General features: G+C 47.9%; 2 long non-coding RNA genes and 2 pseudogenes across 2 annotated transcripts; 3 read left to right on the forward strand and 1 right to left on the reverse strand.

Moving 5' to 3' along the window:
- Positions 1-22,285: 22,285 nt before the first annotated feature.
- On the reverse strand, positions 22,286-41,567 carry LOC102004377 (annotated as a pseudogene).
- An 8,260-nt stretch (positions 41,568-49,827) lies between these two features.
- LOC102006121 lies at positions 49,828-55,460 on the forward strand. The gene is made up of 3 exons (XR_263505.1): positions 49,828-50,131; positions 53,139-53,215; positions 55,276-55,460. It is a non-coding gene; the product is annotated as an uncharacterized LOC102006121 (long non-coding RNA).
- Positions 55,461-61,625: 6,165 nt separating this feature from the next.
- On the forward strand, positions 61,626-70,550 carry LOC102004694 (annotated as a pseudogene).
- Positions 70,551-106,687: 36,137 nt separating this feature from the next.
- LOC106150287 lies at positions 106,688-110,410 on the forward strand. The gene is made up of 3 exons (XR_001237008.1): positions 106,688-106,746; positions 109,630-109,749; positions 109,883-110,410. It is a non-coding gene; the product is annotated as an uncharacterized LOC106150287 (long non-coding RNA).
- Positions 110,411-144,179: the final 33,769 nt, after the last annotated feature.

Consider the following 144,179-nt stretch of genomic DNA (forward strand, 5'->3'; position numbering starts at 1 on the left):
GTAAAAGTGAGCCCACTTCAGGAAAGGCTGGGACAGGGCAGATGAGAGTGTCAGGGAACAGACAACGGGAAGCAAATCTGAGAGCGGAGCTCGGAGGCAACGGAGGAGGGTGATTCGAAGAGAAGGTGGCAGACAGCCTGGTGCCACCTCTGGCAGGCACCCAGCAGAGGCGACAAGCGCTGCTGAGGAAAAGAAGACGATCCAAGCTCAAAAGCTCCGGCAAGCATCCATCATCCAGCCCCAGCCTCAGGAGCGATACCACACTGCCCTGAGGCAGCACCGGGCTGCGGTGGTGAGCACCACGGTGACTTCCTGCCTGTGTCCCTGGAAACACCCCGTCCAGACACTTGGGAATGCTGTATCCCAGGAAACCACCCCGAGGAAGGCAGGTAGGCATGGTTGGTCACCCTGGTTAGCACTAATTCAAAAGACCCTGAAGCTTGGGGACAGCCTGTAAGCGTCCTCTCCAAACAGTGCTTGAAGTTTTGTCCGTTTCATTCCTACCTTGCAGACAACTTCAGAGCTCTTGTAACCGATGTGGCAGCAAGAGCTGCTCTTCCTGAGCAGTAGTCAGTAGAAGAGGCGCAGTACATGAAGACTTAGTCCCGAGTGGACGCAGAGAGCAACACTTTCTCATTTACAAAAAGCTGGACTTTCTCCCGGTGCATTAGCGGACATGGTAACCCATTTGAGGGGAAATCAATGAAAAAGCTTCAAAGTTTCCATGTTTACCCTGTCTTATTTTCAGCTATGGAAAAATTAATTTGTATAGACAGATGCATTTTATGATGCTGCTGCATAAGGAGTGTTTCTGATGAACATATAATGTTCAAATGGATTGATGTGTTTTTCCAACCAACTTTCTAATTGTGTTTTAAGGCTGAGCATTAAGATTGATTTGAATTCAGTCAATAATTCAGATTTGGGGATGACTGCTCCCACACACGCTAAGTGATACAGAGAGGCTCTGCTGGGTTGATAACATGCTGCAGAGAGCCCACCACACACTCCTTGTGTCTTAGACCAAGGGAAGATTTAGGTATGAAATCCAGCTGTGTTCTGCATGCTATAGCAGCATGGCGGAAAGGACTCAAGTCTGGAAAGGACATGATTTGCTGCTTCAGTCACTGGTCACAGGCAGGAAGTGCTGTGTCTCCTTCCCAGGGGCGGTGACACTGAGATACTGCCCGTCTCCTACACCCAAGAAAAGAGAGACATGCCAGCCTGGGCAATAAGCGGAGGTCGCATTCCGACTTCCCCACCCAGTCCTGTGAGGGAGCTGCAGAGGGGTGGATGGCTGTGAGATATACACAGGGCTCAGCTTTGGAGACCCCGCCTCCCTCTCTCCTGACCCCCCAAGCAAGGAATACTCTGTGCCCTTGAGGTTTCCTGTGTCCAACACTCCCTGCCTGGTGCCAGGCACCTGTAGTCCTCTCTTTCTTTCCATTACTGCAGGGCTTTTTCCAGAGACAGATTGGAGAGAAAAGCGCAAGACTCCGGGGGAAATGGCGAGCAATTTGGAAACTCCTTATCACTCAGAGACCAGCACTTCTGAGAAACTCAGAACAGCATACTCAGGTTAACACACTTCTAACTTTCCATACAAAAGTGGGAGTTAATGTCTTTAATTTAAAATTATGCTGGAAAGTATATTTTAATCAATTATAGATAGCTCATTTTATATACAATAAAATTATTCAATCAAACATTAGAAAGATAAAAATATGAATCACACACAGCTCCACCACTCATCAACGGCGAAGTTATCCATGGTAAATGTTTACCTACTGCAGTGAAGCTTTCCTCTATACTTGTTGTGTCTTTACAGATTATATAATTGCTAGAGTTTTGTAGACTATTTAGAGAAGATGGTGACACAATAAGCAGGAAATATAATCACCTAACCTATCACCCAAAGATAATTATTTTCAACAATTTGTTTATGTTATTTTAGTCAGCACTCATGAATACACAAACTATGGTATTTAGCTTTATAAATTGGAATTATTATCTCTTCTCTCGTAATAAGCCTTATTGTTTATTGACTATTACACTGGTTAGTCTTCCTTGGGAAGTTTGGTTGTATACAGTGCTGTAATTGGCTTTATATTGTATTACCCTCATATAGTGGTCTCAATTTATTGTGAAAACATTTCCAGAATTAGCTGTGGCACAGTGACTTTCAGCCTTGCTGACACTCCTAGCATCCCCACCCTGAAGCATCTCCTTAACCACAGCTGGCACTGGTGTCACACCTCCCCTGTGGTCTGTGGGCTCCAAAGAGGACAAGCCCCTCTGCTCTCTGGAAAGTCCAGGCCCCTGGGCCAGAACCCAGGACAGACTCTCCCCTCCTCTGGGGGCAGCGGGCAACCCTCCTGCCTCAGTAGGCTGCTCCATGGTGGCCAGGGATGAAGTGTGTAGTCCTGAAATGTACCTGCCACCCTGCCTGGGCACAGTGGCCTTCTGGGGACTCCCACAGAGACAGGAAAATGATTAAACCACGGTGATTTGCTATCAATAAAACACAGTGACATAGCACGGACCTAGGCTTGCTGTCCAAATTTAATCATGAGCAGAAGCTTGAATAAACAAAGAGAAACAGTCAGCTTTTGCTAAAGCCAGGAACCTCCGGGCTTTCCCAGACCTCACCCTTTTATAGAGACAAATGTAAACAACAGTCTGCAGAAGACCACGTCACCTTCTAAAATGCCACTTCCAAGCATCAGTTCCTGAGCTTTTAAATTAAGATCCCAAGGACACCGTGCTTCTAAGACAGCAAGCTGTGTCCCAGACAAAAGTGTACTACGGTACAGAAAGACACCCACCCACTGCTCACGCCCCTGCTCCCGCATCCGCACCGCTGGGCCCCTGCACTGGCTACAGACGCAGGACCCTGCAGGCAGATGACCCCTGTCTTGGTTACTTTTCTCTCGTTGCTGGGACAAAATACCTGACGCCCAAAATGAAGGAAGGAAAGGTTTATTTCACTTACAGTTTGTGGAGTTTCCAGTCCATACTTGGCAGGTTACAAGGCAGAGTGGCACATGGCACAGGGCTGCAGCTCATGGCGGTGGAACACAGCAGAATCAAAAAACACTAAAAAGGGAGGAATGGCGGCAAGCAGCCTCTTCCTCTCCCTTACATGTGCAAACTATCCACCCCAGGGCGGTGTAGCTCTCACACCCATAATCAATCAAACTCTAAAAGCCTGCCCCATGACCGCATGAGGCTTTGTGGGGACACCCAGATACAAACCATAACAACCCCAAACATCCCAGGCACTGGGCCCTAATCTGATGGGCCGCGCCCCTCCCCCGAGGGCCCTATGGGTTCCAGCGCACTCCTGCAGGCAACGAAGTGAAGGTGAGGACACCACCCTTTAAGCCACCCCACACCCGCTAAGGAGGCACTGGGCTCCCAGCCCTCCTCTGGCTCCAGCTGTCCTCACCACTGCGTCTCAAACAGCTCCCTGCCCTCCTGCCTTGGTCTGTCTGTAAGAGCAGCAAGCTCTGGCGCCCCCTCCCCAGCTGCAGAAGAGCCCTCCTCCTGGACAACCAGGGTGGCCTGGAGTCAAAGTGGCGCTTCTTTCTTCATGTATGAGCCTTGACTTTAAAACCACAGAGAATATCCACCAACTATGCAGCAGCACAGCTGGGGCCATGAGTGGTTTGAAGCGTTCTTTGGGTTTCTTTCTTCCTCCCGCACAACTGGTAATGGTCCTGCTCCAAGGCCAAGGACGGGGCGGAGCCTTGAGGACCATCGGCCGGACTGGGGCAAGTGCTTCTCAGTGTCCTTGTGAGCCAATGGGAATAATAGCGCATCCCGGGGTTGCTAGACCCCGACCGTAACACCACTCAGCAAACGCCAGCAGACACGTCCTGCGGTCACCGCAGCTGAGGTCCGTGCTGGTCCCTGGGCTCCTCCCCAGAGCCCACTGCCTGTGTCCGTCCGCAATCACTGTGGAGTGAGTATTTCTGCCCAAGGCAGGGAGCTGCTCCAGGGGGGTGACTCACTCATCACCATGACAACAGCGTGCTCCTCACTCTGATAAGTGGGCAGCAGCACACTGGGCTGATGGCATGGCTCATTTTCTCCAGAACTCTTCAGAGTAAAACTTAAAAACCACCCATCTGAGCAAGCATGGTGGCACGTGCCTGTAATCCCAGCACTCTGGGAGGCTGAGGCAGGAAGATTGCAAGTTCAAGTCTAACTTGGGTGACTTAGTGACTTAGGGAGACCCTGTCTCACAATTGTAAAGAAAAGAGAGGGGGAGGCTGGGTGTAGCTCAGTGCCGAGTCCCTGGGTTCAACCTCCATTACCACAAAACAAATACAAAAACAAAAACAAAACCACCACCTGTCTCGCCAGTAAGCACAACATAACCTTTTATCTTGATCCCTGATCGTTTTAATTTTTAATGATACAGGATTCTGCTAAGCTGTGGTTTTATTAGCTTGTGGCATTTCCTTTGGTATCATTTCCTCGCTGAAACCACTAAGAATGAACTGCTTGCACCTGCACAGTAGAAGTGGGAACAATGGGAACTAACTTCCCTTGGCGACCTCCCCCTGCCTGGCAGGAACCTGTCACCGTGCAAAAGCCAATAATGGCTCCAGCCAAGCAGAGATAGGGGTGGCAGGAGATAGGGCAACATCTGCCTCAGACCTGTCCCTCACTCTCAGATGACGCAGCCCCGTCCTGGTGACAGACCCGAAGCCTTCAGTCTCTGCACGGCCATCAGACACCAGCTGGCTGTAAATTTCAGGATAGAGAAGTGGAGGGAGAGGGAGAGAGAGGGAGCCAGGGGAGGGGCTGCCCCAGGGGCCGGATGACAAAAATCCCCGGGCTGCAGGTCCCCATCCCCTGTGCAGTGTGTCCCTGTGACTCTGCCCTCTTCACTGGGCAGCTGGATGCCCATGTCTGTGCCACGTGCCCCCCTGGGCTGCTCAGCGTTTCCAGTGAGGCTCAGCACTGGGGAGGCAGAAGCAGCACTTGGTGCCTGGATCCCATCTCATCTATTTTCTCCGTCCTGGGTCGCTCGGCGGAGTCCCTCCTTCCCGAGATCTGCCTGAGCAATGGGATTTTGCCCCTCATATCTCAGCTACGGTGCTGTTCTGGGTTCCCTGGATGTCACATCGTTGATCTCCTGCTGCTTTTTGAGCAGGTGACACTTCGCCCACCCACAGCGGAGGGGAGGTGGAGCCGACGCCCCATGTCCCTGCAGCCAGCATTTGGAGAAGGGCTTGCCAGAGCCTGTTTCCTGCTTGGGAAGAGCTTCTCCAGCCTGACCTGTGAAGCACATGGTACACACTGCTGCTCTCCAGTCCAAGCTTCTCTCAGCTGAGGCAACAGCACTCAGGGGTCACCAGACCCATTCTAGCCCTGGGAACCCCTTCCCATCCAAACCTCGAGGCCTTAAATGGGGCTGCCTGACTGGCAAGCAGAAGTTACAGTAAGGTGCCGGTTTCATTTGGTCAAGCAGACAGCAAAGGAAAACGGTGTCCACACTGTGCGCGTGCAGTGACCGGGTACACTGACGCCGAGCAATCGTCTACTCCTGGAAATGTACCTGAGTGCCCTGGGTGTTAACGGGCAACCTGTATTTTATTCACTTCATACTACTGGATGCTCAAGTCCCTTCGCATAAACCTGATCCTTACCCCAACGGGAACAGTTTACATTCACACCTCCTCCACCTTCCCAGTTACCCAGACTTAAAACTGCTCCCTTGCTGGTCCTGCCGTTATCCCTCATGTGACACTGACGCCCGAGGTGTCTCTCTCTCGTCTATCAGCCTCTCAGAGAAGATCTCTTCTGCTCCATGTCTACCCAAGTCCTGCATCACGTCCCATCTGGTTCTGCCTGGACTGCTCCACGGCTGGGTGTGGTAAGGAGCAGGAGTGGGCAGCAGCAGACATGAGAGGAGGGGCGTGCAACGTTACCTGCAGGATGCAAGCAGAGGGCCCTCCCCTCCATCCGCAGGACTCCCCTGGCCAAGCTCTGGTGTGTCACGCGGCATGCCCAGGACTATACAGGGCAGAGCAGACAGCCGATTTAAGCCTTGGAGCATACAAAATTAACCAGCACCGTAAACCAGGCAGGCAGTGGTGAGCTTCTCCTCCTTGATTTGTAGTAAGTAGCAGCCTGGAATTGGCTTCTCATTCAGCAGCGTTGAGGTCATTTGCTGTGATCTAGTCCCATAGCATGCAAAGTTTGTTAACATTTAATTGAAAAACTATCTTGTTCTCAAGAAGACAATCTTAAGGTACTTTGAGATACTGGGAATGTGAAACAGAAATGGTTCTCGTAGCCCTGTTTTATTGCAGTGGGGAAGACGGCACCTTAGGAACACTGGAGTGTGGCTCCTCATGCTGCCTGCTCTTTCCAGGCATGGGTGGGAGCAAAACCGACCAGCGTCCTCCTTAGCAAGAGGCCACAGAGATGCAGGAAAGCAAGTTTACCAGCAAGGAACAGGCTGCCAAGGCTGCAGCCAGGCAGGACCCGGTTGGGGTATTTTTCCTCAAAAACTTGAAAAGCATGGCCTTTGAGGCTCACACGTTAGCATGTATTTTGATCCCCTCGTGAAGCAGAGAGAGGCACTGTGTAGGGGAGCGGAGCAGAGCCTACATGCAAAGCCGCATTTCAGAGGACGGAATCTGTGGGCGGATAAGGACCTAAACCGGCCAGGGCAGGGCCGGGCTGGATAGGAGGACTCAGAAGAAAAGCTACTTCCTCTGCAGCCCTGGTGACACAATAATCCCCTTGCACATGTTATTAAAGCAATAGCTATCCAGTAGTTTCATAACCTGCTAGCAATTTTTCCTTCACGACCCAACTTGATTGCCAAGGACTGGGGATTTCAGGATGCACAGTGAAGTGTCATGTGCTCTAAGTCTCTTTCTACAGTGGAAACAAATCAGGGATGGGTGACTAACAAGCCCTGTGCAGGTCAGGAGGGTATTATGGCTCACCTGCACTTCACTCCATCTCCAACACCACACCCACATCATCTCAGAAGATAGCTGTCCCTGGAGAGCTGGGCCTGGCCGGATTTGAATGTCAGGCTAGGAGTTGAACAGTTCTGACCATCGGAGACCTCAGTGCTGCCCATGTGCTCCCATCGCAAGGAGCCTGGCATGGCTTGGTTTAGGGGAAGCTCCTCCAGCTTGCTGGGTCCAGCAGGGCCGGTGCTGCAGGGATGCAGAGGAAGTAGAGAGGAGAGCGGGCACTGTGTGTGAGAGGCCAGGCTGAGGCGGCAACGAGGACAGACACAGCACAGCACACACCAGGGGAGGCCAGGGGGGCGCAGTCTCCAGACCACTGTCTTGGACTCGAGAGGGATGGCTGGAGCGGGGAGCTGCACACCGCTGCCCTGCATGCTGAGTGATGATAAACTGCCATGTGAATTCCTGCAGCCAAAGGCCACAGCATCCTCTCCCTGGCTCGATGTCTACAGAAGGTACAACCCTTATATGAATATTTCAATGAGACGAATGTGGTCTTGTCCCTACCGGAAGAGTGAGTGGTGTTGAAGACCTGGGACTTCAGGGTCCCCCTCTGCAACTGGGGTGCCACCAGGCAGGGCGAGGAAAGACAGGAGCAGCCTCAGAGTATGACGATCTGGTGCACTTTCACCCTCGCACAAAGCTTACCCACAGCACCTGTATCTCCACGCTGCACAGAGGAATCGGGAACTCTTGACACTGAGTAGGGTTCATGACCACAGGTAACGAACACAGGGGGCGGCAGGACCTGGCTTGTGAGCTTTCTGACTGCTCTCTGCTGCCTGGCACACAGCTGGCCAGGAGAGACAGCGAGGCACATGGATGTCGTGCCCACCGCCCAGTGGGGACAGTGCAGAGGGCACAGGCTGCCAGCCCCAGGCATGCTCAGCAGGGCGCTCTCCCCTACCTTCCCACGGAGCTGGGGGAAGAGCACGGGAGGGTGGAGCAGGTCAGCTTCCTCTCCTCAGTCTCCAGTGGGGGTTGCTCCCCTTCCCCATGAGTGGGTGGCCAGCAATGTCCTGGGGAGTGAAGAGGGTCCCCAGCTCCTCAGACTCTGCACGTTTCCAGTAAAACACTGGTTTCATGCTCACTGGCTCTTTCATTTCATGCAGTTAAACTCAGTTCCAGGTCTTTTCTTCCTTGCATATTAAACAGATCATAAAACATCTGGGGCTTCTGTTAGGAGCCTCTGCAATAATGTGAGTGGTAAAGTTTTATAATATGAAGTGTTCTGGAAATGTAAGATGTTACTAATGATGATAAGAAATTTACCTGAACTAACGAGATCAAAGCCGGGAAGCCAGTCAGAACATTGCTGGTCTCTTTCCAGGGGGCAGCGGCTGTGGTGTCCTCTGGCTGGCAAATCATGCTGTAAAGGAATGGGTTTCAGTGCAGAACACATCTTTGGTCCTGGGGAGACTCGCAATGCTCGCCCCTGGTCCTGGAGGTAAAACACTGGGCCCCAGCCTCCCCCGTCTGATCCATCAACTACCAAACCTTGGCTTCTCCCCAGGGTGAGAAGATCCATTTCCTTTGCTTGGTTGCCTTTTCCCATCTTCCCCTGAAAAAAACTTCTAATCCTATTTCTTCCTGAGACTCAAATTCACTCTGCAGCGGGTATGTGGCCATTGCAGTGGGTGTGTGGCCATGTGCTCAGCCTTGGTTTGTGATCTTGTATTTTAACTGAGTTAGAATTCCTGGTCCTCATCACCGCCAGGGTCCTCTAGTAAAAGGACACAAAGCACGGGTATGTGACCACCCTTCGGTCCCGCTGCTGGGTGGCTCTTCCTGGGAGATCCAGTCCCTCTGCCTGCTTCTACATTCTGAACCATCAATGGCAGGCTCTGGTGGGTAGGACAGGGGAACAGAAGTAAGTTCCAACCTCAGGCTATTGCTGTTTCCCAAAATTAAATCTTCCTTCCTATAAACTCTTCCAATATAACTATCCTTTAAACTGGCTACTATAGCTGGAAATGGAGCTTTAACTTGATTCCCACCTCCTTCTTCCTTTTCAGTAGAGGATACCACTTACTGGCAAAAGTAGAACTCAACATTAACTACTCGGGAGAGGAGGTGAAAGAGAGCACTTTCTTGTACTCCATGATGGAAACTGTCTCTGGGTGGTGTTACCGAGGACATAGCTTCTCACATTCTGGAGAACAGAGCAGAGCACGTGGAGAAAGCTGATCACGTTCTTATCTCATCTGCCTAAATAGAGTTGGGGATTCCAAAAGGGCCTTGAAATTCAGTTGCCAAGGCAGGTGATTCTAATGGACCACCATAGAGTGTGGCCTTAGATTTACTGGACAAGAACCGCATCAAATTTCCCCGGAAGGTCAACACGGAACCTAACCACTGAATTTGATTCAGTTCTCGTCCAACTCGGTTTGGGACCAGAATCGTGGAAGGAGTCAAGCTTGTGAACTGAGCTACCACCGTTCTGCCTTCCCCTGAGCATTTGCTCTCCCACTGTGGAGAAGACACAAAGCTTTCTACGGCTTACAGTGCTTGATTAGTTCATCCATCCAGGAGCTCAGCAGAGGTTCACTGAGATTATTTCACTCTGTACAATGGCAGAAGTGCTGAGACGCACCCTTGTCCTCAGGGAGCCTCAAGTCCAGCTGGGCGGGCCACATGTACACTGCCCCCCGGGGGGAGGGGCTCAGTCAGTGACACCCAGGGCGGATGCGCTGGGAGTCTGGGGTAGCACTTGCTCATCCTCGAGGTAAGCATTCCTTCCTTCCAGGAGACAAACAGAGCAGAATCTCTGCTGGGGGCCGCTGGTCTGGTCCGGTCAGTGCCTCTGCCATACATCGTTAGCTGTTGGAGTGCTGCGGTGGCAGCAGCAAGATCTGGCTTATGCATGCAGCAGCTACACATTGGGTGCGCACACTATTCACTAGGCAAGGCCGTAGGACCTGGTAACATAGAATAAATGAATAAACCAGTTCTTCCCCTTAAACCCAGTGGAGGAGAAAGGATAGTCAACATTGTTAAACCCTAGAATAGTGCTACACAGTGGAGTTTAGCAGGAAGGTAAGGAGGCAAAGGGCAGAGTGATCAAGAGGGTCGTGTGAGACGGTGACTGGCCACCAAGACAGGGTTCCAGAGGAGGACCGGGACACAGAACCGGGCAGAGGCACAGGCAGCCACCACTGTGCTCTTTACTAAATTCATGTAATTTCTAGGAAATGTGTGTTAAATAAGCCCCATCTCCCAGCTTCAAAGGCTTACTGAGCAACACTGAGGGCAGAATTCTGTAAATAACAAACCTAAATAGAAACATGACAGAAATCACAACCCAAGTACTGTGGCCCTCAGTGTCCACAGGGGGGTGGGTTCCAGGATCCCCTTACATACTAAACTCTGCACATGAACAAGGCCTATGAAAAATGGCACACTGGGCTGGGGATTTAGCTCAGTGGCATAAGCAACTGCCTGTCAAGCACAAGGTCCTGAGTTTGATTCCCGGCACCAAAAAACAAAAAATGTAACGTGGCACACCATCTGCTCAGAGCCTATGCACATCCTCCCGAACCATCCCTAGGTCACTAGTAATGCCTAACTTGACATAACGCCGTGCACGTAGAGGCACTGTGTTGTTCAGGAACCAGTGACAAACAAAATGATCTGCACAACTTCAGTATAGATGCAACCATCTTTTATATTGCCCATTTTCCCCTTTACAAATGCTCCATTTCCAATAGATAAACGTCTTTACAGATTTTGTGGAATATATGTTGTAGAAGCCAGACTACGAGCTTGCAGCTGACCGAGGGACGAATAAGGATGAGAAACAAAGAGACAGAGAATCAGGTTAAAATGTGGTGGCCAGGGGCCTCTGGTCTCCCTTCCACAGAGAGCCACAGGCGTCCTACTCACCCTGCCCTCATTCACTCAGCAGGGGAACAAGCAGAGTAACACAAGATTCATCGGCATGTAAACAACAGGCTCTCAGCTGTGCTGACTCTTCCCTGGAAGCTGCGGGCACTCCACCTTTTTCCTTAGCGCTCACAGAGGAGGCCAATCAGACGCAGTCTTCCCATCTGCTCTCCCACAGTACATTTTCTCTCAAGTTCTTTTTCATAGCAGATACTATCATTTCTTGCAGCAATCAACTTTTACCAGTCATTCTGGTGATGAAAAATTATTGCTTGTCATATTTATATCGGTGTTAGCCGTCTTCCTACCACCGTGGCTGAAGCATTTATAAGGTAGAAAGCTTTACTTTGCCTCAGGTTTCAGAGGTGTCAGTCCCTGGTCCATGGCTCTCGGGCCTGAGTCACCCCACGACATCATGGCAGGAGCCAAGCTTCTCCTTTATGGGGAGCTTGAAGGAGGTCTGGGGTTCCCCACATCACTATGAAATGACCTCACCTTCTTCCCCAGGCCCCTCTCCTAAATTCCCCCTGCCTCCCGGTACTGCCATGCTGAGCACCAAAACATTCACACAGGAGCCCCTGGGGTCATTTCACGGCCGCAGTGTTCTTCCTAGACCACAGGAGGAAACCCACGTACCTTCACGTCCATGTGAGTCCTCCCCTCACACAGGCCCTCAGTCCTCTCTGTCAGTACCACCCATCCTCAGCTCACTGGCGGACTTCTGACTGCTCCTCCAGGCCATATCTGTGGGCTCTGAGAGAGTGAAGAGGAAATCCAGAATCATTACTTCTGTCTCGGAGTTTCACGCTCTCCACCTCCTCTTACTGCACTCACCTCACTTGTGGTAAAGCTCAGAGAGCCTGAGTCATTAGTCCACAGTCCCACAGCTAATAATGCGGGCTGGGCCAGGAGTCAGAGCTCAGCTCTTCACCCCACAGACCATGCCTTGAGCAGAATCGAGAGACGGCACGCAGGGCTGTGCGTGGCGGATGGGCGGCTGGTTGTCTGGCTGCTTCGCTCTCCCCCTCCTCTCCTGCCCTTCTGACCACCCACCCTCTGGTCACTCCAGCCCTTCTGGGTCTCCAGTGACTGTCTTTTGCGCATCACCAGGGAAATAGAGCTGTTCTCTGTGAACGTCCAGGGGAATCGTTCTCAGAGTCAGGCTGGTGTGGGACAGAGCTCACAGCTACATCATCGCCCTGGCTTAGGACAGACCCCACGGGCACCTCCGGGGAAGGATTATGCCCCATGGCCTCCCTCAGGGGCCACACATCACGGCACCTCTCTGCCAACTGTGCCTCCATCCCTCCCGTGTCTTCTGCCCATCATTCTTCAAATGACGCTGCCTAAAGTTTCTCTTTGGGGTCTACCCTAAGTAGTTACCTTCGTACACCTTGCCCTCAGGGACATCTGGAAACGTCACTGTGCAGGGCCAGCTCTCGGTCTCCGTGGTTCTGTCAGTGGAATCCATCAACTGTGATGAAACGCAATTGTTTAAAAACTGGGTCTGCACTGAACCTGCACAGACTTTTCTTATCATTATTCCCTAAATCGCACAATAGAACAGCTGTTGGCCCAGCCCCTACGCTGCTCTAGACACACAGGAGCATGGAGGTGGCCCGCGGTGCTCGGGAGGATTGCAGAGGCTGCTCTCAAATGCCACGCTGCTCTACATCAGGGCCTGAGCATCCAAGAATCTGGGTTTTTGCAGGGTCCTGGAGCCGGGCTCCCTGTGGTATGGAGGGCCAGCTGTCTTGTGATTCTGTTTTCTTGAAAAGATTCTCTACTTAATTAAAATTGCCCTTCAAGCTGCCTTGCCAGTGTAGTGGAACTGCTTCTTGTGGGGTGGCCTGCAGCTCCGTGCTCTCCCAGCTTGCGCTCCTCTCCTCCTGCAGCTGCTCTTCCAGTGTCCTCCGGACTCCTTCTCCCACCCCATCCTCTCCCCACTGTCACTCCACACAGCTGCAGACCCCGTTTCCTCTTTCCCGGGCTCTACCACACCTGTGATGTCAACATCCTCCCCCTTCCTCCCTCCTGAACCTCAGCCCACATGTCACCTCCCGCACCTCCACCTCAGCTGCCTAGCGCTGCCTAGCTGCAGGCCACGCCACAAGAACCAGTTCCACTACACCGGCAAGGCAGCTTGAAGGGCAATTTTAATTAAGTAGAGAATCTTTTCAAGGGGGCACCCTCCTCCCCTCAGTCCTTTCCATCAGCTTGCCCCCCCGCTATGCTTCCCTTTTCCTTTTACTGCTGAACTGTGGACTTGCTATTTCCTGCTGTGTTTCCCTGCCTAGACACTAGCGCCTTCCTCCCTGCCCCCTGGAAACTCCTCCACAGCCAGCGCAGCCCTCCAGGATGGCTTCCTCTCTGCCACTTCCCCAACGCCATCAGCCTCCGACAGCTCGGTCTTCAGCATGACTCAGAACAAGGAGCTCCCCAGGGTGGCAGTCGGGTCCTGTCCCCACACCCCACTCTGTGTGCAGGCCATGAGCTGCTCACCTGCTGAACACACCTGCTACCCAGCATTCAGCCCCCAGCACGCAGTGGGTGCCTCCCATACCTGTGTGCGTGTCTGCTCCTGTCACGCTATGGCTCTGGGCCTGAACTTACCACCACGTCACCCCCCCACTTCATTCCCTCCCCTCAGACCACAAATCCCAGGGGTCCCGGAAACCTTGTGTGGCCTTCAGAGACACACATGCAGGACAGCTGAGATGAGGAAGAGCGAAGAGCCCTGTGTCACACCCTTTGCAGGCAGGGCACCCACTCCCTCCGGCCTGGGACTCCGGAAACGCTTCCTGCCCGGGAGGCGGAGCCCTGTGTCTCCGGCCGCTGCCTGGGTGTTTTATTCACAGCATTCTTCTGGTGTGCATGCCCTCTGTGGGAGCTAGAGAACTAACTGCTATGGAGGACCATGGATGAGTCCCGAGATTTACGGCCCTTGTTAAATGAGGAAGTCAGAGCACTGCTATCTCCCCAGCACCTCTGAGAGAACACACATAGGCACCACTGCCCAGAGATCAAAGCACAACCTCGTCTCCAGATGGCAGCAGTTTCCCCCTACAAACCCATGACAGCCCCTCAGCAGCGCTCCTTGGTCCTCCTACCTGCAGCTCCTCTCAGGTTTATTCCAGTGAATCCCACAGACCCTCTTCCGTGGAGCTTGGCTTCCCTTTCTTTTGTCCTAACACCCTCCACAGCCCAGCCGGTCGGTCTCACCTCCGTGAGCGCCCTTCCTCGCCACCTTTGATGGGACATGTGGCCTCCTTGCCTGGTTGTAGAACATACTCTGCTGCGGTTCTTACGTAGTGACTTTGTTATGGTTTCCAGTGATGCTGGTTCATGTGCCAGTTATGGAGTTTTGTCTTCATCAAGGTCAACATGCCTTTGGAAGTAAGGAGATAAGCAGACTTCTCTTTGAAATTCAGTACGGTACACATTTGGTGAAAAATAGTACATGCTAGGAACATGTCCACCATTAAACTGATGAGCAAGGAACTGCAGTTTTAGATATGATGATAAAGCCGAGAACCAACGTTTGCCCATATAAATCACTCTTTTCTGTTAGCTTTCCCAAGCTTTCTTTAAAAAAAAAAAAAAAAAGCCATCAGAAATACTCTGGCAAGGTCTCTGCTCTGTGCTTGAAAATACAATCTTCCCTCTTCAGATAGAAGCAAAATAAAAATGAAAGTGATGCGGTCACAGCACATAGCACAGGAGCAGCTGTCACCTTCCCTGTCGCCGATGCTAATTGGATCAGGACCGAAGGGAAGGAGAAGCCATGACAGGTGATTCTGGGACAGGAGCCACCACCCTGCCTCCCCACAGTGACAGGACAGCCCCGCCCACCCCTTCAACAGTACGCGTGGCTGACCCCCGTTCCTGCGCTCACCACTGAGCCCTCCGACCAGCTGAAGAAATCAGAAATGAAAATCGGGACACAAGGACACCTCCTGGGGCTGAGCTACTGGGCTGAAAGCAATTGCAAACTGACTCTAGGTCTCCGCCTGCTGTTTTCTTAAATGACCTGCTATAAAAGAGGAATGGAAGATACAGGAAGGGCCAAACGCTAGAAAATGTGTCCCCAGCTCTGTTTTAACTAGTTAAAGAAAACGTCTTTAAAAATGAAACAAGTAGGAAGCCACACTCACTGATCATATCCTCTCCCCAGCACAGGAAGAAACAAATGCCAAGGAAATTCCTGTTCATACTTATGCGATTGTATTAGAGGAAAGTAACCAGAAGTTTCCACCCCACTCTATGTGAGACGATGTGAAGAAGGAGGAGGAGCACAAGGTGGTTAAGTGGTAAGAAAGACGCTGTTCAAATCTTACAATCAACCGAAGTCAACATATGCTACGCGTTTTGTCCTTCTCCCACCTACAGCTTTAGCTGATTTCATTAAAAATAGACCCAGGCAGGCAAACACCTGCCTCCGTTCTCACACTGAGGGAGGGAGCCCACATCTCGGGCAGTGCGTCTACCTGTGAGGACCTCCCGCTCTGCGAAGGGAAGGGAAGTCCTGCTGCCACGGCTCCCGAGGACAGGGAGCCTGGAGTCAGGCAGGAAAGAGAAAAGCCGTGTGTGGAGGGTGTGCGAGGGGCAGCACTGTTCCCTCAGGACAAGGCCCAAGGAGGGGAGGCAGGGGCTTGGAGGGACGTGGACAGAAACGGGCTGAGCACTTGGGGTCCAAGGTGGGTATGTTTGAGGAAGTGAGAAGTGTGACTAGGATATGTGACTCTGGTATGCATTAAATTCCTTCCAGTTTTCTCCGGGAGAGTCAGCTGGAGATTAGCATGAGGGTCACCCTATTTCATATAGACTTTGCTGCGTTATTCCTGTTCAGTTCCTCGTGCAGAGAGGATCCTCAGTACATACAGGTCCTCTAAAAGACACAATGTGCAGTTTCTCGGTCTGGGAGAGGGGTTTTCCCCTTGTGTCTTTCTCATATAGTTACACCTTGATGTTACCTTCATAGCGGCACAGGCCAAAGGTTTACTTCTCCCCTCATTTTGGAGGGGATTTCTCCAGTGAGTTGCTGCTTCCTCAACCTCTTCACGTTATTCACTTAACGAGTGGACATTCACTTCTGCTCCACATTGGACTCGGTTTTCGTGCTGGCATAAGAGGTAGATGTTATTGACCAGCTCAGCGCCCTGGCTACATGGAAGCAATTCAGGCAAGAAAACTGTGGTAAGCAAAACAGTTTGAACGTGAACAGGGGTTCCCTGATCCTGCAGCGGACACTGGGCCTCAGGAACAGACCTGTCAGCTGGACCTGCGGGAAGCAGGCAGCCCCGCCCAGCGGAGAGGAGAGGCCCAGCCGCTGAGCCCAGGGCTTGCACAGGGTGCAGGTTATGGGGAAGGCACACACAGCCTGGAGGGGGCCCTGTTCGGAGTGTAAAGACGCCCTGAGGGAAGAAAGATGCTGGGAGACTGGCTGGGCTTTGCTTCCCCCTCCTCCAGGTATGGAACCCAGGAGCAGTGCTACCGTGACCTGAGAGCACAGCGGGTCCAGGGGAGGCCAGCACGGAGGCCAGGCCAGCTCCAGCACACAGCAGTGGCCCAGAGGAGAGTGGGCTCGGCCGAGGCCAGGGACACCACCGGATCCGCTTCCGAGCTGCTCTTCATGGTGACTGGGCAGAACAGCGGGAGGCAGCTGCCCCAGACTAAAGACAGCGGGAGCTGCAGGACGGGCTGACTCCGGCATTAACAAACAAAGCAACGCAGAAATCTCCCAGGACGTCTGTCCAAGGCACCCAGGGTTAAAAGCCATTAGACCGGTGGATCTACTGTCCTTAAAGGGTCTACGGTGTAAGAGGGGAAGTGTGTCAGGCAGAGTTGGTGAGTTCTGAAACAGGAGTCTCTTTCCCTACACAGTGATGCTTCCTCTACGGCTTAAGAACTCGCAGAGCAATGCACACAGACCAATCTCGGTCACGTCACGCTAGATGCTGAAAATATACTTACTCTGGCTCCCCTTGGCACCTGAGATTTCTAGCCTCCCTGGCAGTGAGATGTGAGGTGCAGCTGTGAGGAATACACTCTGCTCTAGTCCCAGGGCAGCCGAGGACGCCCAAATCCCCAATGTGCAGGTCCCTAAAATAAAATGGTGCGGCACCCCTGCCCCCGAGAACCTGCCCTCCTCCTCCCCACACTCCGACCCATCTCCAAGTACAACACCAGATACACGGTCAACGCTCTGTCAATGGCTTGTTTTATTATTTTAAAGATAATTAAAAAACAATAAAAATGATACAGAATTTTGAAACAAGATGATAGAAAATTAACAGTGGTTATTATGTTGCATATTGTTATCTTCAAAGTAGTTGCTTAGATTAGCAGATACAGGCATGCAAAATTGATCAAACAATATAAGCTCCAACTGTTCCTTTCAATGAACTAATACAAATTAGTACTACAATTATCTTAGCTACCTTGTGTATGTGTGTGTGTGTGTGTGAATATATATATATATAATTTTTCCCCCTTCTTTCTTTTCTCCTTTCCCCCATCCCAGTTAATCTTTCCTTTTGAGCAGTTTCTTTCCTTTCACAGTATCTATTGTACCTTTTGGGAGTGTAGACCGGTGCAGCCACTGTGGAAATTAATGTGGAGATTCCTCAGAAAACTAGGATTGCAGGTCCCATTTGATCCAGCTATTCCCCTTTTGGGTATCTTCCCAGAAGAATTAAAAACATCACACCACAGCAATATGTGTGCACCCATGTTTACAGCAGCACAATTTGTCATAGCTAAATCTTGGAAACAACCCAAATGACCATCACCCAAGGAATGGATAGAAAAGCTGTGTTTTTTTCATACAATGGAGTACTACTCAGCCATAAAGAAAGATAAACTCGAGGCTTTTATAGGTAAATGGGTGCAACTAGAGACCATACTCATAAGTGAAAATCAGACTTGCATGTGTAAACATCATAGTTGCCCCAGTGTGAGAAACTGAAAATGAAATAAGATCAATGGCTTTTTATACTGCATGTTAGGGACTAGGGCAAGACAAAAGCGGGTGTTCAGGGCAGACTCGCTTCACTTCCCGGAGGCCGCAGCCCAGCATTGGTTGGACCCTCCCGCAGAAGCTGTGGGCACGTGGTGAAGGGCTCCCCCGGGAGGGCTGCTCCCCTGGGAGAGGCCTGCCTTCCTGAGCAGCTCTGAGCACAGGGTGGCCTGCACGAGGAGTGTAGGGGCTGAAGGTGGAGAGGGCGGGGGAGAAGGACCAGTGACACAGCGGTGAGGCCAGCGTGAGGGACAGAGGGGGCAGAGGCCTGGGCCCCTGGGCTGGGACCGGCACCGCGGCCCTGTGCTCCAGGTGCCCCGCGGAGGGCTGGCGTCCAGCTCCACCAGTGCTCGAGCCCCACTGTGCAGAGACGGGAAGAGCTCGGCTTCCCCGCGGTGACCAGGGAGGAGCCGCTTGAGCCCCTCACGCAGACGCCGAGCTACACCATGGAAAAAGGGAGTAACCTAAGGAATCGCGCCACGGCGCGTCCTAGCGCGTCGGTGACCGGGTCAGGCAAACCTCCCCGGGCGCCCTCACTCCCTGGCACCCGCGTAAGGCGCGGGAACCCTCCCCTCCCGGACGCGGGTGGGTTCCGCCAGCGGGACCGGCGCCGCGGTGCAGCACCCCTGCTGCAGGTAGCAGCGTGCCGGGACGTCCCTCGGGGCCCGCGGGCCGCGCCACAGCTGTCCCGCCTTTGCTCCAGTGTGAGGGCGCCCTTCCCTCCCCAAGGAAAACACTGTTCTCAAGTCAGCAGCAAAACTCCCGGTGCTGCAGAGAGACACTCAGGCCTCACTGCGCCACCGCCGGGCTCCGCCCTCCGCGCCTGCCCCACGGTCACTCGGACACTTGTGCGCATAGCTGGAGCGGCTGCGGGCGCCCACCTGCTGGGGACCACCTGCTGGGCCCACCTGCTGGGGCCCTCGACGCTCAGAGAAAACTGAGATGTCTTTACCGGGAAAGGAAATTAAAAAGCCCTGTGTGAAGGAGAAGATAACCAACATTTGGAAGCAGGCTTCTGGTCTTTCTTAAAATACTGGTGAACTATTATTTTATCTCCAAGTGGATTATGGAAAGATGCTTAGCAGGGAGGTTTGTGCAGCCCCCAGAGCCACCCACAGAGAGTGGCCGGAAGGAAGCGCTTGAACTCCGGGGTCTCACGTGGCCTACCCTGTGGAAAAGGACCGCAGCCGCCCCTTGGTCCCCGGAGGTCCCCTGTGCGCCTCTCCCACACAGAGCCGCTGACCGCTCCACGCAGAGAGCCCAGCACCGTCTCCCTGCACCCGTGCTCTCTGCTGGGTCATTCCAGCACAGGAAATGCTTTCTGGTTTGTGGAAATTCAAGATTTCCTATACAACCCCTCTGGCTAGAAAATCAAAATCAAACACCAACAGCAACAGAGCAAGTTCCCACAGATGTTTTTCCCCCCTGCCCGCCTCTGGGAGGTGTCAGGGTGAGCGGGATGATATCTGGGAGAGTCCTGAGCTGTGGTAGAGGACATGAGTGCTTGTAAGAGACCAGGGGACCCCCACCCGGCTTCCCAGAGGAGAAACATGGGGTGTTCGGAAGGGAACCTCTCGGAGCTAGAGTGTGGGCCTGCAGCCTGTCTGTGTTCACCCATGTGTGCCACAGTCCCGCCCAGCTCCTGGCGACTCTGGCAGTTTCTTCACTGGCTGGCGTTGCCAGAGAGGGTTATTCATGGTAGAAGGAAAGAAAGCTCAAGGGGACCACTCTGGCCAGGGGAACCCGGAGGGCAGCCAGGGAGGGGTGGCGTGGGCTGCAGTGTGGGTTTGCTCCACAGTTCTCCTGGCCCCAACACCTTGATGTGGGAGCAGTGGGGATTTGGGGGGCTTTTGTCTGCAGTGGGGAAGGGAATCTTCATTACTGCTCAAACAGTCAGCAGCCCATCAGTTTGCTCACTGAGAGCTAATAAAGCGTCTTATTTGGAGCACTACGAAGAGTCAGCACATATTCCTTTAAGGCAGATTGTGAAGAAAATACCCAGAATGTGTGTGAGCAGATCTGTGAGCAGAGCGTGCCTAATGACAAATATCCATTTGCCCACTACTGACAAGAGTGATAATCCCGATTCTGAAATTGGGAACATAAAATTCATCTGCGGAGCCATCTGTTTCTTCCTAAATCTTCAGAACACTGCCATTTCGTCATTAAGGAAGTCATTTGGTGGCATTATGCCCATTAGCTACTTTGTAAGAGCTGTCACCGACAGTCATGAAGAAACAACTGCACAGAGAGAGGTGGAGGGCTTCGTTTCTACCACCCGGGGGACAGAGGGGTACTTCAGACCCAGAGCACACACGTACCTCTTAAGAGGTTCATTGCTTCCTTGCTTGTTTAATGTTGACTGGTTTTCAATATCCAGGAAGAGTCTTAAGTTGCTCACTTTAAATTTTAAAGGACACGTTTCTAAGAAGAAAAATGCAGCTGACTCCTGATGTCACAGGTACAGCCCTGAAAACTTACTGCAAAATTAAAGGCTTGATAGTACAGAACCACGTGTTCAATGAAATATTTTTAAAAGAATCTGACACAAGATTACTTTATAACTGCACTAAAGTTATTATGTTTGCTGTATTACAAGAATAGGTTATTTTTAATCCATGATATTTTTAGAGTAAAAACACAGTTATGACAAAACTAAATCACTTCACTCCTGTATTTCCTTTCTTCTTTCCAAGCCATGCCATTTTTTTAAGGGGTGGAAACCTCTCATTCCAGGAGCTGCCCCACCAGGATAGTGCCCGCATCTCCGCAGACGCAGCCCAGTTCTCAGCAGTGTGAACTCCGAGGGAAGCAGGAGGCACAGCCCTGGGCAATGATGCTCAGCCTTGCCCGGGGTACCTTTGTCTTCTCCAACTACGAGCATAAAGTGAGGCAGAAGACGGGGTCGTCTTTACTGTTTTCATAGAGTGGTGTTACTGCAGGAGAAGCACCAGCAGGTTACTTCTCTGCCTGAATGTCCTCCTGCAGGCCCTGGGCTGGCCGCGAAACACGAGCTCCCCGGGCTGTGGCCTGGCTGCATTCCCTGCTACCCTGTGTGGACTTTCGCCCTCTCTATCTCTCTAGCGCCATCTCTGCTACAGCCCTTTCCTGACCTTTTCTGTCCTCTGCCTTCTAGGTCCCTGTCTTGGAAATCTCTCCAGTAGACTTCCCAGGTTATATTCAGTTCTCTGTAAACTATAAGCTTCCGTAGGACAGGACCAGTGACCATCTTTCGCTTTCTTTTCTGCAGTCTTGTGTACGTGCCTGCTCATATGGAGCTGACAATGAACTAGCTATGTTCCCAGCAGCGGCCCAAGGACGTGCTGATCAGCACCACAGTAGGCTGATCTACTTCCCCTTCACTCTCATTGTGACTTTGAATCTAAAGCATGCATTCTGCAGACCACATATAACCGGATCACACTGTTAAAGCCCATCTGACAACCATTCTCTGGATTGCAGCTCTGACCCACGTATGTGATTATTCTGAGGTAGTTGTTTTTACATCACTATCTTAGTTCTAGTTGGATGTCTCATGGCTGTTTTTCCTTTCTTTTTTTCTTTTTTGTTTTATTTTGTATTCACTGAATATTTTCAATGTATATTTTAATTTCATTAAGGACCTTTTTACGGTGTGTTTAACACTGTGTTGTAACAGTTGTTTTCGGGTTTATCATTCATGTGCTGTATCAGAATCAACTTCAGATTTATAATATTTTAATTCTACTGATAGAGAAATGTTACATCTATGTAGTTCTATTTCATTTTTCCTCTTCTTATGGTGTGACTCTTACACATATTATATCTCTTAATGTTCCAAACTCAAAACTGCATTGTTAGAGTCATTTTGTCATCAAAAGTCATTTTCTTAACCCAATACAAGTTTTGTACTACACACCTCCCAGTGCTATTTTTGGGAAATGACACATTCATTTCTATGTTATAGACCATTCTATTATATAAATATTATTTTCTATAATTACTTTTAGTCAGTCATGAAAAGAAAGGAAAATATATATTCTGGTCACTAAAGCACAGTACCAGATACATATTATCAGATACCAGATACAACACTATATTCTGGTCACTAAGAACAATACCAGATACACATTACCAGGTACCAGATACAGCACCAGGGTTAAATTGGTTCATGCTTTTAGGGGATCCAGTCCATGGTCCACTGGCTCTAAGAAACATCATGGTGGAAGGGTGTCGTGGAGGACAGCTGCTTAGTTCATGATGACCAGGAGGCAGAGCAGAGGAACAGACCCAGAGAGGATGGGGCCAGGGACCAGACGTACTACACAAGGTAACACCTCCATGATCCATCAGAAACACCAAAAGAATGCTCAGCTAATCACCTCTGTAGCTCTTGTGCCAATCAAGTTGATATGACCAAGCTTTTTTTTTCATAGATTTTATTTATTTTCTTTTTCTTGTATAAGAACCCTTGTGTTATAGCTACTGCTGGAGCTTGAGTCCTCTGGACAGAGACTCTGAAGTGGGTTTTCACAGGATGGTCAGTGAATTCCTGATAGGGAGACTTGGTGAATGCATTCTTTTCCCAGAGGTCAGGGGTCAGGTAGCTGTAGGTCTTGGATATGGCATTAAAGCTGGCCTTAGCAAAGTTGCCCAAAGTAGCAGTGCAGCCCGTGGCAGAGGGGTAGCAGTCATCAATACCAGCCAGCAGCAGCAGCTTCCTGGGCAAGGGGCTGAGACGATGCCAGTGCCTCTGGGGCAGGGATCAGATGCACCAACACAGAGCCACAGTGGCCCATCACCTTGCGAGGGACAATGTGGGACTTGCCAATCTTGTTTCCCCAGTAGCCTCTCCACACTGAGACAGTGGAGAGCTTGGGCAGGACGATGGCCCCACAAATGGCACTGGCTACTTCCTTGGAGCACTTTATATCCAGACGAACATGACCATTGTAGTCCTCAATGGCGACAAATGCCTTGAACCTGGTCCACTGGCCAGCACGAGTTTGCTTCTGCACATGACTAAGCTTAACTGTCACATTCCACCCCTTGTCAACTTTAAACCATAGACCATACTTTAAAACCAAAGACCATACTTCAAACCATACTTAATCTCCAAATATACACAATACTAAGTTAATAATTTTGATAACATGATACAAGAAAAGAATCAGACCAAAGCAAGACCCAAACCCAGAAAGGCAAACATGAAGTTCTACACCTTCAAGGCTGGCATCTGGGGCACAAGGTGCTAAGATATGAGTTTGAGGTCTTGAGCAGCCTCACCCCACTCGCCTTGTTGGTTGTAGCCCACATGGCCTCTCTCATGGGCTGGCTCCATCCACTACCTGCACCTTTTCTTGGCAGGTGATTTATGTTTTTGGTGTCTTCAACTTCCTGATATCTCTACTGTACCTTTGGCTTTATTTTTATACCTTTATGAACTGCCCTCTCAGGGTCACTTTGCCTGTCATTCCAGACTTTTTTTTCAAAGATAAGTGGAAGCCACACTGACCCCACAACTCTTGCTTTCTGCATGCCAGTAAACTGAACATCATATGGATGATGCCAAGGTCTGCCACCAGCACAAGCAGTAGCTAAGCCCCTTGGACCATGGATGTGGTGGTCTCTGAGTGACTGGATGGCTAAGCACAGTAAAATGAATCCCAGGGGACCACCTTTTTGGCTGGCCCTTTTGGAGCAGATTAACAGTTTTATACTTTTAAACCTGGGATGGGTGGGATCTTGCTGATTTTTGAGATGCCTTTAAGGCATTTTTTTTGTCCCTGAAGGAAGTATCACTATTTTTTAAATGTTACTAATCTCTTTAAGAACCACACTTCTTTGGAACCATATTTCCTTTGGCCCCCAATTTTAAACATCATTTCTTTTGAGCTAAAATTTAAATTTTGTTAATGTTTCAGTCTTTAAAAATTATTTTCAACATAAATCTGTGTAAAAACAGCCAGTAGTATCCACATCACAGATTGAACACTGGGCTGCCTTGATATTTTTCTTTGCCAGACCAATTTGTCTGCCTTCCTGCACAGTCCTCTTCAAAGTCTCAGGACACAAGCAGACACGTTCTTTGCCAGAATGTTACATGCATGGCTTCTTTTCCAACTGCCAGTGAAATCCTGTGACCCCCTAAAACTTCCTACACCTGATCTTTACTCTTTGCTTGTTTTTCAGCATTCTAGTCTTCTGAGCTCTGATCATTGTTGCATGTAAAACACTGCTCACAATGTTAGAGGATGTCTCTAGCCATCACCTTCAAACCTTAAAAAATTCCTCCCACAAACCAGTTTTAAAGGCTTAAAACCACATGCTTAGGTACAGTCACAGAAATGACTACTCTGAGTACCAACTTTTGTATTAGTGTTTTTTGTCACTGAGACAAAACACTCAAGACTCACAACTGAAAGAAAGAGAGGTTCAATTTGACTTGTGATTTCAGGAGACTTAGTCCACTGTGAGGTGGTCCAAAGCGGGAACATCATGGTGGAAGAGTGTGGCAGAGCAAAGATGCTTAGTTCAAAAAGCCAGGAGGCTGAGCAGGGGAGCAGTGCCTGAGAAGAAGAGACAGGAACAGATATGTGCCCAAGGTAGCATCTCCAAGACTGCCCAGACTCACTGAGGAGTGTGCTTTACTAACCCTGTAGGTGGCTCCCAAGCCAGTCCAGTTGACACAGCTAAGCTTAACCATCATGCTGTGCATACCTTTCTGGTGCTCTTTGTCATGTGATCTGAATTGCTACCTGTGCTCCCTTGTTTTCAGCTTGAAGAAGGTATTTTAGTATTTCTTGTAAGGCATGCTGACTAGCAAAATAGTCAGTGTTTATCTTCGTGAGTCATTGTATCGCTGTTTTAAAGAGAGCTCTTCTGGGTGGAGGGCTTTGGTTGCCTGTTCTTTGTGACTTTCCACATTTTTACTATAATTTGTAAATTTATGAATGCTTGTGTTTGTCCTCCATAAAAAGCTCATTAGTCTGCCTGGATATGTAAGATATTATTATTCAGTGAATTTGGGGAGTTTTCTGCCATTACTTCAAGTGTTCTTCATGCCCCATTTTCTTTCTCTTCTTACTCCTTTTCTGTATATCTTGGTGGCACCCTACATTTCTCTGCAACTTGGTTGATTTTTAAAAATTGCTTTTGCTTTGTACTCCAAACTGTATAATCCTTATCAATTCATATTCTAATTAGTTAATTCTTTCATACTCCCATTTAAATCTACCCTTGAGTCCCTGGACTGATTTTGTTATTATTGTGCTTTTTAATTCAAGAATTTTTATCTGGTTCTTTTTATAATTTCTACCTCTTTATTAATACTTCCTAGTTGATAAAACATTGTCAGCACACCACCATTTGTTTCTATAAATGTTTTTCTGTTGCTCTGTGAATGCATGTACTTATTTTAAGTATTATTCTACAAATCTGACATCCGTTTGACTGGCATCTGGTCAATTTAAGCTCATAGATGTTTTTCTTCCTGTTATACGCTTTCTACTTTTTCGTTTCTCTGCAGCCTTTTCAATTTTATTTTTGTAGAAATAAGAAATTTCAGGGTACCTATTACCCAGGGCAACACTAGGTACTGTACCCACTACTCAGGGCTTGCTATTATTTGCTTACTTGTTTTGTTTAGTGACTGGCTAGGTTATTTTCACAGTGCCGGTTTCTCACCTTCCTGGCCTTGACCTCTGACATTGCTTCCCAGGGAGGTTGCATCTTCCACTAAACCAGAGTGGCCCTGACACACCAGTGACATTGCTGGATCTAACTTTCTCTTTTTTCCTGCCTGTGCTCAGCCGTTAAACTCTACTCATTGCAGATTGGTTGCTGTCTTGTTTTCAGAAATACCTTGCAGCTGAAATTGCTCTATAAATTAGTCCAATCAGTTGTAGCTTTGTAAGAGATGTCTGATTTCGTTGGGACTGCAAGAGAGCTGCTCCCAGGGCTGTACCCTACTTATCTACTCCTGCCCACCCAGCTGGCAGTCTGGGCTGCATCTGCTTCATCTCCACCAGCGTCCTCCTAGCCTTCACCCTGCCTCCACCCATCTTGAGAACACCCTGGTGACTGAACTCCTCTGTGCTGGGGTGAAAATGGAGTCAGTTCCTTTCGGGAAAAGATTAGAAGGTTACCGGTTTTATCACCCAGCTCTCTCTCTACTTCACTGCAGGCAAATACTACGAGCCATGACTCTGGAGAGAGCTGGAGACAAGGGCAAATTTCTTTCTGGGTGCATCGCTCTTCGCAGAGCTGTGTGGTCAGCCGCAGGCAGCAGAAGGGCTTGGGGTCCTCCAGGTCTTTCTTGGCCTGGCCCTTCCACACAGGAGCAGGTCGACTCAGTTGGCACAGCCATCTTCCCAGCACTGGGCTCTGGGCACGGCCTGGTCTGGAGGGTGGGGCTGGGCAGAAGGAAGGAACTCAGCTCCTCTGTCCTGGCGCTGTCAAGTGTCTCATCTCCAGAGGACAGAGACAGGGTGAGGGTCAGATCTGCTTCTCCAGGAACAGGAAGCTGTGTACTGGGGGCAGGGTCTGGAGGGGACTCAGGGCTGACTGGGTTGGGCGGGGAACAGACAGTCAGTCTTGCTTCAGTACAGAGTCTTCCCTTCCTAATGAATTGTCACAGAATTCTCTAAACAAATGACTCTTCATTTTCTGCCGTGAAACCATTTCTGGAGACATAAGTGCTTATAGTTGGTTTTTAAAAAATAATCTCCCCAATTTTCCTGCAGAGTGGGCGGTCAGAGCAGCTCACAGTGCAGGGCTCTCATCCACTCGAGGAGCCAGTGTGCCGCGTTTCCCGGCCACACTGCCTGCCCAGCCTTGTTCAAGAGCAGAGGCTCGCACACAGTGAATAGATTGCAATGCAATAAGCTATCATTTGCTGGTAGTTGATAGATAACCATCTACATAATTCCTCATGGGGGCAAAAAAAACACTGGAGCATGGATCCAAAAAATTGGAATATTAAATGTGCATCCTTGGGAAAAGCACAACACATATTCTTGGGCCCATTTCTTTTAAAAACAAATGGAGTTAAAATTAATATCATTTCTTTCGGCATTCTAATTTACATATTCTGAACAATGTTAGCTGTGATTTCCACCTCTAACAAAAATCATTTCTAAATCATGAAAGAAATATTGCAGGGTTCCAGAGAAGCCCCTGCAGGAATCGGTGGAGCAGGATAATGTAGAATATTATCAGAGATGTCAGAAAAAAATGAACTGCGAGAGAGGGTAAGCTATGAGAGAGTTCCCAGAGCAGGACGTGCTGGTCTTAGAGTCCAGAATGTATTTCACAGCTGACATTAAAAATTAGTTTTCCAACACCAAAAACGATCACCTTGTCATGAGTTATGTAAGCCTTTGAGAAAGTCACTGAGGTAGTTGGCATTCACCAGCATGGAGATTTTACACATTTCTTCATGCTTCTAAGAGTGGAAGAATACTTTTCTAACTCTCATGGGCATACTGAGTATAAGAAGAGTCATTTCATAAACTGATGACCAAATCTCTTATGGTCCATACAAAATTTAGTGTGATTAAGGCTAAATTAAAAGAAATAAGTAATACATAAGAAAGTATTACTTCTCTACCATCTGCTCCATAGAACCAAAGTAGTAGTTGCTTTCAGATAAACGAGCTCCTTGAGAGAGCTTGTTTAAGAATGATGTTTAAAAGTTCTCATCACTTATAGAAATAAAAGTTAGTATTGTATTTGTTAGCCATGAAATGAAGCTGGGCTGTGTCTACACAACATAATTAAAATTATCACATAGGAAATATGGGTCTTGTACTCACCCTCCTCCACCTTCCTAGGTACTTGGAAAAATTTGGAAACAAAAATCAAAAAGATATACCTTTTACTAGAATAATTCAGAAAATTCTTCTCACTACATTCCTATGCAGAAATATCTAGCTTTTGTGTTTAGCAGAATGCATAATTTCACTAGACAGATGATATATCACAATAAGACTGAAATACTATATTTTTTACAATCAAAGACACGAAAACTCTCAACTTGCTCCATTTTTCCCTTACTGATTCTCCCAAATCTGAAAACAAGACGCTTTATTTTTATTGTTTTAGATCAGAAACAAAAAGATACTTGGTTATAATATTTGTCCAGTTTACTACTTCTCAGTCAAAAATCTCATTCTGTATTGTTTTCCAGTGTCTGGCAGGAACCTATGCCAGAAAAATGACAGTAATTAAAAAAGTGTGTGAGTACCTGGATGAAGAAAAATTTCAGTAATTATTTCCCAGGTATCCTTCAAGTAGCTCAGAAAGGCTTTAGTGCCCAGAGAAGTTCAGAAATACCTGTTTCTCTCTTAATGGAATTAAGAGAGCAGTCACGTTTATATCCTCGTGGCCCTTTCCTCAGAGGGCAAAGAGAGTACAGCCATTCCACTTACCCTGTGCAGCGGCTTTCACACAGCCCACACCGGGCATGGCCTCCATGGGAGCCGCCAGTCCCATGGTCCTGTCCAGAGAAAGACCCAAGCCGAAGATGAGGAACTGTGACCCCTGCGTCCAGTGCGTGCCTCCTAACCGCACACATGTTCTTTCCCCACAGCATTAAAAGAAGAATGGTTTGCCAACTCTTTAACAAAGGAATTAATTCAGTTTAAAAAACAAAGCATATTAGCCCCTGTGATGGTGAGTGATGTCTATCAACTTGGCTATGTTACCTTTGTTATTTACTGGCCTGAGCAAATTGCTTAAAATCAATCTCTCTCTGCCTCTGCACACACTCACACTCACACACTCACACACACACACACACACACACACACACACACACACACACACGCATGCATGTGTGAGCAACAGTCTCTTTGCCCAGCCCTGGGTGGCCTGAGCTTTGCATCACTGTAGTAAACACTGAGCTAATCAGCTTATTAGCAGGAAAACCATATTGGAGGTCTCAAGCCATGACTGAGGAGCCCTGCTGCTTGGACACTTGGGGGTGGTGGCAGCACGGGACATCATGATGGAGTGCATGGTGGAGAAGGGTGATCACCCACGGCTGCGTACAAAAGAAAGGAAAAGGAGACGGGGTGCTGTGGTGCCCTTCCAGGACACCGCCCCAATGATCTGGGCTTCTCGTTACCCCCACACACCCCTCAAAGCTTATGAGAACCAGACTGAGATCCAAGCTGTCATCTCCTGAGGTTCTGGGACACATGCCAGGTCCAAACGAAGGCTGACAAGGACAGCAGCACTCCCCACACTAGAGCAGCGCCACTGAAGATGAAGGATCCCCCCAGTCGGTAAGACAACTCCTGGCCCAGCTTCAGAGAGTGCTGTCTTGTTTTCTTATCTGTGTAAAAACATTTTGGTTCCTGCTAAATAGAAGTGAAATGAAGGCTAAGGTCTAAGAACCAAAAGTACTGGGGAGTAAAAGAAATCAAATGAGAAGAGAGGCAACTGGCTGAGAAAAAGAAAAACAGAAAGTACAAAGCAGTGCTCAGGTGGAAGAATGAGACAGTTACAAAGGGATGTGGAAGTGCAGAAATCAGAGTGTGTGGAAGACTTAACACCTGCACATAGTTCTTGAGTGTTGTGGCTTACGTCCAGATGTTCCCCAAAAGCCTCATGTGGTCATAGGTGGGGCTTTTCAGATGTGGCTGGGTCCAGAGTGTGTGATGCCTGGATTAAGTGTATGATTATTAGATAAGTCAGCTGATTGCTTTGGCATCGTTCTGAGTGTGGATAATGGAAAGGCCCTCCCTGGGTGTGAGTGCTACCTGCCCAAAAGATGTGTAGCCTGGATAGAATATAAGGGACAGAAGACTGCTGCTGGCTTATTCAGTGCTTCTTCACTGCTTCACTGCCTTCTGTCTGCCCTGCCATGAGCTGTTTCTCTTCTGTGATGCCCCTGCCATGTCACCCTGCCTTGGAGCCAGCCGACTATGAACTGAACCCTCTGCAAACTGTGAGTTACAACAAACCCTTCCGCCTTTAATTTTGAGGATTGGATATTTTGTCTCGGCAGTGAGCAAAGTAACTAGACACTGAGCATACAGAGCTGGTGCAGCCAGTGTGGCTGGGACGCTGCTACAAGAAGGGGCCATCTGGTTTGCGGCACCAGACTATGTCCTCGGTGTAAACTCCCCCATCACTGCTGATCCCAGGTGACTCATCCAAGGCGGTGAACACAGAACTGGGAGGAGGCGCAGAGGCAGCAGCTAGCGAAGACAGCTCTCAGCCCGCAAAGCACAGCCGAGCTCCCAGCTGAGGCCCTGTGCTGAGCAGGACAGGGTGCTCCCATCACAGGTATGATCTTCCCTTCTGTAATGCAGGTGACCAGCTCAGTTCACAGTTATTCATGATAAAGAAAAATATGCTTGTTTTCTCAGCAGGTGGGCTCAGGAAGGAAACAGAGGCACAGGCATAGCTACACTATGTCATGAACAGAAGAGGTCAAATTAGACCGGTGAAGGTCTTTGCTTTTCATCAGACTAGAGTTGAAAATACAAAGTCAAGGACCTCTATATACTCAAATGCAAAACAAAAGCAGCAAGTGAGACTCACTATAGAAGACCAACACCAAATGTGTGGGCAGATATTAACACTCTTGCAGGTGTTTTGTGGCAGCATGGCATTACCTAGAACCATATCCCAATTTGTTCCTGCTTTGACTTCAAGAATTTTATCCATCCCTATTTAATGCATATTACTGTACTGGAGGATGTCCAAAGTGCTGAGATGAGCCATTTTCTAGGAAATAGTGGCCTGTAGTTGTGCTGGGCAGCCTTCCGTCACTGTAGCAAACCCTTGAGACAATCATCTTATGGAGAGGAAATGTTGTTCTGGCTCACAACTTTGGAAGGCCAAGTCTGTGGGCAGCTGGCCCACTGCTCCTGGGCTGTGGGGAGCAGCACATCATAGCGGGGAGCCATGGGGTGAAAAAGCTGCTCAATACACAGCAGCCTGGAAGCAAAGGTGTTAGAGAGGAAGTGGCCAGGGTCCCTGATCCCTCCAAGCACACGCAAAGACCTGACCACCCCTCACCAGCTGCATCTCCTAGAGAACCCACCTCCTCCCAGTAGTGCCAAGGTTGGAACCAAGTTCCTGAGACAGGGCATGGGAGAACATCCCTGCTACAACACTCAATCATCAGGAAACGCTACAACAAGTTCACTCCTTAAGCAGGCTGCTCACAATGGAGGTCATCTTTCTTCACTTTTCCAAAACTGGTTGGCCTGGAACAGATCATTTTTGAAGCAAAATAAGAGGAGGCATGTTCCTGAAGCATGGCCTCAGACATTGAATATTTTATTTTATCTTCCCTTTAAAAACCACATCTTGATTCCTTTGATGACACAGAAATGAAAAAGTATCACCTCACAGAGCTTTTCTGAAAGGGAAGCACAGATTGCTTTTGTGGACTTTGGCGTGGAGATGGATCCGAGGGTTACTTTGCAAATACACCCTTCCCCTCTGCTTCAGCCTCCTGGTGGACTCAGTTAGGTCTTCTCTCTTAACCGCTGTTTTCTCACCTTCTTTCCCAATCAATGAGCATTTCTCACCTCTGCAGGGCGAGAGGGAAAGTCACAGATATCTGGTTGAAGGTTTTCCACTCCAACTTTAGAGTTGTATAAGAAACCCAGAGATAAAAGTGGTTGTCATTTAGTTCAGAGAAAGGAAGACGAGGCCCCAGCACACAGTGTACTTTAAAGCACAGAGATTTCCACTTAAATAGAGCACTCGGTGAATTAGCCTGACTTTATGGACTTCTCAGAAAAAGAAATAGCTTGCATAAAGAGTAAGAATAGTTTCTTATGCTCCAGGCTTTTACATCAATGGGAACACTCTAAATTTCCTATTGGCACATCTGAGAAAAAAAAAAAAAATGAAACCAGCCAGCCATGAAAATACATCTCACCATTTCTTTCTGGCTCTGTGCCTCCAGGTATTAAAGGCTATTACTGTACAGCTCTGGCTTCATTAGGAAACTTTTCTCTACAGGACTCTTTTTAGGATCAGGTAAAACCTGCTGTTCAGAGCATGACCAGGGAAGGACAAGATGGGTGAAGAGGCTTCTTTGCACACCCCATCTGCACTTGGAGAAGAACTGAAGCAGGGGGTGTGCACCCCTTAAAAGCTCCAGGGATGGGCTAGAAAGAGGGGAGTTCTTACTAATGACATTGGAGCTCCCTCTGGGGACATTGGAAGGCAGAAATTCCCCCCAGTCCTTAGCTGCCTTCAACCCCTTTGTAGAAAGAAGACTCTGCACGCAAGGTCGTGAGTTCGGTTCCCGGTACCAGAGAAAAACCAAAAAAAAAAAAAAAAAGAAGACTCTGCAGCATTCGCTCTACTTCATTTTCTCAGTTAGAATTGGACAGAAATCAGCTGAGGCGATGGCTGGGCTACTCACCAGGAACCTGTATCACCAGGTCTTCCTTCCCACCAGTTCAGCACTGCACCCTCTTCTCACTCCTGCTGAGGAGCATTGCCTATAATTCAGCTGCAGCTCTGGGAGCCCCTCACAAGCTGCCCCTCTCAGCTCACAGTGGCCTCCAGGACTCAGCAGCATCCCCAGTGTCTTCAGTAGCTGAGGGGGGCTCCTACCGTAGGGGACAGCACTTAAATATTCAAAACCTGAGTGACCTCACACTCAAGCATGAATAAGTGGTGCATAGCCATGTCTGCAAAGGAAAGAAGAGCAGAGACCAATGGTGTCACAAGGGCTAAAGTCTATGTCGCCAGCCCAGAGCCTGCTCTGACTCCTGTAAGATCTGACCTTGGAGGAATCAGGAGAGGGGTGCAACCACATCCAGGTAGCTGGTCCGTCTCATCACTTCTGTGTGGAAAGTGGCCTGGACAGGGCTCAGCTGCTGCCTATGTCCTCTGTGCTTCCTCTGTGGCCCATGGACATCTCCCTGTCCCTGTTCGGCTCTCATAGCGAACTTCTCGTCTGGCAGCCTGGAGCCACCCATTCTTGTATCTCCAAAAAGAGGCAGTCAGGTCTTTGAAAGTCAACGTGTGGAAATTCTGTCCAAACATCTACCTCACCTCAGATCTGAAGAGCCCTCTCCTCCAGATAAGAAAGTGACCATCACAAAACTCAGCCAGCTGCACACCAGGGGGAGACATAGAGACTTCAGAGGTAGCAAGAGGCGATGCAGGCTGCTTAGAGCAGACTCCTTGAGCAGGGAGAGGCAGCAAGAGCAGGACTTAGAAATCAGTCGCAAGGCTTCAGGAAATGTCTTCTCCAACACTCACATTAGTTGCTGTTTTATTAAATTTCACAGCCAGTGCCAAGACTCATGCAGTTCTCAATAGCTCTGGGGCAAAAGGGCGAGGGGATGAAGAAAGCAAGACAAGTGACAAAGCTGAGCTCAGGTGGAGCCCTCTTTCCTGATTAAAGAAGAAAAACTGCACTACCACCATAGGGTTGTTTATTTATACTTTCGACAAAGTTAGTAACAGGAGACACAAGGTTGCCTAGCAACTAATTACTGGAATTGTCTCAGGAAAGATGTTTTTCTCAAGACTGAAGTATTTCCAGCTTCAGTCACTCCCTACAAGCCAGAAGTCCTGATTCTCACACAGAATGATGCATAACAAATTTTTCATTCGGTGATGAGGAAACTCACCTAAGCTTCCCTCCAACTCTGAAATGTGGTGGAGCTTAGGGGGAGTCTTGCAAAGTAGGAGAATGGAACTGGGGCATAAGCAAGGAAAAATAAGTTTCCTTCTGATTTCTGAATTCAGGGTTACCCTGTAACCAGAGAAAGAGGAAACAAGCAGAAATTGGGGCAGGAAATGCCCAAGGCAGGGAAAAAAAGTCTCTCAAAGTGGCTCAGAACTCTGCTTCATGTGGCTTTCCTAACACACACAGGTGGCAGACAAGGCCACAAATTGCAGGATGGGAAAACCAGAGTGGACAAAGGGAAGCTGGAAAATGGATTCTGTGGATTCCCTGAGGCCACTCCCAGGCTCCTAAGGGCTTCAGGTTGTCTCAGCTTTGGTCCCTGCTGGAGAAAGTAGTAGAAAAACACTTTGAAAATGAAGCCCTGCTTTTAGGCAAATGGGGAGGGCAGAGGGTAGGTCTAGTGTGGTTCTTTTCAATTGACTTTAGTTAAAGCTATTCCTTATCATAAATGGCACACTTTTGGCAACTTATTCTGCTACCTTCAAGGCTCAGACTCCATTTTCAACAGCAGCTCATCTGCTCGCTTCCTCCCATGAGTCTGAAAAAAAATCATTGTGTAGTACTCAAGCCTCAGTGTCTTCATGTACAATGTTTTGTTTTGTTTTGTTTTGTTTTGTTTTTTTTTTTTTGGTTTTTCTCTGGTACCGGGAACCAAACTCACGACCTTGCGCTTGCCAGGCAGGCACTTTTGCCGCTGAGCTAAATCCCCAGCCCCTTCATGTACAATGTTGAGTTGTGTCAAATGGAAGAAGCCAGCAGAAATTCTGTGATTGACATGCAGCAGGAACTTGAGAAGAAAATCAAAGTTGGTGGGAAGGTGTGTGTGTGTGTGTGTGTGTGTCACACACTTGGATTCTTTAGAGAGCTTGTTGAGATGTATGGAGAGGGGAACAGATGAGGCTCCAAGACTGTCTTGGCTTCCCCCACAAAACAGGAAAACATGTCAAAGCACCAGAAAATACTTTTCTGTGGGGAGTGGCTAGAGCTGGAGATCGATCACACATGTGGGGCTAAGACAAAGCCAACCTGAAACCACTGAGAGTTTAAGGGGAGCCACATACACAAGCTGTTCCAGCTTGCAAGAAGTTGCTAGGCAGAGAGGTGGAAATTGACATCAAACTCCCAAGTGTACAAATAGCTCTAGAGTCCTCAGTTAGTTCCTTTCCTCCCAGCTTTCATCGCTTTTATTGCTCCATCCTCTTGCTGTCCTTCCCCCTTGGAACTTTGAGAGCTGTGCAGTATGTGGCATTTTTCATATGGCAAAAATGTGTAAGTCTGTAGTGTTCGGTCTACTCTTTTCCAAATGAATGGTGGTCAGCATTTGGATCAGTAGTCAAAATAATAAGTATTTTGCTGATGATGTTGAAAGACTGTGTGCACCCAGCTTCAAGTATGTTGTCCTGTGTGAAGACTCCATGTTGTGGAGTGTTCCCCTCATTTTGCAGGATGAAGGTTTGCTCTCCAAGTGTCTCTGCTGCTCAGGTTTACAGACCTGAAGTGGAAGGAGAACAAGAACCTTTGCACTAACTCTTGGCCCTCGAGCCTTCCTCAGACTCCACCAGCAGGGGCTTCTGTTGTTTGCCCAGAGAGAGTGCAGGCTGTGAATGACCAGATGTTGACATATTTTTGTTCTACTTAAACAAATAAGACAAAATTATGAACATAAAGTTAAGAAAATGTTTACTCAGAATAAGAAAAACAATCACAACAAATTTAAAAATTTAAAAGAGCTGACAAATACTACAAAACCCACAGAATTGTCCAAATGTAATATTTTTAATCATCACCTCCTTGACATAGCTGAGAATATTCTCTTCTGCATTCTTTTGGCTGCAGAATTCTGAGGGCCTCTTCATACAATATTTTTTGTAGTAACACATCATAAAGAGAACAAGAAGATCATCTAAACTTGCTCTATAATTATATAACTTTTCTTATACTAAAGTTTTCAGCTTCGCAACTTATTATTGGTAGTGATTTTATTGCTAATAACATGGTTGGAATTAGTGTCAAATTCACAGAGGATATTTTGAGTTTTCTATAGTGATTAACAGTCAATCCGCCATGACTGGACAACACACACTAATCGGGTCACTGGAGCTCTTAGGATTGTGAGGTGATAGCAGAAACATGCCACAACCAGAATCCACTCACAGGCCCTGGTACCAGGAACACAGCACATGTCCATCCCAAAGAGACCTTCTCTCCACCATGGCCCAAGAAGCAGAGCTGTGGACAGAAGCAGACCTCACAGCAGGACGACCAGCTTCATATTCATGCACACAAAATGCAGCTGCATGCAGCATGGCTATGTCACATGAAACTGAGACTAGCACAGCCGGACCAAAGAGCTCCTTAGCTGTAACTGAGTCCTGTAACCGGCCCTTTTCTCAAACCACCCAACCGCAGGTGAAGGACGGAAATCAGCTGCAGGGGAAAACTCACAGCCCTTGACCAGTGATACTTGAAATAGCTGCTCCTAACTGGTTCAGAGAAACTCAGCTAGGGTCTCCCCGGGCCTTGAAAGGAGCCAGGCATAGGAGAGACTCTAAAACACAAGCCTCACTCTCCTCATGCTAAATCTGCCTCTGCCTCCTCCCCACTGAGAAGCAGTACAGTAACTTTCCTTTATTTTCTCTTGGTTCTTATAATCTGAAGAAGATTAATTATAGAAGATTGATTAACTTAGTAAATTTCATCTGTGAACATAATACCTAATGAAAGTATCTATAGTAACATGTAGGAAAGTCACAATGTAGTTCGGGAATAAATACAACCAATTCTATGTGTGTGTGTGTGTGTGTGTGTGTGTGTGTGCATGCACACGCATGTGTTATGGCTTATATCTAAATTAGTCCACTGATTGCTTCGGCATAGTTCTGGGTGTGGGTAATGGGGAGGCCCACCCTGGATGTGAGTGCTGCCTTAGGGTGTGTATCTTGGGTAGCTGTTGTCACAAGCTGCTTGCTGCTTTTAGTGCCTTCTGCCTGTCATGTACTGTTTCTCCTCTGCCATTCCACCCTGCCTTAAAACTAACCAACTATGAACTGAAACCTCTCCAAACAGTGAGCTACAAGGAATCTTTCCTCCTTTAACTTGAGTGTCAGGTATTTTGTCTCAGCAATGAGAAAAATAATTAAGACTCTCATGTGTATGTGTGTGTGTGTGTGTGTGTGTGTGTGTGTGTATACACATGCACATAGTGTGATATGTGCATAGTCCCTAACCTACAATGGTTTCACTGAAGATTGTTCAGCTTCATGATAAAGTGAAGTGACATGTATCTAATAGAAGTCACACTTTTACTTTTGATCTTTTTCTGGAATTACAGTACATGGCACAATACCCCCTTATGATGCTGGACAAGGGCAATGAGCTATAAATTCTAATCAGCCTTGTGACCATGAGGGTCAGCGATCTGCCCTGATGTGCCGCATTGCTGAGCTACAACTTTTGGAAGGAGAGGTGCACTGCAGGTATACTCACTTTAGGATGTTTTTCAGCTCACAGGGGGTCTATTGGGAGCCACTCCATCATCAGTTGAGGAACATCTGCACATGTGCCAATGAAAGGAATCAAATCTTTGATACCTGTGGAACATGAGCAATTCTTCAAATAATTAAGCTGAGTCAAAGGAGCCAGATAAAAGAGTGCACCTTGTAAGAGTCTGTGTGCAAAACTGTAAAATGTGCACGCACATCCCAGAGGCAGATCAGTGTTTGCCTAAGGGCCTGGGAGGGATGGAATGGGGGCATTAGGAGTGGCCAAGAGGAGGAGTGCAATGCCACTGCAATTACTTTAGGGTGCAGCAGACATACTGATGGTCTTGACCATGGTTCTTAGATTTATATATGTGTCAAAGTACATAAAATTGTCCACTTTAAATATATGCAGTTTTTATAAGTCGACTATACCTTAGTAAATCTGCTCTCAATGTGTTGGTTCTGCTTGTTGAGGGAGGGGAGACACCAAGGACTCTGTAGCCTCTGGGTAACAAGCACTAGAAGCCAGAAGACCACAGGGGTGGGGGATGCTGTAGGAGATTGGTGCTCCCCTCAGTGAGCAAGCGTGTTGGCATGAGGACATTCCACTGTATCAGTCACTTTCCCATCGCTGAGATGGAATACACGAGATCTCCCACTTAAGGAGGAAAGGTTTAATTTGGGTCACAGTTTCAGTCCATGACTGGCTGGCTCAAGGACAGAAATGCTATGGTGGAAGGGCATTATCACATTAATATTGTCCCACAGTTATTGAGGGCTGATCAAGCCCACAATCTCCCAAATGAGTGGACAGCAAAGGCTTAAATAAATGAGACCATTGAAATAATTTTAGGGCTCCAGGAGAATCCAATCCTCTCATGGAATTCAAGATTCTCTGGGTTAAGACCAAGAACTTCCAGGGACAGCCCGTATTTATTTGGTTTGCAAACAAAAGAGAGGGATACTGAAGAAAATGCAGGAATCTGGGAAAGACTTGGGAATCCCTCTAAGGGATATTCATAAGTAATACGTTATGTTAATTTAGGAGAACTATGTTATCTCCAGGAAGGCCTTCACTGAAGGAGGGGGACGTCTGCAGCTGCAGTCTCCTTGTAGTTAGTTGGGGTTGGAGGCAGACATCCTCAGCTGTGGCCTTATCTTGTCCTTTGAGGCATCCCAGCCTCACAGGCCAATGCAGGCCTCAGCAGTGACCAGTGACTCACAGAGGTTCCCTCACTATCAGCCCGCTGCCCATCTCTAGACAAAGGGCCTGGACCTGGAACAGACCCACACATAAACATGAAAAGCCAATTGGTTAATATTAAATCCTGCTCAGAGCCGTTTCATAGTGGTCTCCATCAAGGCATGGTAGAGAAAATCTGCAAAACCCATGCTAGCCAGGAAGCACAGAGAGAAGGGAGGAGCTAGGAACAAGAACACAACCTTCCAGGTCATGCCTCAGTGACACACACCCTTCAAACAGGCCCCATTTCCTAAAAAAATTCAGCTATAGACTCATCAATGCATTAGTTCTTTGATGAGTATAGTGCTCCCATGATCCAAGCACCTTCCAAAAGATGCACTTCTGTGCATAGGAGACCTGGGAGGACAATTTAGGTCAGAACACTAACATCTGCTCCTGGCTCCCAAAAGATTCATATCCAGCTCATTGTCCAAAGTGCCTGACGCTAAGACCATTCTTAAGAGTAACCAAAGTCTTAACAGTTCAAGCACTGCTGAAAAGTCTCCAGTCTCCTCTGAGCCTCATGATTAACTCTTAGCTGTGAGCCCCTGTAAAAATCAAAAGGAAAGTTAAATATTTACAACACACAGTGGCATGGACTAAACATTCTAATCCCAAAAAGGGGGTATAGGGAGGATAGAAAGGAATGGGACCAAAGCAAGACCAAAGACCAGCAGGAAAAACAGCAAATCCTATAGCTCCATGTGCAGGATCCAGGGCAGACTATGGTAAGGTGCAAGTCCCCAAGGGTTTGTGTAGCCCTATTCTATGGTTTTGCCTGTTGCACCCCTCATGGCCTCTCTCCTAAGCTGCCTCTGCTTGCTGCCTGTGGCTTTATGTCCCACATTCCTGGCTCCTCCAGTTTCCTGGGGTCTGCACAGCAGCTTTAGCTTCAATTTTATAACTTCATGAATCAGTCTGTCTTGAGCTTCTGGCAGGGAATCTAACATTGCCAGACCACAGTGCCTGGCCTCCAGGTCTTTCTCTAAAATCTGCATGGAAGCCTCCATGTCCCCACAATGCTTGTATCTTGTGTGGTTTCAGAACCAACACCATATGGATGATACCATGGTCTGCCACCAGCTCAGGCAGTAGTCTGGCCCTGTGGGCTGTGACTACAGTAGCCTCTGAATGCCTGGATAGCTGAATTTGTGGATTCATTTCTACAGGTGGAAGGTGATCCTGAATGGTCGAGGCACTCCGTGGTTTCCTTCTCAAAACAAAGTTTCTCAAAACAGTTACCCTTTTGCCCCCTTGAGCTTGGGATGCATGAGGCTTGGACATTCCCTGAGATGCTTTCGGGCATCTTTCCTACTATTCTAATGCAAAGTACGTGGCTTTTCTTAAATGGGACTATTATTTTCAGCAGCCATACTCTCAATGGCCCCACCTTGGCAGGTTTTCTTTCTGGACAAGCCACATAATTCTCACATATTTCTTTCTGTCTTTTGTTCCTGATTTTCATTGTAAACTGGCTGAAAGCATTCAGCAGCACCTCATGCCACAACCTGGATGTTGGGCTGTTTTAATTTACCTCCACCAGTTGAATCAGTCTTCCACCCTTAAATACAGCCTCTTGCAAAGTTCTTGGAAGTGAGCTAAGTGAAGACAACTTCTTTTCCAGATTGTAACACACATGGCCCCCAGTGATTTCACATTGTCTCTATTCACTTGATGATAAGCATATAACTTGTTTCTATGTCCAGTTTTTTTAAGGAATCCCAATACTGATTTCCATAATGTTTGCATTAGTTTACAGTTCCACCAGCAATATGGAAAGGTTCATTTTTCCCCAAACCTCACCAGTTTGAAGAGGTTTGAATCCCTCTACTTTCTTTCCCTACCAATAATTGCTTGTATCATTTGTCTTTTCTTTGTACCTCCTGTTTCACATTAAGCCATAAAATATTAGATTGGAAAAATTCTTAGTGATTAACCAAGACCCTTTCTGTGGGGTATGGGCTATCAATGTTTAGTTAGAGACATATGTGGTATGGGCTATCAATGTTTAGTTAGAGACTATTCTGCTAACGTAGTACAGAACTACTCTGGGAAGTTTTTTCTCCTTATGGTTTTTATTTACCATAAGTTTGGTTTTACACAGTTAGCTTCAGTTTGCCCCCAAATTTTGCACTGAGAAGTATTAGTTTCTAAAAACCTTTTTTGAAATGTTGGAAAATATATAACATTGATATATCTTTTCCTTCAGCTAAAAATCCTTTTCTTCAGTATGTCCTAATATATCTTTGTCTTTCTAGTAGAACTAAAAAATAAAGTTGCACTTGAAAGCTTGTTAGGATAAAAGATGTGCTCACTGCCAGGGGAACTTCTAGGAATTTATTTCATGTATGTTTTCCATGATAAGAAGCCTGAACTGACCTGGAAGCAGTAGAAAGAGGGAAAAAGAGAGAAAAAGAAGGCTCTACAGGGCTTAAAATTGGTAATTTCAGTAACAAAAAGGTCATTAATAGATGCCCTTAAAACTTGAAGGAAAGTTATACTTAGAGAGAAGCTTTCAGAACTAGGTTAATAGTTTCACTCAAGTTATATTATAGTCAGTGTTCAGAGAACTGTCCTCTCTAGCCAGTGAAAATTGATGTCTGAGGGGAATTCTCTTCTGTGTCAGATACAGTTAATTGCAGAGGACCTCACACCTCCTTACCTCAATATTAAGGAAAACATCAGACACAGAGATTTTCAAATTTTAAAGGTGTGCAAGGCCAGGTATGGTGGCACATGCCTGTAATCACTTGGGAGGCCGAGGTTGGAGGATCACAGTGAGTTGGAAGCCAGTCTGAGCTACGAGATACATAAGGAGTTCTATGTCAGCCTGAAGTGCATAGCAGGTCCCTGTCTGAAAGAAAGAAGAAAGGGGGGGGAGGGAGGAAAGAAGGAAGGAAGGAAGGAAGGAAGGAAGGAAGGAAGGAAGGAAGGAAGGAAGGGGGCATCCTATAGTTATCCAATCGATTAAATCAGCCACAGAAGGCTACCTACACCAGGGGAAGTCCAGTTCCAGAGTGAGCAAACCCTTCCCAGTGAGCCCAACTCTCTACTCATGCATGAACTGTGAATTGGGTTAGTCATGATAAACCCCAAGTAGGTTATTGGCAAAAAGTGTAGTGGTTAAGCAGGATTTCAGGAAAAGGGGAGGAGGCCCAGTCGCCCCCACAGACACATATTTTATTATCTGACGTTGTCTGAAGTGCATACCGTGAGGAGGCTGGATCGCAGGCACGGACTCCACACAGCAGGCAGATGCCATGGAGCCCTCGGCATGCATCCCGTGCCCTACTAATCCCACCAAGTGTACCATTGGGAGCTCAGTCAAAGCACACAGAAGGTGACCACAGGTAGAGAGGTGACCCTGACTATCCAGAGGGGCCAACTGTGAACTCTTGAAATGACAAGACAGAGGCTACTGGGGAATTGCTGCAAAGACAGACAGCAGGGGATGGGGCAGGAGATTTCTCCTTGTGAAAAGGACTTGATCATGGTCGCCCTTGTTGGCCTTGATGATGAGAAGAGGCCACCAGCGAAGAACACGCGGCCTCTTGAGGGTGAGGACAGTCCCAGCTGTCACCCAGCACACACAAGATCCGAACTCTGCCCCCAGCACAGGTGGATCTGGAGCAGATGCTTCTTTCAGTCTCCATACAATGAGGCCTGGAAGACACCTTGGTTAGATCTCGTAAAACCCAGAGGAGAGAACCAGAGAGTCACCCTGAACGTGGGAGGAGCACAGCTGTGACACAGTGAGGGACACTGCCTGAAGCCACTGAATGTGTGCTGATGCTTTTGTCAGGGACGGGAGCCACAGGACCTGGGTCCCGAAAAGGACAGCCGTGATAGACATGCAGGCAGATGGGAGTGACTTTGGAGTTGGGAATACGAGAAGTGTGAGGACTTCATAGAAAAAGCTCCTGTTGACTTGAGTGGACTATAGCAGAAGCGCAGGCGTTGGAAATGCTCCTGCGAGAGCTGAAAACCCGGTGAGAAATACAAGAGGCAGGAACAAAAGGACCCCTGCTGAACACCAGAAAAAGAGCATCCTCCTGGATGGTAGTGGCCCTCAGAAGGTGCAGGCGGCAGTGACCGTGGACACTCAGCAGTGCCACCTGCTTGTCCCACAGCTGCAGTGACATGCAAGACGAATGTGACAGACCAAGGGCAGAGGAAGGCAACAGAACCGCAGCTGGATCACCTGGGCCACCTCAGCCTGCAGGGACAGCAGAGCAGGCTACAGTGAAGAGGGTCACCCTCCAGAAAAGTACTCTAAGGAAAGCTGAGGACGTGACTGTGATGCTCAAGTCGAAGGGCGACAGCAGAAGAAGCTGGGCAGATGAGGCAGGGCCAGCTGGGGAGCCGGGCAGGGAGCAGATGCACAGAGGACCATGAACTAGGGCAGTGGTGGCCCCTGGCCACCCAGAATGACCCCAGGCAACAACCAGAGAGGTGACCTCTTTCCTACACGCACACTACCAAATCCTGCCCAAACTTGAATGGGCTCGGAAGTGAACCACCCCCAGCCCAGGCACATCCAGACTGGACTGTAGGACAGCAAACCTGTGTGGTCCTAAGCTCCCTGATGTGTGGCAATTTGTCATGGCAGCATTAGAAAACTAACACACTTCTGCGGCGCTACGTAAACCTTCCACAGGCTTAGGAAACAAAGACCAAAGACGGAAGGGACTTGGGTTGAACCCAGGACACCTGTCTCCTGGAGTGTGTTGTTAGCAGCTGGGTGGTGTGGAGCCCTTGAGACCTGGCTCGTGACACCTAAGGGGATGCCCAGCTTTCCCACAGTCCTCCAAGGACTGGAGCAGGGACCAGCACGGCCACAGCAGAAACCCATTGTCCTCCCAGCAAAGGTGCCAGCACTAGGCTAAGTCTAATTTCTGCTCTCGGATGCTGGCTCCTTGTTCAGGACCAGAGCACTTGGAGAATGGTACAGAATCATCTGGCCCGGCCCAGGGGAGCAGCTCTCCCCACTAGGCACAGAGCTCATGCATAGCTCATCTGACCTTTGCTTTCCCGAGCTCCTTCCTTTCCAAAGCCCCTACGTCCGGAAGCCTCGTGCCCATTCCCACTGAGGCTGTGCTGCACATCTGTGGTGCAGCTAGGTTGGCTCATCTCATTCTGCACTCAAGCCTGGGTTCACTCATGCCTTAAGAGCAAGAATTTTCAAATTTGGAAACCTCAAACTTCACTCTTGATGTTGTAAATCACTATGGGTTCTGAAAAATGCATAGTGATACATGTCCAGCAATACATCGCACATGATAGTTCAATGTCAAATAAAGGCACATGTGCTTTACCTTTAACTCTGTCCTGCTACAAATACTGTATTTTCTTTCCCAGAGTGATGTGTAACTGGACTCCGACAGGATGTGGACTCTTCAGAGTACTTCACATAGCAGTATGCACTGACGTCTTCACTCTGTCTCTTCATGGCTAATAACTCCAGCCTCTTTTAATAACTGAATAATGTTCTGTGAGTCGTACCAAGCTTTATTTCTTTAGAGTCTATCAAGGAATATCTTGCTTGTCTCCAGTTTGGGTGGATTATGAGCAAACCTGTGGTAAATATTCACTTTTAGGTTTTGGACAGACTTGCCTTTTCTAATCACCTGAGGATGGGCACAGCTTTGGAAAGTAACACTGTGCCCAGCCTCATGAGGAACTGCCCCAGGGGCCTCCACAGTGGCTGTACTGCTTTGGATTCCTATCAGCAGAAAACGAGAGTTCCCATTCAGCCATCTTCTCCCCTAGCTGGAATTACCGTTTCTCTAGGTTTTACTGATTCTAACAGTAATGTGGGGCCTCGCATTTTTGTCCTAATTTCCAATTTTGTAGTGACAAATGATGTTGAGCATTCTTCTATTTACAAGCGTCTGGACCTCCTGTCCATCTTGTCTGGAAAACTGTCTGTTCAGATTTACCCACTTTTTAACTTGGGATTTGCTCTCTCATTGCTGACTTTTAAGGGTTCTGTGTATATGATGGTTTTAAATCTTCCATCAGTTATGTGTTTGTACATGTTCTATCCCACTCTAGCTTACTTTTCACTGTTCCCAACAGTGTCTTTCATAGCACAGTTCTTTTTAAATTTTAATAAAGTCCAACTTACTCATTTCTAAATGGATTGCACATTTGTGATTTTTTCTAGAAACTCATCAACAAGCTGAAAGCAACCCAGATTCCTGTGTTGTTTCTCAAAGCTTTCTGGTCTTACGTTTCATGCTTGGGTCCTTAATTATTTTGAGTGGGTATCTGTGAAAGATGTCAAGCCTGTGACTGGTTATGCGAACGGAAGGTGACTTATTTTTCATCTGAGGAGAACATGTCCAGTTCTGCCATGAAACAGGGTATTAGCTGCAGGTTTCCTTGTCTGTGTTCTTGTCACATTGAGGAAGATCCTTCTCTCTACCTAGTGTTAGGGAGTTTCTGTCATCATCGTGTATTAGGTTTTGTCAACAAGTTTTAGTGCACAAATTTATGTACTCGCAGGAATTTCTTCTTCAGGTGGTTAATGCTGTAGCTTACAGAGACTGATTTTCCTGTCTTGCACCAGCCCCGGGTAGCTGGAATGAATCCCATGTGGTTGTGTTGTGTACTGCTTTGATACATCATGGGATTGGATGTGCTAGTAATGTGCTGAGGAACTGTGCATCTACATCAGGAGAGATACGGTTTGAAGTTTCCTTTCTGATGATCTATATATATGCTTTTATAGTAGAGCATTGACGGAGGCAGAGAATGTATTAGGAAGTGTCCCTTTGCTTGTATATCCTGAGAGAATCTGCAGAGATCTGAATCGTTTCTGTCTGGATTTTAAGATAGAATTCAGCAGTAGCATCATCTGGGTCTGCTGCTTTCATCTGGGGAAAGTCACTCGTTAGCAATTAAATTTTAAAATAGGTCTACACCTGTATTCGTTTCCCACGGCTGCCATAGCAAAGTGCTGCAAGCTGGGGGCTTCACGCAACACAAATGTCTCCTCTTGCAGTTCTGGAGATTAGAATTCTGAGATCAAGGTGCTGGCTGGGTCGTGTGCTCCCTGAAGCTCCTAGAAGAGGATCCAGGTTGGCCTACTCCAGTTCTGGTGTCCCCAGGTTGTAGCTGCATCACCCTATTCCCCTCCTCCGACTCCCCCCAGCTGCCTCCGTGTCTGTTCCTCTTGGCTTTCTAAACCTCTGTGTGTGTCTACTGCCCCTGGTCCCTTTTTTATAAGGACATCAGCTGTATGAGTGAAAGCCAACACTAAGGCTTCAATTACATTTCCAAGACCCCGCTTACCAATAGGCTCACATTTGTTGGACCAGGGCTAACGGCTTCAGTCCCTCTCTCTGGGGCACAGTGCCACACACTGCAAGGACTTGCTAGGTGAGCGATTTCTCTTCGTGTGACTCTTAGTACTTTGTGTCTTTTGAGGGATTTATCCATTTTGTCTAAGTGATTAAAGTTCTGGGTTTAGAGATGTCCGTAGTGTCCCTGTATTTTCTGTTCAGTATCTGGAGGACCAGTAGCGATGGTATCTTATGCATTTCTGACAGTCGCAATTTGGACTTCTCTCTTGGTTAGCCTGGTTGATTTCCAGTTTCGGTCTTTCAAAGAGCAGTTTGGGGGTTTGTTGATTTCAGTTCTTATTTTCTTTCTTCCACGTGCTTTAGGATTCAGCTGCTCATCTTTAATGTCCTAAGGTAAATTATTGATTTTAGATTTTTCTACTTTTACATTTTAAGGTATCTGCTTGATGAGTAGAGGTTGTAAATATCCTAGATATACAACATGGCAATTTGATCTGTGTACATACTGTAGATCTGTATTATCTACCATATGCATCTTAAGGTATAAGTTCCCCTCTATGCACTATTTTCAGTACATCCCACAAATTTTGATTAGTTGTTTTTCATGTTTGCTTAGTTAGAAATACTTTAAATTTCCTATTGAGGCATCTTATTTAACCCACTTGTCCTTTAGGAGTGTGCTGAATACTTGGGGAGTTTCCCGTTATCTTTCTGTCTTTCTAGTTTACTTCCACTGTGGCCCAAAAACATATTTTTGCAATTCCTACTTTCTTCATTTTTTCACTCACAATCTGGTCTGTCTTGGTGAATGCTTACTAGAAGCTTCAGAAGTATGTGCATTCTGCCATTGCTGGATGAACTCTTCTAATAAATCTCAGGTTATGGAGTGGGTCAGGTCAGCTGTACTCATTCTGGTTTTCTGCCTATGTGGCCTGTAAGTGCAAAACATAGAGTGATGGTGCCTCCAGCTCCAGTCGTGGGTTTATCTGTGTCTCCTCTGAGTTCTCATATTTCATGACACATCCTGGTCTTTGTGAGGTGTGTGCACCGGATCGCTATGGCTTCTTTGAAAAATGGCCCTTTTCTCATTTTTCAGTGTCTCATTTATCCCAGTTATTTTCTTTTGTTTCTTGGTCTGATTGAAATCGATATAATTAGTTCAGCTCTCTTTTCATTAGTATTAGCAAAGTATAATGCTGTCCACTCCTTTATTTTTAATTTATCTTGGTCTTTAAAGTGAGTTTCTTGTGGACAACAGACAATTTGCTCTTTTTTGTTAGACCCACCCTGTTATTCTGTGAACTTCATTTCAGGCATTGAGATCATTACTATTCAAATGATGACTGATAGAGTAGAATTTGTACCAACCATATCTGCAACTATTTTCTATTCATTGCAGTTTTATTCCTATCCCATCTTTATCTCTTTTTGATTTTCATTGCAGCACTTCATTATTTTATGTCCTCTCCTCTAGTATATGTGCTTCTAAGGTGAGCATTGTTCTCTCTTTGCACAGCAATTATCTTTTAAAATTTTCTTAGTGGTAGCTCTAGGATTTCCAATGTGTGTTTTAGACTAAGCTGTGATCAGCTTCAGATAGCAAGATTATCTTTGTGGGATGTTGCCATTGTGGAATATTCCCAATCTCTCCTCATCTCTGTTTCCTCCTGATATTTGTGTCATTTGTCCAGATTCTCAAACTGCTCAATATATCATTAGCATCATTAAATAGCTGTCTTTAAAGTTAATGAAAAATAAGGTAAATAAAAGAAATAAAATATTTCACTTTGCCTTCATTTGCTGCCTCCTTGTAAAGGACATTTATGTAAATCTCAGTTCTGGCCTATTTCACCTTCCTTTTCCCTCTTTTTCATTGTAAACAATCAGGTACCTGTGTTTTTGTCTAAGAAAATTTTCATTTCTCCTTTTAGCATAATTCTATTGGATTTGGAAGTCCAGTTTAATGTCTTTGTTTTGTTTTATTGTGGCAATAATTTAAATATTTCATTTCACTCCCTTCTTGCTTGCATGATTTCTGATGCTAATTCTCACGGATTTCTCATTCTTTTCCTGTAAAGTAAGCTTTTTTTCCCCTCCACCCTCATGAATATTTTGAGGATTTTTCTTGCTTAGATTTCCTGCCATGTAACACAATCAGTCTAGGTACAGTTTTTGCTTTTTAGGTTTCATTTTGGAATGGAGAAGAGATATTTATTCTGCTTTTTGAAAAAAGATTTCTAGTTCTAGACTTGATGTTTGTTATCTATCCACTTTAAAGCATCCTTGGCTACCATTATTTCAAAGATTTATTCCATTCCAGTTTCTGTATCTTTGCAATTATTCATATTATGATCTGGAACTTATCTCAGAGTTCTGAGTGTTCTTACCATCTTGTTATTTTTCTTTGTGCTTCAGTTTGGGGAGTCTCTGTTGGTATGGCTCAGGAGTCTGGCTTTCCTTCTGTACCATATCTACTCTCCTGATGCCCCCCCCCCCACCAAAGTATTCTTCAATTCTACTTCAGGGCTTTTATTTCTAGCATTTCCTTTCTTATTATTCCTTGGAGTTTCCATTGCTTTGTTTGAATTATCCATTTGTTCGGGCATATTGTCTACTTCTTTCATTAACATATTTATCACAATTATTTTACATTTTTTGTCTGATAATTTCAACAGCTATGTCTTCTCTGTTTGGTTCTGGTGCTGTCTTTGTCTATTCAGGCTGCAGCACCAATTTCCTCCTGCGCCAGTGGTCCTGACCCTCAGCCTTCAGACCTGGACTACAGTCTACACCTCCACATCTCTCAAGTCTTGAAAAATTCTGGCTTCCCTAGGTCTCCAACCTCTAGACAGAAAACTGTGCAACCTTCCGCCCTCCATAGTCACATGAGCTGATTCCTTGTCATAAATCCCTATAAAGTTTTAGCACCTGTGCATACACATTTGTATACACACACACACACACACACACACACACACACACACCACTGGCTCGCTGGAGACCCTGACTAATATGTAAACTCTACATAGATGTCAGAGCCGAAAGGAAACTCAGTTTGGATGACCTGAATGTGTCCTCATGTTTTCTTCAAAGCTTCGAATGTTGTCCAGGAAAGCAAGCCTCCCCCACCTTCATTAATATTGTCACTGTCCCCTATCTTTCAAGCCCCTCTTGTATGTGGTGACACTTTTCTTCCCAGCATTTACATTTCCACCTGCATCTTCTGGGTTTCACTTCCACCCCAGCATGAGGCTTCAGGACTGGGATGCCGGAGTTGCTGCCCAGCTGTTTATCAGCAGCCATGGTCTGCCGTCTGCATGAGCCCACAAATCCCACCTTCAAGCCACGCTGCCTAGGACAGGTCCTAACACCAAGTCTTTCAGGGTGTTTCATCAGAAGGCACACAACCTTCCATGCTACCAATGCCCCATGGAGTGAAATGAATGACATGTAAAAATGATAGAAGTTGAGTAAAGTGGAGAAGGAGACAGAGTGGAGAAGGAGACAGGGCAAACATAACGCGCACTACTGAGCTGCCCCGTACTTGGCAGGAACCACAGATGGCATAATCTTATGGGACACCTCAGAGAGGCCTCATGAGCTTCTGCATCTTGGTACCCATCTGGCATGAAGAGGTACAGTGCAGATCCTTTGCCTGATTCAGGTTCCCATTGGCCAAAGTCCTGTCCTAATCTTTAGCAGTCACTCCTAAAATAATCAGGCTACTATTTTTTGTATAGTAGATAATATAAAATACTCTGAACTAAAACAGTCTTTATAGAATATGGTTAGCTGTGCCATGCTTTTATTACTCTGAAAAACATTAAAAATGGTAGAAAATCCATTGTTAAAGATGCAATAAAAATGCAAAGTAAGCTAGCAATTTAGCCTGCCATAATGTGAGAAATAGGCTTTGTCTCTTCTGTCAAAGCACAGGGCCAAAGCAACTCTATTTTGGGTATAAAGGACCTGGCCATTCACCCCTTGTCCAAACCCCAGATCACCGGTGGTTCCCAAGGTGAGAACCAAGGACTTCTTGTTCCAAACCCCATCACGTCCTCTCTCCACCTTACTCAGCAACACCCTAACCCCTGCCCCTGCGTCACTCGAGTTAACCACGATAGATTGTAAGCCTTTGAATTCAGCCAATGAATTTAAAGGTCAGCTACTTCTCTGCTGTTAGGGATAAAAGAAGCAATGCTCCTATGTCCTGCACACATGCTACTTCATGCTTGCACCTTCTATAAATGCCTTGTCAAGAATCCTTGTTGTCTAAATGCTTTATTTTGTGGCACTGACAAATTGAGCCTGGGGATTTATTTCCAACAATTTTGGTTCCCAATATGGGGCCCAAAGGTCTCTGAGATGCAGGAACTCCCACTAGCAGGAGATGCAAACCACAGCCTTTTTGCGGTGGCCCCCAGGACAAGGACCAACATACAAGATGTCTGGACTCAGCAAAGGTCTCATGACAATGCTGAAAGTGGTCCAGAGGCAAGAGACAGGGGAGACCAGGCAGCTTCGTCCATGAGCCAAGGTAAGAAAAGTCTTGGGGAGACTGAGTACTCCTTTGGTTGTTGGGGTTACTCTGTCCCTGTCCCAGGGTAACCTCAGGTCGGAAGGGTCTCCAGTGAGACTAGTGATTTCAGGTGAAACTGAAGGCAACAGAGGGCAAAATATCTCAGCACATGCTGGAGAGTAAGCTCGGGCTTTGGGGCAAACAGAATGCAAAATAATGTGCCTCCCAGTCAAGACAGTGAGGGAATCTAAGGGCTCCCCTGGAAGTCCCTTCAGACTGATATTATGAACTTAGAGTGACAGCACATGGATGAGAAAGAGAGAGGAAGGAAGGAAGGAAGGAAGGAAGGAAGGAAGGAAGGAAGGAAGGAAGGAAGGAAGGAAGAACCCTCGGATAAAATATTGTGTCATTTGGCTTCAAAGCCCTATCTTCACCCCATCTGTCTTCTGGACAAAATTTAGATCAGACAAGGACTGAGTATGTTGATTGCTTATTGAATTTGTTAATAATAAAGACGAAGGTCTCAGGGTGAGATAGATTATGCCCTGTGTTGGCAACAAGAACCGACTGTCCTCTTTCCCCTAAAAACCTCAGGTACTTAGTAAGAAACAAGAGGGTTCACCCCCATTCCCCTCCTCCACATGAGACCCTCTGGGGTCCCCACCCCAACCTGTAATCCTCAGCACCCAAGACCGATGCCTCTGCCCCTACAAGAGCTGGCACCAGGAGAGAAGGTCCCAGTGCCTGGCATGGCAGTTGCAACAGCACAAGAGAAAAAAAGACAGACTTTATCCTTGATTCAAAAGAAAATTAAAAGGTACTGAAAAGATGTTCAGAATCTTCCATTTCCCTAAAGACTAAAGGGGCTCCATCCTTCTTTCCCTTGAGGGAAAGTTCTCCTGGTTGGGGAGGAATCAAATTGCAAATCTTAGCTAACTGATAATTTCACTGTTGTCCTCCAATTTAAATTGGTGTTTTTGTTTAATTAAAATGCTTAAAACATTTCCTGTGCTTTGTAAATTCTCATGCTCTAATTGGAGTTAACTTGCTTTTCTCTCTGCTTTCTGCTGGTGATAAGAGTACTAATTCAAGGTTACTTGAAAGTTTGTTGGCAGCCAGTCAAATTTTTAAATGTAGCTATCTGAGACACAGAAAGAAGGAAAAAAAGGAGAGAAGAGTCCATAGCCAAGTTTTTTATACAATGTTTACAGTGACAGAATGGAGAAAAATATATAAAGAAGGCTACAAGTATAATAGATAGACTTTTGATACGAGATGTTGTATGATAAAAGTTTTGCCCTACTAGAAAGATAAAGAGATAATGACAGAACTGGAAAGTTGAAGTATGCTGAGGAAAAGCTGGTGGAGGACATAGTTCACCAAAAGAATGTGTATGTCTGCCTGTCGGTGTCCCGGAGCCCAGGCCCTTCCTTCTAAAACCTCCTTGTTGCTGAAAAGTAACTCTCACCAGTCCCTCCTTCCCGGGTCCCAGCACTCCTCTCTGTCTGACCCAAAGGCAAAACATAGCAAAATCATAAAACAGTAATTTTAAATCAAAAGCTGGGATAAACATGGGAAGGGGACAACTCAGACACTTTTGACTTTTTTGTTGGTTACAAAAATGTAAAGGGGAGAGGAGCCTAGTGCCTCCCACCACGTGACCTCTGCTGTCCTTGACATGTGATCTACAGTTAATTTAAAAGCTGACTTCTTTCTCCAAAGTAAAATTTTTTAAAAACTTAAAGAGACAAAATCCCAAAGTTCTTTCCTCACCCTTCCAACTTTTTCTGCTAACTCCTCCCATAGGACTCACAAATGGAAGCCTTAAAGTTTGAGAACATAAAGATTACATGTGATTAAAACTGTGTATGTTTCTATATGCTCCACATAGCTTAACAGTAGACTAATTTAAATCAGTTGATGAAAACAAGATATTTTAAAGATCAGTGACATTTTTCTATCCAGGTTATTTGATACATTTTTCTATCGAGGTTATTTGATAATAAAGATAATGTCCAAAATCAGTTTTATAAACCCAATGACTATTATTTTCTGTGTACAATAACTTAAGAGTTTTTCCTTGGTCAAAAATTTTATATATATAAAATGTAAACTATCATGATGAGTCATCTAAAACAATTGTTAAAGTAAATAAGTGAAAACCCCTTAAACTTGGGAAACTGTTGAACAAAAACTCCTGTCTGTGATTAAAAAAATAAGCTGCCTAGACCAAAATTGGTCTAGTTTCTCCACTGATGGGCAGCCCCACTTATGGGCAGTTTATCTAGTTTTCCCAGGGTCTTATGGTGCCACACCACAGTAGCTATTAAATAAATGATCAAAATATACTAAAGTTGGCTATAAATACAAGGTTAAACTCTATATATTTAAAGCAATAAGGTTTTAAAATTTCTATATAGCAGTGATACTAATTATTACTAACCTCATGGAATATTAAATACATTTGTGTTTTCTTAAGTGTATAGAGGTCTTTTAAGATGCAGGACTGGAAAAACTATCTTGTCATACTTCCAAATTCATGATGAGGGACTTTTTCAGGTCTATGTTTATGTGATTGTTATATAATTGTGTTTTGATAATGTGCCTACACCTTATACAGTCCAGATAATGTCACTACAATAATTAGAGATTAGATTTTAATAATCTGTAAAGTAAATCCTACTTAAATATTGCTCTGGTAACAAAAAGTGGTTAAAAGATAACAAATTAGGTAAAAGTTTCTGTGTGTCATTTAAGATCATGTAACTAGATAAAGATAACTGACTAAATGTTATTTTATACTAAGATAAAAGTTTAAATGTTTCAAAAGTAATAACAAAACCTAATGGTTCTAATATAATAATGTCATCATGATTGTTATGATGGTCTCTTTTGTTGTCCTTAATCTCAAGTTTTCTCTATAAAACTTTATAACAGTTATCTGTTAATATCCTCCAGGGATTCAACTCCTAAGACAACCATAATTGGTAAAAATAACAGTTCCATGATCATTCTATGTTTCAAGGTACTTGATGTCTAGAAAAGATTACTGATATCCTGGGTGTTCAAGATTGCTTTGGATTGGAGATCAAAGCTAAAAAGGTAACTGGACAGCCAATATTTTGGCCCTGATCCTCCAAGACCAACAAGGTCAACTAGAACTCAGAACACAAGGGAACCTGTCTACAGGATCCTACAACTTTCAAAGTCACCCAACCTCCAGAACAAGGAGAAGGTTGGACCCAGAGGACAGGAGTCACTCAGTGTACCAAAAAGGAGGGCAACAAAGGAAAAAGGTCTTCTGTTTCCACAGGAAGCTACATAGTCAAGCAAGACTGTGATCTACCCTGCCAGCCAGCACTGACAGAGGAGCTGGGAGGCTGTACCCATTGTCCCACAAATAACTCCTAAAAAGCCTTAGCTGACCTAGAGATTTGGCAAAAATGTTAATTTTATTTTTTTTTTTTATGGTTTTTTTTCTCCGGTACCGGGAACCGAACTCACGACCTTGCGCTTGCCAGGCAGGCACTTTTGCCGCTGAGCTAAACCCCCAGCCCCAAAAATGTTAATTTTAATTAATACTGGGCTCACTTTAACTTGGTCTTGGACAGCCAGCAAAAAAGGCATAACCTCAGAGATACTAAAGTAATGATAATACAGGTAAAACATCACAAAGGGCCCCCGTCACTGACTCCTGTTGCCAGTTTCTGGTTACACTGTAAACAGGTCTGAGAGCCAGCCGATCACTGCTGTTCCAATCCCTTAAAGACAGTATCTGGATATGAACTCTTCCCCAGCTGCTTTCATTCTAGCGCCAGTGTGTTGGTCCTATGTGCTTTGAAATTTATGTTTTCCTACCTAGTGAAGAGATCATGTGCTTGGCTTGCCTTTCACCCTTTGTTCCCTCAGACAGAAGGGACTTCTAGTTCAAACCGTACCACTCAACTTTCTGGCCCATCCACACAGCCTGGCAAACAAACTCAGACACACCTGAGAGGGCCCCTTCCCCACGCTCCTGATACAAAACTACAGTCCGAGCGGCAGGCAGAGATGAGCCCACCTTGTCCAGCTAACGTGCTCCTGGTGAAACCGCACAACAGAGTCAACTGCTGCTCACAAAGTCTGAAGAAAAGAGTGTGGGACATGAAAGGGGAGAATCGTGAGAAATAGGCTTTGCTTTCCAGTCAGACCAACTCCGTGCTGGGTTTAAATGACCCGGCCCTCTCCTTACTGCCCAGCACCCTAGTTTTGTTAATATCCTGAGCTTAGAAATGGTGACTCTACTTTTCCTAGAACACAGTTGGCTCCTGAAATAAGAACCCAGGACTTCATTCCAAACCCCGCACCCTCTCTCTAACTTACTCAGCAGCCCACCCCCACCCTGAGCCACTCACTTTAGCCAGCCACGGTAGACTATAAGCCGGAGACTCCGAATGTCACCTGGTTCTCCTGCATTAGGGATAAAAGGGGTAGCCCTCCTTTGTCTTGCATGCCTGCTACCTCATATGTGAGCCCTCATGCAGAAGTAAAATGCCTTGTTGAGATTTTTGTCTAAGTACTTTATTATCTGCACTAATAAATTGAGTCTGGGGGCTTATTTCCAACCATAACCATTGCTAATACGAATACTACAGTGAATAAAGTAATCAAAAAGTGAATTAGAAGAAAAACTATTTACAAATTAGCAGAGTAATCATGAAATCCATACAAGTGCAAATGAAGTTCACCCTTTATTACTTCTATTTTGACAGTTTCCATCACTGAACATCAAAATGTTCTTTTTCCAATTTAAAACCAATTAAAATCTATTCTAAAAAACTATGCAACAACAAAATTTAACAATTAATTAGAATTATTCATCATAGACGCTCACGCAACTGAAAGCGGAGAAGTCACAAGCTGTATCCTAATTACAATGATGCAAATCACCACAAACACTGTATGCTTTTTTGTAAGCTTTTTTTAATTCAAAAAGAATATTTGTGTTGGCAGAATGCCATCTTTGTTAACTATGTATTTGTCTATAGACTAAGCTTTAAGTTTCTTTATAGATAAAATATTGCTTATTAAAGTAATTTTGCTTACATTTAATGAAGTTTTATACACATATATGAGAAAGAAAAATATGTATTTCACCCTAAGTTTCTACCTTGGTCTTTTAGCAGGTCTTACACTTACTAATCAACTGATAAGCCCATGGTTTCCCAGGGCTATCCTAGACTGAGTCAAAATCAAATCCACAGACTGAACAAGACTGGATCTCAACAGTAGTATGAAGACATGGATTCCAGAACCCTGGGAGGCTGAGGCAGAAGGATCACAAGTTCGAGCCCAACCTGGGCAACTTAGTGACTTGGCAAGACCTTGTCTCAAAAATAAAAAATAAGTAAATAAAAAAGATTTTAAAAAGGGTTGGTGATGTAGCTCAGTGACAAAACCCTAGGTTTAACAGTAATACAAAGAGAAAAGCTTCCTGACAGACTCACTTCCCTGAAAAAGCATTATTTATGTCAGAGATGTAGAAATATTAGTGGCTTTAATCAGGAAGAGCTGCAAAAATAGTGCAAATTCTGGTAAGTTGTTTTATTAAAATAAAATTTTTATTAAAATAAAATTAAATGAGACTAGCTACCCTCCTGGAAACTGATAAAGAAGCAGCAGTTATACAGAAACACAAATAGAGTGTAAAATGGAGCCACATTCATTCGGGCGTCTTCAGGCTGGGTTGCAGGGCTCCCTGAGGCACGTAGACATTCTTCCTCCAAGATACCTGCAGAGCCCTGGGCGTACTTCACACCCCATTCCAAGACCTGAAGTCATCACCCCAGTTTTAGTTGCAATTTGTCATGATAAGAACACCTTTCATAAACTCTGTCCTCCTAACAAACCGTAAGTGCAGCACACAGCAGTGCTGACCACGGCAGTGTGCCGTGCAGCCAGCTCTAGAGAGCTTCCCTCTTGGAGAGCGGAGAGCTCACCTGCACTGAAGAGCGACTCCCTCCGCCCACTACCCCGGCGCGCGGCAGACGCGCTCTAACTCTATGATGCCTTCCCTGAGGCGTCATGCGGGAGCTGGCCTGTATGCCAGACTCACTTCATTCAGCAAAGTGTCCTGCGGGCTCGCCCATCTTGGGGCAAGCATCAGGGCTTCCCCCTTATGAAGACAACTCTTCCGCGGTATGTGTACACCAGTCTCTTCACTTGCCTGCCAGTGAACTTTAGGCTGTTTCTACACCTTGGCTATGGGGAATAACGAGTGCTTCAGAGAACACAGGGGTGCAGATGTCTCTTCAAGTTACAGATTTCAGTTCCTTTGGATGCACACCAGAAGGGGTATCACTGGGTCACCTGTTGATTCTATTTTTAAGCATTTAGGAGCTTCCATCGTATTTTCCATGACTGTCCTGATTTACATTCCAACTCACCGTGTTACCAGCTCTCCTCAGTGTCACCAACACACGCTCCCGTTCTCTGCCTGGAGCCCCTCTAACAGATGTGAGGCGGTATTTCATTATTTCCTTGTAGTGTGGATTCGCGTCTCCATGATCAGTAACATTGAACACCTTTGCATCTACCTGTGGGCCACTGCGTGTCTTCTTCAGACAACATTTATTCAGACCTTTCCCACATTTTAACTGGTTGTTACTTGTCTCGCTATTGAGATGCGTGAGATCCTTGTGCATTTTTAATGTTAACACTTTGCAAACGTTTTCTCTAATTTTGTTCATCACATCTGCACTCTGTTGAGTGTTTCCCCGCTATGCAGAAACTTTGTAGTTTGATAGGGTTCCATGGGTGTTATTTCACTTCTGTCACCGGGGCCGTGGGTGCCATTTCCACAGACACACTGCCAAGGCCAGCGATATGAAGTGTTTTCCCAAGGCTTCTCACAGGTGTTTACAGTTGCAAAGCTCATGTTTAAATCTTCAGTCTATTCTGAGTTGGTTTTGTGTGTGGTGTAGGAAAGAGTTTGGGCCTCGTCTTTCTGCACATGGTATCTAGTTTTCCTAACCCTCTCGGTTGAAGAGGCTGTCGCTTTCATTACGCTTTCCTGGCATGCTTGTCAAGTTCTGTTAGTCATGTTTGTTTGTGCTTATTTCTAGGCTTGCTATTCTGTTTCTTTAGTCTGTGCGTCTGGCTGAGTGTGCCAGACCCACACTGGCTTTGAGGCCTCCGAATCAGGAAGTACAGTACCTTCAGCTTTGGTTTTCCTCAGTACTGTATGTTACTTGATGTGTTCCGTGCACCTATGTGAATTTTAAGATTTTTTTCTTTAGGTGTGAAAAATGCCATGGAGATGTTTATAGAGCTCGCATTTAATCTGTAGACCGAGCATTTTCCCCAGAATAAGTATCTCAATCCATGAACACAAGATGTTTCATTGGCTGGGTTCTCAGGGGACCAGAATTAATGGGAACCATGTGCATGTGATTCCCGTCTGCAGGCTGGACAGCAGGCGGGTCCAGCTGCTTCTCACCCCAGAAGCTGGAAGCTGCAGGACATGGGGTCGGTGATGCAGAGGCTCCCTGGAGAGCTGTTGGGGTACATCTGTAGGGAGCTAAAGAAGCTGGAGTCTAGTGGTCACAGGAGAGAGCAGTGAAGACACACCTGCTTGAGCAGAATGCAGTCTTCACATCACCAAGACTTCTTCTTTCTTCCTTTGTCATTCCACCATCCCGCCCCTGGGTTTGCTTGCCCACATGCCAGTAATCTCTGGAAACACTCACAGACACCCCAGAAATGTGTTGTACTAATCTCGTAGCTGTCCCTAATCCAGTCAAGTTGACATATCATGACTAGTGCTCACAATACCCCCTTGTGAACTTGACAACCAGACACATCTCCTTAAACCACATTTGACCTTCAAAATAATAGTAAGTTCGTAACCCTGCCTAGCATGATATAACTATCCTGTATGCAGATGGAAATGCACTTACTCCCTCCCCAGGATAGAAGGCAGAGTTATACTTCACCTTCCCTTGCCATTCTAGGAATTAAATATTATAATATAGATTTAGTAATACTTAAGTGGCAAAATTAAGTAAATCTGTGTTATATTACATAGTATAAGAATGCAAAGAAAGAAAGATATCTGCTTACTATATCTGTATATATGCATAACAATATTTACAAAGTATGAAATAAATGCTTGGGACAATTTCAATCCTAATTTCTGTAACTGGTGACTTGGTCATAGCTGATATTTATAACTATCTTTTTCTACAATCTGTTCTCTATTCTATTGGCCTTCAGCAAACACTTGAGCTGGTCTTACTTCTTTAACTGGCTATGTGACCATATTTCCATTCTTGAAGGTTCTGGACCATTTTCCTCCTGCTTGGATTAGGTTGTTGTAGTTTTCCCATTGACCTTAATAACAGGGCTTAGGTAGGAGCAGGAAGCAGGAAAGGACTGTTTTACACCATTCAGAATAGTCAACCTCAGACTTCTGCTCTTCTAGGATAGTGCTGCTTCCTAGAAGTATTCTGATTCCATCCCATGAATGTCTGTTCTAATTCCAGTCTCGTGTAGGCTTTTAATCATACTAGGAACATTTTGAAGGTACATTCTTATCTTCAAACTCAGTGACTTTTTTTGTAAATCTTAGTCTTGAAATAAAAAGTTTTGGTGGACTCAGCTATTTCTATATTGATTTCTTCCAAGTTCCATAATGTTACAGCGTACTAGAAGCATCTCTGTAATATGTTATTTTTGAGACTCTCCCCTGCTGTGTGCACAGCGGCTCTCTGTAGTACGGCCTGCCATACCCCGTTTAGCCTTCACAGGTCCTGCTACTGCATGGATCACCACCTCATCTCATGTGTTAGGAAACAGGGCTCCTCCAGTCAGATACGCAGACTCTATTCTGCGTATATTCTGTCTTGAGAGTTTGCTTCCTCCCCACAGGGAGTGCCATGTTTCTCTGAAGAATTGTAGTCGGGGAAATGGAATGTATTCCCGCACCCCATGGGTCTGATCTGCTGAGCTCCGCAGAGAGGCAATGCTCCCGGACTCTGGCTCCCGGCTGACTGAGAATCTCTCATATAACAATCAAGTCAACACACCCAGGAAGAACTTGCGAGATAAGTGAGAAGTGAAGCCAAAATAAGGGGCCACCAGCTGGCTTTGTCCCACAGCCAACGGTGACCGTTCCAGACTGTTCTCTGCCTGCCATGCCGCAGGCACAGGTCTGCTCTTTTATTTTGGTCATTCCGAGGTCTCTGGGCCACTCATTTTTTAAAAATTGTGATATATGGCATTTTCAAAAATCTCTTATTCAAGATAATTATAGGGTTAGCAGCTAGTTTTTCATCAGAAAGAACAAATGGAGACCAGGACACATCAAGATGACCTACCCAAAGTACTGGAAGAAAATAAAAACTTTATAAGCAGTAATTCTTTATATTCAGGAAATTGTCCTTCCAAGCTGAGGACAAAATACAGTTTCATATAACGAAAAGGCAGAGAAGTATTTCCTTCTTATCTGCTTTATAGACCATGCTACAGGGTGATTTTTCCAGGAGAGAAGGAAATAACACAAGGTAACCTCAGCCTTCTGCAGCAAAGAATCCTATAAAATACAGATCAGGCCCTTCGTGATGGAGGGTGTTGGTCCATGACCCCGTGGAAGACACTTCGCCTCTTCCACTCCTGAGGGAAAAGCACCTAAATCCAGTCGAGGCGGGGCGGGCGCAGGCTCTGGGGCTGGCTCAGCACTGTGTGGACTCTGCTCTCAGCACCGTGTCCTTGCGGAGCAGGGAGGAGACAGGAAGCTTGCTGGGGAGGAAAGAAGACTGTGACAGAGGAAGAGCCCCGGAGCCCAGCACGGCCTCCGAGGGGCCTGGTCGCACTTGCTGTGCCCGCGCCTCAGCCGGCCCCATCCTGAGCCCCGGCCCACCCTCCAGTCACAGTGAGAGCCGGGTGTGCTGTGCGGGGCTAGGACAGCAGTTAATCAGGGAGTAGCAAAGCCCCGTCTGGTATAAGTGCTGGGACTGACGTCAGAACCTGTGCCCTGTCTGGCCAGGCTGGGGGCACGGTAAGGACATCGGCAGGTGCAGTGCCAAGCGCACAGCAGGACAGCAGCCTCATTCACGACATGGACTTGATGAGACAGAGGCCACCGTGGGCACAAAGTCAAGTGCACTCAGGCCTCTGCCGCCAGCGGCTGCTCAGAGCGGTGGCCTGGGCTCCTGTCCCTGCCCGAGTCCCTGAGTGCCCACCACGGCCCCTGCCCGGGTGAGGCCAGGCGCCTGCAGGGTGGGCACAGAGAAGGAAGGCAGCTCGAGTCATAACTCGACGCCCACTCTCCAGCCAGCTTTGCAGGAAAGGAGCCACCGTTAGCCCTGTGCCCAGGCCCTGGGGAAACCCCGTACCGCAGCCCGGCTGCCGCCCTGGGAGACGCACGCTGCCCTCTCCTGGGCCCTGGGCCTTCTCCACCATGCGCTCCCCACTTTCCTCCCTTCCCCACCACAGTTCGGCCTGTGCAGCTCATGCTTCCTGCCTCGGCTTCTTTCCTTCTGAGTCGGAGAACGTGTGTCCAGGGCAAACCTGTGTGGACAGTGTGCTAGGCAAGTGTCACACGTGACTGCAGGCAGTCGCCCCGCTTCCGTAGGCGTCACACGTGACTACAGGCAGTCGCCCCGCCGCGACAGAAATGGGGAGCCTCTGTGAGAACTGAGGGAGATGAAGCGTTTTCCCCACCCAGAGCAGCAGAAGGCTCTGTCTCTAGGAATGGGCGGCTTTGTCCTTTTCTCTGTACAGCAAACACGCAGACACCTGCACATCTCAAGGAGAGGGAGAGGACAATTTTGTTCACAAAGAAGCAAAAGTTGCCTCTTTAAAGAAGGAAGTGAAGGGTGTCGCAGCTCATCCATACCCAAGAACCGGTGAGACTCCAGTTTTCTGAAACACTTTTTAAACTAGAAGACCGGGTTAATATCGCCGCGGCCCAGCCCATTCTTCCTCTTCCCGGGCTGACCATAGTCCTGAAAGTTAATTCTGCTTTTCTCAGCTCCTTCCTTTGGAGGAGATTTCGAGCAGCCATGGGGCATCTGCTACGGCACAGAGGGTGCAGGGCCAGCAGCAGGGGCACCAGCCTGGAACTGGAAACACTTCTCCGAGAAGGAGTCATCCTCAAAAAAGGAGGCCAGGGTCTTGCCGGTCCTCCCTCAATTGTGAAGCAGCTTGGCCCAAGGAATGCAGGCTCCAAGCTACCTAGAATCACTGAGAAGCCAGCAGGGGAGAGATAAAGGAAGGTGCTAGTCCTGGGTATTTCTGAGGAATCCTGAGAATGGCTTTTATCTGTTTATCAACAAAACAACTCTTTTGTGTCTGTTTACACACAGGGCAGTTTGCAAACAATGAACTAAGTCACAGAGTTTTATTTTGCTGTATCATGAACAGCACATGACCCACCTGAACTACAAAATTAAACAGTGCAGCCCACATCTTCCCAGCCACCTCCCGCCCTGTGCAGTCCCTCCCTTGCAATAGCACTGCGGGCACACTTGGGATGAAGTTAGGTTCTCCTCTCATCGTGCTAGCAGACTCCCTTTCCAGCTTCCATGAAGAGAGCTGCCATGCTCTGGGGACCCACGCATCAGCGCTGATGCTGGCATCTGGCGCGGTCAACAATGGCTTCTACCTCTGCCAGGTGTGCCTGGCTATGCTGCAAAACCTCCAAAGCTGGAAACACCCTTCTCAGCCTCTGTGCTGCTGGCTGTTGGATGCATCTTAGGTTCCTTCACACAGGCATTGCGCAGCTCTTGACGGAACTCAGACTAACGAGGTGGGTTGACAGGGTGAGGCCAGAGGCCTCGGTCTGGGGCCTCATGGGCAGGTGCATTGGTCCTGGAGAAACCTAGAGTCTTCAGGGAGTGGTGCGATCCCAGGGTGGCAGCTGATGGGGCAGCTTCAGGCTTCTCGCTGCCCCAAGGTGAAGCCTCACTTGATAGGGCAGTTGGGGGTTTTACCCTTGCAGGGAACTCTAGAGACCCGAAGCTTTCCCATTAGTCCTGCCAGCCTTTCCCGAGCACCTTCCCCACTTGTGAAATCTTTCTCCTCAGTAGTTAAGCTCTGTGTGATCATCCAGAGGTCATCACACAACCCCACCCATTCAAGCCGTGTGGCCAAGAGGACGGGTCTCAGGATGGCTCTCGGTGTGGGCTTGCAGGCTGGACAGGGAGCCATGCACCAGAGAAGCGACTGCTCTGCCTCTCAACCTTGTCTGGAGAATTTTTCAGTGCTTCAGCAAAGAAACAGCACAAATACTAGAGTGGACTGACAATCATAGCTTGATAGCCAGGATAACTGCTCCCCACCAAAGCGATACTCACCACAGTGGAGGAGGAGCAGAAGACACTGGCTGCTTCAGAAACGTGTCAGTCCTTCCACAGGAACTCGTTCCACCAACAGGGAAAGTCCCACGCTCTGTGCTGCAGATGCACCGGGCACTGCTTAACTATCCAAATAAAATATTATTCAGTGTATCAAAAAGCCATCCACAAAGCGTTACTTACCTAAACACATAACCCTGTGAGAGACGGCAAAGCACCTCTGTCAGGGCAGGCATTAAATTCCTAACATCAGGCCAAGGACCGTGTAGGAAAGTCTCAGGCAAGGTGACTCAGAAGCAAAGTGCCTTCAGCAACCACAGGGACAGGAGGTCTTTCATCTTGGTTCCACTCCAACCCAGTCTTGGGTTAGTTCTCAGATTGGGCAACAAGCCAGCAACCCCCTGGCTGTGTGACTGCCGGCGCTGGCCTTTAATCCCCTTAGTTTAACTGTATTTCACTAACGAGAATATTTGAGCAGTAGACTAAGCCACCCCAGGAAATGCTGAGACACCATTAATTAGCAGTGTTGAAGTAGGGCAAGGGCTCTTTGATGAGAAGCTTGGGCGGGGGAGGGAAGGAAAGGAGGAGGTGATTACAGAGGACAGAGGCAGTGTCTGGGAACAATCACTTCCTCGAGCACAGTCCCTTGCAGAGGACTTGGTGAGAGTTGGTTTATTCTGAAGTCGGGACGCAAACACTTATGAGACAGGAACTTTCTCAAATGTGACAGGGCCACATTCCCAGAAAAAATATCCTTCTTGCATATTTGTTCCCAGTTCCACAGGTCTAAAATGCCACCAGTCCCCTGACAGGCCCTGCTTTTCTCCACTGCTGTACCTCCCGAGTCGGAGGGTCCATGTTGCTTGTGTTATTGATGTAGGCTACATCGTGTTCATAAATAAACTCAAAATGCAAATGGCTCGAGTGCAGTCAGGGCTCATTCCTCACTTACTAGACACGCAGAGCTCCCTGTCCAGAAGGCAGGGGCTCCCCACCAGGCTTCGGGCTGCTCCCCAGTGACAGCTGCACCTGTGGTGTCTGCATCAACCCCAGCACGGGAAAGAGGACCTGCAGGGAGGGTCTCTGTCCATGTTACTCCTGTGCTGGGGATCGAACCCCGAGGCCTCAGGCGTGCACAGTGCACAGGACTGCTGTGTGATCCCAGCCCCTTGTTCTCATCATCCCGGTCCAGAGTGAAGCTTCCTGACACCCTGCAAGGACCAGCTCCCCGGCCACAGCTGCCCAGACTGTACGAAGGAGTTTTAGCTTCAGTTAAAAACATTTTTTAAATAAACCACCCTATGTAATAAAAATCCTCATTACTGTTCAACATCCTCAGAGTAAGTCCAGCAACAGCAATTTACAGACAGCCGTGTGCACTTTCCCAACCAGTGAGCAAAAGCCCTGTGGTGCGGTGAAGCTTCAACAGGCATCCACGCCCGGACAGTGTCTCGCTCTGTCACCAACACAAGTCACCATTATTCTGCGCTTACCCTGGTTCTCGCCTCTCGTGGTTTATCCAGTCCTCCTCTGGGGTGGCACTTTTGTTCCACTTGATGAGTCAGTATTGACCCATTTTTTTTTTAAAGAGAGTAGTAAATGAGACACAAACAAAAAGAAACAGAACAATAGCAGCATACCAGTATCAGAAACATAAACAAACCAAAGCAAGAACATTTAAAGTGATACAGGGCTTCAAGACAAAACCGAAGCTCATGGTCTACATGAGGCTTCACTCTTGTACGGGTTTTAAGAAATGCACACGCAGAGTCTGTGGTGATAGCACCCCCCAGAGTGGTTTCCCTGCCTTCCAGCTCCTCCGTGCACACCTCTTTAGCCCTCCACCCCTGAACCCCAAGCAACTTCTAATTTTGCCTGTCTCCAGACTGCGTGCACAGAGCTGGGGCCGTACAGCATGCAGCCTTTGCAGATGGGCTTCTGTGAGAAACAGGCACTTGAGAGTCACCCATGTCTGTTTGGTTTGGCAATCCATTGTCTTCCCTTGGTGAGTCATCTTTCACTTTGCAGAGGCACCAGCTTGTTTATTCACTTGCCTACTAAGATAAGGTTGATTTCCTCCAGTCCTGGACATTTACTAATAAAGCCACAGCCAGCATTCATGCGCATGTTCCTTGCAGACAAATGCTTTCAACTCACTTGAATAAATATCTACATGAGGATGTGACAAACTTCCAGGGATACTAAGATGGAAACTTGTGAGACTCCAAGGGGCTGATGTGGACTAGCAGGAGATGGAGGCTCTTGTGAGCCACAATCTTAAGGAGAGGGCTGCCTTTTAGTTGTTTTTATTTCCTGAAGGCCAACCATGTTTTCACAAGGAGCAGTTAAGGAAGATGCTCCTGTCTGCTCCAGGGCATGTGTAGCCTAGAATCTGGAAGGTCTCCTAAAAGCTCAGGTGTGGAAGACTTAGTCCTCAGCAGAGTGCAGAGGCAGAGCTCTGGAAGGTGACTGGATGGCGTGATCCGGAGGTGGTGGGACCTCAGGGAGGCAGGGCCTATGGAGGAAGCAGTAACAGCGGGCGTGTTCTGGAAGTGTAGATCTTTTCCCTAGCCCTTCTTCTGCCTCTCTCTTTGCTCTCTGCTCCACCAAATGCTGCTCACCCAGCATTTGATTAATTTCCTCACCCAGGTCTACAGTGAGAGGTCATGGACCATGGACTGGTGCCTTGGGAAACGTGAGCCAAAGTACATCTTTCCTCCTTGAGGTGGATTTCGTCACAGAGACAGAAAGCTGGCTAACACAGCCAGGGAAGCATAACACTGAAATAAAACCAGAAAATTCTCCAGAGGAAAGCCTGGCTCTCCAGGGGAAAAGACCTCACCAAAGCCATTGGCATGTGCTTCCCTTGACATCGTCTGTTTGATTCTGCTCCTTAAGGATTCAGATGAATTACTAATCTTTTCTAAGAACCAGTTTTTCATTTCATTGATTTTCTCCTGAGTTCGTATTTTCAACTTTATTGATTTCTGCTCTTTATGTTTACTTTTTCTTTTTTCTTTGTATGTTTTGGGTTTAATTTGCTCTTCTTTTACTAATTTTTTGAGGCAGAAGTTTGCTCAACACGTATACTCAACACTACACATCCTCCTCCAAGCACTGCTTTCCCTGCATCCCCAAATCTCGATCATGTATGTTTTCATTTTTACTTATTTCAGAGTATATTTTTTTAACTTATTAAACACATCTGTATTTCAGAATGTATTCTTTAACAGTCGAGTGTTGGAGGATTTCCTTCTTATCTTTCCATTATTTATTTACAGCTCATCCCATTGTGACTTGGCAGTATATTTTGGGTGATTTCCAATCCTTTGAATTTGTCAGGGTGAATTTTCTGGTCTAGAATGTGGTCTGTCTTGGCAAACGCTCGTATGAGCTTTGGGTAATGAGGGTCATGTTGTCATCAGATGAAGCAGGGCTTCATCGCTGGGTGGTGGCTGCCACAGGTGCTCAGTCTCCCTCGCACCGCCACTACTTCTTAGGTGACACAGGAAGGCCAGAGGGGCCCAGCGCGGCCCATTGCTCTCTCCGCACTGGTCCAGGCACTGGTAAGACTGACGTGGTCAGGTTCATGCCAGTGAATTGCAGTTACCAGACCCAGAGTCCGGGGGGCTTCTTTCTAGGCTCTTGGTGTCCTGAACAAAGAACTGGACAAGATACACAGAAAAGGAGCAGGCTTCTGTGAGAGAGAACAGAACATATGTAGTGTATTTTAAATGGCTACATTTTCCCTCTTTTTGCCAGAAGCACAACCGTATTTTCCTGCTGTCTTCAACTGCAGAACTGGCTGCAATTTTCTTCCCCACTCACAGTGAGCTGGAGCTAGTTGTTCCCTTTTCCCCAGGTCAGCTGAGTTCCTGTAAAGCCCAGCTGGTTAGGTTCAGCAGTATACACGCATCCCCTGTGTCCTGGCTTCAGAACCCCTGCATAAATCACACTCCTCGGTGCTCAGTACACGGTTGGATAAATCCAAGGACATGGAGTCATGTGTATGGCAAGTGGGCTGCAGTTTCCTTTGAGAGAAGGTTGTGCCAACAGAAGAGTATCATGTTATACTTCAAAGTGGCCCCACTCACTTCTCCCTGGAGCCTTGGAAGTATTTCTCTCTGTCCCTCACTGTAAGAACCTGGCAGGGATCTTTGAGATAAAACTCCTGGAAGTAAAGCAGGGTCCTTCTACAAAAGGCGACTCTCAAGCTTGTCCACAGTGAGTATCCAGAGATACATTAATTACACTGAAGTTTCCCTGCCCTGATCTTGGCTCCAGGGAACTGAAGCTCCCTGTTATCACCTGTCTCCAATTTCAGGGCAGGGCTCTGCCTGTGACCTCAAGTCTATGGCAGATCCAAGAATCATTGTTGATTTTCAGTCTGCTCAGCTTTTTCTGTGGTGAAGACTTCCAAGCTTCATATAGGTCAGACCTAAAACTGAATAATTTATTGTTCACTTTGCTTTTTAGCTAAGCATGGCCCATATCATAGCAAAGCATTAAATACTAGAAAAGAGTGCTTGGGAAGGTCTTTGCTCACCCACGTTCCCAGGGTCCCAACACTGAGGAAGCCTGAGAGGCTTGCACCAAACACAAACAGGCATCAATTTTTCACAGCTGAAATTTTCTGCTCATCTTTGTCACTATTTCTCCTATATTATGTAATAAAAACTTGAATCACACATGCCTTGGAGATGCACAGGCTGTGATCAAAATATATAGTCAATGTTTACATTTCAAAAACAACTTCATTAAAGTCAAGGAAATATTGCCATTAATCCTCTTTTTTCAAAATCTTCCCCACACTTCAGACACACGTTAGTGGCCATTGTTCCTGCCGCTTTCTGAAGCAGTTCTGGAAGTCCTCTTTCCCGAGTGTCTTTACGAGATGTGATAAACAGTACGTGAGTGCCATCCCTAAGTGTGTCCAACAACAAGGCAGGCTCACGAAAACATCACAGTAGATCCTCATCTGCCTTGCTCATTGCATCTGGCAAGGTGAGATTTCTGGCTCTTCCTCAAAGTCAAAATGACCGTGGAAGGTGAATGTTTTGAATGGATTCAGGACATCAAGACAACCATAACAGCACAACTAAAGAAACTCCTGAAAGAAGACTTCCAGAATTGCTACAGAAAGCAGCAAGGATGTTGGGACTTACTTAGGGGTGAGGGAATGCTTTGAGGATGGCCATGTGTCTTTTGGTATAAAAGAATTAATTTAATTCAGAAATTTGCCATATTTTTATCTCACCTTATATGAAACTGGTCATTGTAACAGTATGTTTGTGGTTTTAAATTTCTTTTGAATATTGTCCTCTGTTTTTGTTATGGACCCTGGGGCCTCTGGTGTCCTCTCATTTAGAATGGTTACCAAGGTCTTACCAGTAATTGGGGAAGAGAGCATTACCTCACTGATCTGTGAAGTACGGAGTCACCATGCAGGCAAAATTACGGGGGATTTTTATCACCCTAAAGAGTACCAACTTACTCTCCTACTCGCTGGAGAGGTCAGGTTTCCTTTCTTTCTTTTTTTCAGAAGTAACACTGCTTCTCAAGACTGTCTATTCTGGTGAGTGTCTGTGTTTAATACTTCACTTCTCATGGTGTTCAGGCATTCATTTTCTAGTTAAAGACTTTCATTTTTTTTTCCTAGACATGTTGGTAGCTCATCAAATTTGACTGGAGTCTCACATAACCAGGTGAATATCTCCCTGCTTCACTATTACCTAAAAACTAATATTAAGCGCTTTTATTCATCATCTATCATGGCTACAAGGAGAACTGAAGCTATGTTGCCATATAATAATGTCAGACTTTGCATCATTTTCACATTAAAATTTTAGATCAGTTAATGCAAAGCAAGTCTCTCCTCAGTCGCCGTAGCATGCTGGTAATGTGCCTTTGTCTAGGAGCCCCGTGCTGTCCACCTCAGCCACAGCAGCCTACAGTGCACCCGGGCGGAGAGTTGGGTGGCCAGGTAATACCAGTCGTGTCAGCCAAGCCCAGGCTCTGCGCTGGAAGACCCTCGTCCCAGAGCCTGCACCATCGGTGCTTTTCAGTAGAGCACAGGACTTCAGATTGGGGAGGAAGGCTCCCTCAGGGAAGCGTGGCATTGCTTCATTGGGCAGTCACGCCTTCACGGTGCCGAGTGGAAGCCACCACCAGAGCTGGCTTTGCTTGACGGTGACAATGGCCACCACTCTGCAGGGAGGAGCAGCGGAGAGCCCAGGGAGGGTGTGAAGAAGCCCACGCACACAGTGAGTGGTGATCTGTGTGAACTGTGATGGAGGTGACGGGAGGACGGAGGAAGAGGGGACCAGAGGGAAGGGAAGGTGAGCTGACACAGAGGATGGCGCTCGAAGTTGCCTCTGGAACTTGATGAGCCTGAGCCAGGTCCGATGAGGGAGAGGACTGGACTCAGGCCAACAGGCTAGTCTGAGCACAGGCTTGAGGACTGCAAAGAGGAATGCAGGAAGATGTCTTTTCACTGTGAAAATCAAGGAATTTGGACACAGTCCTATAATGGCTGTGGAAAGTAGCAAAGGACAAGTAAATGGGGAAGAATCCAATTGATGGACAAAAGCTCTTAGTAAGGTACAAGTAGACATATTCAGCAGAGGCACACAGACTGTTAACAGTTGTCAGGAAAGAAATATTTTACTGGATTTTTGGTGTGTAGTAGAAATAGTCTTCAGTTAAATGCAATTATAGAAAAGTAGCACTTCAACATGTGCTGCAAGGAACATCTGCAAAATGATGATCACACAATGCACTGGTGTCGAACAGTGGGTAATCGAAAGCCTTTGATCATCAGAGCCTTAAATTAGGGCATCAAAGAGCGCAGACAGTGGGCACTACCCAGGGATGGTGACCGGCAAGAAATAAATAGCACAGTGACAGGGAGGTGGTAAGATCATTAACCACGTCGCAGAGAGGAGAGGAAGGCTTGGGCAGGGATTCGTGGGCTGCTACACCGGGGTGGAATTGAGAGGGCAAAGACACAGATTCAGGGGGGAGGAAGATGAAAGATGAGGTGAGAGGAAAGACTGAAATTTGAGAACCTGAAGACGGAGTGGCTTCAAACAAGATAAAAGACAGTCAAGTTCAGCTGGTTTCCCAGAGGTCTTTCCCCCAAGGTACTGAGGCACTCACTGTAAGAGAAAATGTGATGAGTTCAAGATATTTAATGAAAAAGAAATGAGCAAAGTCACCTGAGTACCAGGAAAACCTGCGGGCATTGACACAGCCCGCGGATGCCTGTGTTCATCGCTGCTTCTCGGCCGTGAGCAGCCACGCCCTGATCCTGACCTAGGACCTGACCTTGGACCTGAGATTTCCGGTTCTGCAGCTGAAACAGCCCTCACGTGGGCCCTTCATGAGGACCATGGATGTTGGCGCCTGAGTCTTACAAGAAAATAAATAAGAGCTAGAAGGCGCAGCTGCCCTGCCTCGTCCTGTTGCTATATGCACATTCTCTGCTGACTTGACGGAGTTCCAGACCAACCTGGTGCCGTACCCCCACATCCACTTCCACCTGGCCACCTACGCCCCGTCTTCTCTGCTGAGAAGGTCTACCACGAACAGCTGTCAGTGGCTGAGATCACCAATGCCTGCTTGAGCCAGCCAATCAGATGGTCAAGTGTGATCCTCGCCATGGCAAGTGCATGGCCTGCTGCATGTTGTACAGGGGAGACGGGGTTCCAAAAGACGTCAAAGCCGCCATCACCACCATCAAGACCAAGTGCACCACCCAGTTTGTGGACTGGTGCCCGACTGGATGCAAGGTGGGCATTAACTACCAGCCCCCCACTGTGGTCCCAGGGGCAGACCTGGCCAAGGTGCAGCGGGCCGGGCGCATGCTGAGCAACACCACTACCATTGCTGAGACCTGGGCCCGCCTGGACCACAAGTTCGATCTCATATATGCTAAGCGGGCCTTCATGCACTGGTACGTGGGAGAAAGCACGGAGGAAGGGGAGTTCTCCAAAGCCCGTGACGACCTGGCAGCGCTGGAGAAGGATTATGAAGAGGTGGGCGTGGATTCTGTGGAAACAGAGGCTGAAGAAGGGGAAGAAGATTAAGTAGGAGGAGCAGCTGGCAACTGTTCCTTTACTTCCTGCCCACATGCACTATACCATTGCAGCATGTGTTACCTAGTAAAGTGCCTATATTGAAACAAAGAAAAAAGGCCCCGGCCTGCTGTAGCACCAAGATCAGACACCAGCTCCTCCTGCAAGCCCCCCCCAGCTCACAGCTCCCCCACCCACCTGCTCACCCTGATCTCAGGGGCAGATAAGCGTTTCCATTGAGGGAGTACCCGCAGTACTACAGAGCTCTCTGCCCTGAGTTCCACCGCCGCCTCAAGGTGCATCCTGGTATTGGCCACGTGTAGGCAGCCGGTGCTGGGCTGTGCTTTCTTCGTGTAAGCCTCGCCCCACACACAGACTTCAAGAACACTGAGAGAGGGGGCGATATGCTGCACCTCTCATTCCCCTGTACAGTGGCACCTCAGCTCACAAACTTTATTCTTTCCATGACTCTGGTTGCAAACCAAGTTGGATGAGAACTGAATCAAATTCAAAGGGTAGGTTACGTGTTGACCTTCTGGCGAAATTTGGTTCCATTCTCGTCCAGTTTGGTTTGCGACCAGAATCATGGTGAGATTAGAGCTTGTGAACCAAGGCACCACTGTACATACGTGTACCCACTCTCCTGAGATCTGTGGGTTTCTACCTTTTCCTATCTACCACAATAATAGTATCTTGTGTGTGTTGATCACAAACATGCCAGACACTTGACACGCACTGCATCAATTAACGCAGCAGCCCTGGAGAGTGTGCATCTCACTCCCGTTTGGGTGATGAAGGAAGCGCCACTTTCGTACCCAGGGGAGCTCTGGTTCTTACTTTGCATGCGTGTCAAGTGTCTGGCATGTTTGCGATCAACACACACAAGACACTATTATTATTGCGGTGGATAGGAAAAGCTCAAAACCCACAGATCTCAGGAGAGTGGGTACACGGATGTACAGTGGTGCCTCGGTTCACGAACTCTAATCTCACCATGATTCTGGTCGCAAACCAAACTGGACGAGAATGGAACCAAATTTCGCCAGAAGGTCAACACAGAACCTACCCTTTGAATTTGATTCAGCTCTCATCCAACTTGGTTTGCAACCAGAGTCATGGAAAGAATAAAATTTGTGAGCCAAGGTGCCACTGCACAGGGGAATGAGAGGTGCAGCATATCGCCCCCTCTCTCAGTGTTCTTGAAGTCTGTGGGGCGAGGCTTACACAAAGAAAGCACAGCCCAGCACCGGCTGCCTACACGTGGCCAATACCAGGATGCACCTTGAGGTGGCGGTGGAACTCAGGGCAGAGAGCTGAGCGGGTCGGGGGGAGCTGTGAGCTGGGGAGGGCTTGCAGGAGGAGCTGGTGTCTGATCTTGGTGCTACAGCAGGCCGGGACCTTTTCTTTTTTTTTTTTTTGCTTCAATTCAACCTTAATAGGTTCCTAATGAACTTAGCTGTTTTCATCCTCTGAGGATCTTGGGACCTTGTTCGAACTGAGAATAGCTTCATTTCACTTTGGGGAGCTCTGGTCCTCACTCTGAGCATCACTTCCTGGCTCCAGAGGGGAAGAAGGTATACAGTCCAGTCCTCTGGAGAAGCTGCGTTGGCTTTCCTGGTGGGAACTCAGCTGTCTTCACCATTGGAGGAGCTCGGGACCTCACTGTTGGTGAGGATGGCTGTGGTACTTTTCAGGGGAGCTCTGCTTCTTACTTTGCATGTTGCTTCCTGGCTCCAGTGCAGATCCCTCAGCCTGCTAGCACTGATCCTTCATCCTGCTGGTACAGACTTCCTAGATTCCACCACTGACCTTTGGCCCTTCACAGCCCAGATCTGTCAAACAAGCCTGCATGAGATATTGTTATTGGCTCTAGGCCTCCAGTTGGACTCATAGAAGGCACTGTTATGAGCTCTAGGTCTTCAGCTGGACTCATGCAGGAGATTTCTGTGGGATCCAGGCCCTCAGCTAGTTTCCTTGGTCTTAGTGTGTGGAAAGATTTCCTGCACTCCTTTGTATATCATTCTTTGGGTGACTATTATAATCTTGTAAAATGTGTGCCCTATACTATGTTGTTCTCCTTGCAAAAATAACCCTTGGACCACACAGAAGCCAGTGGTGCTCTCACCTCATTTCACAGATGAATTGTAATTGTGGATCACCAGGTCTTTAAGTCAATCTTGAAATGTGAAAAAGAAAAAGAAAAGAAATTTTCAGCAAGTTATTCTTATGACAATAATGCTAACTTCCAGGGCACAGCTCATACATAGCTACGGTATACAAAATAAAAGAGCAGCATGCTCTGAAAGAAGCTAAATCATCTGCCTACAAAATGGCTCATGGAAACTAAATAAAAAAATAGTGGATACAATCAAAAAATAATTTTGAAAATCAACACAGTCATTGAAAATAAAGACAAAGCTTGGAGAAAATTATATCAAAAGGTATAAGAATGTGGTATATATAAGACTCAGCCAAACATCAAGGAATCTAACCGAGAGTTTTAGAATGAGAGAATGGTCAAAGCTGTGAAGGAGAAACTGTTAAAGAAATAATACAAGAAAACTTCTCAAGGCTAAAAATTATGAATCTCTGAAGGGAAAAATCAATAATTTTAAAAGATCCATCTAGATATATCACCCTCAAATGTCAGAACATCAAGCATAAATAGAATATATTGAAAGTTTTTTGGGGGGGAATAACTGTGGGGGAATAATAATAGTGGAAAATAACAATACAATGATATTACAGGTCTCAAATTTGTTTGTTTGTTTATTGTCTTTTTGAGACAGAGTTTTCTATGCAGTTCAGCCTGGCCTTGAACTCACTTTTTAGTGCAGGCTGGCCTCGAACTTGCTGTAATCCTCCTGCCTCAGCCTCCTGAGTGCTGGGAGTACAGACATGTACCACTATGCCCTGCTCTATATGTCTAGACTTTAAAGTCAAAGATTAGCAAAGCCTCACAGGACAGTTTCAAAGCTCAGAGTAAATGCTTTTCCATTTTGGTGTTCTATACGCCAGCCACCCATCTGTTAAGCATTAGTTCAGAGCAGAAACATTGTCTGACACACAGGAAGTGGGAAGTGTGCTTTCCCTCAGTCTTCCCAAGTCCCCTGGATGTCATAGTCCAAGGCAAGGACAGGGCACATCACAAAAGGGACATCTGTACCCTGCAGGGAGCGAGACCAGAGGGAAGACGCCGTAGGCTCTGCAGTAGAATGCACAGACGTGCAGTCAGAGAGCCACGCAGCTAGCCCAGGCAGATGCAAAGCAGAAAGGGCTCCCGAGGGTAACATGAGAACCAGCGGCTCCAGCAGCAGGGTGTGCGGCTCAGGGCAGAGCTTAGCACTGTGGGAGCCCAGGTTCCACGTCCCGCAGCAACAACAAACAAACCGAAGTCACTTCAGAATGGCTGTACTACCTGTGAGAATCTGGACAACTCAAACAGGCCCTAGGAACAGACCGTGGGATCCAGTTAGAACTGCAAGTAACAAAAGGCTTGTAAAACAAAACAAAAACTGTGAAGGACTGCTGTCTCGGAATACTACTTGATTTACATATGATAAGTGCACAGTCAGGAGTGTAACAGTGTACGTAAACACTACATACACAGCCCATGTAGCAGAGGCAAGTCAGTGACCGCTGCGTGACTGTCAGGAGGCTCGGCTGGCCACATCCTCACATCAGGCCAGGAGGTCGCAGTGTGGGACGAAAACTGATGAACCTATGCACAGAAATGTCTAACCAGCACGGGCTCTGCAGGAAGGAGAGGGTGCCAAAAAGTGGAAAGGAGACAGAGCTGTTACTCTTTTTACAATAAACTCCATCTCTGTTTCCTTCTCCAAATATGTACGTATTATTTGAATGCAAAATTAAAACATATAGTACCATTTAACACAGATACAGACATACATAACTGATATGTGCAAACCTGGGCAGCAAGTTAAATGTTTATTAGAGAGGACATTGGTTTTCCAGTTCTGAGAGAGAGAGGGAGGTATCTACGGGCTTGGGAGTCCTTTGCACCTGGCTGGAACTGAAGCCCAAAGCTAGGAGCTGTTGCCCAAGGAGCAGCTGGCGGTGGGGCTGAAGGAAGGGAGCCTGCCAGGAACCCAGACCTGCCTGAGCTCCGTTCCTTCAAGGTCAACTGAAGAAAGCTGAGGGGTGGATCAGCGTCCACAAAACAGCTAACGCGTTAGCCTTCTTGGTGGGTTCCCAGGAGTGTTCTCTGGACAGTATTAACTCATCTAATCCACTCGGTGAGGGCAAAACCGTGAGCCACCTTCTCAAAGGAGAAACAGAGGGACTGGGTAATCCCAAGACTCCCCAAGCCCACAGTGTACCAGGGGGACTTCAGTCAGGGCTCTCTGCCCAGACAGTGTCCTCATCTATCATGCATGCTGTCCTGGGCAGCGCTTCTCCCGTCGGGAGAAGGGACAGAGGGGCCCTCTGGCATCGGTGCCCCCTGTGCCAGCTGCCTTGCCGTGAACTAGTGCAGCTCTGGGTGAACAGGGACTGAGGAAGTAAACAAACCCCTAGAGCATTCAAATCAGCACCTTGGGAAACACACGAAGGTGCAGAGGAATCAGAGTGCAGTGCCTGCGTTTGAACTGCCCATTCCCGACGTCCACAGCCTGGAGAAACTGTCGTGGCTAACTCATCCTTCCTTCTGCCCCCAAAATGCACCAGAGGGAGGACAGCACTGTGCTCTTGAGTTACCAGCAGACGCTGTTTATTATCTTTTTTCAGCGGCGGACTGCCCGCCAACCAATGTTACCGGTCCCCACCTGAGGCAGGTTCTCTCATTTCAAGTCTAAGCATGCTGCAGATACCTGAACTGGGTTAATTCAGCTTGTTTTGCCAATTTGCACTTACATGTTTTGCGTTTACATGTTGTATGTGTTGCACATGTGTGCGTGTGTGGGTCTGTATGCTTGGGCTCAAGGGGAGACAGACGCTCCCCCTCAGAAAACACAGACAAGGGAGAGACTGGGCTACTGTAGCATGGGTTTCCCGTCCTTGAGTCCTTCCGTTCCGGGTCTCTCCTTGCCGTGACTGTTTCATCTCCCCTGTCCCTGTTCCCATCTCTCCTGCACCCCTTCTCCGGTTGTTCTGTGAAGCCCTGAGGAGCAGCAGGACTCCATTTACACAGCATAAAACATCCGGGGCTCAGCAGCTACGAGTAGCAAGGAGGCGGTGCAGAAGCAAACACCTTCAGAGCTTTGGATTCACCGCAGCCTTCAGGCGAATTCACCTCGCGGGTCTGCGTTTTATGCACGTTGATTCTGCTGCTTTGTTTAGGTATCCAGGTCTCCTCAGGGGCAGGAGCGAGGGCAAACCGGGTGCAGTTACACATTTGAGCAGCACGGCACGATGCAGTCAGGGAACAAAACACATCCTCCCCCAGAGGGCCAGCTCTTGCCAAGCCCTGCGCACTCATGTACCCTAATGTTCTGTCTTCCAAGCAATCCCAGCGACCAGCAGACAGGGCGGTGCGGGCTCCTGCCAAGCTGAATGGCAGCATGGCGAGTTCAGAGCACTCACCAGTGGAGCCAGCCCCTCATTAGGACTCATGAGATGCAGTATTGACTCCGATAATATGCAGCAATAAAAGCTGAGCACATTGCTGGTAAAAATAGCATGCACTTGCTCCCAACACTAGTGTTTAATCCATTATGAAGTCGTTCCTCTCCCCTCTCCCAAATTCAACATTCCTTTGAAAAGCCTCCTCCCACACTGTCAATGAAAGCGGCTGTAATTATCTAAGTAGCAGGTTGCAAAGCCTCAGTGGAAAACAAAATAGCTCTTCCAGGGCCGGCCTGGACAGCGAGGCAGCCACCCCCTGCTTGTGACTAGGAGAACTTGCACACAGGCCCTGAGACCCAGCTCCTGTACAGCTGTTCAACTCTGCATGAGGTGTTCACTCTCATTCCCAGGAACTAGGAGATAACAGCGTCCACGAATGCAGCACCTGCATGGGCCCCGAGGGTACAGGAGGCTCCAGATAGTCCTCATTAATCGTAGCCCGCAGCCACTTCCTGGAAACAAAGCCCCCGAGTCCACTGTGGGCACAGGATGACAAGAATAGTTATCAGTCTCCTTTCCACCCTCTAGGAACAGGTCCATTGAAGTCGTCTTGCTGCAGAATGAGGCTAAGCACATAGAAGGATGTTTGCTTGGTCCCAAATGTATAAATTAGCTCCAAATTTCAGCTTTAATAGGCTTTTCCTTGATGCAGTAGAATTGACAAGTTTTAATGACCTACATTTGGCAGTTTGCAAAGTGAGTTTCTTACTCCACAAGTATTGGCCACAATGTCTCAGCTTTAACAAAAGCAAAGGGCTGTTCCATCACAGAGGGACTGTCACCCTTTGCCTTGGAGCTGCAGGAGCCGGCAGAGGTGGGGCAGTGCCTGGGGAAGATTGAAGGACCCCACCCTCCTCGCCCCAAGGCTCCTGCTCAGCTCATCCAGCACCCGGATCTGGCTCCAAGGAAGTGATTCCCACCTTGCTCTTACATCCCTTGTTGTTCTTGACTTTTTCTGAGAAGCGTTCTGCCTCGCTTTCCCGGAGCTCCCACTTGTGGGCAGTGCCTGCCACACAGTAGGTGCCGAATTACGGCTATTTCCAGGCATACTTAATGCACTCCAAACCTAAACACACAGAACTTCCACTCGGCAGTGAGGAACTGCGTCCAGAGCTGCTCATCGAGGGGGCACAACAGCTGGTCACCTGAGTCCCCTCTGCCGTGGCCACCCGGGACCAACTGTGTCACAGAACCCTGCAGCTCCCTCGGTGCCCCTCGCGTGATGCCCCCTCCTCACCTGGAGCTTGAATTCCCTTCCTAGTGGCACAGAGGAAACAAAGCTGTGCGATGTGGAAAGACAGGTCAGCTGGGCTGGCCGCAGGGATCCCAAACCTCACAGGAGAGAAAGAGAAAGCACAATGCTGGTCCTGACGGCCCGGGGCCAGGAGAGCCGGGCTGTGGGGAGGGCAAGTTACTGGGGACCTGGCATCACCCCAATCTCCCAAGATGAGTTTACAGTGAATGGCTTAAAGAGAGATGATGGAATGTGGCTTGTAGGGAGCCCAGGAAGGTCAAAACTCTTGGGAGTAAAGACTTTCCGGGAGTAGCGACAAGGATCTTCCGGAGCACCGCAATTACTGGGTTTCCACAGATTTGGAAAATGCAGGAAGAGGAGGGCAGCAGCCCTTGTCCTTAGCTGCCCCAGCTGTGGTGTCATCTTGACTTCAGAGCACTGTGAATAGGAGCTTTTCCAACACAGCCGGAGCGCCCTTCATGGTCGGCAATTTAACCCTTCCATAGCCTGGTCTCCGGTAGTGGGCAAGTCCTCCCCACTACAGTGGTGCAATACCCAAGGCAGGCAAGAGTTATAGAGAAGGTGCCTGTGTAGCTGACAGTTCTGGGGGCCTGGAGGCTCCGAGTCACGATGGGGAGCCCCCCATTTCCACCCTGCAAGGGCCTTACCATACCATAACAGTGCACACATAGGCACAAGAGGAAAATGGATGCACCTGGAGTCTACAAGGTCAAGAGAAATCACATAGCACTGCAACCCTGAGCCCAAGACCCAGTGTGAACTCTTGCGGGGCACTTGTCCACATCTGGCCACAGCTTAGCCCAGGCTTGGAGCTTGGGTCAGGAGGGGTGGAGGTGGCCTCCCAGGTACAGCCTCAGGACCCCTCCTTCCACTGGCTCCAGGCCTTTAGAATCCACCCTGGTGGACAGTGGTGGACAGAAGGCTGGGATGGCAAAATAAGCCCGGGTACAGCATGACACATTTCATCAGACCCATCATGAGGTCTCGATAAGACCACAGGAGCAGGTTGTTTGCAGGAAATGAGAAGTCATCACCGGAGAAAATCTGAATAAGCCTCTTGCTTCATGTGCTCTTAGTCAACTCGGCAAATTCTGATTCTGGAAGCCACACAGCTGCACTTCATGCTGAGGTCCTTGCTCTGCTATGGACGACACCTCTGACATGCGCTGCACATGGTGTCAGTTGGATGATCATGATAACAGTTGCCTGAGTTACTGCCTGGGATGGAGGCCACTTTTGCCAAACACACTGACCCCTTGCTTCAGCCCACAGGGGTCTTATGGGTGACCAGAATGAGCTCTCCGTCTTCATGCATCTGCCTGCTTCACTGTCTCAACCTTTGAGTCAGAGTCTGCACAGCTCTGGATGTAGACATGCTGAGCAGGTAAGATCTGCAGGGCTAACTTGACCACTGCCCACTGGAGCTGGCATCTGTTCACCTTTCTTTCCACACTCCTTTCTACCTCCACCTTGCGCTCCTTTAAAAGCAACCAAAGCCCAAGCATCTGAAGTTCTTCAACCCTGTCACAGGGTCCAGACCCACGAGGCCAAGATCTTTTGCCCAGGGCCATGGCATCAGACACGTGAAAATTCAACAGCCTCTGGGACGAATTGATCCTGCCCATCAGGGGGCTTCACGTGCACGGAAAGAAGAAACGCCTGGCCAGTGGAAACGACTGGACTTTGGCCCACCCCAGAAAAACAATAAAAACTTGCTGCAGTTTCCGTTCTATGAGCAGCAGCTGCGTCACTCTCTCTGCCACTTGCTGGCTCCCTGCAGCCAAGGCCCCAGTCAGCTGGAGCGCCCCCTATCCAATCACCTTTCGCCTGTTCAGGAGAACGTGTGCTTCCAGTGTGGCCCGGTCTCATTCCTATGCCTCTGGGGTGGTGATCAGCCGTAAGCATCTGCTCATGACAGGGCAGGAGTCCCTCCCCAGCATGTCCCAGGGAACAAAGTCCCCATGTATAGCAACTAGCTCAGCAAAGAGAACAGTGCTGCCACCCAGTGGCTGCCCTGCCTGTCTGGGTCACCTGCAGTGGACGCCAGCTCTCGGCTGACAGCTTACTGTCTGAGGTCACCGCCTGCCGGAGACACACTTCCCACAGCTCTGCACCTGCTCTGCTTGGTGTCGGCGCCTGTAGGCAGCACCAGTCACAAATCCTTCCCCTACCCGCTTCCTCAAACCAAAAACAAGCTAAAGCAAAATCTACAAAACCCAAGATAAAGAAAAACATAGGGGCTGGGGATTTAGCTCAGCGGCAAAGCGCCTGTCTGGCAAGCGCGAGGTCGTGAGTTCGGTTCCCAGTACCGGAGGAAAAAAAAAAAAAGAAAAACACGGATATATCATTCAATCTAAGGAATACTGTAACTTTTTAAACTTTTTTCTGGGACCCACAGTGCGGTATATTAAAATTTGAGACTTTGAGTGGCTATCAGCCAGTCACCAAAACCATATCTTCAATATGGTGATAAAATAACATCTGAGGGTGTCATGAGGTGGTAAATAAAAACAAGATGAATATTAACAGATGTTTCACAGAGAGACTCGAGTATATGTAGACACCAGGAATAAGCAGATTTGTTAGGCATAGGAATCTAGAGACCCTTAAACATAACTAGTTCAGCCTAAATCTCAGAAGAGTAGGAACAGAGTACAAACCTGCTTGATCACTGTATTTAGCTGTTTTCTGAAAGCACCTTGCAGGCCCTTTAATACCCTTTGCCAGTGCAGTTATGGAGAACATTAAGTTGGAAAAAAATCTATACTAATTAGGATAACATCTCTGTTAATTGCAGCGTAGACCTTTCTATCCCTTTGTATACATTAACATTAAAGACTTCTTTCAGCTAGGAAGCACATATTTAAGCAGATAAGGAAATAAAGACAAGGAGCCAGAAATGATTTCAAGAGTGATTTGAATGATTTAAAATTATTCTTTCTATTTAGAAGTAGCTGCCTTTATAAGATTCAAAATTGCAATGGGAGATCAGTTGATGTACTGCCTCATTTCATAATAAAAAATTTGCTCAGGCTGAAAGAACTAGAGAGACACCATCAAGCATTAAGAATCCTGTGTACTGGGCTCTTAAAAAGAAGTAAAACCAGAGTTACAGTTCAGCTCTAAACCACCCCAAAATTCTCTTGCATTCAAAGGGGGGGCTTTGGGAAGGGGACTGGATCTAGGGACACTACTCTCATGAGGGGAAGATCCACTGATGACTTTAGAGCTAAATGAGCTCTTAGGAGATGTGACCTGGTCAGAAGAGTGGGTCGCTGAGGGAATAACTTAGAAGGGCCTATTTCCAGATCCAGTTCTTGCCTTTACTCTCTGCTTCTCGGCCTTCATGATGTAAACAGTTTTCTGTGACCTTCTACCACACAGTTTCTGCCTTGGCCCCTGCTGACCATGGGCTGAACCCACTGGAACTATGAACCAAAACAAACCCCTCCTTAAATATCAGGTGTCACCCTGTGGGTTCCAGCAACAGAAAAGTGACTGATACAGTAAATTAGTATCAGACAAGTGGGGTCACTTATGTAAATACACATGACCGCATGGCTCAGAAAGCCTTTGGAATTAATTTGTGGAACAAGTTTGGAAAAGGTTGACAATGCAGTGTAGAGAATCCCTAGAATGTTGTGAGCAGGGCTTCATATGTGCTACTGAACATCAGCTCAGAAGATCAGAGTGCTGATAGGAATGTGAACAGGTAAGGCCAGGCTCAGAGGGTTTCAGTTGGGAACAAGGACTCTAATGCAGTTGGGCCAGAGACCATATGTGTTATACCGAAGCAAAAAACTTGCCAACGTTTTGTCCATGTCCTGAGACTGTACAGAAGACAGATTAAGGGTAGCAGACAAATTAATCTGGCAGAGGAAATTTCAAGGAAGCCTAACATTTAACTTGTAACCTTGATTGATCTTGCCCATCAGGGGGCTTCAGGTACATGGAAAGAAGAAACACCTGGCCAGTGGAAATGACTGGACTTCGGCCCAATTGGACTGGTCTTTTTAACAGCCCAGTACCCTTAGCATGGGTAATGCTAGCTGCTTTTAGCTAGACCTTCAGTGAGAATCAAGAGCAAGAAGCAAGGATGAAAGGTATAAAAATTTGACAGTTTTCCATCAGAAAGAAAGCACATATAAAATTGGGGCAAAGGAGAGCATGGTGGCTGAAAAGATTAGCACCAAAGAGAACCAAAGTGCTTTATACACGGACAAGAAGAAAGATGCATGAAGGCATCTCAGAGATCATTAAGACCACACTCACTGCAGACTCAACAGTCCAAAACTATAAATCTTTCCTTTGAGAAGGGAGTCCCTAGGATGCCTGCCCATTCATGGCCACCTACAAAATTGTATCCTCAAGTTCAGCCATCTGCGTACTAATAGACCTCTGAAGTCATGCTCCATGAGGGCCTGGCTACTCCTCAGGATGGTGGCAGGTCTTGACATCATCCTCATGGAACTGGTGTCACAGGTATGCAGAATGCAAGAGTTACAGTGTCACAGAGGCTTCTACCCAGATTTCAAAAAGGTGTGGGGAACTAGGTACTGTGCCCTGAAGGCACAGAGTGTGAAACTTTGACAGTGAACCTAAGGTGCAGTGGGGGCCCAAGAAGGTGGACATGCCAGGAATTTGGAGTGTCTCCTGAGAAAAATCACAAGCCGCAAGCAGAGCCAGCCTAAGGAAAAGGTCATGCAGTCTGCCTAATCCCTTTGGTGCTCATGAAACTACAAGCTTTAGTGTTTGTACTGCTTGGTTTCCATCTTGCTTTAGTCCCATCCCTTTCTATCCTATTCTTCCCTTTTGGAATGCAAATGTTCATCCTGTGCCACTGTATGTTGGAAGTATTTAGCTGTGTTTTTCATGTTTAACGGAGCTCACAGCTTAGAGTGTTCCCTGAGTCTTAGAGGAGACCCTGGACTTTTCTGCAGTGCTGAAACTGTTATGGCTTTGGTGACTCTTAGAGATGGACTAATGCATTTTCCATGTGATGAACATGGTCCTTTGCATGAGGTGGACTGTTACGTAGATTTAAAATGTTCCCCCAAAAGATTCATATTCATAGGCAGAGTCTAGTGGGAAGCAGTGTGTCCCTGAAGATGTACCTTAGAAGGTTGTATCCTTGTTCTTGGTTCCTTCCTTCCCTCTCTGGCACCCGGCCACCACGGCATGCACAGTTGTTATCTGCCAGTCCCTTCCACTGTGCTATTTCTACCTTGGAGCCTGTTGACGATGGACAGAAGCCATGAAAACTGAGACAAAATTAATCTCCCCTTAAGTTGCAGATAAAATCAAAAAGTGACTAGTACAAACAGTATATTTCTCTTCCCAGTTCTTTACCTTCCTCTCTCTCTGTCTCTCTCTGTTTCTATTTCTCTATCTCGTGTGTGTGTGTGTGTGTGTGTGTGTGTGTGTGTGTGTGTGTGTCTTCACTTCCTGGATACCATGAGGTCAGCAGCTTTCTTCCACTCTGACCTTGTGCCTTCTACCAGCCAGCTGACCATGGATTGAACCTGCTAAGTTATGAGCCAAGTTATACCTGTCCTTAAGTTGTGAGGGTCAGGTATTTGGTCCAGTGATAGGAAACCTGACTAATACCTCTGGAATCATAAAGATAACCCAGTTTCAGAGAAATGAACCAGGAAGAAATTTTGTCTTCCACCCAGGATAAGACAGGTGTTGCCAGGTGGATCATGATAACTGTATTTTTCTTAGCAAGACAGAATGAATTTAGTGGACACTCCTGCTAGAAGCAGCAGTTGAAACTTCAAAGCAGGAAAAAGAAACACTTAGGGTGAAGGGGACTGAACTATGAAAGCATCCATCTTCATACTCTGCTCAGACAGGGATGCGGAAAAAAGGCCAATAGAACCATCTGAGTCAGAAGAGCTCTCCATCCCTTCCTGTTCCATTTCTTACCTTGGGTACAAATGTGTCTCGTTAAACAGTGTTTGTCATATAAAGATTAGATGCAGGCATAACTATAATAAATCCAGGTAAGATAGGTATTTAATCCCTAACTCAAAATAGGTCTTAAAATAAACACGGTAAATGTAGTTGTACTTTGGAGTATAACTAAAAAGAGAATATTGAAAACATTCTAGCAATTTGTAAACATGGATGGATGAAATTGTCCTACAGTCTGTTTGTAGTAATTTTCTTTTCAAAAATTTTTATGTGATTAGTACATGTTTGCAGTACACGAAGTTTACATTCACTTGGGGAATGGGTGCGTGTGTGCAGCACAGCTTGTTTCTCCCCAAATCCCATCTCCTCTCCTACACTTCCCTCCTGCCTGTTCTAAGCCTCTTTTTCTTGTTTTCATTTTGCCTGTGATGGGTATTCTTAGCTCATGTTTGTGTCACATGACATTCACATCCATGTAGGCTTCTGGTGCCTGTGCATGACACATCTTAAATGGCTTCACTTCCCCTCTTCCCTTGCCCTCAGTTTCTTAAATTAAGACATTTGCTGGATTTTTTGTTATGTAACTGCAGGGATTTGGCAAAGAGGGGTTTGATATCCTTCTCTTTTATTGGATCAGTTAACTATGACTGAGATCTAAATAGCCTAGAAGAAGGAAGCAGTGCTATCTTCTGCCCACCCGTCCCAGCCTTGCATTACTCCTGAGCTTCCATTGGTTGCTCTTTATTTCTGGAAGTTGACAGATTCCACTGCAAGAGTGCTTGGGATGCTTTAACAATCCAAAGCTACAAAAATTTCTCTTTTCATTATTTGTTGTGCAAATCAGGTTTTCCCAGTTCCCATGAAATAAGAATGGAAATGTTTCACCCTAGACTCACTGGGCTGCAAGTGTTTCTCAGAAGCCTTCCCAGAGATGGTCACACCCCCAGATCCTGCCCTCAGGGAGCTGCAGGGCACTCTGCCTCGCTCCTGTGTGTCCAGTGCTGGTGAGCCCACAGTGCAGACCCCACTGTCACGGGACACACCTGGCCATCACTTGCACCCCTTGGCCCTCAGACAGCAGCCTCTGTGACCCTGCATCTTCTGTTAGAGGAGGTCCGACCAAACCACTCTTCTTGGAACAGCTGTTCACATCGGGGTTAAGTTCCCAGCATTTTGTATTTCTTTCTAAGATTCGTTTGCTCATTTCATTAAGGATATACTCATGCACACACACATATTCAATCTCATGTACAAATGCATGGCACACACTGTATACATATGTGCACACACATGCACATGTACATCTGCACTGTAAAATTGCATATACATAGCCACATAGCCTCAGTTCTGCCATCTGCTGACTCCCCCCGCACCAGACTTAGGAGAAACCTGGGGCCTGCTGCATCCACCACTTAGAGCCCCGGGCCTCTCATTTGCACCAGGCCCACCCGGCCGAGGTGGCCTCCCTCGGCCACTGTCCACTCACCCTGCTCTCCCTGCTCAGCCAAGCTGCACATATGCAACCTTGTACAATAAAGACCCTGAAACATTTAAATGCCAATGTCTTTCATTTGACATTGGTCACTTCTTTCTCTCAAGTTCTGTCAGATCTACTGACCCATAAAGACACAGCTCACAACAAAGATTACCGCCCCACAAAAGACCTCTAAAAGAAATTACTTTGTACTTCCAAACATATTTTTGCTATGTGAATGACATTTAAGTAACTGACTTATACTTGTCCCTTAGAAGTACATTCCTTTAGTTCAAGAGCTTTCTGAGATAGGAGCACATGCCACATATTGAAACACAGGAATCAGAATTTCTTAGCCCAGACATCAAGCACAGAAGTGTCCCTAAGGCCACTGTGTCCTTATGTCTTCAACTAATGAAAAGCAGTGCTCTCCACAGGAAAAACAACTCAGGAAGGATGCAAATGTGTGGGCAGTTCACCTGTGCTGGAAGCTAGTAGGTGGCTGGATTCCTTTGACCAAGCAGAGTGACAGACCTGAATGCTCAAGTGTGCTCTCTCACTCCCTTTTTTTAATTGTACCAGTTAGAAACTTTCCTGGAGAGGAGATCTGAAGATAGGAAATCCCTCAAAATAGAAGGAAAATTAACACGAAGGCCCGATCGCTGGCTTCACGTGGTGACTGTGAGGAGCCTGGACAGCTCGGTACATTATTCAGCAGGAAGCCGGGGGACAACAGAGTGAACAGCTGTGCGCATTCACAGCACGACAGAGAGTAGTCAGCTTCAGAAAGGGAGGCAGGCTGCGGGTGGGGTGCACCAGGGCACCGAGATGAAACCAAGAGAACACTCTAAGGGAACTTGATTGGGAATTATTTTAACTATAATGTTGTATTTTAAGCCAGCATTGCTAAGTCACAATCTGGAAAAGCTCAACATTAAATTGCAGGTCACCCAAGCCACCCATTCAAGGTGTATAAACTGGGTCTGCAGGCTCTGAGGAAAGGAGCCTGCAGCGGGGACCTCATACCCCAGGACCCTAAGTCAGTTCAGCCAGCCTGCATGTGACAGAACACACTCAAGACATCTGTAGTAAGGGGAGTGAGCCGGAGTAGAAAGAGCAGGAGCGAAGCAGAGAGAGGGAGGGAGAGAGATAGAGGGAAAGAGAGAGGGAGAAAGGGAGAGAGGGAGAGGAACAGAGAGAGAGGGAGACAGACAGACAGACAGACAGAGACAGAGAGACAGAAAGGGGTATCCTTGGGCAAGTCACTTAAACCCTATTTACAACTGGATTTTCTGCAGATTACGAACAATCAGATCTACCTTAAAGGCGTTATTATGTTTACAAATACAATGATTGACAAGGAGTGGGCACTCAAAAGCTGTTAGTGTTTTTCCAGTTTTCTTGAAAACTTTTGTGCAGAGGAATATGCCAAGACATTCTTGAGAACAAAGAGGGCCTCATGTCTTTTCAGTAGTCTCCTGTCTCCAAGTCCACCAGATGCTACTTGTCATCAGGAAGGAAAAATGTCTTCTCTATCCTCTTAGGTGCAGAGGGCCCAGCAAAAGATGAAGGCCCGGGGGGAAGGTACATGCTTTTTAATTGATATTTACAGGCATGAGAGTTCACAAAGGAGGATGTGAAATACAGTTAAAACCAAAGGCTTGCACACTGTATTATGAGGGGAGGTTTGGGCTCCTGGGGACAGAAATCATGGGGAACTGGTGATGGGACCATGGAGCGTGAGGTTATTGCATCAGGCACTGTCTACACAAAGTCCTCTCCCATCAGCTGCCAGGCTGAGTCTGCGTCTTTCTCCTCTTCCTGGCAGAGGCAGGGAGAGCACTGTACAGGGGAGAAGGATGACCTGTGCCTAGGCAGAAGAAGACTAGCACACTCCAGCACCCACTGGTTCTCAGTTGCTTTCAGAGCAAGCTGATCTTATACAATGGCTGCACGTTTTGGGGTAGCACATGCTGATCCCCTGATCTTAAGTTGTGTTCAACAGTTAAAGTATGCATGTAACCTACCAAGGATACCAGACAAAGACCCAGGAAGAACACAGGCGGAAGCTGCAACCTCAGACATTCCTGGGCCCATGTTTCTGGATGGCAGCTCCCAGCTGGGCTCAGGCACCGTGGAGAGAAGCACTTAGCAGACATCAGTTGCTCAGAACTCATGCCCAGCCCAAGAGAAGTTAAAAGAATTTTCAGAGCAGCTTTTCTTGAAACAAAATTTACATGTGTCATTTGGATATCTGGCCATGTATTTATTCACTGTAGTCACCATTGTGCTATTCTGGGTACTCCTGGCCGACTAGATCTCTCAGTGGTAATGAATATTAATATCATGGCATTTTGGAGTTCAGTTTTGCATATAAATGAGAGAAAACATTTGCTATTTTGAAGCTTAATTAACCCTTTCAGAACAGATATTTTCCATTCATTTTACCGAGTGATAGCTAGTTTAGAGTTTTAACTGTTTTCAACACTGTGAAGGATAAGAAATTGCATCTCATGTATCCCAGGGTTCTAGATTTGTCTGGATCACAAGGAGGATCTTACCTGCTCAGCACTGATGGTGTGATGCCTCCATGCTCCCAAGTTCTCCTTGACATCTCCCTCTCAGAAACGTTTGCAACAATAAATCAGTGGTCCTCACTGAGGGCACTTTGCTACCATCCGGTGGTTGTGTCTTCTGCGCTATGCAGCCCATGAATGCAAGCCTTTCCAAATCATGATGTCAGGAGAACGTATGCTTCCAAATGGACGTTGGTGAAAACAGCCGCTGAGAATTTGCTTCTAATTGTGATCTATTCTCCTTAAAAGTTCCCTGTTTTTTTTTTAATCACTTTCACTGCTGGAAACATAAGAAAATGCATAGAAAATTTATGAAGAAATAAATATTTGTTTCTTTTTTAAGTTAGATATTACCTGAATCTGGGCAGGAAAAGTTAGGAGTAAATTTAAAGACAGGTACACCTCCAGATATTTTGAGTTGACTCTAAATCACCACTGTATAGTCTAGATGCTAGTGTGTCCCCTGTCTCTTGTACTCCTGGCTTGGCCTCTCTTCCCTGGAGACTATCAGCTGCCCTGAGTCCTGCTGAGCTGAACAGCGACATAGCAAATGAGGACCAGGATGAGACCAGACTCGCATCCCGCTGGATACTCAGGTTGGATCAGTACTTGGATCGCAGCACGCATGCCTGGCTGGGTGCTGCAGACTCCAGATGCACTGACAGACATCACTGCCTTGGACAGATGTCGGCTGGCTTGGACGTGCCGCAGCCTCCTGGCTGCTGCAGTCCTTCAGTTTGTGGCTGGTTTCATTTTTATACCTGGAGCATCTCAGAAATGATAACTGGATCTATGATTGCTGTGGCTCAAGTGGACTTCGAAAGTACTCCTAGCATATTTAATTCCTTAATAAACAAACCAATGGCAGTATGCTTCAGATAAGCCATCTTAGTCCTTATCAAACATTTGTCTGTGCCATGTGCCCTAGGAAATTGTTTTTGCTTTCATCTGCTTCTTTAAACAAAACAGTAAAGAGACCTGTAGCCCAGTTCCAGAGCTCCTTTGATTTGCAAGCACAAGGTATGACTTAAAGTCTGCAAAAAAATGATCGCTGTCTTCCTCTCCACACCAGGCTCAAATGCAGGCTCTGCTTGACTGCCAACCTTCCCTTCTCTTCCCAGGGAGAATGTGTTTTCTTTCACTCTGCAGCTTTCCCACTGAGCCATGAACGACCTTTATCTGGGATGGAAAACAAGACACAGCAGGCAGCACTCAGATGCTTGAATAGCTCTGAGTACACAGTGCAGGGAGAGATGGAGATACAACTGCTGGAGAGAAAGCAAGCTTCTGGTGGCAGCACTTCCAACATCTGATAGCAATTCTACGAGGTCTCACATTCCCTTCAAATTTAGGCCAAGAGGTTTTTAAATTTTAGGTTGCTTACAGTATTTTGCAAAATACTGTATTTTGAATTGCATCCTCATTCATATGCTAGAACTCTAACCCCAGAGTGACTATAACAGGAAACACAGCCTGTAAAAGGATACTTCAGGGTAAATAGCTCAAAAAGTGGGGCTCTAAGGTTAGAACTGATGTCCTTCTTTCTTTGTTTTAAAGAGAATTTTAAAAAAATAATAAAATAACAACATAGACATCCTTCTGAAAAGAGGAAGAGACACTGGGAATGCCAAGCTCAGAAGAGGCCTGAAAGGACACGGGAATAAGGCAACTGGGTCATCTGCCTGAGGACCAGGAAAGCCTGTAGGAAGCTTCATCTTCCAGCCCCAGACTTGAGTGAAAGTGCGGTGTTGTGTAAGATTCTAAGGTCTGTAAGATTTTGCCTCTCAGCCTACCAAACAGTCAAAACCCCACGTGGATCTAATTAACGTTCAAAAATTACCAACTTTGGCTTTAGAATAAGTTCCAGTGTTCTTCATCACAGCAGAGTGACTATCGTATGGGGAACTTGGCCAAGGAGTGAGTGGTTAAACTACAGGGCAAAAGCACACAGGCTTTGTGAGGAGTGAGTTGTTAAACAAGTTTAGATCAGCAGAGCATGCTGTATCTGGCCGTTGTTCCTCCCTTTCCCCAAAAAAACTACCCACCCTTGAGCCAGTTCCTTGCCCAAACTGCTTCTCTTCTGTGTTTTGTCTTACACTGATATTCTAAACAAAAGCCAGAGAGTTCACAGCTTTAGTGCTACTCCTGGGAGTCTCCCTAATGCTGGGCGCTCTCCCTTGACATATCCCCTCTGGCCCTCGAGGTATTCAGACCAAGCCTCATCTCTGAGTAATCTTTTCGTCCTCTGTGCCACCATGGTCACACACTGCAGCACTGTTGTTCAGCCACGAAGTCATATATATGAAAGATCCAGAAAGAAGAGTTGGAGGCTTCCCGTCACAAAGACATGGTAAGTGTTTAAGGAGATGTGAATGATAATTACACTGATACAATCATCAGAATTTGCATACATATATTGGATTATCACACTCTACCCCTCTACATATGTAAAATCAATAACTATGCATCATTAAAATGTAAAAATTGAAACCTAAGTTATAGAGAAAATAATAAAACCTTTGGCTTGGGAATATATTCTATGCCTCATGATCGATAATCATTTTGCATTGGTAATAATATTGTGATTGAGGTAGAGTAGAAGAAATAAAGATAGGTGATGAGACAAGGAAAATCATAAATTTAAAATTACACTTTTAAATAAAACTCCAGTTTCAGGGAACTATCAAAGTTACCCATGGCTACAGTGCATGTCAGTCTCTTTCCATTACTGGGACAAAGTACTCAGTCCCTGCAGCTTAAAGGAAGAGAGGATCATTTTGGCACAGCTTCACAGTAGTAGACCGCACTACTCTCACATTCTGTGTGCCTGAAAAATTGCACCACATTGATGACACCAAGGTTTGCCGCCAGCGTGAGCAGTCGTCTGGGTCACTTGGACTATGGCTGCAGGGGCCTCTGGGTGCCTGGATGGCTTAATTTAGGAATTCACTTCCCTTGGCAGTCCTGAGTGAGCAGGGCACCCTGAGGACCTCTTCTCAAAGCAAAGTCTTTCCAAGTACCTTGTGCTTTTACACCCTTGAGCCTGCAAAGGGTAGCATCTGGCCATTTCCTGAGAGGCCTGAAAAGCCCCTTTCCTATGGTCCTGCTTCATACTGGGCTTCTGTATAATGCTAAACTTTTAGAAAACACACTGTTCTTTACCCGAACTTTGCAGTTATTTCCTGTCAGCTATGCCTTCTGCTTCTGGTTCTCACTGTAGATCTGGCTAAGAGCAGCCAGTAGCACAAAAGTGTTAAAATGTGTTCCTTTACACAAGCCCCAATTTTTCACCTTAAATGCACAATTCTTCTCCTGGAAACTCCCCCATACCCAGTTCCTCTCAACAGTGTGCTCAGTGCTCTAAATAAATTCTTACCTTCTCTATACTTCTTGTCTCTTGGTAAACTATTTTATCATCTGTGTCACTGATCCCTCTATATGCCAGTTTACAGGGCAGTACTTGTGTCAGAGCCTGAACATTGGGCTGCTTAGAATTTCATCCACCAGATCAACTCATCCACTGACTTTAATGTCAGCCTCCTACAGTCTTAGGACATTGACAAAATGCAGACAATTTTTTTTTTTTTTTTTTTTTTTGCCAGAACGAAACACATAGTCTCTATTCCAGTTACTAATAAAGTCCTCATTCCTTTCTGTAACATCATGAGCCTGGCCTTTACTGTCCACACTTCTATAATAATTCTTGTCTGCTGGGGTCTGAATAGAACATCTCATCAATCTCTGCTTCCAGTATTCTAAGGTCATGTTAACTCACTTCTCTAAACCTTTCTAAACTCCTCCTGAAAACCAGTCCCAAAGGCTTCTGAGCCCCACCGTCCAGGATAGTCACAACAATGATCCTACTCCTGGTACCAAATTTTTGCACCAGTGACTTTACCAGTGTTTGGGAAAAATACCCAAAGCCCACAATTCAGATGAGGAGAGGTGCGTTTCAGCTCATCTTTTCAGAGAGCTCAGCCCATGGCTAGCTGGCACCACGGCAGAAACAGTATGGTGGAAGGGCCCGGTGGAGGACAGATGCTCCACTCACGGCAACCAAGAAGCAGAGGGAGAGGAGAGGAGCCAGCGACAGGATTGCACTTCTTCAGGCAATGCCCTCCCTGATCCGTCTCATCCACCTGGGCCGTAACTCCAAATACACAAGATGCTTAGAGGACTTTCAGATCTAAATCACAACATGATGCCTTTTCACCTTCCAGGAAAATCACCCAAAAAGTTCCCTAAGGTCTTAAAGACACAATAAGCCTGTAAATGTGGCCTGAGCTTTTCACCTATCAGTTTAGCTTGTGCTTTTCTTCTTACAGACTTCCAACTTTTAGGAAACATCACTATTAAATGAGCAGCATGTTTAAACTTCAAACACAAAGAAATGGCTTGCCTTTTCACTGAGCTTTTTAACCTAGCAAATGGGTAACATGAAGACATTAGGATAAAAGCCCTAGGTCACTCATCTTGAAAACACCCTTGAGATCACACAAAAACCTACAACTCTAAACTATAATGTGCCTGTCTCTGGAGGGCTTGCACTGTATTCTCTCTGGGTACGAATATTTAATTCTGCTCAGTAACCCTTCCTATGCCTTTAGTAACTTATCCTGCAATCCTTTTCTGTGACATAAGTCCACAGTTCTACAGCCTAACCCACAGATAAGATGGTGTCTTGGTTACTTTTCTCTTTGCTGAGACAATATGCCTGACACTGAAAGTTAAAGAAGGGAAGGTTTATTTTGGCTCACAGTTTGTAGAAGTTTCAGTCCATAGTCAGCTGGCTCTAAAGCAGGGTGGCATGACAGAAGGGCACTACAGAATTACAGAGAAGAAAGAGTCCATGGAAAAGGAGGGCAGGCAGAAGACGGCAAGCTGCAACAGCAGTAGCTTCTTGCTCTCCCTTTGTATCCCATCCAGGTTATCTGCACTTTATACAGTGCCATCCGTACCCAGGGTGTGATCCTTAATCCCAAGATCACACCCTAGCTCTATCCAGCTCTGAAAAGCCCCACCTCTAAGTGCTTGAGGGTTTGGGGGGACATCTAGATACAAGCCATAACAGGTGAGTTGAGCCTCCACTTCCTCTTTGGGTACACTTCTTGTGTGGTGACATGTTGAGAAAGTACACCGTACTCTCATGTCCGTTTTCACAATGTTCCAATAGTAAAGTGCTTTGAAAGGATAAAAACCATGCTCTCATTCATCAAAACGCATGGAAACACACAACAGTGACCCTAAATAAAGCACAAGCCCCCCATCAATATCCCTTCATCACGTTCCCCTGTCACCAATCATCACCGCCACATGGCATTTCATGGAGCTGACACTGCTAGCTACAGCCTGAGACTCACCTAACTAAAGTCAAGACTGAGCTGAAGTAAATGGCTCAGTGCCAACCATCTTCAGAAAATAGGACCCCGTAAATGCAGAAAGCAAGAAGTCTCATAGTTGGCTGTGCCCACCGGGCTCTGATGCCTACAGGCAGCTGGAGAATGGTAAGGGGCCCTTTGGCATCCTCTGAGCGTCCATGAGAAGTAAGTATGGGGCTGAACAGACTTCCCCCTCCCTTGCCCATTCCCCCAGGTTTGGGAGCAAAGGAATGAAGTCTCTGGTGGCCTGGTGGTCAGGTTCTAAGGCAGGAGCAGAGGGCCAGGCCAGGGCTACCACAAGGACAGCTCCTCCCCAAGACCCTTACTGATCTGTGCTCTGGACAATGAAGAGAAAACGCACTGTCCAGGAGGAAGCCAGTGAGAGGTCATCCCTGCTTGACCTTGACTCTGGGAAGGAGAGGAGGAGAGAGAGAGAGAGCAAGTCCGACCTCACGCGAGTCCAGGGCTAAGATAAGCACACCCTGCGTGGCCCCAAAATAAGTACTCCAAGTCCTAAGCTAAACACCTTTCAGGCTTGTAGAACCTGTGAGTGGCCTGCAAAAGCAAAGTGTCTCTGAGATCTTTGATCTTCTCAAGGATCTCTTTGTCTGGGTCTGAAAGAATCCCACAAAGGATGCATCAAAGAGAATCGGTTTACAGGAAAAAACCATCAGCTATTTGAATGAACAAGACAGAGTGAGGGAACTCAGGGCAACACTGTAGGGCTGGAACTGCAGTGTGCTGGTGACGGAAGTAGTATTTACGGCATGTCAATGTTAACATTTATTATTATAAGGAGATTATTAAAAAATACACCAGAATAAAGCTAGAAAACGGTGAAAAATTTAACAGATCTTCTAAAAGCATAGATTTTTAAGTACAACTGATAACACCATGGCAAAAGCTACAACAGGTTTCAAATGACACAGAGGACATCGACGAGCCCTGTGGTGAAGTACTGTCACCGACTGCCCCGTGGAGGCCCTCAGCCTGGAAACCAGAAAGGTACAGAGAAGCAGGTGGTGTCAGGCTGCGGAGACAGACCTGTGCGAGAGGCGTCTGACAAGGTAACAGCAACAAGGAGGAGGCAAAGGAGAGGGAAGTGAGGCCTGGAGCTGAAGAGAGACTGCAGCTCTCAGGTCTGAAGAGGCCCCATGCAAACAAAAATCCGCAGCTACCACACTCAGAAGAAATTCGCTTAGTATGGCAAGTGACTCCTCACACCAGTGAAAATGCCTGAAGGTGATAAAGTCCTATAAATGAAGCAGTGCAAGCCCCCAGTGTGTCTGTAGGAAACTATGTTTTGCAAATTAACGTGAATCAGAAACACACAAATTAACAACAAAAATCCCTGGGACTTTATTAGTGAGAAACCTCATTAAAGAGCATTGTGAAGGTTAGTCCCCAGGAGGAATGGCAAGGGTGGGAGGTGTGGGGTGTGAGAAGGAATGAAAACAGCAATGAGACCGGGAGCAGTAATAAATCGGATACATGCTGACTATCAGTTAATAATGGCTCAAGTAACAGGAATGAAAACAAAGCTGAGCTAGGATACCAGACATCAAGCTGGGTAAGGTGGCTCAGACCTCTAACCCTAGCAATGGCATCCACTAGGTTAGTAAATATTAAAAATATTTTTTACTGAAATTAAGTTTTAACAATCTGTGTGTGTGTGTGTATGTGCTGGCATTTCAGTCATTGTTAAGCACACAAAGATTGTTAAAACTTAATTTCAGTAAAAAATATTTTTAATATTTACTGTTTTTAAAACACAAGGCCTTATTTTGCACCAGATACTGTGTTTGGTACTACAACTGTTTTTTTTAGAACTTCTACTAAAACAGTACGTGGCAGGTTGAGTATGGACAACATTTTCCAGAGGAAAAGGCTGGTGCACAGGTCGGTCTATGGTGAGGGCGGGCCAGGCCCTGCACTCAGCCACCTTCGAGACACCAGTATACCTGGGGAGAAAGGATAGTGAATGTCATCGCTCTAGGAGGAAAATTACCTTCCAGCCTTTTGAAAAATGGACCACAGTAAAAAGTACTACTTTTCTACCTTGTTTAAGTAAAATAAATATCATAGACAAAAAAAAAAAGCAACAAGCATATTTCTTTTCTTTTTTTTTTGTCTTTTTGAGACAGGGTTTCTCTGTGCAGTTCAGGCTGACCTTGAGCTCACTTTGTAGCCCAGGCTGGCCTTCAGCTTGCAACAATCCTCCTGCCTCAGCCTCCTGAGTGCTGGGATTACAGGCGTGCGCCACCACGCCCGGCTTCAAGCATATTTCTTAAGGACAAAATTTAAGCAATGAGGGTAAAAGTGAGTTGCGAAACTTACATCTATGAGAGGTGGTCAGTTGCAGGGGGAATCAGACACTGCAAGCCCAGGCCAGCCTGGGGCTTCCCTGCCCTCTGGGCCACTGGGTAGGCCAAAGCAGAGCTCCAAGCCTGGGAGGAAGCAGGCCTGAGGAGCACCAAGCGGGTCCCAGGAAGGCAGGAGATGAAAGCCAGACAGAAAGGCATCTGAGAAGCTGCTTGTCCACACAGGGGACAGAGAGGGTGGCATCAGCCTCACAACTGCTGATCTCAGATGTCAGTAAGGAGCTAAAGATAAATTTCAAAGGAAGGACCCACCGGCAGCCTTCACAAGAGCACTCCAGAAACCTTCAGTCCAATGACGCCCCTCTCCTCAGATGTATGCAGACATCTGCAGTGTGTCCTCAAATGCAGCCCGGGACAGCTGCTGAGGGCTGGCCAGAGGGGAGGACCAGAGACTAAGCTGCTAGTACCCCAGCTGCAGGATCCCGGGGACAGATGGGTACACAGGTGCACAGTGCTTTTAAACCCCGACGTGTGCTTCAACATTTTTATAATGGAACACACAGTAAGGGAATATGGTGCAGAAGACTCTCCCTTAAACAATTCTCCGAAGGCAATGAATTGGCAGAAAATTCTTTAGAAATAATAAACTCAAGCAGACAGTCTGCCCTGGCTTACCACTCTGATCTCAGATTCAGCAAAGAGGAGGTCTTCCTCCCACCCCTCATCAGTGGTGAGTGGAGACCAGAGAGCCCCGCCCTACCTGGGCAGAGTTCCTGGAATTATAGAAGGAAGGGAGGGATGAAGGAGCCCAAAAGGAAGTTGGAAAATCCACCAGAAACACAGCACTTTGAGGAAAACAAAAACAGCAGCAAAAGCATCATTTTTTTTTTAAGAAAGCACATGCATCAAAAATAAGTCTCTTTCAGACAAGAACTAAAATTTAAAATGTGAAGAACAAAAGACCTTTTTAAAGATGAAGAACAAGATAGCAAAGGAAAGAAACAGAATAGAAACAGAAAACCATTCCAGAAAATAAATATTAAAAGAAGTAACTGAAGAATAAACTGTTTAAAATAGCATTTAAAAAGGCTTGAGAAAAATATTGGCTATAAAGTGTAAAAGAATTATAAAATATTGCAAGATTAAAGATGAAATGATATTTCTAGAAGACAAATGATCTTTTTAAAAATCCAATTGTATCCATAGAAAAGCTCAAAAGAAAAATAGAAAAGAAAATTTATTCTCACCTGCAATAAAACACTAGTTAAAAAAAGAAAGCCTTCAATCTGTATAAAGAAAGTACAGGTTTGCAAGAAACAATGATACAGAATTATCAGCATTCAGACAGATCTTGATGACATTCTAGCTTGTATCTAGATGTCTCCCCAAAGCCTCAGGCATTCTTAGGTGGGGCTATTTGGAAGTGGCTGGACCATGGGTGTGTGAACATGGATGAGGGATGTGTGACAACTACATTAGTCTACTGATTGGTTTAGCAGAGTTCTGGATGTGGCCAAATGGATTTACCGAAGACAGAAGCCCCACCCATTAGTGGCATCAACCAATAGGGTTGCAGCCTGGAGACAACGTAAAGGCAAAGAGGGCTGCAATCTGCTACTCCTGCCTTCTGCCTTCCCTGCCATGGACTATTTCCCTCTGCCATGCTGTCCTACCTTGGAGCCAGCTGACTATGAACTGAAAGCTCTACAGCTGTGAGATAAATAAATCTTTCCTCTTTTAACTTGTGGATGTCGGGTGTTTTGTTCCAGCAACAAGAACGTAACTAAAATAAACTTAAAATAGAAAGACCAAGGAACTCTATCCTGAGGGAATATGGCTTATTTTAGTCACTAGGTTTCCATTGTGAAAAACTCAAAGGGAAATTTGATGTTTGCTTCAAACCATGAAATCACTTTCCATTGTCTAACATGCTATGAAAGTTAGAGCATGCAGACAGGAAATATTATTTTAGTATTAAATTATTTTGTCATATATTATTATATTAGTTGTACATATTGCTGAATTGTAATATTTAATCACATTGTACATGAACTTGTTGAGCACATTTTCCACTTGGTGTGACCATGTGCAGAGACACAGCATGAGACAGTGACAGTAGGCAGTGTCCCCTCGAGCTGCAGAGACCAAATGGCCAGGGTTCCCTTGTTTTCTGGGTCAGCATCAGCCCAGGACCAGGTCCCAAGAGCTGTGTTCTCTCGAAAATGGGTATCCTTCTGTCTTACCCCAGGTCCTGGCTCCTCAGATCCCAGTGTTTCTTTGCATTCCAGCTGTTTCTGTCTTACTCAGAAGCTACTGCAAGTCTTTGGCTAAACTATGTAATATTTCATACATCTATCCTTTATATAATTTATGTCTGAATATAATATTTATGCAAGTTAGCAAGCATAGCTGAAGCATCTCTCCTTCAGAAGGCATTTGTCAAGCAATTCTTCTCCATAATCTTCAGAAGTTTTCCTTAAACTTCAGAAAATGAGCAAGATCTGAACACTCCACAGTATGAAAAACTTTGCTTTGCTTTTTAAGAAGTAATTATAAATGCAAATATGCCTGCTTAGACAGTTTTATACTTTGTAACTATTGGGCGTAATGCATTTGTCACAAAAAGGAGAAAATGGTACTTTCACAAAAGCTCCATATCAAGCTAGAAAGTACTAGAAATGAAAAAGATATCTCACATACTTTATCACTGAGAGCAAAAATATACAAATCTTTAGTAATACTCATTAAGGTAAGAAATACTCCCAAACCAAGAAAAACAGATAGTTGTTCAAAGCATAAGCATTCTTTCTGATTCATTTTAACCAATACGGAGGAGCACAATCTGCATGAGTGTGCTGCCCTGTAGCCTTTGGTACCATGTACTTTGTGTAAAGCTCAACTCAGGTGTGCTTATCTCTTTGAGCACTTACTACTCCTTCACGGTGGAACTACTGAAACTCTTCTGGCTTGGGAGTGGACAGCACCTTTCCATGGTCTGTGTTCACCCCAGACCACTCTGTCCACCTGTACTTGACACCCAGGGCCCAGCCTCTCCCCACCGAAGCCCTGCTAGCCCAGCCTGTGCCCCCTCCTCTTCTCCACCTGCAGGGCACTGCCTTCTGCTGCTCAAAAGACAGCTTGCAGTCCGAGTCTCACCAAGTAAACTGGCTGCTAAGCAAAAGCATTGTCTTTGAAGGAATATAACAAAACCCAGGCCTATACAACAAATATTCACAATATCCAGAATATAATCCAAAATAACTCAGTGTATGGACAAGCAAGGAAATGTGACCTTTTCACAAGGGAAAATCTACCTCTCATCTTTAAGATATTGTCTTCTGGTACAATTGCTTTCCTGAGGAATTAAATTATAGCACACATTTTAGACAGCCACTGGAAAATGAGTTCATTATATTCATGATATGATGAAAACCATGTATCTCTTCATGACTGAAAAGCTCTGGGTGGGTGCATCACACATTCTTGGTGCACTGCGGAGTAGAATCAAGACGGGGTTCCTGACAGGGATAACCTACATTTCAATCACAATAAGAGGCAAAGGAACCTGCAGGCCATTGTTCCTGTTGGTCTGCATCCTCCTTTGAATCCGTCCCTCCATTCTGGACACTGCTGACGTGGTGAACAAGTGAGGCTGCCTTGTGACAGCGCTGGTCCCCGTACCGACACCACGGAGTCTGTGCTCTTCTTCCTTCCACATAAGGAAGCTCACCAAACATGACAGTAACCAAATCGTTCTTCTGGTCACTAACACCGCAAGTGGCTCAGCCCCAAATCACACAACTGCAAATAACACCAGCTCTGACAGACACCCTCAAGAGCATTTCTGTGAAGTCCACACACAGCCCTCACCCTTGGCACGGGGTCTTTGAAAATGCTTCGGTGGGACACAGCGCACTTTACATTCACGAAGGGGAGGGGAGAGGAGGAGCGAGGCCTTGAAGCACCCACTGAGGATGAAGGTGAGATTCCCTTTCCATCTCTGGGTGAAGTGCCGGGGTCAGAGCCAGCTTTAAAACAGTAATATCTGAGCTGTATACATGGCTTCCTATGCTTTGCAAAATTACACACAGGGAAAACAAAAGGCCTCATGATTTACTTATCAAAAGGGTCAATTTTTCTATTGTGTTGAGGATGTGAGCTGAGGACCAATAATTACCTGTGACCTGCAGCACCATCGTCCATGGGGCCGCAACTGTGAGGTCTCACAGAGGAGCACGGCCTGTTTTCCACAGCCCAGAGAAGTGAGGGGAGCCGGGGCCACCCCAAAAGTGGCAGGTTGAATGGCACTCTCCAAATCACCACGTTAATTAAAATTTATGTGTCTCATACATTCTTCCCCAAGCATTAAAGATAAAAAGCATTGAAGATCCCCATGTAGTAAAGATATATGTCAGGAAATGTTTCTATTAACTATTCACAAAGCCATCTTTATAAGCAAATATTAAAAGTAAATCTAGTTATTTTCTATATAATATAAATTTCACATAAACAGTATTTTCTGTCATAAATTTTATGTACTACATCAAGCAACTAAAACATATCCTGCATTTAACTGCTTTGTTCCTATGACAGTATCATAAGTACTATTGCTATCCTCCCGTGTTATTAATATGTAACCAGTTTTCTATTTATTCAAAGTTGAAAAGTAACCCAAGTTTTGGGTTACTTTCTGCTCACCATTTTTCCTGACTAGGATATTCATTTTTTTTTTCTGAATGTTTATTCTGTCATATTTCCTTAAAAGAGACAAGCTACCGTTGGTAATTATTTTTAAAAAGATAATAAATCAAATTACAAATTAAGCAGGGAGTAGTGATGTGTGCTTGTAATGCCAGCACAAGGGAGGCTGAGGCAGGAGGCACCAAGAATTGGAGGCCAGCATGGACTACACAGTGAGTCCAAGGCCAGCCTAAACTACAGAGCAAGACCTTGTCTCAAAAAACAAAAACAAACTACAAACTAATTTGGCAAATTTTAATGTTCTTAACATTGCAAAAATCATGTTAAAGAATCCTTATAAACTCATAAGCAACAAAAATTTATGATAGCTTTTTTTTTCTTAAAATAAGCATTGTGGTAACAGTGCAAGCAAATTGGGGCTGGGGATTTAGCTCAGCGGCACAGCCCCCGCCTAGCAAGCGCAAGGTGGTGAGTTCGATTCTCGGTACTGGAAAAAGGAAACAGTGCAAGCGAACTATTCACAGGAGATATTGCTCCGCGGTCCTGGGCGAGCTGGCTCGTGTGGATCTTACCGAAGCCCCGCCGCGATGTGTCACGCAGACCACGACCGCAAGTGGCACGTGAGAGTCGGTTTTCAGTTTTCTGCCACTTGTCGGGGGCCTCGCCCTCAGGAAGAAGGACACACCGGGGCTGCAGCCACGAGGGCAGGCCGTGCTGTGTCCCCGGGGCATGAGGGGCAGGTCCGGACAGCCAGCGCCTGGGCGCTCTCTCAGGTGCCGCTGCCTGCCTCGGCCAGACGGGAGGCAGCTCTCCCGGCGGGAGCCGCCCCAGGGCCCTGCGCTCGGCTGCCAGCATCTTCCTTCTCCCGGCCCAGCTTCGTGGGGACGTTCCCCGCTCGGGCCTTGAGCCGAGGCCCGGCAGCTCTGCGCCCTTGGCCTACTCCGTTTCCCTGGACCAGCTGCCTGCCTCTGGGCTGCGCGGGCAGGGCGACGCGGTGGGTGCCTTCGCGTGTTGCTTCCTCTGCACGTTTCCACGTGCTCACACCGCTGCCTCTCAAAGCAGCTTTATTTTCTGTGCAGTTTCCCATTATAGGGCTTTGCTGCACTTTTCTGTTTTACCATATAATTTACAGACATTTGGGTCATTTCCAGTTTGGGTAATTATAATTGAAGCCACTGTGTGTATTCCTATAAATCTATTCACATCTTTTGTTTTACTGTCCCATGAGTGACAAGAAAATTATGCAGGTCTACTTTTAAAATACCTACTCATTTTTTTTTCTACCTTTCCTTGGAAGAGTAGATCTGAACTGCTACAAAATAATGTGTCACAAATTAAAATGAATATTTAATCTATCTAGTCTCAAGGAAGTCTGCGTGATAGCTACACTGGACACCGAGCGCAGAGTGCTGTCCTCCCTCCCTCCTTCCGCTTCTGCTTTCTTTCTTCTCCTCTCCCTCCCTCTCCCCTCTTTCTTTCCTTCTTCCTCATTTAAGAGCAAGCTTCAGAGATCTCCCTGGTCTTAGTTACTTCTCTGTCATTGCTGGAACAAGACAGGACACCCAAAGTTAAGGGAGGAAAGGGTTATTTCGCTCCCAGTTTGTGGAGGTTTCAGTCCATACCCACTGGCTCCAAGGCAGAGTGGCACATGGCAGAGGACAACAGTTCATGGTGTCCACAAAGCAGCAAAAGCAGAAGGAAGAGAGGAGACTTCATCCCTTATATTATAAGCTCGGTACCCACGCTAGGGCAGGTGTAGCACTCACACCCTTAATCCCAGCCAGAACTGTGCCAACCCATCAGTGGACTGACTTACTGATCACACACCCCTAATCCCAGCATCACACCCTCTAGAACCAGCGACCTCTGAGAAAGCCTACGACAGCATGAGGCTTTGGGAGGACATCTAGACACAAACCACAACACCCTCTTTGCATCGAACGACCTTAGCTTTTGTCTCTTAAAAACAAGAACCTCCTTTGCATAATCACAGTGAGTTATAAACTTCAGACAACTTGACACCATTTTCTAATACCCAGCCCATGGTGCTGGTTTCCCCAGGACTGGCCTTTGTAAGACGCTGGCCTGTTTCTCTAGGACACAGCCCAGTCCTGCGATGCCCCGCAGCCTCCTTGGTCTTTCTGGACCCTGCCCTTTGGAGAGCACAAGCTCACTGCGTGTGGGAAGGTTCCTCTGGGTTTCTCTGGTTTGTCCCACAATGCAATTCGAATTACACATTTTGGCCAAGAACACTTCAACGGTAATGTAGCATCTTCAACGATGTAGCATCTTCATCGAGCCGCCACACGGGTGGTGTCTGCTGTCACCACCCTGTTTGTTTGCTGACGCTGACTCTGGTCTCTCGGTTAAGAAGATGTCTTATAGGTAATGCCTTGTGTGTTATCATGAAACGCAGCGATACATTCTGTTTAATGACACGATAGAATAAAGTTTCTGTGCAAGACAAATACTTCATATGCATATAGAGACCTTTCATTATAAAAGTTGAAAATAGTGGTAACAAATAAATTAAAACTCATACTTCTTAAAATGAATCATTGTTAATATCTGGGTGTGCAGGTATAACCTTCAGGATTTGCTTACCTTACATAATAGGATCACAAGTTGTGAAACTAAGTCTCTTACCTATGTAGTGAACTTACTTCCTAAGTAGTAATTAGCATCTCCAGGAGAAGAGAAAAGCAGGGAACTAAGAAGGAGTTTGAGACCTGGCCTCTGAGGCAGACGGGGCCGAGTCTGCCTGAGTTTTGCTCCTGTGAGCTCTGCACTGACTCCCGCACAGCACACAGCCCCTTCACCTTCCACTTCCCCTGACTCTCCAGCCCAACACCAGCAAGGAGAGGGAAGCGAGGGAGAGAAAGGGGGCGGGGCGCTGGCTGCCGGGCATTGGAGTGCGGAAAGATGGGGAAGAAAACGTGACAAACACATTCTTAGAGACAAACACTGGCTGCATGTGGTACTGCTGGAGGAAACAGTGATGTGTTGCCATGTGTTTGTGTGTTTGTGTGCGTGTGTATCAGGTTAAATAACCCTTAGTTATTGAGGGCTGATGGGGCCCGCAATCTCCTAAGCAAGTGGACCGTGAAGGCTTAAATAAATGAGACAATTGAAATGCTGTAAGGGCTCCAGGAGGAACTAACTCTCTTACAGATTTGAGATTCTCTGGGTTTAGACAGAGACTTCTCTAGGCAGCCCCGTGTTTATTTGGTTTACAAACAAAGGAAGGGGAATACTGAAAGAAATGAAGGAATCTGGGCAGGACCTGGGAAACCCTTTAAGGACTTCTCCAAGTAATAACACATTATGTTAATTTAGGAGAACTGTGTTATCTCCAGGAAGGCCTTTCCCGCAGGAGTGAGATGCCTGCAGCTTCAGTCTCCTCTTAGTTAACTGGGGTTGGAGCCAGACGTCCTCAGCTGGGGCCTTATCTTGTCCTTTGAGGCATCACAGCTTCACAGGCCAATACAGGCCTCATCATGGACCCGGGACTCACAGAGGTTTTCTTACTATGAGTCCACTGCCCCTCCCCAGACAAGGTGCTGAAGCTTCAGACAACTCACAAGTAAACATGAAAAGCCCGTTGGTTAGTATTAAACCCTGCTCAGACCGGCTTCATAGTGGTCTCCATCATGTGTGCCTGCAGGTGCACCAGCCCGTCCCACTTTCCTTCCTGTCTGTCACATGACCTCTGCAGAACGTCAGTGTCCAGCGTGTCCTGACTGAAGGTAAGACAGGGATCCGTTTCCAAGAGGTCTCTCTGCACAGAGCACACAAAGCCCTCGAAGCTACAGCTCAGCTTCCCGCTGTTCCAGTTACTGGGTCAGCTGGTCCAGTGATGTCAAGTGGGGAATTTGAGGAACCAGGAATTTCTGGTTTCAGTGGTGCTCCAAGCTGAGTGGACAGCGAAGCCTCAGGACATCCCGCTCCGGCCTTCCTGGGGACAGATCCCGCCCTGTCACAGTCCGCATGGTGTATGCGCTGCCCGTTCCTTAGCAGTCCTTGGGTCCTCAGATCACCTATCACGGAAGCACAGTGCCTGTGTTTATTGGACCTGATTTTACTTGGTAGTATTCACAAAGCACACTGACAGTGACGCTGGTGGCTTTGATATGCTTTAGAAGCCACCAAGTGCTCTCTTAACTGAAACCAGGAAAGTTCTTGGCTCCCTAGGAGAAAACTGCCATCCAGAGTTTGCTATTCCCTGCAGCCAGCCTCTGCTGGGAGACTTGGCACCCTCACTCTGAGGGTGGGGAGGGGATGTGTTTCTACAGTTTGATGGAAAGATAACAAATCTTAGCAGTGGGTGATAATCCCACACCCAAGAGCTGGGCTCACAGGAGTCCAAGACAAAATGAGACAGGAAACCCCCAGACCTGGGTGGTGGAGGGCGGAGGTGATCACAGTAGGGTGGAGGAGACCTAGCCAACATGTTGGGAGTATTTCTCCAGAAATATGTTTTTAAAGGAAAATTGTTTCAGGAGGAAAATAGCAGAGTAAAAAAGAAATGAATGAGTCATATTATCCACTCGAGAGTCCCTGGAGAGACTGGAAATTATTGAAGTCTCCTACCACATACCTGGTGGGACTCCAGTAAATTGCACTGATCTAAAAGTGTGTGCCATCTTGTTGACCCTGAGCTGAATCCTGAACTGTGAGGCACAGAGAGTGGATGCAGCACTGGAGGGAAGGCTGTGGGAAGAGTGGGCGGGTTCTACTGCTGTCCCTTCACCTGTGAGCTACGTGCGTGTAGGGGGGATGGTCGCTTTATTCTTCAGTTTTGCCATCCGAAAAACAGACATAAGGCCAGACACCTGTCTCCCCTAATGTACAAAATGACATATGGGTAAAGTTAGTAAACAGAAAACTGAAGTATCTTCAACATGAAAGGTGGCATTTAGAGTATCAGCCAGGAATCAGAGCTGTGTGTCAGTGGCCGGGTCCTGGGTTGTAAAGCCCATCTTCACAGCCAGAAGTGCTCCTGTTCCACTCACTCAAAGACACAGCCCAGCCGGAATCGCAGCAGCCCTCACCTCCTGCCCCTCAGAGGCGCGTGACGAGGACGGCTCCCATCTGCTGTTCCGCTATTTGAGGAAGCAACCGGGACCGCCCAGCCTGGCCCATCTAACCAGTCATCCGCACACCAGTCAGCACCCCGGCTGGGGTGTGTCCCCCAGCCCAGTGCCAAACCTCTCCTCCTATGACACCTTCTCCTGGAATAACGCCGCTGCTGCTGCTGATGATGATGATGATGATGATGATGATGACAACGACAATGATGATGATGACAGTGACTGTGATGGCGACAAATGGAATCTTTGGTGCCCGGCTCTGAGCCACACCCTTTCCTCAGTTTAATTCATTCAGTCTTCACTGTGAGTCTACAGGTGGGTGCGTGGTGTTCTCCATTTTCTCAATGAGGAAACTGCAGTACAGCAACAAAGATTCAGTGCAGTTTCCCAAAGATACTTGCTCAGTAAGTGAGGAAGCCCAGGTCTCCCAGTGGACAGCCAGAGACTCCAGCTCACTCTCCCAGCCGCTACTTTCTATTTCGGAAGACTTTCTTTGGTCAGGTTATTGCCTCAGGCAGCTTTCACACCAAGACTGGAACACTAGAAACACTTTCTCTTGCCTTTAGCGTAAATTTCCAAATTCCTCAGGAAACTGCTGTGTTCTCCTCTCTGCCCGAGGCCACCTCCATCCCCAGGTTTGCTTGGCCATTTTCTGCTTATTTCTCAAGTACACATCTCGATGCACATCCCCTGGCAAGTCCTTCTCCACTTTCTCCCAAGATCACTTGCTGTCCGCAAATCCCAAGGATTCACATGGCTTCGCGTCTTCCCTCCCAGCCTCCCCGGCACAACCGCCTGCTTACTCCACTGGAGGGCTCAGATCACGTAGAAAGGTCTCCTTTGTCAATGACAGCACCGTAACCTTGCTCTAGAGATTAGATGTGGCTGCCTGGCAGATGTCCTGACGTGGGCAGAAACTTCTGTGAGCCTGGCCAGCTCCCCAGCACAGCCTCTCCCACTGGGAAGAGCAGATATTTGTGACTAGGGAGCTTGCAGTTCCCAGGGTGCAGACTCCCCACTTCTGATCAGTCACAGAGGTGGCCACTTTTGTCTGAACTGCTATTTAAAGAGCCCTGCTGGCGAGGAGACTTTGGGGTCTCATCCGTGGAGAGGATGCCCCGCCCAGACCCTTCCCCATGGGAAGCTGGGAGTCACGCAATGGGACTCCAGCCATGGGAACTGGAGTTCCAGGTGCTGAAGCTCTCCTATCTGGTGATGTAGCCCTCTTTCTGTACTTTTTATTTCTTCTGTGTAATTCTGTATGTGTCAATTTACAGTTTACTAAACATTCTTTTATGGCTTTTACCTTGGTGCTAAAGGCTTGTATTGTTTGCAAATCCGAACCACTAAATCAACCAGTTCCAACCCCGGGTCTCTTTAAGGCTCCACTGTCTGCCAATGATCTGCAGCTCCCTGGTGGCTAACATTGTGCCTTCCTGCACCCTGCATGCTGGAACTGCGTAAGCTGGTCAGTTCTGCACGAGGGCCTTCACTCAGGACTTCTCAGCATGAGGCCTTTGTGGGAACTGTGGAACTTACATTAATCCCACGTTTCTCCATGAGCTTGTGCACAAGGATCTGTACTTTCCCGGGAGTGTGGGAATAACTGTTCTATGGTTTGCCACCAGGTCAGAATGTGTTTGTGGAACAAATAAATTTGTGATCCCCCCTGGAACCCTCACTGGGCCCAGCAGGGATGGAGCATCACACAGCTGTCCCATGAGACACCACGCAGCCCTGCTGTATCATTGAACACCTACCTTCTGGATAACTCACGTCTTCCCGGTGTTCCTAGGGTCTTCTCTTCCTACCACGTCGACATCTCTACCCCACATGCGGCAAGCGGGTCTGCTTCCTGATTCCACAGTTCTACTCCTGTTAAGGAACGAAAAGCTTCAGTCAACAAATCCAAACCATAAAAAGTCCTATGTAAGTTAAAGGTCATCCATCACTGTCCAGCTAGGAGATGGGGCCGCAGGAGGCCCCCAAGAGTTGGAAGGACCAGGCTCAGGCATGGTGGGACGTGTCTGCTGGGAAGAGGCAGGTGTGTGAGGGCGCTGGAGTTGGCCTTGATGCTGACCACTGCAGGGCTGCATGGCCTTCTGGTGCTCACGGGAGTGGAGTGCAAAGGCAGGCTCGGTGCCCAGCCTGGTCCCTGATGACCAGCACGTCCCCCAGCATTCAGGGCCAGGGGCCACACCCATACCCCACGCCCCATGCCATTACAGCTGCTGAGGCTGCAGGAGGCGAGACGCTGCTTGATAGGGCAGCTGATGCTCTTCTCACTTTGGCCATGGTCACCAGAAAGAGAAAAGCAAAGCATGAAGGTCCTAGTGGACGACTTCCAGGAGAACAAAGGGATCTGTGCCCTCGGGGATGGCTGCGTTGCCGTCTGTCCTCCACCAAGCGTTACCTGCCCTCCCTCCTTCTGTGCCTCCGAAGGAGTTCACTCATACTTTTTTAACAACAACGATGCTCAGACCAAGTTTTTCATTGAAGGACAAACTTGAGTGATGGAGACCACTACAAGGCAGACCTGAGCAGGACTTAAATTATTCAGTTGGCTTTTCATGTTCACTTGTGAGTCTGTCCAAGGCTGAGGCTCCTTGTCTGGAAATGGCGGGCTCATAGTAAGTGAACCTCTGTGAGTCACTGATCCCTGCTAGAACCCACAGTGGTGGATGAAGCCAGAAAGCCTCAAAGGATAAGACAGGATCACAGCTAAGGACACCTGGGTCAGATCTCAACGGGATAAACACTATAGCCTTAGCATCTCACTCTTGAGAGGATTAACTTAATACCCTACTTAAAGAAGTCCTCGAGAGTTTCCACCCTCCTTGTGTATTCCCCTCCTTTCTTCTGATAACCAAATAAATAAGGGTGACCCAGAGAAGGTCTTGGTCTTAGCCCTGAGAGAATCTTGAATTCTGTGAGAGGGCTTTGATCCTTCATTCCATTTGCCTCTTTTTATTCAGGCTTTGCAGTACACTCATTCAGGAGATTGAGGACCTGATCAGCCCACAATAGCTAAGGGATATTATTAACCCGATACCTGGGCAAGTCCCCAGCACAGAGATTCATCTCTGCAAACCAGAAAGGCAACGTTTGCCGGAATCTCTGTGTCCTGTGTGTCCCGTTGAAGGACAAGAGCATGTTAGTCACTTTTCAGCTTCACTGGTGGTGTACAGGAACATGAAGGAAACTCAGATGTCAGTCAAGCACCTTCGAGGCTGTAGGGGTCTGAGTGCTCATTGTGTTCCTCCTGCCTTCAGCAGTCTTCTGCCACACCAGCATTCCCTCTACCTAGCAATGAAAGCATCAGAGAAATCACAGACTGGAAATATGCTTGAACCCCAAACCAGGGCTCCCAGACTCAGGCTGTCTTTCCTAACCCAAGGCCTTCCTTGCTGCCCACCCCCAGTCCTCTCCAAGTGGGTGTTACACTTATCCTGACACCAGAAAGTCATCACCTTCTGCACCCTGCGCTACTCCCAGAACTGCGCTAGCTCTCTGCTCCCCCGCCCTGTGGCACAAAGGCCAGGAGAGCTCAGGCCTGGCGAGCACAGGGCGAGCAGGCTCCGCCCTGGATGCGGTGGCACCTCTCCCACAGCTGTCGCCTTCAGATGGTATTTTAAGGTAAGAAGAGCTAAGCTGCGGTCAAGGCTGGGTCCCAGGCTCTATCTAAGCAGGTCGGTGTGTAACAGTCCTGTGAAACAGCCGTGCGAGCGCTGTTTGGTGGGTGAAGCAGCTGCCCCAGGCGTTCACTGAGGATCTCAGCCCTGACCCCTCCAGGACAGCCAGGCTCCTCCAGGCTCCGGGGGCCCTCTCCACACACCCTGGATGCTGGGCCTGTGTCTCACCTCACTTCTCCCATGGTGACATGTCCTCATGTCCACTCTGTCTGTCTGTCCATCCACCTGTCCCTCCTTATCCTTTCAGAGCACAAGGTTGTGCTCCAGGCTGCTGCCGCCCAGGCCTCTGCCAGCTGCTCCTGAGCTGAGAGGCTCAGGCCTCCTCCTTCCTTTCTTTCTTTCTTTCTTTCTTTCTTTCTTTCTTTCTTTCTTTCTTCTTTCTTTCTTTCTTTCTTCCTTCCTTCCTTCCTTCCTTTCTTTCTTTCTTCCTTCCTTCCTTTCTTTCTTTCTTTCTTCCTTCCTTTCTTTCTTTCTTTCTTCTTTCTTTCTTTCTGCCTTCCTTCTTTCCTTCCTTCCTTTCTTTTCTCTTTCTCTGTTGTTTTTTCCACTTCTATTACTCTATTTTGTACATTTTCATTTTATTATTAGTGCCTATTAATTTCACAAAATAGTGAATCTTACTTTCTACCTCTTTCCCTCGTAAACAGGATAGACATCTCTTGCCTAACCTGACAGGTTATCCTGCGTGGCAATACCCTACTTCCCCTCCAGTACAGGCTCGGCCTGGACCCTGGCTCACTGCCACATGACACAATCCAGACATTGCAGAACTAGAATAAACAGCCAGGTGCCTCACTGGGCCCAGCAGGGATGGAGCATCACACAGCTGTCCCATGAGGCACCACGCAGCCCTGCTGCACCACTGAGTCCCTCTCAGCCCTTTACCAGGCTCACGGGACAGCAGATGCCCAGCAAGCCAGGCATCCTCAGAACAATCGCTACCCTTAGCAACACAAGACTGTCCAGAGTTAAATTTCATTTCAGGCAACATAGCAAACATGGTATCATGGAAAATCCTGTTCCTATAGAACACTCAGAAATGTGGGAACAGTTAACAGAACACAACGCAAAAGTTTTAAATTTGGAGCCAAACTAATAAGAAATTAAATTCAATCTCCAGGATCTAAAAATATGAAAAGAATGGGCAGATGGAATTCTTCAAGAGACAATAAACCTGCAAGCACTCCAAGGGTATTTGTAGTTTGTGAACTCACGTTGGATTTTACCAATCACAGTAAGGGTAAGTAAAGGCAAGACTAACAATCAAAATATCTGCATGTAGTTTGTACCTCAAAGGCCAGAAGCTTCCATGATCAGGTAAGAGTCAGCAAAGTTTCAACTCACTGTGAGAGAGACTTCTGTTCTGTTCTCAGGACCCCACAACACGGCTCTGGCTCAGAGTTGGTTGAAGCTTGTATTCGACTCACATCTTCTGGCTGGGCTGGGAAGCAAAGTTGAACAACACAGGGGGTGGGCTGAGAGAGGCACAGTGACCAGCACAGCACTGTCCTTGGAGCTTGACCAGAACAAGTTTCCTGTGCAAAATTACGAAGTACCATGAACAACCAAGGACCAGAAGAACAGGGGCAGAAAGAACCTCCCAAAGAGGTCAAAAATGATCTGTCTGTATGAGATCATTACACACAAAACAAAAATGAATGTGAACAAAATTTACAAGGGATAAGCCAGAGAACTGATAATGTACCCAAAAGTAAAACACTATCCAAGAAGAGCAGGTAGGTTTTCTGAACATGAAGACAATGTAATAAGTAAAACCTAAAACACCAGTGAAGTGAATTCCACAGCAGACTATACACTGAGGGTAGGAGAAACAGCAATTCTCTTAAAGGATAAACACATATTTGAAAGTTAGAGAAATTAAATGTGTGTATACAGTAATGTGCCTGCATATATACATGTTTATATATGAAGGTGAAGCCAGGCAATATGGTGGATAGGATGATAAGGCGGGATATATGTTCCAGAAGAAAAAAGATTAAATGTGGAAGTTAAACTTTTTTTAAAGTATTAGTGACACAGTATAAATTTGTGAATTTTGTAAGCAATATTTATGATGTAATTCTATCCCAGCCTCAAAACATTTAAAATGAACACTGTATGTGGAAAAAAGAAAAGGGTTAGTGAGCATTCCCAAATTTGGAGAAAGTCTCCAAACCTTAAATTAATAACAGCAATAGTCCTACAAAATTAAGTTAAAGGAAAAGGTTAGCATAGCACAATAAAACTGCTCAAAATATTATACACTACACTCATGTACTAATAAAATAAAATAAAAACAAGGGGAAAGGAAGAGAAGCTGCCCATGAGCGCAGACACAGCACACCGGAAGGAGAACACTGAGACCAGAAGCTGATTTCTTGAACTCGCAGATGCTGGATGCCAGCAACCGTGGATACAAATGCACCAAGCACACAGTGGGAAGTATGCATCAGCCCCAGCACCGCACAGCTCCACAGGCTCCCAGAATGCTGGTGCACTCCGTCACCAGAGAGAAACTGAACTTTACTCATCATTGTCCTTATAAAGTCAAAATAGGACTAGCTGAAACAAGGAATAATGTCCAGAAGAAAATCCTAAAATACACGAAGAAATAGTGAGCAAGGAATTATTTAACATTCGGGTAGATCTTAATATACACCTACTTCATAAGAAGAGTTACCTAACCCTTAAAATAAACAAAACATACCTAAATGCTAATTAAGAATAATGTGCACACTGGAAAGGCACAGACTGCCCTCAGAGAAACCTAAGGCATTTCCATGCTTCAGGATGAAGGAAGTGCTTGTCGGTTGTCTATTCTTCTGGTCATAGGACCTGCAAACAAAGCAGGAGAGAAACAGCTGTCTATATCCAAAACCAGGAGTGGAAAATATTTGTTTTCAGTCAGATTTCCCTCAACAATAACAAAATTAACAAGGGAAATTGAGAGTATAATTATAACATGGAAAGTCAAGAGAATAAAGACAAAATGATTCCAAATATATTAGTATTACATTAATGTAAATGGATAAAATTCTCAATAAAGGCTAAGCATGGCCATGTTTATTTATTTTTTAAATCTCTAGTTGTACACTATACTAGAGATAAGTACTAATCACAGGAAACTTCAGATGAAACAGATATTTTGGCAAAAAAATAGAGAGGATGACAATAATTACAGATAATAATTACAGTTTCTGTGGACTGAATTGTATCCCTGAAAAATGCAGACACTGCAGCAGTGGCCCCGGTGTGACAGGAGGTAATTAGGTCATGGTGAGGTAGCAAGGGCAGAGTCCTCACTGTGAGATTACTAGCTCTGAGACTCACAGCTCACCACCCACCCCGCCACGTGAGGAGCTGGGGGAAGCTGCATTCGCAAACCAGGAAGAGAGCCACACTACATTCCCATAACCAGACCAGGCTGGAGTCAGACCTTGGACTTCCAGCCTCCAGAACCTTGGGAAATTTCTGTTGTTTAAACCACCCAGCTCATCTCATCTTGTTATGGCAGCCCAAAGAGCAAATAAAGAAGCTTAATGGCTCATAAAATATAAAAATTTCTCGGTACAGCCTCACAATAGACAAAATACATAAAATACAATTTGGCAAAAAATAGGGAAAAAATTAAAATTCCTTATCTTGACTGAAGACCTCTCAGGTAGGGACAATCAGTGAAGATGAGGAGGATTTGAAAGGCAAAGAGCAAAGCCGGCCGGCAGACACAGGTGGTGAGTGAGGGCACCACGACCCAGGACACGGGTCAGTGACCGACAGTGACACAGCCACCAGACGGCTCACGCATCACAGACCGCAGTGCACCCCCTGCCCAACGCACCACTCTGCAGGTCCCACCACAGACACAAGGTCAGAGCAGCAGGAACCTGTCACCACTCACACACCTGGCTCTGGCAAGATAGAGAGTTGCTAGGAGAAAACGGAACTGTTAAAGAATCGGGCGAGTTTGCTAAATACATCTATATATCAGAATAAATGGCACTTCTATGCCCTAAGAAGAAAATGAACTATAGTCTTTTCAGAAGGCGCCATTTTCCATAGACAAGAGCTGAACAAAATTAGGAATAAGTTACTTTCAAAAGTGTATCAGCTGGCTGCATACAAAGCAGGGCTTTACTAAAACAGATTAAAGTGCGTCTAAAGAAATGGAGGAAGACGGCATGTCTACAGATGGGAGGGTGGCCTAAAGCCATGATTTTTCCTAAAATCAATGTAAAGAAACCAATGTAAATCTGAGAGAAAGGAGTTCGTGGGATCCAAACATGAGGAGGGGTCAGTACGCAGGAGGCAGACCGGCGGGCGCAGTTCCCTGCCTGGATAATTCCCACACACTTGCTAGGTGTCAACTAAAACCAAAATTTAAAAAATCAGTGTAAATCAAAACTCCAGCGGTTTCCTGGAGCCCGGTGTACTGGAGGGGCACGCAGATGGGGACCCCTAGAGGCAGACAGGAGCTCTGAGATAGTGAGAAGGAAAGTGTGGCCCAGGAGCAGGTGGGGAGCAGGGGTACAGGGGAGCTGAGCCCCACCCAGGGCTTCACCATGGAGAGAAGGCACCCTTCCAGCTCCAGAAGAGGGGGAGCTTGTTTATCCATGGGGCCAAGCTGGGAATAGACCCACATGCACAGAACGACAAGAATTTCTGTGAGGAGCCAAACCTGAGAACGTAAAAATGATATAAAGGGTCACACAAGAACAGATTTTAAACAAGATATGCAATCATACAGAAAAAATGCGTATTGATGGATTTGATCACACAAAAATTAAGCCTATTTATCAACTGCAGCAGAAAGTATGTGTGTGTGTGTGTGTGTGTGTGTGTGTATGTGTGTGTGTAAGGGAGAGAGGAGAAAAAGAGGGAGAGAGAACATGAGAGTATGAGGGCACACTTGTGGAATAGCAGACTCGTGGGCATATTATAGCAAAAGTCAGAGATCAGTCCATAGCCCACGACTGTGCACACCCTACCAGTAGCCTTGACCGTCCACTTCTCTTTGATAATGCACTGGGCCAACCTGACTGTGTCCAGCCTGTGTTTTCCTTAGTCAGAAAAATATACTTTGTTTCCACCCTGCATCAAGGACTTCGTGTCTGGTTCAGACTGGCCAGTCAAGGACCCATTTAATTCTACCCGCTCCGCGCACACCTCCTCCCGTCCTTTCCAGAACATTCCTGTCTAATAATAAACAATTCCTTTTAAGTAAATCTGCCTGACAACGTGTGACTTAATTCATGTATTCCAAGTAACCAATCGTGTAATAACCTGCTACCGGCTTTGTACTTCCCACTTGCAAATCATGTTTAAGCCGAACTCAAACCTGACTCTGGGCTGCTGATCTGAGCCTCTGGGCTCCCCCGCCCACTAGCGCAATAAAAGCTGCCTTTTAACTCCTCCGTGCAGTCTTCCATCAGGTTTGATATTGGTTTTCTGCAACAAGAGGAGCTACAGACTTCATACTGTAAGTCATCTCCAATTGCCAAAGAATCAATATCTGGCATATGCTTTAAAATATGCAAAAAAGAAATGTAATCCATCTAGTAGGAAACTGAGCAAAAATAATGAAGATAATAAAGTGAAAAATCAATTTAAAAAGGTAAAAGCTCTCAATCTTGCAAGTAATCAGAGAAGTGAAACTCAAACCCTGCCCAGCAGAGGGTGGCAGGGTTGGTACAGCTGTGAAGAACAACAGTCTTCCACACAGCGAGCAGTGGATAAACAGACGCAAAATGATGCAGGGTTCTCAGTCTAGAAACGTGTCACTGGCAGTGGACGCAGCTTTAACTCAGCTATCCCAACTCTCGGAGTAGACCAAAAGCACACTCATAAGTGGACAGAAGAATATATAAATTATGAAAGGATCACAGGATACGACTCTGCAATAGTGGAAACATCTCACCATTTCAATCGTGTAGAGTGAATATCCTCAGCAGTGAGAGAGGAACAGACACACACTGTCAGCATGTGTGAGTCAGCGTGAGTGAGTTGGTGAGTGAGTCGGCATGCATGTATCAGCACGAGTGAGTCAGCATGTGTGTGTCAGCATGAGTGTGTCAACATGAGTGAATGGGCCTCACAAATAAGATGGGGAGAGAATAATTTAAGTTTTAAAATGAACAGTTTGAAAGCATTCAGAAGATGAGGTGTATCTGTGAAAACCTTTACTTAGCATTATTCTTAATGTTAAACCTTGCACATTTCTCCTTCAGGTAAGGGACGAGGAAAGAACTGCCTGATCTCACTGGCTCTACCCAAAATGCACCTCAGGTCCTACTTGGTGCAACTCAGAGAGGGGTGTGGTGGGATGAGGTGGGACAGAAGCAAGAGAAAGAGAGGATGAGCTGGGTACATACACAAAATAAATTTTTTGAAAAAATATATATGACTGTGTATATAAAATGCTGGAACTAATAATTTATGTCATGGGTTAAAATTTCAACACGCAAAACATTGTCTTGCTACTACAAATAAAAAATTAGAAAATGAGATTTAAATATAACCTTCAAAAGAGCATCTAGGGCCACAGTTAATAAAAGAGGCACAAACCCTCTAGAAAACATTATTGAAAGACATTGTTTTAAGACTCAGATAAACGGGAACGTAGACCACGTTTGCACGCTGGAAGCTCAGCACTGTGAGATGTCAGCCCTTGAGGATCAGCCAGCCTCCCCACAGCAGAACGCCTGACACAGAGGACTCTCAGGGGTATGAGAGGGGCTCTCTGGCGCGGAGTTGGGTGCACCCGAGACAGAACGAGCTGCTCACCTCGGGCCCAGGGAACAAGCGGGGAAGGGGACGGCTGGGTGTCAAGTCACTCCCAGGGCACCAGGACCTGAGACCCTCGCCCGAGGCACTGCCCCATAGGCTGCACTGCCTCCCATAGGTGCCTGGCCCTGGGGACCCTCGGAGACGTTTAAGATCCAAAGCACAGCGTCTTCCAAACTGACATGCAGGTGCAGTGCAACTCATCAAAAATACATCAGTCTTTTTTAAAAAACAGGGTCTGCAGCCTGCCTGCAAAATGCGTTTGGGAATGCAAATGAGCTAAAACAGCAAGGCAATCACGAGAGACACACAGAACTGGAGGGCGATGCTCCTGGCTTCAGACTGACAGTGCTGTGTGCAGAAGGAGACCAGCAGAGCTGGGGAGTCTCACAGACCAAGCACGTGTCCGGGTTTCTCTACAGGAGCAGGGAACAAAGCAACTCCTGAGAACAAGAACACCTCCCCAAGAGCAGGGTGGGCAAAGTGGGCTGGTACAGCTATTAAAACTCAGTTATAATCCACTGGAATCCTCACCCAGCTACACGAGGAAATCACCAAGGCCAGTTTTATCCTTTACAGAGAGGAAACTGAGGCACAGAAGGGCTGAGTAACGTGCCTGAAGCCACAAATCACCTGAAGCAGGCAGCACGGAGGGTCAAGAATGCCTGTAGCAAAGGTTGCCCGGGGACCAGAAAAAGTGGAAGCAGCCGTGGAAGGGTCTCTTCTCCTTTCTGATTTTCCTAGATTCCCTTTTCTGCCTTCCCATGAGCCTTAGGAGTCGCTGCTGGAGAGAACTGCAACGTCCTTAACAGCACTGGAGAGAACTGCAATGTCCTTAACAGCCTGAGCCCATGGAGGCAGCAGCTGTGGCCGAGGTGGACCTGCCCGCTGGACACCACTGTGGGCTGATCTGCACTGAGCTGTCAGGCCAGTGAGGAGGTGAGGACCCATCTGAGCCAAGGAAACTTAAGGCAGAAAAGGGAACCCAGAAAGGATTTCTGTGGATCTCCCCAAAGATGCACCTCCAAAAACGGAAACATGAACAGAGGTATTCATTTCCGAAGTGTTTCCACTTGCAAAATATTTAGAACTAGATATGCATACACAGAGGAATGGTTACATTGCAAAGGAAAGCAGAAACACTGAAATGATGCCCAGGATTTGGAAGCAGATTTATTTACGCCAATGGGCACTGATCGAGATCATCCCCAAAACATCAGGCCCCGATCTCTGGTGGTCTAGAGCTTATATGGGATAAGCAAGCAGGACGTACAGAGGCAGAATGGCTTGTCAGTTGGGGATTGGTTTACACAGTGTGCATCACAGTGACCAGCTATGCATCACAGTGACCAGCCGTTTCTAAGGGACAGAAGCAACTGGTACTGGAACAGGAACTGTTACCTGGGCAACTAAGAAACTGAAGTACACTGGCGAGGGGGAGGCATTTTCTGCTACAACATAAACTGTGACATTGTCGAAGTGGAATACTATGCAGTGGTACCAAAATGCATTGCTACATGGGAAAGGAAAAGTGTGTTCTGCTGCCTTCCACATAAGAAGGAAGGAGCCAGGCATGGTGGCACACACCTGTAATCCCAGAACTTGGGAGGCTGATGCAGGAGGATGGCTGTGAGTTGGAGACCAGCCTGGACTACAAAGTGAGCTCAAGGTCAGCCTGCATTGCACAGCAACTCCCTGTCCCAAAAAGACATAATTAATTTATTAAAATAAGAGAGAAGTAAGGGAACTACAATCATGGTATACAAAAGTATTACAGGAAGGAGAGGCCAGCAAAGAGAGAGACCCTGCTCTTGCAGAGAGTGGTGGGACAGGGTAGAGGCCCGGGGAAAGTGTAGGGAGGAGGGAGGTGAGAGGAGGGCCCTGTCCCCCCATGCAGCCTCTTTTAATGCCTCTGATGCTTAAGATCACAGTAATGGTTCACAGATTCCCAAAATAATAAATAAAAATAAACCAGAATGTGCCTGGACTCCAAAATGATTGTGAGCTGTTACTGGTGAACGCCATGCTTCTACAAGTAAAGTACATCATCACATCACCACAACGAAGGGGACGGAGGAGAGAAGCACTGGCTTAAGTCACCGTGGGGAGAGTGTTTTCACTGTGCACCGTGGGGCTCAGGACAGAACCGCGCACAGTAACTGTGTTCTAGGCAGTAAATTAATTTCTCACAGGGGCATGGGGTAAGAAACGAGGGAACCCCTGATGTGGAAGGTAATGCCGAGAGAGAAGTAAACTCACCGCGGACAGTGAAAGCCAGCTGTGGCACTGCTGTGCAAGAAGCTGCAAATACTGAAGGCAGAAGATGCAGTGAAACTGCAGTCGGTGCCAGCCCGGGTTCCAGTAGGGTTTGCAGCTTTAGCGTACACGCAGATAATATCAGAACAGAAATAGAGAGGCGGGGAGAAATGTGTGTGCTTGAAAATCTACATCCGTTTTCTAGCTCTCCCTGCTGGGAAGGCCTACAAGCAAGGACACCCAGTGGTGATGAACACACCTGACACCCGGCGTCTGTCCACAGCCTTGTCTTGTGTCTACCTAGCCAAGAAACCAGTCTCACACACTCTCAGTCCTGGGGAGGCAGCACAATCCTCTACCCCTTCCTTCCTCATGAAGTTGCTCACTTAAAAACTCAAGTGCAACTTTTCTCATTCAAAATTGTAGTTTTGAAATGTGTTTATGTAGTGCATGTAGCCATAATGAATACAAGGTATTTATTCATTTATACTGCAGCAAAGTATCTCCTACCAGTTAACTAATCTTTATTGGTGGAGAACTTAGCTCTGTTTACTTTGTATCCATTGTAAGCAAGATCGGGAGGAGCACCCTTTCTGTTTCCCTGGGCCCTGCAGAAGCATTCTGCGTATGTGACAAATTAACCCAGTTACCGCAGGAGAGCACACTGCGCAGCCCTGCCTGTCACGTCAGAGGAGCAGAGTACCTACCCTCCTCTACCTTCCTCTTCGCATCTTCCACACGGAAAAGGAGAGGGAAAGGAGGGAAGGGGGAGACCTTTGCTAGACATTCAAAATTGTATTTCCTTAAGAAAAACTCAACAGAATATGTCAAAATGTCAACATACGTTCACTCTGAGTGGTGGATAACTGAGTCTGTCTTCTCCAGCATGTTTAAAACATTTAATACCTAGAAGAATGCACCGCCCACTGAATCGGAGCCATGTGACAACATCTCCTCTCCCTGGGTCTGCCAGACATCTCTGCTCCAAACCCACATCCATTTTTCACACTCCACCCTCAAGGCAGGCCTGGAACCGTCCTCAGGAGACCCCAGGCAGCCGAGCCTTCAGTCTGTGAGCAGGAAGCACACGGGAGGCCGCCCTTCCTAGACCCTGACGCCCCATTTCTGATATACAGAGCAAACTGAACTGGGCTAGGATTTGGTTCATGGGGCACACCAGGAGTGATTCAGTTTCATGCTTGATTTCATAGCACGTGGTGGGTTTTTTTTTTAAACAAAAAAAAAATCCAAATAGGTAAACAATGATAAGCATGAAAGCAGAATAATTGTACCCCGTCATTCACTTACGGACATTTCAGTACACTCTCCTTTCTGCCAGCCCTGAAAGCCTGAATTTCACTATAGCAGCAACAAGAGGCTTCTCCTCTTTTTAATTAAGTTTACTTTTCGATTTACAGCTGATCACACTGACAGTCGCTCTAATTCCCTGGAAGGTCCACATTTCACGTTGCACTCATTTCTTTCACGCTTCCGGGAGCTTGTCCACAGGAAAACGTCCAGGGGTGGGTGGCCACGCAGAAACAGGGGCTGCCAGTGAGTGATGAGGAAGCGTTTCCCTGCAGGCTGCACCTGCCCTCCGTTCACAGGCCAGAGAACGGTATTCGAGGAGCCAACCCCCCACCCTCGCTTAGTTTATTCTGGTTTCCTACATGATGCTGGAGTCACCATGTATGTGATCAGAAGTCCTTGCACAATCCTTGCAGGTTAGACAGCAACATCCCTGCTTTCTAGCCCCGCCCCTCCGCTCTCTGGTGCGTGGCAGACACAGACGCAGGTCTGACTCCGAAGGTACCGCCCCTGCCCCACACATCAACTAGGGGATTCGAGGTGTGGAAATGTGTTTGTTGTGCAACTAAGAAAAGATAACCAATGAATGCAACGTGCTTTAAACTTCAACTCGAGTGACTGCAGAACGCTAGGTTAACGGCAGTTTTCCAGCCCAGGTGGCCCTCACTCGGGGCCATGCCCTGCGCGTCAAAGCTGCTTATTGCATTTGCAGTAGGGCTCCAGAGTCCCAGTCCAATTCCTCTGCATCTTTCCAGATGCAGTATAACTCGTTCTCACAAGGAACAAAGCCCCTTCTTCTGCAATGACAGATAAACAACTTCAGTGCAAATGTTTTAGAGAAAGACAAGGCAAATTTTCTAATAGCACTTCACCAGCCTATAAAGCAGATGAGAAGAGTAAAATGTGCCTCCCTCTCTTTGGGAGAGGAAAAGGAGTACAACACACTCACTCTGTCTTCTCACTGCCTGGAAGACCTTCCGATTCTCCCTTTATGACACGGTGACCGCCTCTGAAAGCAGCACACAGCTGCTCCTCAGGGTCTCTGCGCACCATGCCAGAAGTCTTACAAAGGATGCAAAGAGCTTTGGCAGCTGGTGGAAAGACAAGGGTGTGTGTGTGTGCGCGTGTGTGCACATGTGTGTACACACACGCACAGTCTTTATTGCAACTTTGAAGTCAGGAGGCAGCAAGAGTCTCACCATACATCGGAGAGTAAGGAGAGGCCGGCAGACCCCACGTGCCTCTCCCCGCCCGATCTGGATCCAGCAAGGGGTCCTGGCTTCCAACCCCTCACCCAGCTCCCTTGTGTCCTGTCTGCCCTGTGAGCACTGTCACCATGGAGACCATCGCCGTGCTGCACGGGTCACAAAAGAACAGAGACCAGGCACTCACGGTGTCATGCACGAAGGACAGGGGACGTCTCGAGGCAGAGCAGGTCCTGCCAGCAGACAGGGCCCAGGACAAGGTCCTTTCCACGGAGAAATGGATCCGCAGACGCTGGCTGCTGCCCGGCCCGTGACGACGCAGCATGCATGTCTCTCTCACTCCTCAGCTGCCTCTCCCCGCTGTGCTCTGAGGCGACGGCCAGGGGGGCTGCCAGCAGCGCCTGGGGCAGCTTCATCTCCACACGTGTAGCTCGGCCTCGTCTCCTCTGATGCTGCTCCTTTAAGCTCCCACGCAGCCACAGTGAAAGCTCACAGAGCAGAAGTGAGAAGGTGTCAGGAGTCCCAGGGTCACCTTCAGCAGAGGACCAGGGAGCCCATACCCAGGCTCCCCCTCCTGCCAGGGTGGAGGGGCCGGAGGGCTGCGGAAACCTGGTCACAGCTCTGCAGGGGCTCTGGAGGCTCTGGTCAGCGCTGACTGCTCAGGCTGCTTCCTTCTTCCCTGTTTCCCACATTCAGCCTTCTGTCCCCGTCCCTGGGCCCAGCGTGGAGTCACTGGGGGGAGGGAGTATTTTCCAGAAACCCAGGCTGAGCCACATAAAACCTCAGACATGCAGTGGCTCCTCCTTGCTCACCGGCTTTGTTTTCAAACCTGACAGGCTTAACATCAAAATTGAAGCAACTCCACAACTCAGTAGCAGAAACACAACCTCACTAGGAAACGGGCCTTCGGTCCACGCACACACTTTCCTAGGTCCCCAAATAGGATATGAGGATGCCCAATAGGGTGCAGACAGGTGCTCAGCTCCGCTAGCCAAGGAGATGAAGAGCAGACTCGAAAGGGCCATAAGCTCCCACCTGTGAGGAGGGCCAGCCTCACCAAGGCAGGAGCAAGCAGTCACTGGCGCAGAGAGAGGACCGGGGGGAAGTCCATGGAGGCAGCCATTATGGAACATAGCAGGTAGCACCTAGAGAATTAAGGTCAGACTGCCCATGACACAGCCACCCCTCTCCTGTCATGGGACCAGAGGCTAAGAGGCCACCACCTGGGGAGACACCTGCACCCCCGTGTCCACTGCAGCACTGACCACAGTACCCATGGTGTGGAAACAACCTCAAAACCCATCAATTGATCCGTGGATTTAAAAAAGAAGTATACATGGATACAGTGGAATATTATTTAGCCTTCAAAAGGGAAGGGATTCTGCATTTGCCACACCGAGAGGACATTATTCCAAGAGAAATGAGCTGGGCACAGAACTAAAAATAAGATTTGTGTGATTTCACTTACATATGAGATGGGGGGGAGACAGAGACAGAGACATTGACAGTCAGAGACAGACAGAGACACAGAGAGACAGAGACAGAGATACAGACAGTCAGAGACAGACAGACAAAGACAGAGACAGAGACAGAGAGTCAGAGACAGACAGACAGAGTCAGAGACAGAGAGAGAGCTCAGATGTGCAGAGAAGGAGACTGGTCTGTTTCCATGGTGAGGCTGGCCAGGAAAGGGCAGACGCTGGTCCCAGGCTGCGGAGTGTGAGGGACACGGGGTGGGGGAGCCTGGAGACCGAGTGCACAAGGCCAGAGCCAGGCTAAAGCAAGCGCGTGTTAAATAAGGGGGTTTTACCTGCGCCTGTCACACAAAATCAGCTTCCAGCGCCAACCTCCCCACTGCCACAGCCGCTCCCCGTCCCACCTCCCACAGCACCGGGCTGAGAACCCCTAGTTCATAATCTCTTCGTTCCTACGAAGCAACCTCACAGGTTTTCTTCCACACCGGGGACTGTTCGAGTGGCCACTTCCGGGCAATTCCACATGCATGAGAATTGTTTGCAAAGCTAGCCTCATCCTCAGGACAAGCGTGGGCTTGGTCAGCTCGCAGAGGCCCTCACCTGTGTCCCCGGCCCTTGAGTGGACCCTGGAAGACGCCATCCCCATGGGACTCCTCTGCTCCACGTGGCCCCGCCCACGTTTCGGGGTCCCCGCCCATCACAGCGTCGCAGGGCCCCGGTGCAGCCCACAAGGCTTCGGATACACATTTCCCCGCAGTCAGCGTCCGGGCTGCATCTGTGCTTTCTCCTCCTGTGCCAGGCCCCGGGATGCCCATCAGCAGCCCGTCCCCTGGTGGCATCGGAGGGTGATTAATGTGTGTTGTTTCTACAATTAGGACTTAATGTTCCCTTAAGTGATTTACTCTGTTAGTTCTGGATGAGTTGGTTTTGTTTTTATACTTTCTCATTACTGACTTGTATTTTTGCCAGCTTCCTTTAGGAGACTATAAAACAGAGCTGGCACACAGAAAATTATTGTGAGATATTATTCAAATCGCATCTGGATGCATATATTTTAATTTACAACAGGGAGGACAGAGACTCATGAGGCACCTCCTCAGCTTGAGGCCAAGGGCCCCGGGGTATCTAGGAGCAGAACTCCTTCCCTCCACCGGAAGGGCTCCCATACCACCCGCACAACCTCTCTGAGCCTTCACAGGGCCCCTGGACTCCTGAGCCACCATCATGGCACTCCCAAAGGCTGCGTTGCTCCTAAAAGTGAAGTGGGCACCTTGGCACTTTGTTCTCTTGTCCTCACCTACCATGGGGCAGTAAAACCTGGCTGAGAAGCTCAATGTGTTTTATTCGTCCTCAAAACCATCATCCCTAGCACAAAGATTTGTGCTTGCATCATTTAAATACTTTATGCAGTAGGCAAGTACAGGGGTGTCTGCCAACCTGGAAACGTGCCCCTTCCCTGTATTCACAGACTCACTTAACAGGTCGTATCCCTCAAGATTCTTAGACAAGCAGAAGCAACAGGCAGCAGCTGTCTCTCTGTGTCTACCCATCTCCATAGCAACAGAGAGAGGAACAGAGATATGAGTGAGCTCCTGGAATCATGAAGGAGTTGCCCAGTCCAAACTCAGCCGCTCCAGCGTCCCAGCCTGAGGTCTCGCTGCTGGGTCTGAACTGCCTTAAGTCTGGGAAGAGCGGATATTCCAGTTTGATGGCTGGGAAGCAGGAGAATCCCCTCTTTCCTGGAGGACGTTGTCTGTTGTCCTGTGTGTGCCTTCGGCTGACCGGACAAAGCCCACCCAGGACAAGGACAGCCTGTCCCAGGGCTCCTACCAATGTAAACGCTGATCTCCTCCACACCATGGGACACAAACACGCAGAACCACAGCTGGCCACAGGGCGGGCTCCTTATGGCCCAGTCAGGCTGTACCTAAAACTCACCCTCCTGCAGGTCTGCACCTGCCCCATATGGAAATCACACTGCCCCCGCTTCTCAGATGCTGGAAGATGAAGAATCACTCGAGGAAAGTGTGCCGGTCTCACTCACTACAAAGTGACTCAGAGCTGTCACAGCTTTTCCTGCCAGCTGGCATTAGGTGTCTCAATGGTGTGTGGTGGGGAAGTCCCAGGAAGAGCCGTGTCAAATGTGGTGTCATGACACTAACGTGTGTCACCCACGAGTGCTGGTCTCCCCGACTCTAATCCACAGGCTGCTCCTCCGGGGAGCAGAGCTGGCAGGGACGGGCTTCAAGGGACCTCACCTCAGGCCCAAAGCCAGGTCTGCCAGGCAGCACGGGTGAAGGAAGCGATGACTCCTCTCCGTGCTGGTGCCTAGGTCAGAGGACGGGGATCTGGAGGGCTTCGGGGGATGCGCAGGGAGACCTTCCGTAAAGGCCTTGTTTCCCACATGAACCTGGGGAAAGAGCACGGCCCAGGGCCATCTGGAGAGCACAGGGCCCGGGTGGGCAGAGCTGCCCAGGGCAGCAGAGCTGAGCAGAGACCAGGCAGCCACGCGGGCAGGCGGCCCAGCGAGTCAGGACTCAAGTGCGGGCGAATGCCATGCGCTGGGCCACTCGCCTCCACCCAGCCTGCATGGTCACTGCCACCCTGGCAGCCCATCCTGGGGCAGTGGGCAGCAGGTCGCCCAGGCAGGCGGGATTCCAAAGCCTCCACAGGAAGCCCTGACTCCTGCTGCTCACAGTTGCTGCTCTGGGAGGAAGCGGAAGAGAGCCGCGGGCCTGCGCCCAACCGTGGGGCCCGGGTCAGAGAGCCCCCATGGCGGTGTTTGCAGGCCCAGGTCCCCAGAGCGCAAAGGAGCCAACTGCGGCTATTCAAACACTCCCTGAGCATCGTCACGTCAGGCAGACGGTCCCCGAACCAGTCGGTGCCCAGGCAGTGTCAGACGGCCGCTTTCCAAAGCCCCACAGGAAGTGAACACGGTGGAGCGGCGCTGGACTTACGGCCAGACCCTCTTCCTCAGTACTGCCGAGGTGAGCAGTACGAGGGAAGTCAGCGGAAGCAGAGACAGGGACAGCAGAAGACCCCAGCAGCCACCGAGAAGGGGCTTCCACTGCCGCCACCTACCTCGGGGAGTGACAGCCAGAGAAAGGCGGGGGACGTCCCCATGGCTCCAGGGCAGCCGGAAGGGGCCCCCCTTCACCTCCTCCCCGAAGCGGAACCCAGAAACAAACCAGTGCGACAAATTCAAGGAATTCTGCTGCTGTTTCTCAGTCGAGAAGGCACCAGCTGCAGGGGTGACGGGCGCTCATGTAAGGGTCCCTGACACCCCTCAGAAGCCGAGACCTCTGACCATCGGCATCTCCAGGGTCACCGAGAGCCTGCCAGCCAGGTGAGCCAGTACCCGGAAGGCCAGGACCGGCTCCGCACAAGAGGGGGCTCGGCCTGGCCGGGGGCGACGGGCAGGCGCGCGCCACTGTGAAGGCGAGGCTTTGTGCGGTCACCGCCCTGCTGGGTCACAGAGCGGCAGGCACAGCCCAAAGGCACAGGCTTCGTGAAAAATTACTGATGCACAAACTGCGGCTTTTCAAACTAGAGGCCAGCTTCCCTCAGGATTGAACAGTGACATGCACTTCAGGGAAACCAGGCGGCAGTGCCTGTGACAAAGGATGTGAGGCAGCTTTCACTGGAAAATTAGAAGTCAGGAAAATGCGCCCTTGCCACCGTGCGCCTGACAGCCTCTGGGCCTGACAGACCTGGCTCTGAGGTCGGGCTTGGTAATACACTGAGTAACAAAACGTGTCGCCTTCCAACGATGCCGTGTAACTCGTGAGCAGTGCTGTCCAAATACCCACTGCTGGAGGAGTCAGAGTCCAGGCTGAGAAAGGCCCCATTCGAAGCGCAGGACGACCCACAGTTTTGATGTAACACAGGAAGGCTGATTCCAGATTCCAGACCAGAACCACCTTCAAAAACCAGTCTGTCAAGTTTTGGTTTAGTATCAAAGAAGAACCTACTCAGTTATCTAAAAAGTCTATTAAAGTCCAACTCTGCTCCAACTACACAGCTGAAAGGCAGCTGAATTTTCTTCTCCTTCGGTCAAACGAACATTGCAACAGCCGAACCCTAAGCAAGTGACAGCCGCCCGCAGCCGCGCAGCGCGGAGAGAGCTTTGCAGACTGTACAGTTTGTTCTTTGCGGTCTGTGTTTTGTTTTTTGTTTTTTTTTTTTTAATTGGCAAAGTTCCTCTAAGAGAATAAAATGTTAGTGCTGACATGTTATGGGGTTTATTATTTTTGCTCTACAATAATTAATAAATGTTTAGAACAACTATGTTTTGATATGTAGTGTGCTAAATATAATGGATACAGCAATATAAACAAAAGCTACTTCTGCGGCTCCCAAGTTTGTAAGAGCGCAGAGGGCTCCAAAAGCCAAAGAGTTTGAGAAATGCCATTCTCGGTATAGACGATAACCTGAGAAAACTGAATTTGCACAGCATCGAGGGCACTGATCAAAACCTGAGGTGTGGCTTCATAGCGCTTTTACTGAACCTTCACAAGGCCACTTAGAAGTGAATATCGTTGCTGAAAATGTGCTTATCTGAAGTTTAGTAGTTCTTTTAATTTCTTATCAATTTTTCTTTCTTTAATAAAAGTCAGGTAAAATTTTTTCTGCTCATTTCCAGTAAAATTAAGTGGTGCACAATTTATTAAAAGAATATATCTCAGTGAACTTCTGTGGAATTATTTTTTTCTGCTAATTGGTCTGTCAAGCTAACTGCTTCCACTTTTAACTGTGTGCAGATGTGGGATTTGGAAATATGTTTGCATGGTACCACCAGGGATCGTGCTGTTTTTGGATCTGGGATGAGTTTCTCTGTCTCTCTCTTTTTTTTTTTTTTTGCTTCTCTGTACTTTTTCTGAATGAGTTGAACTTTTAAAAAATGAACTTACAGCATTTGAGTAACAACAATAATTAAAGCACATATACATAAGTGCACACACACACACACACACACACACACACACACACACTATAAAGACAGGTCAAGCGCAGATCCCTCTAACAGACTCACCTCCTCTGAGACAGCCCCTCTCCATCACCTTGCTCGTCCTCCTGGATGTAGCTAACCATGGCCCTGCCCAAGTTCCTGAGCATTTCCAGATAAGCATGCTCCTGAGCACGCCTGCCTTCCTTGTCCCCAAGGCTCCCAGTGCATCCTCAGCCCTGCTAACTCAGTTTTCTAATTATGATCCTGTTCTGGTTGTATGACAGGAAGAATTACCTGTGTAATTTGTTTTGTTTTGTTTTGAATTGGCAAAGTTCTTCTAGGAGAATAAAATGTTTGTGCTAACGTGTTATCCATCTGTCCATCTACCAATAATGCCACCTATCAAAAAATGCCATGTCGTTTCCATAGCTCAGCTCCCAACTGAGAAACGTTAGGAATTTAAAATTCTGGAGGAACTTGCTCGGGCTATACCACTGCCTGGGTGCTGGTTCTAGGTGTGTCCAGCATGCAGGAATCTCAAGGACTGCTAGTGTTTCTATGGTCACTCCACCTCTACCATGTTTTTCCTCTGAAAGCAATCAGTAATAAGCCAAATATTCATTTATTCTAAAAGGAAAATATATGAGAATGTTGAAGAGTAAAAGGCAATTTGAGAGTGGCATTTCCCCTAAAAGAGAAGACACTGTTACGCCCAGGACATTTGCATTGCTGGGCACCTGGCTGGGTCTGGTGAGCACCAGAAGCCCTGGAGAATATCGAGGGCTGGGGCTTGGAGAACCACAGTGACCCATAGGGCGCGAGGGAACTGGTCCTCTGGCATCTTCTCCAGAGTCCCCACCGGAGGTCTCGGAGAAGGTCTCCCGACTGACTGTCACTGATGCTCTGACAGCCTAGGGCTACGGCAGCTCCTCTGGCTCAGCCCCTGCCTACTCTGTCCTGCATCCATGCTCTTCACGGGCAGCCAGGATGGTGATTTGAAATCCCACTTGAGACGATTCCTCCACCTTCTCTCATCAAATGCCCACGGTGGCTCCCGTGTCTCTCAGAGGACCGACCAAAGGCTTCTCAACAGCTCGCAGGTTCTTCACCACCTTCAGCCCCGCCCCGCACACTGTGCCGTCCGACTGTCTCCTCACATCTCCCGTGCAGCTGCTAAGCATGTTGATTGTCTGCCTTACATTTCTCTTGCTGAGACAAAATACCTGAAACCAAAGTTAAATTAGGAAGGGTTTACTCAGCCGCTAGGTGTAGAGGTTTCAGTTCACAGTCAGCCGGCTCTAAGGCAGGGTGAGGGGCATCACAGAGGAAAATCAGTCCGTGGCAGAGCAGACAGGCGGCGGCGGCAGCAGCAAGCAGTGAGCCCCCCATTCCCCTTTCTCCCATCCAGGTGCCACCACACCTGGAGCAGGCTCCCCTTACCCACACCCAGAATCATGATAAACCAGGGAGAGGACTAATCCAGCATCGCACGCCCTTGATCCCGGCGTCACTCACCCTACCCAGTCTCCTCCAGAAAGCCCCACGGATGAGCACATGAGGGGATGTCAGAGATGTAGCATTTCTACCTGACGTGGTTAGAAGGTCTTTCCCTTCTCCAGTTGCTCACACAGAGAACATGTGCAAAGCTTCTGCTTAAAATAAAACACCACTCTGATAGACATTTCCCCAAAAATGAATTTCCAATGGCAACAGGTGCACAAAAAATGCAAAATGTCACTAATCATCAGAGAAATGCGGGTTAAAGCCACACGAGCTATCTGCTCACAGCCGTTAGGATGGATGTCGTTCAAGAGGCAAAGCAGGCAGGAGTAGGAGAAGACAAAGAGAAGGCAGCTGGAACACTCTCAGTGGGGCGCAGGTTGGTGCAACCATTGTGGAAATAGAATGAAGGCATCCTGACACGTTAGAAGCAGAGCGCTGACCCTCAGTCACACTGCTGGGTGCGTGTCTTAGTTACTTTTCTCTCATTGCTGAGAAAATATTCAACATTAGAGAAGGAAAGGTCATTTAGCTCACAGTTTGTAGAGGTTTCAGTCCATATTCAGCTGGCTCCAAGGCAGAGTGGCACATGGCAGAGGTCAATAGTTCATGGCAGTGGAAGACAGCAAAAGCAGCAAGAGCAAAAAGGGAGGAGTGGCAGCAAGCAGACTCTTTCCCTCCCTCACATTGTATGCAGGCTGCCTGCCCCAGGGCAGGTGTAACACTCACACCATGATCCCAGCGTTGGACCATGGATCAATCACAAACTCTAGAAGCCCACCCACAACTGCATGAGGCTTTGGGGGGACATCCAGACACAAACCACATCAGTGCGCATCCTGAGGAAATGAATCCGTGTGCCAAAGTGACACCGCACACCCTGTTCACCACAGCACAGAACAGCAGGGACGTGAGCAGCCCGGGTGCCAGCCGCAGGTGAGAGGGTGGAAAAAACACGGAACGCTCATGCGTGATCACCAGCATGCTTTGAAAGAGAGATCCTGCCACATGGGGCTGGAGACCTGCAGGTGCTTGTGCTGAGTGGCTGAGTCCCCGGGAGGACAGAGGCTCCCGTTCTGCACAGAGCATCCTGAGGAGCAGTTGGAGCCCACCGAGCAGAAGGGAGGCACAGGGAGGCCAGGAGGCCTGGGAGGTTGTTCCTCGGAGTGAAGTGCAGGGAGTCCCGAGACCTGTTGCGGGGCACAGCGCTGGTAGTATGCAAGGAGAGCATGGTGTGAAATGTTTACGTACACCGGCACACGTGAACACACACACCACAATGGCCCCTTTTTATCTACTCTGCAAACCTGGCCAGAATCATCAGTCCCATGAGAGGCGGGGCTTCTTCTACGGAATTAGCCCATCACCCTGGTTCCCTGGCTGCGTGGCAAGGACAGGACCCCTGTGTTTAATGGCAAACAAAGCTTCCCTGGGCATGGGAGGAGCAACGTGAAATGCAGGCGTGGGTGGCCGGCACCTGCAAGTCACACCCTGGAAATTTTAATTCAGAACTTCCTGAACTACCTCTTCAGGAAAACCAAATGAAACGCCTTTGTGGATTTGTGTCTGGTGTTGTCTGTGGGACACATATCTGACATCAAAAGTCAGCAGTGTCTATACAAAAATAAGGCCTTACTTTATTTTTAAAGTGCTATTATTTTATAAAGTAGTTATCATATAGTGCCTCCCACAGTGACCCATCAGGAAGGTTCTCCCATGAGTTCCCTACATAATAAACATAATTGGGGCTAAAATTCATCTTAGAGCCAAAAAATTTAATGGAAACAGAGAACCAGTTAATTAACATAATCTTCCATCCTCTAATCAGGAAAGCCTAGCCACAACTCCACACACTGATTTTCCAGGATTCGCTCAGGTCAGGATCTTGTGGACTTTGATGGTCTTCTCCATATAGAGCTACAGAGCTGTCAGGAATCTCAGGGGCAGCCCGCAGCTCCGGGGCAGTTCACTGAAGCAGTGCCCACCCCATCTTCATTATATCTAGCAGTTGGCCCTTTCTTCAGCTCATCCAAGGGACCTGCGGCTGAGTCCCATCCACGTCCTGCTTCCTTGCATGCAGGGAGACAAAATGAAAGGATGGTGCCGATGTCTCAGAGCTCCCTGAGCTCACTGTGGGGAGAGGTAGACCCGCCAGCCTCTGCAGGCTTCCCATTACTCAGGATGTCACCTGATGTCCGTTACCCAGTGGTCCTATGGACTCAGCAATCCACTGACTTCCAAAGGCCCGCCTTTAAACGTTGGCACCCACTCAAGATTTACAGGAAAACGGAAACAGGGTCTTAAATTTTATGTATACCTTATCCCTGATTCTTAGCCCAAGATTTGGTACTTGCTAGAGCTGGGTCACCACTCTCCTGCCCCAGACGTCCGGATGGACAGTGCTCTTGGTGGCCCCCACAGAGGTCACCTCCAAAGTGGTTTCTCTTCCAGGACACCCAAGAACAGAAAATATCCCAACCACTCATCTACCCAACCATATCTCTGAGCTTCCAAGGACTTGGCAACACAGCCAAGGGAAATGAAGGCTCCCTATGTTAGAGCACCGTTGTTTGAGAGAGGTCCATGGCCAGGGCCTGCTGGACACGGGCGACACCCTAGAGCAGGTGAGTGGAGTGCTGGGCAGGTGTGTGGGACACTGTAGTGGCCTGGGCAGGATGCAGGTGTGTCTTGGGAGGAGATATCGTGGCACAGAAGTGATTAAGGACAGGTGCCGTTGTCCTGGTCTCGAAGGGCCACGCAGAGGGGCAATGAGGACCCAGCCTTCTGGATGAACGTCATGAGTAGGACATGGTGTCCTGGAGGTAGGCAGAGGCGGCGGTGTGTGGGCTCAGCATCGGTACCTGGTCCTCCTGGCTTCCTGCCATCACACTGGCCCGATGCTCAGCCACCCTTCCCTGGGCAGCACAGCAAGTCCCTACAGACCACTGCTCATCTGCCTCCTTGAGCACTGAGGACCTCCCGTCTGTTTGGCCTAGACGTGTCCCTCCTCTGCTCTCTGGCCTGTGTGTGAGGTAATGAGATGCAGGGTTGGTGACATGTTTGCTTTCGACTCTAAACACAGTTCATAGGAAGCGGAAAGGTCAAAGAATGAGCTGTGAACACAACACAACACCCAGAGGCTCCGCAACTAGACCTTTGTTCTGTCGCTCCCACTCTGAAGGGAAGAAGTGCTGGTTTAATAAATCAAACTCTGACAGGAATTCCGGGAGAAGCCTGGCTCTGGCGCGTTCGTCCAGGGAGACCAGGTCTACGCCAGCTTTTTCAGAGCTCAGCTGCCTGGGGTGGAAAAGCGCTGAGCCGGGCTGACGGTTTTTCTGGTGGAAACTAAGGGGTAGATGGTGGGTCAGTGGGTGAGCTTTAACGCTGTTTTCAGGTCCAGAGCTGTGCTCATAGCTTATCTTGAACGGCAATAGGAGAAATGCAAGTGAAAAAGAAAGGTCCAAGAAGCATTAAGGGATGGCAGAGGCACTTAGTCACTGGACAAGCCAACTCCGGGAGGCCAAGCGGCTCCCAGAGGGGCTCCCCAGAGGGCCCCCCAGGGAATGAGTGGATGGATGCGGAGAAGGGAGAGGGAGAGGCGCCCAGCGCCCGGTGAGCTGAATGAACCACAGCACGTCCTGGAGGAGGCGCGAACACTGCAGCGACGCCGTGGGCTTGGTCGGCTGAGAGTCTTGGCCTGCCTGCTCCCCGGGCACGGCCAGCCTGGCACTCCCAGCTGTGGTGCCACTGTCCCGCCAAGTGGACCGCTACAGAGGGGCAGGAGGGGAACGATGGGGGCTGCGGGCCCCGATGAGGGAGGGGCTTTGAGAAACCCAGTTTTGTCCAGAAAAATCTTTGCCTGGACGGAAAAAGAAAGACGTCACTATCTAAAAATGAAAGTCTTATGCATGCAGAGCTCACAGAATTTAATCATGGACCAAAAAAAGAAAGAAACATCACCAACCAAGCTCAGCAACGCTGGAGCGGTTTTCTAAAAATCCAGGCCTGCGGCTCCTTTGGAATCCAAGCAGCCTGCAGTGTCCCTCCCTCCCCCACCGCGCCCGGGAGGCACAGACGGGGCCTCCCTCTCCGGGGCTGGCCCGTCTCCCCAGGCGGTGCTCAGGCTCACTCTCACCTAGGGAGGCGCCCTGCGCAGAGGTGCGCTGTCCGCTCTGGGAGCACCTTCACCAGGGCGTCCTGGAGCCTGGGGGTCACGCCGGGAGCCAGGGACACCACCAGCCGCGGAGGTGGCCTGGCAGCCGGGAGAGGAGCCAGAGACCACAGGGAAGAGTGCCCCGAGCCGGCGCTGCTGAGCTGGGAACCACGGGGAGCCCCCTTCTCTCCTCTGCGCCTTCCCGGGCCCGTGGGGGCGGGGAGGGGCGGGAGTGGCAGCGAGGCTGCGGCTGCCCCGACCAGCGGTCTCCTCTGCCCTTGGGTCCCTTAGACTGTGGCCCAGGAGGGCGCCGCGTGCTGCGGAGGGACATCCAGAGCCCGCGGCTCCCTGCTCGCGCACTTGGACTGCCGTCGCTGCGCCTTGCCCCGCAGCCCGGCCCTGAGCACCACACAGCGGCCGGGGGACCACAGCCCGAGCCCCGGGAGCGCCTCACTGCCGGCTCTGGGCTTCCGACTTGGAGCCCTGCACCCTGCAGGGTGAGCGGTTCCACCGAGGAGCAGGGGGCTTTGACCTGGGGCTCCGGGCAGCAGAGCCCCGCTCTGGGCCGGGTGTGTGTGCTGAGGGCGGGTGCCGGCCCAGCACGCCCTGCAGTACCTTAAGAAATAATTTCTGTGGACCAGGTCCAAACTCCTAGTTTAATGCAATGACACGAAAATGACGTTTTGGAATCACCTCCAGCTGCATGTAAAGCTGACTACTTCATGTTCCAAAAGCAGGGATGGCAAATAAAATTAACCTAGGATGTTCGGGAGGGAAAAGGGAAACATCCGGCACATTGCATCTGTTTCCCTTCACACTCCTACTTTTTACAAAGCTGAACGTGAGCTCAGGTTCTTCTTTCCCTGCTATTTGCAGCCGCCATTCTGACCCTGGACCTCAGGGGAAGCGCAGAGCACACTCCGGGCCTGAGGCGCGCACTGCAGCGCCTGTTTTCCTGGAGTCCCTCCCCTCAGCTCCCCAACCTGTCTATTCTTGTTGCTATAGCTGCATTCCACAGGCTGAGCCCTTTATGAAGATGGGAGGTTCACGCAGCTCAGGTTCTGGAGGTCAGAAAGACGGGTCCTCCCAGGCATCCTCCCAGGCATCCTCCCAGGCGTCCTCCCAGGATCCTCCCAGGCATCCTCCCAGGCGTCCTCCCAGGTCGCCTCCCATGTGGGTCCTCCCACACGCCCACACAGTGCTGCTCTGGGCCTTTCCAGCTAGGGCAGAAAGGACAGCCTGGAGGCCTGGCTGAGGGCCACGCACAGTGTGAAGTTCCCACACAGACCTGCGCCTGTGTTTGTTTTCTGACGGAGCTGGGATGAGCTGTGGCCTCTTGCTCTCCGTCTCAAACCCGCACCTGTGCCTGTGGTGCCCCTGTCTCTGAAGAGCAGCCACAGGGCTGCTTCCGTCCATCTGGCGCGTTTCTTCCTGTCCTGGAAGCAGGTGCACCCCGCCTACGTCCCCAGGGGGTGAGCAGGTCCCGCAGCCTGAATCTACACGACAGCCCAGGCCTGTGGACCCCTCCTCTGCAGGACACCAGGGCAGCTCTGCGTGAGAATCAACTGCAGGCCTCCTGGTGTCCCCAGTACCACCAAACAGCAAACCAGGAAGCCCTTCCTGCCCTGAGCCGAGACAGCGTGCGCCTGTGGACGGCTGCGGTCCAGGCAGGCTTCGTGCTCCCCACGCCCTTCCCTGCACCCTCAGTTCCACTCTCACGGCTGCCACAGCTGAGCTCTAGGCTCAAAGCTGGGACAGCGGGGAGGGAGGAGAGCGGGTCGGGGTGACATGGAAGCCAGAGGGCAGGAAGTGTCTGCTCCTTCTGACACAGGCTCCGGGACTCCAGGGCTGCGTCAGGGTCTTCCCGGCTGTCCCCCCTCCCCATGAGGACCCTCACTGCAAAGCAGCCCCCCAGGGCTGAGCATCAGGGGTGACTGGGTTGTGCATCTCCCACTCCCCAGGGGAGGTGCTGGGCTCAGTCTCCTGCCCGCCCAGCCCACAGCCCCGGAGGATTTGTGCAGAGCCCTCAGGAACTGGCCGCTTTTGGTCAGGACCTTGTGTTCCCAGCTGAGGCTTTTCTTCCCACACTTTGTCCGCTGACATCAGGAACAACAGCCAATCTCGTTACGCTCATGAGGTTAATAAACACAGCCCAGGTGTCACGGGCATTGTCACCGTGAACCTTGCCCATGTATCTGAGTGGCAATTAGAGGGCAATATCTGATATCTCTAGTCACGTCATGCCAGGGAGAGCCATGCTCCAAGCACAGGAAGGAACCAATCTGGAAGCCCCAAAAGGACCCAGAGAATTCATTTTATGATTGTTTCTCTAGAATAACTCTAAGGCCTGAATCTATTAGCCATTGTTTTCCAGAAAGCTAGACTCAATAAAATATGACAAAGTATGATCAAAAGATACAGTGAATGTTTAAATAAAATTTATTTCAGTGTAAGAGGCATCACCACGAATCCCTCTCCATCCACCTCACCTCACACGCCGATCCCAACTCCTTGCTGCTTTCTGCCACAACCCTAGGGTCCTCCTTCCCGAGCGTCTCTGTGAGGTGTGATTAAATAACAGCAACTGCACTGCGGGGAGCCATCCGGCAGCGAGGCACCCAGTAAAAGCATGCATGACGCTGTGTCCTCACCCACCTTGTTCACCAGATCTGGCACCACACTGCCCCAGAGTCAAAGTGATCATGAAAGGGAAATGTTTTGGATCGATTCAGGACACTGAGGCAGACAGGACAGTGCAAATAAAGACACTCAGTGAAGAGGTCTCTGGAGCCCAAGCAGAAAGTGGCAGGGATGCTGGGATGAACATGTTCAAACTGAGGGGGAGGACTGAAGGGGCTCGTGGCAATGTGTCTTTTACTGTAAGAAATTTTCTAAAACTCAACAATTCACTGTATTTTCTTATTTTACTTCATAGCTTTCTGTGGAGCTCCCTATATTCCACATGTAGAATATATACTTGTATGTGTGGGAGGGGGAGAAAGAGATTTTAGGAAACTTTCTGACATGATATTAGGGGGCTGTCAAGTCCAACAGGCTGGAAGTGCAGATGAGCCTGTCTTGGAGCCTGCGGTCTGAAACCCCTGGGCAGGACAGACTGGGACCCGGGCAGGCGCTGGCCCTGAGGCGGGAGTGTCTGTGCACAGGCAAAGCTGAGCCCGTGCTCGTCGGGCCTGCAGGTGGAAGTCAAGGAGCAGCGTGAGCTTCGGTGTCATCACACACGGGAGGAGGCTCCGGGTTTGGCTTTCAGCCCCCAGAACGGAGGGTCATCTCTGTAAGCAAAACCGACTCACTTAGTCCGGTCACATCCACAGACCTCCTTACAGGATGCGGAGAAGGGTGGGTGGCCAGACAAGTAGGCACCACCAGGCTGCCCAGGCTGGTGATCCACCTTCTGTGTTTGGGCTGCAGCTGTTGAGAGCAGTACAGCTCACGGCGGGCAATGCGGGCTGCTGGGCCACATTCTTCCTAAGGTTTACGGCAGAGAGAATCGAGACACTGAGTGAGCAGTCGAAGAGCGCGCACTTCCACTGCATGCCTACTAGGGGCCAGAGGTTGTCTTAAATATGCATTCATTCATTCATTCATTCAAAACCCTATAGTACCTACCATGCTATAGAAAGTACACAAAATATCTGGAGGAATTTTCTAGTCCTAAAGGCAGTGAGTGGCAGAGCCAGGAATCAAACACAAGCAGTCTGATTTCAAAGCCAGGGATCTTCAGAGGGACAGGAGAAGAACCCACACCAACACCAAACTACCTGTGGCTCCCAGGAAGGAAGCGGTCAGCAGCTGGGTTAGCTGCAGTGGAGGGGAGAGTAACAGTCAGGTACTGTCTGTGATGAAGTCAGCTCACCTCAGTTGAACAACAAAGAGAAATAGGCATAGCCAAAGGCCAACATACAGGCCTGCTTCCTAAAAATTATAGATACAATACTGTGCTGTATGTCACAGCTACTTATGTACCATTCTGTGTGTATACGTGTGTGTGATAAGAAATCGTTAAGATGGTGTTTAAGGACATGTTGTATCTCCAGGTTAGGAAGCATTAAAAAAAAATAAAACCCAATACACCAAAACCTGGGAAGTCTAACTTGTCCTTTGCCAAAAAAGGAGTTTAGAAAATGAAGGTCACAGATAGGCCCTGTAGGGGGCAATGAATCTTAGCATATTATTTTAGATAAAATAGTTTTGGTAAAAGCCTACATGGTGCCTTGGGAAGCCTCCCAGGACAGTGTAAGAGCTAATTCCCCAGATCAACACTGCCCAGGAATGTCTCCCCAAGATAAGGGGGCGCCTAGGCCTAGGTAACCCTCCGTGACCCTGCCTGGGCAGTTCCATCTCATGGCCCTAGATAAACATTGTAACCATAAAGCAAATGTATGGTTATCTAAAGGGGGACATACAGAACAGAGTACAGAAAGTATATATCATTGTGGTTGGGCTCATGACCGGAGCCTGACCCGGTTACATGGCACAAGGAAAACAACATGTGGCCAGGGCTACAACATTCCTTTCTGTTACCATGGAAACAAAAAATGTATATAACCTGGGAACAAAGACAGGTCCACGCCCACTTCCCGGACTTGCAAGTCGGGATGAGAGGTGACCGGTCTTTGTCTGTTCTCTTTGGTCTCTTGCGGAATACAGCCTGAATTTTTGCCATAACAGCCCCTGGATTTTGCTTGGTTAGCTGGAGAGAGCAGAGCAGGAGGAGTCGTGGTTCTGGCTGCAGAGCGGGAGGTCTCTGTCCCTTTCACCGCATCTCCTTGTGCTGATTCAGGTACCTGCTCGGTGCCCATGCTGCAACAAGGCTGTAGGGCGTGTGGAGAAGCCGCCAGCCACCTGGGGGATGTTCAGCAGTGCCAAAATAGAGCCCAGCCAGCATGTTGGGACCTTATTCGGGAGCCCGATTGGGGTTGCGCGTGTTGTAGCAGCTGAGGCAGTTACATAACTGCTATGTGTGAGAGTTTGCAATCCCTTCTCTAAATATCAAGAGACAATTTTAGCATCTAGGACAAGCAGGGCACTCCACTTACCCAGAGCTGGAGGATGCCAAGGGCTTTGCCCCTCTGCACCTCACTCCACCTCTCCTGTCTCCTAAAGCCAGGAGAGGCCCCACCCAGCCCTGGTCAGCCTTGTTCTGTGCACTACAGTGTAACATCACTCTCCCATGTACAACTATGTGTCGTGTAGAGCACGAATGTCGTCTTTCTATGTAAAACTACCCAGAGCCCAAAGATTCTGTTTTGTGCTCTCAATATTTAGGTTCAGGAGCCTTCTGCTCTGTTTTTTTAATTGGAAAATATAGTTTAAAAAGGTATAAATAGCAGAACACTTAAAGGGAGTTTTGTAACAATACAGCATCTAGGAAACTGTCTCTAAGCATATTAGCATCCAACAGAGAACAGCGTGCAAGGCTCCAACCTTGAAAAACGGCAGCAGTAACAGTGGGGAGGTAACAGTGTCATGCCGTGAAGGCCTCGCCGACAGCAATTTCCTCCCAGCACCGTAGGAAGTCGGTGTCCCTGTCCCACTCCAACAGACAGTAAACCGTGGCTGACAGAAGCATTTGCGGAGGTTCTCTATAAAGTATCACCACTGGACACCGGAGCCACTGGGACAGAGCCCACCAGCCACCACCAAGCCCCCTCTCTGACGATGGGGGACACAGCTGCGCAGCCAGGGAGTGAGCCTCCTGGCCCTCTTTGGGGCCAGGGGAGCCACACACAGTCAGCAGCGTGTGCACAGAGTGGCCTGGGCCACCTCCAGCCACACTGGCCCTGGGCTCCAGGGAGAAGCTTGGTGTTTGGCTATGAAATCCACACAGAAGTCCCAGGGCCTTGGGGCCGGGAAGACACAGGTGCCATCTAAGCCCACATGCAAGTGGCAGTTTGGCCCTCATGGCCCCAGACTTCCTCAGAGCCATGTGGGGAAAGGTTGGGGTGCTGGAAGGCAGGGATAGGGACCATTCCCACTGCCCGGCATCCCCATAGACTCCCTACCTATGGAGAGGGCAGCCTCTGCAACCCGGGAAAGGACAGGCCGGGGAGATCTTAAAACTCACAGCGCAGGGGAGTGGAACACGGTGAGGGCAGCCGGCCCTGGGCGCTGCTCCCAGAGGATCTGAGGCACTCCCAGCCAGGGCTCTGGCTTGCTCACAGTGGGAGGAGCATGCAGAGCCCCTCTGCCTCTGCCCACACTGTCTGCTTCCTGTCCAGGCTGTGGTCCTGGGAGTTCTCTGGTGTCCACAGGGAAGCAGAGGTCTCTCTCCAGCTTTGCCTCCTGTGGTTGATTTTGGGGTGTGTGATGTCTCCTCACACACAGAACTTCCTCTGAAGGCCTTATAATCAGAAAATGACTTTTCATGCATCTTTCCATAGCCAAGTTTAGTAGCTTTCCTCAACATGAAGGGCTCTCTTATACTCGGATGCGGCCTGTAGTCCCAGAGTAGGACAGTGTGGTGGATTGACAACTGGTGGTCAACTTATAACCCCAGCTGAACTGAGTAAGCATGGTGGTACGGGGTGTGGGAGGCCCACCTGGGGACTGTTGCCAACAGCATAAGAGGCAGACCTGGAGAAGAAGAAGTGAGGCTGTTGGGAGCTGAAAAAAGCTGTTGAGAGCTGGTAGAAACTGTAAGGAGCTGTTGGTTGTTTTGGAGGAGCTCGTCGTGCTGACTTTCCTGATGAACTTGGTTGCTTTCATCCTCCGAGGAGCTCAGGACCTTATTGGCATGGAGAATAGCTTTGGTTCACTTTGGGAGAGTTCTGGTCCTCATTCTGAGCATAACTCCCTGGCTCCAGAGGGGAAGATGGTGCACTGCCAGTCTCCTAAGAAGTTTGCTGCATTGGCTTTCCTGATGGGAACTCAGCTGTCTTCACCATTGGAGGACCTCGGGACCTCACTGCTGCTGAGCATGGCTATGGTACCTTTCAGGGGAGCTCTGGTTCTTTCTTTGAGCATTGCTTCCTGGCTCCAGTGCAGTTCCCTCAGCCTGCTAGCACAGATCCTTCATCCCACTGGCACAGACTTTCTAAATTCCACCACTGACCTTTGAGCCTTTGCAGTGCAGATCCGTGAAACAGGCCTGCATGAGATATTGTTGTGGGCTCTGGAACTCCAGTTGGATTCATGGGAGACATTGTTATGAACTCTGAGTATTCAGCTGGACTCATGCAGGACATTTCTGTGGGATCCAGGCCCTCGGCTAGTTTCCTTGGTCTTAGCGTGTGGACAGATTTCCTGCACTCTTTTGTGTATTGTTCTTTGGGTGATTATTATAAATAATCTCATAAAATGTGTCCTGTATTATATTGTTCTCCCTTGCAAAATATCCCCCAAACCATAACAGAGAGGGAGACGGGCAACGGCCCCAAGATTCTGTCCTCCCGGGACTGCCCACATCCACCAGAAGGCTCTGGAAGGCAATGGGTGTCACCAACAAAGGGCGCACAGAGCGAAGAGAAGGATGGCTGAAACCCCAGGAAAGCTCTGGCCTCCCCGGGCCTTGCCCAAGCCCAAGGACCCCAATGGAAACTTCTGCTCTGGCTTGGGAGCAAGCAGAGCTCCTCAGCCCTTGGGGCTCCTGCAGGGGACCCAACCTCTGTGTCACCAACCTGGAGTTCACTCAGGCCTGAAAAGTGGGCATCCTGGGGGTGAGTGCTGTATCACACACTGGGACCCACCTGTCAAGGGTCAGGCAGATCCCTACAGCCTGGGAGGAGCAGAGGGCAGAGTTTCCTTGGGAGATTCAGGCTTTAGAGAGCTAATTATGGGAGGACAAAGCCACACATGTTCCCAGACAAACCCAGAGGAGACCTTTAGCTTTTGGACCAGGCTGCCCCTGGGCTTCAGGGAGCTCTGAGCTGTGAGAGGCGTTCCTTGGGGCCAGCAGTAAACTAAGAGGCCATTCCTCTTCACTCACCTGTCCTCTGATGCCCTGTTTGTTCTCTCTCCCTCTTTAGCTCCCTCTTTAGTGTTTCTGATACTGGCTGGACCCGCACCCCAGTGTCCCCAGAAATCTCTGTCCACTCTAAATGACCATAGCCCAGGAACAGAGAGTTCAGCCATCGTGGACTTCACAGAAGTAGATTGGAAAAGTTACTAAACACAGATGACCAGTGTCGTTAAAAACCAAACGGGAGAAGCAGCAAAACCAAAGGTCGGGAGATGATGGATTTACACTACTGAGTCATCTCGGAGGTTCAGCCTGCAGCAAAACAGCACAGGCACCCGAGGAAGCAGGAGAGTGAGCTTTCTCAAATGAGGTGATGAATCTTCCCTACTTACTTTCCAGTAAATTGACTGAGACTGTCCCAGGGAAGACAGACATGAGGCCTCCTAAAGGTACTCCACCAGTGAGAAACCTGGACAAAGAACAAAGTGAAGTCAGGACACTCATGTATTACAATGAAGTTATCAGTGAGAAGGTGGAAATTACTGCTTGTTGTGTACAGACACATAGTGGAAAGAATGTACAACTTGAGGAACGTAATCAGTGCCCTGACTTTTCTGCTTAATATGACAAGTTTTATATTATTCAACATACATATAATTTACAACTGTATGTAGTATTATACCAGATGGCATTTTATGTAGTTGTATATAATTATATACATTATAATATAGAAGTGACAGTATTATGTGTATTATATATATTATACCATAAATATATGACCACAAAACACAAAAACATATCAGCCAACCCACAAAGGTGACTTTGGAAAGTCCTTTTTCACACGTGTGGAAGTGGCCCTATGATGGAGACCACTGTGAAGCAGCTCTGAGCAAGATTAATATTAACCTCTTGGCTTTCCTTGCTTACTGGTGAGCCTGTCCGAGGCCTAGGCTCCTTGTCTAGAAATGGCAGACCTATAGTAAGTGAACCTCTGTGAGTGTGGGATGAAGCTGGGAAGCCTCAAAGGATACGACAAGATCACAGCCAAGGACACCTGGATCCGATCTCAACTAAATAAAGACTGTAGCCTCAGGCAGCTCACTCCTGGGTGGATTAATTTAATACCTTACTTGAAGAAGTCCTTGAATGTTTCTGCCCCTCCAGAGTACTCCCTTCCCTTCTTCTGATAACCAAATAAATACAGGCCACTCAGAGAAGGTCTTGGTCTTAGCCCTGAGCGAATTTTGAATTCTGTGAGAGGGCTTTGATCCCTGGAGCCCTGAAATCATTCCATTTACCTCTTTTTATTTAGCCTTTACCATATACTCTTTTGGGAGATTACGGACTTGATCAGCCTGCAATACCCAAGGGGTATTATTAACCTGATAGCCCTATTATGGGCAGCAAAGAGATCTGCACACCCATACCAGAGGGTATATGATGGGATTTCCAGCCCATACTATGTTCTCAATAAAAAGAAACTGTCGCATTAGACAATGTATAAGTGCAAAAATATCAACCAGAGCCAAGCATGCACGAGCTGCCCCTCGAAGCACCTGATACTGGCTGGACCCGCACCCCGGTGTCTCCTGTCTCTGAAGCACACAGTGCACCCGCTTCCTTCCTTCCCCTGTCTTTCAGCTCTGCTCAAGCAGGACAGTGGTGGAATCACGGGGAAAATGTGAAGATTGTCGATGGACATGGAGGCAGAGTCTGAGCCAACAGCATCACCTGCGAGGAAGTGTGGAGCGTTTGAGAGATCGGAGTGGGCAGCGTGTGGAGAGGCAGGAGCAGAGGCAGGGCGCGGCTGGGGGAAGCTGTGAGGACAGCGGGGAGCACACGAGGAGTGAGAGGCCTAGAGGGCGCTAAGGCTCACGCTGGGGCGGGGTCTACGTCACGCACCTTAGTACATAACCAATGAAATTGTAGGCGCTTGTAGTATACAGGAATAACAAACAGCACCCAAAGATATAAAAGAGAATAGAAATGGGAAGATGAAATATTATTATATGCTGGCAAAAGCCTAGCAAGCTACGGAGCTCACCCTAAGTTAATACATATTTAACCACTGATTGATATATTAGTTCATGAATCCTCACAAAGTGATAAAGCCTTTTACTAAGGGATGAAGCAATAGAAAAGAAAGGATCTTAGCAGGAGCCGTGATTTATGTCACTCCAGCTTGAGAACATGCATGTGGGGGCCAGGAAGAGCAGGGCCGGGCACAGGCAAGGCGGGCAACAGCAGGCTCTCCACGCACAGGGCTGAGCAGGCGGAGCTGGGCTGGCTGTGGAGGTGCAGGCTGCAGGTGAAGGCTGAGCACCCTGCGTCATCTGCACCGGGCAAGGTGAGGACAGCAGAGCAGCAGCGGGGATGAAGGCAGGCGCAGCGGGGTGACCACCTACCTGGCTGGGGAGCAGGGCCCTGGGTTCCACACCCAGCACCGCTATGGAAATCAGTGCAGAGAGCCCTCAGAAAACTAACACTACAGATTCCACTTGACCCAGCCATTCCCCTTCCAGGCACCTTCCTGAAACAGTTAAAGACATCGTATTACAGTGATCCATGTACACCCATGCTTATAGCAGCACAACTCGTAATAGGTAAATCTTGGAAACAGCCTAAATGTCCATCAGCAGATGAATGGATACAGAAAATGTGGTATTTACACACCATGGAGTGTTACTCTGCCTTAAAGAAGGATAAGCTTGAGTCATTTATAGGAAAATGGATGCAGCATGAAACCATAGTGTTAAGTGAAATAAATCAGACGCACAAGCTTAAAAATCACATGATTTCTCTTATACGAGAAAGCCAAATTATAAATAAACACTAAAATAGGAGATAGATAATTGGACATAACTCAGCAGCAGCTCAGCATCTGAGAAACAAGTGTTTCTCAGATGGGAAGGGGGTCCGAGAGGGGAAGCGGGCAGAGGGAGGGGAGGAGATGAGGAAAGAGCTAAGCTGCCCCAGTGTGCGCGTGCCAGCTCCACACAAGGACTGTGGTCACTGTGTACTGCAAACAGGCACAATAAAAATAAATTTTAAAAGTTAAAAAAGTAGCAGCCTGCATGAACCTCACGGCCAGGGACCCGCGGAGGCTGAGGTGTGTGAACCGCCACACGCTGGAAGAGGCAGCTGCTGCTCGTCCCCCTCTTCAGAGGCTGAGAGGCAGGAATTGTGTTCCAAGGGGGTGGAATACGTACACGGGGAGTATAATAGGCATGATTTTAATTGCTTTGTCAAACAACTGGTTTATCTTTGCCAGAATATTCTCCATTCTCAAAGTCGGAAGTGGTGCTGAATATAAATCATGACAGATTGCTCCTAGAGACAGGTGCGGCAGCAGCGTTAGCAGCAGTAACAATAGGACCCGTGGCCTCCTTCATAGCGTGGACAGCATGTGGATGCTGGAACCTCGCAGGTTCTTATTCTTCTCCCCTCCTTCCTTGCAGCGTTTTTAGGAGCACGAAACCTTTGCAAGAGGGACTGATACAACTGTGACACATACCCTCGCATGTGAAGCGCAGGGTAGCAGTCTGCCTCGGGAACACACTGCAGCCTATGCAAGCGCAGCCCGGAAGGCTGGGAACTGCATCCAAAACTGATCTTTCTTGGAAAAGCATATTGTAAATGCCTCATTTGTAGAACCTACGAATGCACAGCTGTTCTTGGGTCACTGGCGCTGCCATTCCCACTCTGTCTTGCGCCTCGTCCCATGGGAAGCCAGGCTGTCCCCGGCTGTCAGGTCTGGTCCTGGGCAGCCCGGAGAGAGGGGAGGCGCAGGGAGTGGGAGGTGCTGCCGGTGTGGGAAGCTGTGAATGTTCAGCCAGCTCCAAAGGCGTCTGCTCAGAACGCCAGGTGCCTCCGTGTCGTTCGGAATACATATGCTTCACCAAGCCAGGTGACAGGCAAGGAAGTCGTAAACTGGCCCAAAACCCAGGGGCCCAAGCGCAGCCTCTGTGGCTGCTGCAGCACCGTTCACACAGCCCAGGAGAACTGAAGATGCTCTGGAAGTATTATCTTCAGCAGACAGTTAAAATCCAATGAATGCCTGATGACAACCCCGAGGGAGACACGGCAGACCGAACTTAGCCCAGCTCGATTCTGCAACAGCGCTCTGC

Source organism: Chinchilla lanigera, unplaced genomic scaffold (genome assembly GCF_000276665.1).
Source record: "Chinchilla lanigera isolate Chin_1 unplaced genomic scaffold, ChiLan1.0 scaffold00069, whole genome shotgun sequence".
NCBI classification, from domain to species: Eukaryota; Metazoa; Chordata; class Mammalia; order Rodentia; family Chinchillidae; genus Chinchilla; species Chinchilla lanigera.